Source organism: Xiphophorus maculatus, chromosome 6 (assembly GCF_002775205.1).
Source record: "Xiphophorus maculatus strain JP 163 A chromosome 6, X_maculatus-5.0-male, whole genome shotgun sequence".
Taxonomy (NCBI): domain Eukaryota; kingdom Metazoa; phylum Chordata; class Actinopteri; order Cyprinodontiformes; family Poeciliidae; genus Xiphophorus; species Xiphophorus maculatus.
The window spans coordinates 5342846-5485810 of record NC_036448.1 but is presented as its reverse complement, the minus strand read 5'-3'; the positions used below and the strand labels follow the sequence as shown (position 1 = coordinate 5485810).

Below are 142965 nucleotides of genomic sequence, written 5' to 3'. Positions count from 1 at the left end.
AAGCAGTCGTGATAGTTTGTGGACTCATTTTAAGCGATAAAAATTAGAAAAGACGTTTGATACGAGATGGAACTACGAAATTTAACTACGAAAAAACATAACTCAACTAGAAATCATAGTTCAGCAAATAGAACCTCCAGCCCCTGCGTCCTCCACTCCTCCGGTCGTCACCGCTGTGGCTGCCGCTCCCACGCCCCCAGCAGCCGTCGCTCCTAAGCCTTCTCCAGCCCCTCGGCGAAGAGAGCACACTATCGCCTTCGCTCTGGTCCCCATGATGATGGGTTTCCAGGTGGTCGCCAGCCACCGCCCAGTTTGTGGGTTCTTGGCCCCTAAAGAGCTTCCTAGTTCCTCCGAGTTTCCTAGCGTCCCCTCCAAGCTCCCTAGCTTTCCCTCCGAGCTCCCTAGCGTCTCCTCCGAGCTCCCTAGCATCTCCTCCGAGCTCCCTGGCTTTCCCTCCAAGCTCCCTAGCATCTCCTTCAAGCTCCCTAGCGTCCCCTCCAAGCTCCCTGGCTTTCCCTCCAAGCTCCCTAGCATCTCCTTCAAGCTCCCTAGCGTCCCCTCCAAGCTCCTTAGCGTCCCCTCCGAGCTCCCTAGCTTTCCCTCCGAGCTCCCTAGCGTCTCCTCCGAGCTCCCTAGCATCTCCTCCGAGCTCCCTAGTTTTCCCAATGTTTCCTTGTTGCCCCCTAGTGCTCCTCCCGAGAACCAGCCTCCTAGTGCTCCTCCAGATTCTCCCAGAGACTCCTTGTCGCCGCCTCCTGTGGCCCGGTCCCTGCGCCGACGTTGCCTGGCGGACCCGCTTCCCGCAGCCTGGCCTCTGTACCGACGTCGACCTCCGGACCAGCCTCCAGTGGCCCGGCCCCAGCACCGACGTTGCCCGTCGGACCCACATTCGGCTCCTTCCTGTGTCTCCGCCCATCCTGCTGGGTGCTGCTCAAATCTTTCATCTTCAGATGAGCTCTCTGAAGAATCATCGCTATGTTCTACATCGTCTTCAGAGACAATGTCAGAATCAGAAGACTCAAATCTTTCATCTTCAGATGAGCTCTCTGAAGAAACATCACTGTGTTCTACATCGTCTTCAGAGACAATGTCAGAATCAGAAGACTCAAATCTTTCATCTTCAGATGAGCTCTCTGAAGAATCATCGCTATGTTCTACATCGTCTTCAGAGACAATGTCAGAATCAGAGGACTCAAATCTTTCATCTTCAGATGAGCTCTCTGAAGAAACATCACTGTGTTCTACATCGTCTTTAGAGACGATGTCAGAACCTGAGGACTCAAATCTTCCATCTTCTGATGAGCTCTCTGCAGAAACATCAGTGTGTTTTTCATCGTCTTCAACGAAATCTCCCAGTCCAAAGTAATTATGTTGTTTATCCTCAGATGAGCTCTCTGCAAAAACATCAGTGTGTTTTACATCGTCTTCAGAGACGATGTCAGAACCTGAGGACTCAAATTTTCCATCTTCAGATGGGCTTTCTGAAGAAACAACACTGTGTTTTTCATCGTCTTCAACGAAATCTTCAAATCCAAGATTCTTGTATCGTCCATCTTCAGATGTGCTCTCCTTTGAAACATCCTTGTGTTTTACATCGTCTTCAAAATCAAAGTGTTCTGGACTTTTGTCAGTTGATCTCTCTGCTGAAAGGTCTTCATCTTTAATCCAATATTCCAGCAACCTTTCTACTCCCTTTGTAACAAGATACCCAAGGCCCCAACTGATGGTTAAAATCATCTTGACTGCAGTTGAAAGGGTTTCTAAAGTCACTGTTCGAAATCGTCTCTCTATCAAAGTGTTGTACCTCCAACGGCGTTGAAAAGCAAACTGAGAATTCTTGGATTCCAAATGATAATAATATTCGCTTGAACCTTTATGACATCATCGATGAGAACACCGATGACATGATGATGTCACACGACCTGTGTCAGGTTCTTGTTTGTTTTAGTTGCTATGGAAACACAAGGAGTTATGTATGAGATAAAACTACTGTCAATTAAAAATGCATGCGTAGACATCTAAATTTGTGAATTTAAGTCAGTAAATGTGCATAAATGTAAGTTTTGTATTTGTCCTGTTTTTCAACTCATACGTACGTGCAACTTTACCTATGAGAATACTCGTAAACAAATAAATTAATACAAGTGTTTTTGATAGGTTTTATAGAGAGTAAGTATTTTTCCAGAAGTTAGACACACATCAGTCACATTTAGAAACTGGCTCTAAACCATCTGCTTGATCTATTTTGAACTGGGAGTGAGGAGGATCCTCTTCAACTTATCATGTCTTGCCTTAATTACTTGCTCTGTTCATAAGGAAAACATTTAACGACGTCTAACAATGACATTATTATTGTTTTTCTTACATTTGAACTCAGTGAAAAGGATGATTCACTAAGCAGATCATCAGCCAAAGAATTTTATGTCTAATCTCACCTTATTTATTTTTTAATTATCTCATTTTCTAACACCCCCATCTCAGCCTCTTTTCTGTGTTTTTATGAATCGCCCCTTTCAGAGATCTTCTGTTTACTCTTACCACTGCAGCATAAAGTGACACCCTACCCAAAACATTTGCAATGGAGATTTTATTCTTGAGTTTGCTTCTATGATTGCATTGCAAGACCAGTTAATGTGGTTCTTCCAGTTTAGCTGCGTTTTGTCGCCCTCTCCTGGTCATGTCTTTTTTTTTTTTACCCCTCCAAGGGTTCTTTTTTGTGGGTTCTTGTGCCCCTTATACGACAGTAGACTGACAGGAAACGGGGAAGGAGAGGGGGGAAGACATGCGGCAAATGTCGTCGGGTCCGGGAGTCGAACCCGCGAAGGTCGGGGCGAGGACTCAAGGCCTCCAAATACGGGTCGCGCTAACCGCTACGCCACCACGGCACGCCCCTCTCCTGGTCATTTTTGAGCAAATGAATTTTTTTCCCCTTGTGTTATTAAACATGTTGCAATAATAAAAAAAGAAACACAATAAAAGTAGCAGCAGATAATAACTGAACAGCTTGCCAGTAATTTGTGGCACTTCAGTTTAAGTTCAATTTAAATTAAGACCAGATCAGTTTTTGGTCTCTTGAACAGAAAAATATTTTTTATTCTCTTACCATAAAACTAGGCTTTAATTTCCTTTTATACCTAGACTCAATGGAAGAATGTCATGTCAGCTTCATCTTCAAAAGATATTTACTTTGAAAATTGGTGACGTGTTAAATTCTTGTTACTTGAACATAAACGAAACATAGAAACATAAACAATGATAACTCAAAATGCTTTTCTGAAATACCGAGTGAGGTTTCTGTGTAACGATAGGCTGTTATAACTAAATGTTGTATTTTTACATGAGAAAATGTCAACCATTCATTAATGCATTAGTGTGGATTATCAGTCATCAAGATAAAACTGCTGCTGCATGGTGTGCATCCGTGATGTGCACCATGCAGCAGCAGCGTGACGCACATCATGTCAATATGGACAACACTCTGTGAGGAATGTTTCCAGGACCTTGTTGAATCTATACCACGAAGGTTTAAGGCAGTTCTGAAGACAAAAGGGTGTCCAACCTGGTACCAGCAAAGTGTACCTAATAAAGTGGATGCTGAGTGTATGTAAACAAATTTAAGTAAAGCATTGCAAATTCAAATCCAGGTTTAAAAATAGCTTTGGATGAGAAATCCCATCTGTAAAACATTTGACAAAAAAGGAAGCAAAATGGCAAGGTGAATCTGTGAGAGGGAGACCAGGTTTATTGGCAGAGTTTAAAATCAATCACTGATTATTGGTTATTTGCTGTGATGTATTTGTGAACAAACCCAATTCAAACACAAAGATTACACCATATTGTAGCCATGGTAACACAACAATCAAACTATCAAGATGATTCTTTAAACTTTTACAAAGTAAACTTCCTAATTAAATCCTAAATGTAGGTTTTTTTTTCTCAGCTGAATGCATTAAATAAAATGTAATAACATTGTTATTCTCTATAAATGATGCTACAGGTTTAGATATATGATCTGTGGTACAATTCAACCATTTCTAGGGGCCCCTGAGTGTCTGGAGGCCCCTGAGTGTCTGGAGGCCCCTAAATGTCTGGAGGCTCCTGAATGGCCCCTACCAGCAGCTACTGAGTTTTCTTTGCCTTAATATCTCAGTCTTATAATTCTAGATCTAGAGGTTTAACATCAAACTGTTATATAGAGTTAACCCCTTTGAGCTTTTTGGATCTATAAATCAGTCTGCAGACAGGTTGTTCTAGAGGTTAAATAGATATTATTAGGGATTAATTAGTAAAATGGCAGCAATTTTGCTTATTTCGTAACCTTTGACCTTCTCTCCTCTGGTCTGTTTAACAGCTACAGTCTCAGATCAGCTCAGCCCTCCAGGACTGTCAGCAGCAGAAACAGAAACTTTATACCTGTTGGGGAAAATATAGACTAGATTTGATTGATTATTAAATATAGTCCCCGCATGATGGCAATGATACAGTAGGATCCAATTAGATTCTTGATTAATATGGGTTGTTGCTATGTTGTTGTACGGAGTTTTTGCTCAATGTGCCCCTTTTTTAAATTCGAGCCCCTGCCCCTCCATAGGTCTCTGCACGGCCCTGATGCTCTGCTCTGCTCCTTGGACATATTTTGCTTTATGTGTTCAGTTTGGCTCATGTTTCGCCAGGAGGCAGGCTTACCTCCCCAGTGCAGGAAGCTGAGTCGAAGTCAACACACCAAGGCCGAGTCACGTATTCAAGAGTCGTGGGGAAAAATGTTGCTTTGGTAATTTCATTGCTAGGTCTGGGCTATTAAAGAGATCAAGTCACTGGACAAACATGCTGGGCTGCTGTTAACGGTTTCCGTAGTTTCATCACCCAATTAGTAATAAATGACACATCATTCTTGCAATATATTGGAATGTGGCAAAAACAATGGGTCAGAGCAGAACTGTATAAAATGGGCTTATGCACAGGATTGGGGCAAGGAGTGAAATATCACCCTGTGTTTTAGGAAAAGGGAGAATGATCCTGGAATCTGCATCACACGGGGCGGGGGACGGCCATAAAAATGTTACACAATGAAAGAATTATGGTTTTAATGAGTGAGGGGCCACCGGCTTCCAGTTTTTTTGGGGGGGACGAGGGGAATCATAAACTTAGACAAACATAAAAAAAAATGATTAAAATGTTGATGCCTCTGAAAGGCCACCATTATGAGCTGATAAGATTTTACTGTTGCCGTCAGTGCAATTAAATGGGATTTACAGTGGATCATAAAGAGAACGTGGAGTTTATTACCAGAGTTACTTCCTATATCTGGTCTGCCTGCCTGGCTTTACTTTACGTGAGTTCACGTGAGTCATGTGAAATATTTTTAAGGGACCAAAAATCACGAACACGTCATACAGTCCTGGCAAAATTATTTAGGCCATTCATCTATCCCAGATTTGATCAAATCTCTGTGTGTTTCATTTGGACATTATAGACATTGCTACCAATCTTTTGAGGTATGTTTCCACCAGCTTAATTTTTTTTTTTTTTTTACCAATTTGTCTTCACAAAATAGCTCAAACTCAATCAGATGTGATGGAGTACTTGTACGTACTGAACTCCAGACTTTGATTGGGCCATTTTAATGTTGAAAATGTCAAAATGTCATGGAGTGGAGGTTTGTTGATGAGGATGAATGCGGTCTGACCCAGGGTAACGTGGAAAAATTAGTTTATAATGTTGACAGACGACGCAGCAGAAAAGCAGGTGAGTCGAACAGATAACAGGGTAACAAGACGGCACAGAGACTAAATGAACCAAAATGCAAAAGCACAGAAACCCACATCCTCACATAAATATGCTTTCATCGAAAACCAGGGGGTCTGCTACTCTAGTTAACTCCTGACACACGCAAAACAAAAGACATGCCAAGAAAAGAGGGAATGTCAGAGGAACTGGAGGTTGAGGAAACAGGAAAGACACCAAGACACAACGAAGAGTTGACAGACGTGGCCTAGAAAGAAGAGCAAAAAAGAAGAAAAGTCAAAACATCGCTAGCTGTACTTGTTATATTGAGTTCATATTCACAATAAAAGCATTTTCCGGGTTTCTTTTGTGGAAGGTTATAAAAAGGGTCTTTTTTTGTGTTTTGCTGGGCACCACCTGGTACTTTCCATTATGTTAAGCTTTTTAAATGAGTGCATGATACTCGGAGGCAAGTTTTTTTATGCACTTGATATATTTTTGGGAACGTCAAAGTAATTGTTCTTTGTTGGCATATTACAAAATTCATGTATTCTGAATGCAGTGTACAACTCTCTGTTTATGAGTTGCTGTTGCACTGTAAATAAATTAACAATGACACTGAAATATATGTTGATAGAAATGCATGGCATTTGTACGCTTGTCAAATTAATAACAATTAAACAATAACATAACGTTAGGAAAGCTGTCACAAATGGCTATCTGTTAGGAATTAAAACATTGCTTGCACTTGTAACACCGCCGTCCATATAATCAACAGTCTTCCTGACCAAGTAAGGACAAGAAAATGGAGAACCTGAACATGTTGGCACTATTTAGGGCCGTTTTGAGCAAGAAGCTACTATTTATGCAATCATAAATCACCAGAGGAATCCAAGTCAATGAGAGAAAGCCGGAGGGAGACTGAAGGGACATTAGAATCAAGCAGAATGGCCAGGCTAACTTTGTGTTGGTCCATCACATAAAATCCAGAAAGAACACAATGAAATTTGTTGGTGAATTGTAACAAAATGCGATAAAGTTCAGGAGGCACTGTACTCTACTCACTGACGAAGACAAGATGTTCTAACCGCCCCGTTTTACAATCTCAGTCCAGTGGGAATGAGCCTCAAGCGCACGTGTGTGTGTGTGTGTGTGTGTGTGTGTGTGTGTGTGTGTGTGTGTGTGTGTGTGTGTGTGTGTGTGTGTGTGTGTGTGTGTGTGTGTGTGTGTGTGTATGGAGTCCTGGGTCAGAAAGACCGAATTTAAAATGAGGCCACTTGGCCAGGAAATCCTCTAAGTTCACATGGACTGTGGAAATCAGTGCCATGCAAACAAAGTCAGTCTTGCAGGGTGGAGACCTCTGGGATTTTTTTACGACGCTGTTATGGCAGAAATCAGTCAGTCATTCGCTTCCCACGTTTCCCAAGAAAAATAAGCTCCCAGGTGTGGAAACGGTGTAATGTGAATCAGAGCAAAGGTATGAAACGTGAGTAGACACAATGGAGGGAAAACAGGTGCCTTTTTTTCCTCTTTATGCTTTAGACATTTAGTCACATTTCTTAGTTAAACATCACATTTTGACCCAATCGTGCACCATGACACCATGACCATGCTTGGTCTCCAGGAGTTTTATTACCCTTAATTATGCTGTTTCACATTTTGAATCTTTCACTTATTTCTGAACCTCCAAATAATAATAATTCCAAGTTTTGCGTTTTGGTGTCCGTATTTTGTTTGAACGGCTTTGACAATTCTGGAATATGCTTGCAGAGAAAGAAAATGCAGCATTACCTTTTACCGTTATTTTTCTCAGGTGCATGTGTAGTTTTCTTTGCAGTTATTTTGACTGTTGCTAAAAATGTAGGTGTAGGTCTGTTTTACAGACATGTTTTCACCATTAGACATAATCATAGTCCAACTTGCATGAAGAAAGTAAGAACATTTTGAGGAACTTAAAGCTGCGTTGTGTCCATGGGAATGTTACTTGTGCTGTAATGTCACAGTTATATTTATTAGAGTTTTGAGTCCCATATAGTGAGGTTATCCTTCAGTATTAGAATAGTGTAAAAAAGTAAAAAGTAAAAAAAAATATTATTAATCAGAAACTAGGTTATGCAGTTCGACAGTTAAGCACACTGAGGTGAGTCAATCTTCACTGGTGCAGACAGAGTTTGCGCATAGCGTAGCATGAGATTAATTTAACATTTTTTATTTTTTTTTCTCCGAAGAGTTTTTGCGGCGCTAGTGGCTTGTATTTTTTACACAGTAGGCAGACAGGAAGGAGGGTGAGGAGAGGGGGGAAGACATGCGGCAAAGGTCGTCGGGACCGGGAATCGAACCCGCGACGTCCGCGTCGAGGACTAAGGCCTCCAAACGTGGGGCGTGCTAACCCCCTGCGCCACCACAGCACGCCCCAACATTATTATTATTATTATTGGAACAATGCTGAATGACTGGATGAGCACATATTCTACATTCATATGAGCTGGTCAGTAAAATATGGTGTTGGGCATTATAAACAGAACAAGTACCTGAGTGGAGCTCACCTTTTCCAGAAGTTTGAACTGGAAAATAAAGGCCTTATGAATTAACAGCTTTTAATATTCACAAGTTTCCATTGCTGTCATGTGATGTTGACATTAAAAATTACTAGTAAAAGTGAATTTTTTTTGGCCTGCAATACCAATATATTTTGAAAATGTAGTTTTTCTCCTTAGAGATTCCAGTCTCGGCTCATACGTAAAAGAAGGATGAGTTTTACCAAACTTGCCAAAATTAGATCATACTTTTAAAACACAAAAAACATCAGTTGACAGTTTTTTCTGAAAGGTGAACATGGTACTCTTTGCATGTGTTTGCATTTGGGCACCAACTGGGATAAAAAGAACTCCTGAATCTAGGCGAGGTAATTGGGCTCATACATACATCCCACATGTTTATCCAAACCATGACATAAAGCACCAAACTGAGATGAAAGATGAAACAGAAAATACTGTTTACAGCGCGAGAGTCGCACCGACAGGCAGACAAATTCAAACCGAAGGGCCTCCAAACATTGAAAACGCAGCATTCTCTGTAGTGTATATTCCAGGCCGATGAGGCCCAACCCGGAGGGAGACGTGCCAATGTTTCGTTGCTGATTGTCGCGCCACGCTGTCCGACTGCGGTGACCGTCGGTGGACTTCTGCGGCATCAATCTGCGTTGTTTAAACAGATGGCGGTGGCACCTCAGAGCCTGATCGATTGCGTGATAGGGGAACCCGGAGGAGCCCGTGTCAGAGGCCACGGGGTCCGCTGGGTTCTGAGCACATTAACATTCCTGAATAAATAACCCCAGGGAATGTTATTGTGGAGAAGTTAAACAGGATTTTCCTTGGAGAGCCCAGGAGAAAGGCCAGGCATCACTCCTGCATCTCTGCTGCCTCGGGTTGGAGGAGCCATTTGAAGAGATTTAGAAAACTCTTACGTCCCATTTCTGCTTAGAAAGAAGGGGGGGGGGGGGGGGGACGCTAGAATCGGTGGAAAAACCGCTGGAGGCAACAGATGAAAGACTTGTGTTTATTTAGGCTCTGCTAAAGATGTGGTGTTCATCTTTTTATAGAAAATACATCAAATTGTGATGTTTTTTATGCATTATATGAGCACAACAACGTCCTCTAAATGTAAAAAGGAACAGCTAACCGCGTCTTAAAACTACATTTTTGCATATTGCAAATCAATAAATCATTAAGACATAGTTTTCATTACATTAACTTCACAAACAGAACCACATATGAGCAGACTGACTGCTGTCTTAAATCTTTTCCACTTGTTGAGAATCCCTCTCACAGTAAAATGATTGTTTGCATCGCGGCCTTGAAGCATTTCTCACACTGATGGGCGACAACAATCGCTTCTCCAAGAAGAAGGTCGATGAATCCTGTGGTTTATTAAACAGAACCTGGCGGCAACATTCAGTCCTACAACCTTCAAAGGAAGGAAGAGCGCACTCCATGTTCCACTAAATTCAATCAGAAATGGATACAAACTGGACTAGCATGTTGTGAATGTACGCATCGACACATTTCAAAGTGTTTATCTACTCAGTAGTTAGTCAGTCGTCAATAACTGCCCACTCCACCAAAATGATCCAAAGCAGATGTTACACAACGAGAATGTCTGCAACGCAATTCTTCCATTCGTGTTTCGTTTGTCTGTTTTTGCCAAATTCCGAACGATATCGTCTTCCCTCATAATCCCCGTGTGCATGTTCGGTTGTCACAGATGACTTGCGAGGAGGCGCAGATTTAGAGCTCACTAGATAGGAGCCGTCCATCATTTCCTCCCCCAGGTGATTCAGAAATTCCTGATGTAGGAGGTCAACAATTTAGAAGTTTCCAAAAATGAAAAAGATGCGTTTGTGCAGAAATTGCTCAAAAATGCACGACAGCGCGCGGAAATTATTTTTCAAGCGGAATTGTCATGGTCTGTGTACAATTAAGACAATTTCCACCCTGTAAAATCCGCGGTGACGCTCTGCAAGTGATACTCCTCCAGAGACGCGCATTCGCCGGCCGACGACGTCGGCGCTCGCAGAGTGACAGGGAATGAAAAAACACAAGGTCAAACGCCTCTGGCCGGCTGCCAGTGGAAACCTGCGCTGCAGAGGGAGTATGAGTTAGGACACCTGAGATTTAAACTCAGTCGCATGGAAAATATTACCCACGCTTCCTCGCTCCTGGTTTTCTTTTCCTGACTTTCTGCTGCTACTTCAATTACTGGAAACACAAGACGTCTTTGGAAGGTCTTTGGGATCTTTACCTCCATCACATCCTTACATGTAAAAGCGTTACCCTTCCACCGGGGAAGTTGGCAACTTATCTTTCAAAGGCCTGTTTGTTGCCTCTTCGCCGTGTTGCATAAGGGAGATTAAGTGAGGATCTCCTTATGCAACATGACGACGCAATGTCCCGATGTTTGATGAAGTCAGTGTTTGGGCTCCGTCAGCACAGCATTCGTCTTGGCCTCTTTCCCATGGGGCTCCTCAAGATGCATGTGGAGGCAATTTACTGAAATTCTTCTGCAAAGAGGAAAAAGAAAAAGAAAAAACGAGGGGCGGCAATGGCCTTGGGATTGTAGAGTTGAAAATCAATTTGAAAGGTTGGGACTGGTTGGGAGTATCAGTTGTTGGGAGGTGTATGAAACTTGGCTTGAGGTGAGGAATGACTTCACTTTGTCTGACGTGAACTCTTTAGCTTATTTTTAGAAGCTGTAGAGTATTCACCATTTAGATTATACTTGGATTCATTTTTAGATTATTATGCAGAGAGACTCCTATTGTTGCAACCCAGAAAAGGAACTAGAATGAACTTGGAATCCGGAAAAAAAAATCTTCCAGAACAGGAATACTAAGTTTTTATTATTACTTACAAACTGTGGAGTACTCATTACTTTTACAAATTTAGAGCACAGAATACTTATACTTATCTAGCATCCCAGACGTCCAGGAGATACTTACTTACTTACACTTATCTAGCATCAGAGAACAGGGATTAGAACCTAAAACCCAGAAAAACTTCCTTAGCAACTACTTTTTAGACTCCTATTCTTCCAACCCAGAAAAGGAATTAGAGCAGAGTAGGGCGGAAACAATTCCTCGAATGATTCGAGTACCTCGATTATTAAAATTCCTTGAGGTAAAAGTACCTGCCTCGAAGCTTCCTTGATTTACATTGTATTATTTAGCGCACCGTGTTCCGCCCGGAACATTACTTGCGTTGCGCGGAGCTCTGACCTCCGCCTCTGAGTTGTTGACGAAAGTTAAGTGTTAGCGGCATAATGTCCAGTTTTCAAGTTCGGCCTGGAAAGATTTTATTGATTGATGATAATGTTCTGTTGTTTCTTTAAGCGTCATCAGTTAATGACTGAGATAGTAGATTGTTATTACAGTATTTGATGTTTTAATGTTTACAATTACAATGGGCACAAAATAACAAATACAAGTCCAGTTAACTAATTTTAAAACTAGGCATTAATCAATGTTTTACTAGTCACAATCTACCTGCAATGCATGTGGCTAGTGTCAGCATCAAGCCCTGACTGAATAAATAACCTTATCATTATAATCCAATTATGTTATGTTAATAATAAATAGCTGAAAAGCTAACGGGTTTATCAATTGCGGTCGCACTTTCGCTCCAACTCCTCTCCTCATCATTTCTATGGATATTCCTTTTGTGAAAGGTTTAACAGTCACGTTGTTTCCACATATAATCTCCGATGTCCACCGGAATCTCAGTTGCGCCATGTGAGCTGTTTGGGATTCCCCTCCGTTCTTACGTCACCGCGCTTTCTGATTGGCTAACTGTCACATTCAACATGCTGCCTTCTCGCTCCCAGTCAGGGAAAAACCTTGACCGGTCCGCTGCTGTAAAGCACTTTGTATTGTCTTGTTGCTGAAAATGTGGTATATAAATAAAATGACCTTACCTTACTATTGCTATCGAATTGTTTAATTCAGGAATCTGCAACCTGCGGCTCCCTGGACCGTCCGCAATGACTCTCAATAAAATGAAGAAGAACCTCTTAATGCTTTTAAATTCAGATACAGTAGCAAATGCAGAGTTTTTTTGGGGTGGGGTGGGGGGGGGGGGGGGTTGCAATGTTTCCAATTTTTTCCAGCAATACTTGCAATAAACTTTCACAAAGAATGACAGAAAAAAGTACCAGTAACATGTTTTCAGATTTCTTTTCCTTGTTATCAGGTAGTAATTTATGTGATTAAAAACAAAAAACATATCAATCCACATTTATGTTTAAATTCTAAAAACAGAAATAAAATGCTGGTTCTTTTGTAATAAAATAAAACATTTCCCTAAAATGAAACATTTTAGGGAAATGTTATTTAATAATGTTATTTATTTTTCCCTAAAGTAAAATGTTTGTCTGAAAAGTTGTTTACTGTTTACTTTCAAAAAAAATTATCGTGTTTGATTTGGTTGTCCTGAGAGCAAAATGACAATGCAGGTAGCGAAGATTGCAAACCCCTGGTTTAATGTTCGGTTTTTGTTTTGGTCAAAGTCATTATTTCCTGTGCCTTAAAACAGTGTCATATTCTTTGACCTTTAAGACATTTAGTCATTTAATAACAATTTCAATGTATTTCACTGGGATATATAAAGAGTCCAGAAACTGCACTTCTAGACTAAATTTCATTTCGGTACTCCTAAATAAAACCAAGAGCAACGAATTGTGTTCAGGAAGTCGACTTATTAATAAACTGACTGTAATTTAACTTCAGTATCAATCCAGCTGGTCTGTGAAGGCCTCTGAGGTGTGTTGCAGAAAATTAGTGAACAAATAAGAGATAGTGTACACCGGTAGGCTTGGTTCGACTGGAGAACATTTTCAGTTGGTGCGGTTCACTTTCACGCTAGTGACCCAAACCTTTTGAAAAACCTGTTCACCCCTTTGCCTGTGGTGGCGCTGCACCAAAAACTACTGCAGGAACGGACACAAAATCCTCTGAAGACACCGAGCTCAACTTCCTTCTGGAGTGGCATCATATTTTAGCAGTTGAAGAATTTCTCTTTTGTCTTTGATAAGAAACAACAAGTCATTTCTCCCACTAGGGCTGTACTCACACATTAGCTTTGGTTCCGCTTACCCAGAATGCACTGCACTGTAGTCCGCTTCCTTGCTTTTGGAGCGGTCGTCCACAGACCAATTCAAACCAAACTTTGTTTTAAAGCTCAGGCAAAAGTCAGGAAAACAAACCGAGATCTGAGTTGACATCAACAACTTTACAACGCAGTCAGTGCGACATGAGTGTGTTGTTCGGTACTTGAGCCGTTTCATCTTTCTTTCCCTTTCAGGCTCTCTTCCGTTTGAGACACATGCTGAAATGATTCCTGCTTTATGTCAACTTGGAGAGTTTATTATCACTTGGATTGTCTTAAGGGGAAGTTTGGGAGAAATAAGCCAATGATGCATCATGACTCAGGGTCGCATTAGTCAGAGAGATGTTTAGAAGGAAATATGTAATCAGAATATAAGTGGGTGGGACTTTGGAGGTACTTTCATGGATTTGGTTCTTTGGAACCAAGTCATTTTTTTTTTAACCTTCACTAAAAATCAGCAAAAAGAAACATTACTTTGATTGTTCTCTCTCTAATGGACCACTCTTAGCTGCAATATTTTTGCTGACTTGTCAACAAGTTAACTTTCCAAACCCATTTCTCGCCCCAGAATCCAGTTTATCTCGCAGTGTTTATTAGACAGTCCCAGACGGGAGACTCTCAGCGAACGCTGCCCTGTCTCCATATCTGCTGAAAGAGAAGTCTGGCTCGCCTCTTCAGTGTTTACGTTGTCCAGACAGACGGGAGGACAGACAGAGACAGCAGGAAACATAGACGCACACTCAGAAAGACTTACAGCTGGAGCACACACACACCAAAATCACTCCCAGGAGTCAGGGCCTCTGGATAGGGAGGGTTAACCTCAGGGCTTAGAGTAGTTTTAAGGGCGGACATTAGCATTCATAGTATGAGGATGGCCTACAGACTGATAAGAGCGAGGGACGCAACATGTGAAAGGCCTTCTGCGGTCCGCTGCAGCGTTCCTGTTTTGGGTCAGCTCAAAAAACAAACATTTAATAACCATAAATTAAACAAAGTAGTGCATGGCAGTATCATCGGCCTCTTTGCTGGAAGTTCTGGAAACCAACCGTATGCCATGAGCCAAGAATCCCCCTCCTCCCCTAAACTTGTCAGAGCTCGGAGACCAAAGTCCCCCATGGGAGCCAGTCGTCAACATGCCGTTGCCTGAATAAGAAGAGCATGCCCCGCAGAGCTGTAATGAGGTCACTTATCAGCCAGGGGATTTCAGAGGGTGTGTCCCACTTCCTCTCAGCGTCCCTCCATCTGTCAACGCGGGGACCCATGACCTCTGCCGCTAATGCCAGTCGAGTTATGTGGCGTCATGAGGCTCTGTGAACAGCTCCAATCTGACTCAAGGAAGAGGCAGAGTGCTTCTCGTGTCTTAAAAGGAACTCAACAAGGCCCGAGTCTTATTTGTCTTTAAACAGTGTTCAGGTGAAAAACAGCACGTGTTTTTGTGCTGGTTAACAATCTGAAATAGAAACTAATCCAAAGAAAGCTGTAAATTCAAGTTAGAATCAATGTATTGTCAGTCCATTGTGTACTAAACTGCACAAAGATAAACTAGACATTTGTTTGAGATCTCTAACACTCAAAACAACTTTTAGTTGTTGAAGCAGTCAGTCTCGTAGATCCATAAAGATGTGTTTGTGGTATCTGGCATCAAGATGTTAGCAGCTCGATTTTTTTTAGTACACTAAACAGATGCTCAGCTGGATTGAGATCTGGGGAATCTGAAGGCCTAATCAACACACCCAACTCGTTGCTCTGCTCCTCAAACCATTCGTGAACCATTTTTGTTATGTTGCAGGGTCCGTAATCCTGCTGGAAGTGGACATGGCCATCCGAGAATACTGTTTCCACCCTGACTAGTCTGCAGCCACCTGCCTTTCTGTGAAACCCACAATTTCTCAATTTGAGCTACAGTTGCTCGTACGTTGGGTCAGACCACACGGGTCAGTCTACTTTCTCTATATGCGTCAGCTTTGGATCTCTGATAGACAGTGATTACCAACTATCACCGAAACCATTACAGTCTTCCATTTTTCCTTCCCTAGTGGCAGAAAGCTGTGGAGCTGTTTGGTGGTTTTGTTTCTGATCAAATTGCCAAAATGGTATCACAGTTCAAAAATTGATGTAGGCTTTGAGCAGTCCCCAATACTTCCAGTTCTTAGGACCTGTGATGATCCTCACACTTAGATTCTTGTTGGTAGGAGGCCTAGCAGACCGTACCTCCTGTGGCAAGAAGTACAACCTTCAGTAGGAGTTGCTGGTCATACTGCATTGCTTTATTTAATCTGTTTTATTCATTTGCACAAACCAGCTGCCACAGAGACAGTTTCCAGTCCCAGGAAGTCTCTCTGATGAACACAATGAACACCTCACAGCAGGGGTCTCCAACCCTAGTCTTTGAGCTCTACTGTCCTGTAGGTTTTAGATTAATCTCTGCTCCAACACAGGGGATTCAAATTATTGCTTTTCCCCTTCTGCATGCCAACAAGTTTGGCAAAGGCCTGGTAACTAGCTATCTGTTTGAGTCAGGTGTGTTGGGGAAGAGGTTGTACCTAAAACCTGTCAGACAGTAGATATTGAGGACTAGGGTTTGGAGACCCCTGCCTTACAGCCTATGTACTCTCTTCAACCTAAGCATATCTGCACTACTGTAACCAGCCTCTTATCTAAAAACATATCTGTACGTAGACATACATGTGCGCACTGTTCCTTTTATCCTTTTTTAATTTTCCTCTAAAGTTTCCATATTTATACTTTATGCCTGTACTATTGTCACTGCTTGAACCAAAGACAGATGACCTTGTTTGTACACACAATCTTTGCTTGTACTTGATGTGTTGTCTAGTCCCGAGGATCCAAAAACTCTTCGCCTGACATTTAGTCATTCACCCAATCACACGCTGATTGTGGTAAGCTACTGGATAGTAGCCACAGCTGCCCCGGGGCAATCTGTCAGAAGCGAGGCTGCCATGCACCAGCGCCACCCGGGCCATCCGACCACCACCAGCAGCGTCACCACCCAAGAACCAAACAGAGCGGGGATCGAACCAGCAACCCATTAATTTCCAGATGAACTCTTACCACAATCAGAACCATCGTCCCCATCTTGACCAATAAAACAGACCCTGACGAATCCTGCAGAGGGCGGCAAAACTATAGGAACCTTCTGCTTACTATCTGCTACAGGTCTTTTTTGTGGGCCAAGTTGTAGCAGCGATACTACACTGACTTCCAGCATGTCAACTCTTCTCTGGCATGTTGTGAGGATGCTTGTTTCAGTTTGCTGGGTTTTACTTTGACCAGGTGAAGTAATCAGATATCTGCACTCATCACGTTAGTCCAAAGCGACTGCATTAGGAGAAAACTTACCAGTAAAGTAATTTAACTGCTAACATATGCAACAAACTGCGACCTCAGTGGGAGTCCTGATGATGCTTTAAGTGTATTTGTGAGTAAAGAGGGGCAAACAAGAAAGAGAGATTACTTCAGGGCAACCACAGCAGCATATCTAGAGTCCCTGTGAAGGAACTGTAAACGGCACTGGGTAATTGCTTCACAAATAACTGCAGTTAAACTGTGGCAGGAAAACACAACAACACTTTTTTCCCCCAGCAAGACCACATGAAAGGGATTCCAGCATGTGAATGTTGAAAGCTGCAGATCAAGAAAAGCCTCTTTGAATCTCATTCAGAAAAATGTCTCCAAATGAAAATAAGAGGGGGAAAAATAGACTGTTGGGCCACAGTGTGCCAGTGTGTTGTTTTCAATTAAAAGAAATGAAGATATCTTTGAGTGAAAATGCTCCACGGATGTTGTTGTGGAAGAGGAGGAAGAGGAGGAGGAGGAGGAGGAGGAGGAAGAGAGGCGTTATGGACTTGGTTTGCAGGCCGAGATTTGCCAAGTGTTTGACAGGGAACAGAACGATTCCAGTCAGCGCAGTGTTTAACAGAAGAGGAGTGTTTACACCTTTTATGGCGACTCTGATGAAGACACGTTCTACAATTTGTTACCAAGAAAGGGCAGGAAAGCTAGCCATTATATATTTTTATATGAAAGTAAATGCACTTTTATTTCACCCAGCTATCGATCATAAGTGGCAAATGTTTCTTATTTATCCTCCAGATTCCTTTGCTCTGACCGCGGCTACACACAGCGTTACTTAAGACGTCACAGCAGACAAGGTTCAAAAGGTCTATTGCAACATCACCAAGGTACTATTGCTTGAGGTATAGACTAACAGTAAAAGAAAAAAAAAAAGAACTCGAAAAATCCCAGTTATTTTCATCATAAACCTGTTGCTGCACACTGCTAGTCACCTGGATAAAATAAGCTAGATTCAGGTCTCTATTTGGGCAAAACTTCAAGTTTGTTATTTTCTTTTTGTCTTTGAATTCCTGTAAAATCCCCTGGATTATCTTGAGCAGGGATGTTGCTGTACACTGTAAATAAGTTTGCCTTGCCTTGAAGTAACAATGTTTTAAAGTTACAGTTGATAAGCTGCACGTCTGTAAAGCAGCAGACTGCAGGCTAGTTAGCGATTAAGACAATATGGTTAGAAGGTTTTCATTCTATGTGTCCTTAATAAAAAAGTAATGCTCCAGATAATATTGTAATGCATGTAAAAATACGTTAGGGTCATGGTAGATATCTGTGTTTTAAATTTTCATTTCAATATGGTGATACGGACAAAATATTACTGGAGGTTTTTATAGAGGTTCTCGCCACGTAGAAGATTAGCATTAATTTATCAAATGTGTCTATATTTAAAACGGTGAAAAAAGCTACATAAACTCAACAGTCCAGTGTCAAAAAGAAGGTAATCATTAATTACTACCCCATAATCATGAATTAACTGTAACTAAATATTTTCTAGTTCATCTTCACAAGCTACTCCCAGACATGACTGCTGTCATTTCTGGGAAGTCATGACACCATTTAGAACCTTCATGACGACATGAAGTAGTCAAAAACATCTCCAAAAGCAATGTCTCATACTCCTAAATTAAACAAATTAAAGAATAAGTGGGAAAGAAAACCCATTTGTCAGCTTGAAATGGGCCAAACATCCACAAAAGGATAAGACATGAAACGGTGGCCGGTGTTATGCCCAGAAATGCATGCCTGCCGAGAATTGCATCCCCTGTCGCGGGAGCGCGCATCTTTCTAAACTCTCGCATTTTAATGAGGAAACGGACTGAAATATGACCGAAGACGAAACTTTTAAAGATATTCGTAACAATATCACGTTTCTTAAACATGTCAGCCTTAAAACGGTGGGTTTTATATCGCAGATTAATTGAAATAAATACGGTTTTTACACATTTATTGAGACAAATGAGTCGAACGTTTTTCAGTCCGTGTCTGAAGAAAATGCTCTCCGCATTTGGTTTGAAATTTCCCGATTTTTCTTTTAACATCATATTAGCTTAAAGTATTACAAAACAGAGGCCCATTATGTAGAACATTTTATATCATGCTTAACTGTCTAGCATATTAATGTAGAGGGGATGCATTTTAATGACTGAGCCTGCCAATATTTGTATCCCCTGTCTATTGTTGATATGAAACGTATAGCAGTTGCACAGAGAATAAGTGTCATTACGTAGAAAAGGTGAAGTCCCTCTTAACTCTTCATTTCTTCAAGTTAGCAGAGGGATGCATTTTCTGGCATAGCAAATTATTACCTTGCCAATATATGTAGGCCTTATATATTTTCCACAAATATAATTCTACTGATACAAAATGTATACCAGCAGTTCATAAAACAAGTGTGATTGTATAGAAAAAGTAATTTCACTCTTGACTCTTTATTTCTCCATGTAAGCAGGGGATGCATGTACAGCAAAGCCTATTATTAGCCTGCCAAAATATGCATGGCCTCTCCATGTTCTTCAAATATTATCCTATCGATATAAAACCCATACCAGTAATTCATAGAACATCTCTGATTATGTAGAAAAGGTGAAATCCCTCTTTAATTCTTTATTTATCCAAGTTAGCAGGGGATGCATTTTTTGGCAATATGGATGTCGAGCCTGCCAAAATATGCATGCCCTATCTATTTTCCTCAAATTTTATCCTATTGCTATGAAATTCATACCAGCAGTTCATACAACTACTCTGATTATGTAGAAAAAGCTATTTCACTCTAAACTCTTTATTTATCCAAGTTAGCAGGGGATGCATTTTTTGGCAATATGGATGTCGAGCCTGCCAAAATATGCATGCCCTATCTATTTTCCTCAAATATTATCTTATTGATTTAAAACTTATATCAGCAGTTCATAGAACAAGTGTGATTTTGTAGAAAAAGTTATTTCACTCTAAACTCTTTATTTATCCAAGTTAGCAGGGGATGCATTTTTTGGCAATATGGATGTCGAGCCTGCCAAAATATGCATGCCCTATCTATTTTCCTCAAATTTTATCCTATTGCTTTGAAATTCATACCAGCAGTTCATACAACTACTCTGATTATGTAGAAAAAGTTATTTCACTCTAAACTCTTTATTTATCCAAGTTAGCAGGGGATGCATTTTTTGGCAATATGGATGTCGAGCCTGCCAAAATATGCATGCCCTATCTATTTTCCTCAAATTTTATCCTATTGCTTTGAAATTCATACCAGCAGTTCATACAACTACTCTGATTATGTAGAAAAAGTTATTTCACTCTAAACTCTTTATTTCTCCATTTTAGCAGGGGATGCATTTTTTGGCAAAGCCTATTATTAGCCTGCCAAAATATGCATGCCCCCTCTATTTTTCTCAAATATTATCCTATTGATATGAAACTTATACCAGCAATTCATAGAACATCTGTGATTATGTAGAAAAAGTTATTCCACTCTTATCTCTTTATTTCTCCATTTTAGCAGGGGATGCATTTTACGGCAGAGCCTATTATTAGCCTGCCGATATCTGCATGCCCCCTCTATTTTTCTCAAATATAATCCTATTGATATAAAACTCATCCCAGTAGCTAAGAGGATAAGTGTAATTATGTAGAAAAGGTAAAATCCCTCTTGACTCTTTATTTTTTCAAGCTAGGAGGGGGATGCATTTTTTGGCAATATCGAATTTGAGCCTGCCGATATTTGCATGCCATACCTATTTTCCCCAAATATCATCCTATTGATATAAAACTCATACCAGCAGTTAAGGGAACAAATGTGATTATGTAGAAAATGTTATTTCTTTATTATCGCTATTGCAAGGATACTGAAGGAAATAAATCTGACAATGCATCTTTGCTAAATGTAAAGCATGCACAAACCATTTTTATTTTGGTTTAACATAAAAATTAAATCACTTTTTTTTTCATTAATTTCAACAAAAGAATATTCATAACAAAAGGTTTCCTTAACTCACTTGGAGAGTCCCAAAAAGATGTGAAGAGTTGCTTGGAAGTAACAAGGTGAGAAAAACAAGAACAATTATTGTTTATTATAATAAAAAATGTCATAATTGGATAACTAGAATGTTAATTTAACATTTTATCCTCTCAACAAGGACATTTATGAGAAGCAAAGGGATGAAAGTGTCAATGTGGAAATGTGAAACAGTATAACATGCCATCCAGCAAGATGTGGTTTCATGTGGTGTGTTTGCCCTTAAAATAAGTGCTGTTTAAATATATATATATATATATATATATATATATATATATATATATATATATATATATATATATCAGTGGCTTTTATCTCCTCCTTTGGCCAGCTAATTATTCCAGCAGGGTATCTGATTACTGGCAGGGCATAGCTGTTTATTGCGCGGATTTTGTTCTTGCCATTGAGCTGGCTTCTCAGGACTTGCCTTATTCGTTGGAGGTATTTAGCTGTGGCTCCTTTCCTTGTGACCTCATCGAGGTTGCCATTTGCTTGTGGTATACCTAGGTACTTGTAACTGTCCTCTATGTCTGCTATTGTTCCTTCTGGGAGTGAGACCCCTTCTGTGCGGATGACCTCTGAGGCAGAGGACTAGTGAGTGTGAGAACCACAGTCCAGGACGAAACAACTAAGATCCATAAATACATCAGGGACAAAGCCTCAACAGACAATGTGCTCAGTGAATATCTCAGACAACAGGGAACGGAGGTTGAGGTGCCAGAGATACCATCATGGCAGGACAAGCCCCTACATGGGATGTACCACCAGCAAATAACCCAAGTGGCTGATATCAGTAAATCCTACCAATGGCTGGAAAAAGCTGGACTCAAGGACAGCACAGAGGCCCTCATCCTGGCCGCCCAGGAACAGGCCTTAAACACCAGAGCAATAGAGGCCCAGATCTACCACACCAGACAAGACCCAAGGTGTAGGTTGTGCAAGGAGGCCCCTGAGACAGTCCAGCACATAACAGCAGGGTGCAAGATACTGGCAGGGAAAGCGTACATGGAACGACATAACCAAGTTGCAGGCATAGTGTACAGAAACATCTGTGCAGAATATGGACTGGAAACCCCGAGATCAAAGTGGGAAACACCCCCAAAGGTGGCGGAGAACGCCAGAGCTAAGATCCTGTGGGACTTCCAGATCCAGACAGACAAAATGGTAATGGCGAACCAACCAGACATTGTCGTAGTGGATAAACAACAGAGGAAAGCCGTTGTGATAGATGTAGCAATACCAAGCGACTGCAACATCAGGAAAAAGGAGCACGAGAAACTAGAGAAATACCAGGGCCTCAGGGAGGAACTGGAGAGGGCCTGGAAGGTGAAGACCACAGTGGTGCCTGTGGTCATCGGGGCCCTCGGGGCAGTCACCCCCAAACTGGACCAATGGCTACAACAGATCCCAGGAACAACATCAGACATCTCAGTCCAGAAATGTGCAGTCCTTGGCACAGCCAAGATACTGCGCAGAACCCTCAAGCTCCCAGGCCTCTGGTAGAGGACCCGAGCTCAGAGGATAAGAACCACCCGCGGTGGGTGAGAAGGGAATTTTTTTTATTTTTTTTTATATATATATATGTATATATACATGGATGCACATGGTCCTCCAGAATGGTTCGGTAGTCCTTGGCAGTGACGCGCCCATCTAGCACAAGTATGGAGCCAAGGGAATGCCATGATATGGCAGCCCAAACCATCACTGATCCACCCCCATGCTTCACTCTGGGCATGCAACAGTCTGGGTGGTACGCTTCTTTGGGGCTTCTCCACACTGTAACTCTCCCGGATGTGGGGAAAACAGTAAAGGTGGACTCATCAGAGAACAATACATGTTTCACATTGTCCACAGCCCAAGATTTGCGCTCCTTGCACCATTGAAACCGACGTTTGGCATTGGCACGAGTGACCAAAGGTTTGGCTATAGCAGCCCGGCCGTGTATATTGACCCTGTGGAGCTCCCGACGGACAGTTTTGGTGGAAACAGGGGAGTTGAGGTGCACATTTAATTCTGCCGTGATTTGGGCAGCCGTGGTTTTATGTTTTTATATACAGTATATATATATATACAGTACAGACCAAAAGTTTGGACACAACTGTGTGTCCAAACTTTTGGTCTGTACTGTATATACTTGACTATGATTACTTATATTTCTTATGTAATGTAGAACATTGCCTGTTTACAAATCAATTTATATAACCTTTATGTGTACTGTTCTGTCTCTTTCCACATACATGTATATCTATGTATGTCTGAAGATAGATAGAATTATATATCAATATATTGGTATACATGCTTGTTTACGTTTTTGATGTGAAAAAAAGATTAATATGAAAGTGGTTTTCTAATAATCACATTGCCATTAATCTAATGCTATTTTGTAGGAGTAGAACTTTTAAGATGATGAACAGCTTTGGCTAAACAACTAAACTGCATTTCTGCCTGAAATATAATGTAGTTTATGAATTATATTGCTTTATTACATGGTTGATTTATTTTAATGACAATGGAAAGAGTCTGAAATAAGTAAAGCAAAAATGTTAAATTATTCATCAATGTCATGACCTCTATATGACAATCTAATACTTTGACAAATATTTTGTCTTTGTAATGAGTCCGCTGTTACTCTTCTTTCTTTTTTCAAAAAAATATATTTGCCTTTAAAGTTTGCAGAGTGCATACTGGAAAACAAGGACCTGAACTTTCCATCAACAGCAGAAGCTGTTAATACCATGCGACTCAACATTTCTTCCACACTTCTCTCAGAATCAGGTATCTTTTGACATATTTTTTATTCAGTTCCTATGTGGGTGGGATACTATGTTGTGTGTAAAATCATGCACGCACAAAAAAATTGTGTTAGGTCAGCTATTTTATCTAATTAGAAATATTAAAATATTGAACTTTGCAGATGTGTGAAGTACAATCATGTCAGTGTTTATGTCAAATTCAATTAGTGAAGAACATTTCAATACACCTGGCCTTGATCTCTAATAAATAAATTACACATAACAGCCCAATAACTGCTGAGGCAAAAAACATAATCAACAAACTTAAAATTGTTCTAGGATACAATTACACTTTTCTTGAGTAGCTTTAATGTAACTTAATAAACAAAAAGGACTTGCAGTTTGTGAAAGTACAAAACTGGAATGAGATGTATTATGTGAACCATTATATTCATTACTGTGTTTTCATAAAATTAACATTTACAAAATGACAAATTTCACAAGATGTACACACATGTATATGTAGACATATTAAAATTTTCTGAATGCCATTTTTATACCTTCAGTGGCTTAAGTTGGAGAAAATTATAAAAAAAGTAAACACTAAGTGATGCTTTCTTTTACCATAAATCCCAGAAATACATTAAATACATGTGTGTTTCAATTCATGAATAGACAGACACCATGTGCGCCTGCCTAATATGCCAATATGATGTACAGTTTCTATTACTTGTATTTGTTTATGAGACCAGACATTATCAAAAAGGGATGATTAGACAACTGAGATCTACACAGAGGATTATTGTTCCACTTTCAAAAGAACACTAACAAATGGAATTATTTAAAAGAAAAAAAAAACCACAAAAAAATACCATTAAGATTATTTTATAACATTAATTTAAAGATGCGGTTTGTCAGTGGAGACTCTACAGACTCTGCAGACACTGTGGCAGTGAGGACACAGAAGATCACATGTGGGTAAGACAACAATGTAATGCAGTGAAAAATCAATTCAAGCAAACCATATACCATCCTTAAAATAGTTGCAAAGTATGTAGATATACAAAAATAAATCATAATAAAATAAATAAACACCCAAGGCAGGTAAGTGGGAAGTAGCTTAAGTTTTTTTTTTTAAGTACAGTCGTAAAACATTAAACACAGTTGCTTGTGGTCCTAGAATTTTTTTACCTCCATACATGTCAGGAACATGCTGTCATCTCCTCAAATAAAGGGCTACCAATCATATATTGATAATTAAGAAGAAGCTTTATGTTGACAAAACCCAATATCACCTTCAGTAAACAGATAAGGAACTAAAAAAAACATTCTTTATGTTGAATATTCTTTATGTTGTTATTTGACCATTTTGTATTATTTATTTACAGATCACATGTGACAGATGTAACTGGTGGTACCACCAAGGCTGCATTAAGGTCCCACAAACCGACACAGACTGCTGCTGTGCAATGTGTTTATAGATTTTATGTTTGTACCAATCTAATTCGTTAATGACTGCAGTTCAGTGGATTTTCAGTTTAAACATGTGACATAATTTTTGTTGACTTAATTGGTCTTCCAAAGATTTTTGTTATGAATATTCTTTTGTTGAAATTAATGAAAAAAAAAGTGATTTAATTTTTATGTTAAACCAAAATAAAAATGGTTTGTGCATGCTTTACATTTAGCAAAGATGCATTGTCAGATTTATTTCCTTCAGTATCCTTGCAATAGCGATAATAAAGAAATAACATTTTCTACATAATCACATTTGTTCCCTTAACTGCTGGTATGAGTTTTATATCAATAGGATGATATTTGGGGAAAATAGGTATGGCATGCAAATATCGGCAGGCTCAAATTCGATATTGCCAAAAAATGCATCCCCCTCCTAGCTTGAAAAAATAAAGAGTCAAGAGGGATTTTACCTTTTCTACATAATTACACTTATCCTCTTAGCTACTGGGATGAGTTTTATATCAATAGGATTATATTTGAGAAAAATAGAGGGGGCATGCAGATATCGGCAGGCTAATAATAGGCTCTGCCGTAAAATGCATCCCCTGCTAAAATGGAGAAATAAAGAGATAAGAGTGGAATAACTTTTTCTACATAATCACAGATGTTCTATGAATTGCTGGTATAAGTTTCATATCAATAGGATAATATTTGAGAAAAATAGAGGGGGCATGCATATTTTGGCAGGCTAATAATAGGCTTTGCCAAAAAATGCATCCCCTGCTAAAATGGAGAAATAAAGAGTTTAGAGTGAAATAACTTTTTCTACATAATCAGAGTAGTTGTATGAACTGCTGGTATGAATTTCAAAGCAATAGGATAAAATTTGAGGAAAATAGATAGGGCATGCATATTTTGGCAGGCTCGACATCCATATTGCCAAAAAATGCATCCCCTGCTAACTTGGATAAATAAAGAGTTTAGAGTGAAATAACTTTTTCTACATAATCAGAGTAGTTGTATGAACTGCTGGTATGAATTTCAAAGCAATAGGATAAAATTTGAGGAAAATAGATAGGGCATGCATATTTTGGCAGGCTCGACATCCATATTGCCAAAAAATGCATCCCCTGCTAACTTGGATAAATAAAGAGTTTAGAGTGAAATAACTTTTTCTACAAAATCACACTTGTTCTATGAACTGCTGATATAAGTTTTAAATCAATAAGATAATATTTGAGGAAAATAGATAGGGCATGCATATTTTGGCAGGCTCGACATCCATATTGCCAAAAAATGCATCCCCTGCTAACTTGGATAAATAAAGAGTTTAGAGTGAAATAGTTTTTTCTACATAATCAGAGTAGTTGTATGAACTGCTGGTATGAATTTCATAGCAATAGGATAAAATTTGAGGAAAATAGGTAGGGCATGCATATTTTGGCAGGCTCGACATCCATATTGCCAAAAAATGCATCCCCTGCTAACCTGGATAAATAAAGAATTAAAGAGGGATTTCACCTTTTCTACATAATCAGAGATGTTCTATGAATTACTGGTATGGGTTTTATATCGATAGGATAATATTTGAAGAACATGGAGAGGCCATGCATATTTTGGCAGGCTAATAATAGGCTTTGCTGTACATGCATCCCCTGCTTACATGGAGAAATAAAGAGTCAAGAGTGAAATTACTTTTTCTATACAATCACACTTGTTTTATGAACTGCTGGTATACATTTTGTATCAGTAGAATTATATTTGTGGAAAATATATAAGGCCTACACATATTGGCAAGGTAATAATTTGCTATGCCAGAAAATGCATCCCTCTGCTAACTTGAAGAAATGAAGAGTTAAGAGGGACTTCACCTTTTCTACGTAATGACACTTATTCTCTGTGCAACTGCTATACGTTTCATATCAACAATAGACAGGGGATACAAATATTGGCAGGCTCAGTCATTAAAATGCATCCCCTCTACATTAATATGCTAGACAGTTAAGCATGATATAAAATGTTCTACATAATGGGCCTCTGTTTTGTAATACTTTAAGCTAATATGATGTTAAAAGAAAAATCGGGAAATTTCAAACCAAATGCGGAGAGCATTTTCTTCAGACACGGACTGAAAAACGTTCGACTCATTTGTCTCAATAAATGTGTAAAAACCGTATTTATTTCAATTAATCTGCGATATAAAACCCACCGTTTTAAGGCTGACATGTTTAAGAAACGTGATATTGTTACGAATATCTTTAAAAGTTTCGTCTTCGGTCATATTTCAGTCCGTTTCCTCATTAAAATGCGAGAGTTTAGAAAGATGCGCGCTCCCGCGACAGGGGATGCAATTCTCGGCAGGCATGCATTTCTGGGCATAACACCGGCCCGGCCAAAATACCTCTGGGGAAAAAAAAAAAAGAGATGACTCACTTACCCAGGAGGTCCGAGCAGAACCCGACAACATCCGAAGCACAGCGGACCTCACTCGGCTCAGTTAAAGTTAGCGTTCACGATTCGACAATAAGAAGCAGCCTGAAAAAAAAAGAAAAAGAAAAAACAGTTCATCTCCAACACCTTTAGGAAACAGCTTGAATAAACTGGAAGACACTAGCCGCGTGTTTCCACTAACCATAGAACTGCGCACATTAAAATTACGAAAATAAATTCGCATGTGAAGTAAGAAAAGAACAAAAATAACTCACATTTTTCGATAAGAAAAAAAAAAGGTTGCGCTGGGATTAGGTGCTTTTACAGCCGTACCGAAATAAATAGCCAGTATTTCGCACGAGTCACGAACATGAACAGCCGGATGTTAGTACTGGCGAAAACCACGAAGAAGAAGAAGACAGCAAGTAGTCTTCTTCGTGGTTTGTAGTTAGTTTTTGTTCACCACAGCTCTCACGGCATCGTTCATAAAAAGTTGTGTGTCGTTCCAATGTGCTGACTGTAATTTCCCCAAAACGTCGCTATAGACGCTGAGGCTTGTGTCGCTCCAACGCCTGAACATGGTCAGCTCAGAATAATCTGGAACAATCAATCAAACAACTCGATACTAAGTTTGAAAACCCATGATGTCAATGAATCAAAAAATATCCAGGCAGTCAGGGGGGGGAACTGTCGTGTCACCATAAACAACAAAATGAGCCTGGATATAACTTCTGAAGATTTTAATACTCACCACAGATATGTACGCTGAAACCGGACCAAGATGGAGCAGTATATCTGTTTCACAATAAATGCTGCCAAGTTTTTTGTTAGCGGCTGATAAGAGGAGAGTGTTCATACATATGTTCTTTGGTCAGACTTGGGTTCTGGGGTTAAATCATCATGCGGACTTTTATCTGACGGATAGAAGATTAAAGAATGCCGCTGTCTTTGTTTCAGTGCCGGCCCAAGCCTTTTTTGGGGGCCCTACATCTGTGTTATATTTAAAGTTAAACCATTAGATGAATATGAATGTTTCATTTGTTCCCATTTACATTTCTGGCAACTTACTTGCTTGTTTTTCGTTGTTGTTGTTGTTTTCTTTTGCACTCACCGTTGTTTGGCCCCAGCAGGTGTATGGGATTGGCCGGCCCAGCACTTCCTCTTTAAATAGCTGTGTGACGTCACTGATTACATCACTAGGTACAACCAAATGGAGGTTTTCTTTTTTCTATTGTATTGTTTGCTTTCTTTTAAGTGACCTTTTGAGTTTCCTTGTATTAAATGTTTTATTCTGCAGACCATTTAGTTCTGCAGATCAGACGAGTTTATGAATTGGATTAATAACGTCATTCCTGCTTCTTTACAATTTGTCGTGCAGTCTGACCTGTTTTCTGCTGGTATTGTTTAATGAATTCCAGGCGTGTTGTGACGATTACAGAAAAGCCTTGATAAATTCAACCTTATGCACCTTTATTTTATGCTATTAAAATACAGTAGATCCCCGGGTTAATTTGCGAGGGCTAGGGATCACAGCTACCTGCGAATAGCCAAAATCCTCAAATACTTGACACCAATAGCATGTCAAGTATCACCGTAACCACATGTTTCAGGATCCTGAATTGTATTTTCTCTGTTGCATATTTTAGAAATGTTGCATGGAAAAAAAAAAATACAAATAAATCTGCGAATTCTTCACCGCCAATAGGCAGGAGTCAACTCTGTTACTCAGGTTGCCTGTTTGTAGTTCAACTCTCTTGTTAAAAGATTATGTCTGTCATGGCAGAGATTTATGTATTAAAACCTCTGGACAAACACAATCCAGCTAAAACTAAAGTTTTCCGCCTAAAAACCCACTTTTGGATTGTATTAAGCTACTCAGATCTATTGTTAGCTATTTGCCTGATTTTCTAACAACAATTAGCTTAAAATAGTGTGTGTGTGTGGGTGTGTGTGTGTATACACTCTGATATAACCTATGGATGTTCTATTCTACCTTTTATGGACACAGGGATAATCTAAATGGATAATCCAGGGCGGTGAACACAATTGTACCGCTTCTAAGCATGTCCACACGTTAGCATGGCCTGCCACTCTGGAATAGGTTCTGCGTGGACTTTATATTACTCCAGAGGGGCGATGCAGAGCAGGGTTAAAACCTGGAATGTTCACCATTTCCCCACAGGAAGAGGCTCGTGGAAGTCTACCGCGGCCCCACGCCCAAAATCTCCTCATCACATGCAAAGTTGGCTGCCTGCTTAAATATAACACGCCGCGTTTCGACAGAAACCACAAAGAAACCTTCACTTTTCTTTTGTGTTTTTATTAAAGACATCCTCTCTTTAATACAGCTTTATGATATAAAATTTCACATTACAAAAATATAACGTTTTTTTTGTTTGTTTTGTTCTTATAACCAAACAGAAAAAAAACAACAACCCCAGAACCGAAGGAGTCTGGTTTTGACCCGCTTCGTTCTTGGTTTTTATACAAGTTAATATTCACTTCACTGGACGCTGTTTGCCTCACACAGAAGCACGTTCTACATTTACACAGGTCTCAACGCAGAGTCATAGTGGGCATTTCTGCAGGACACAAACAGGACACACTTTACAGCAATTTACAACACGTAGTGGCACAGTGAACTTTCTGAGGCAGTCTTAGTTATTTATAAGCGAGTCTGGATATTTTAAGGCACTGGCTTCCTATATGTGCTTCACAACGGAGTCATGCAAGCACACTGCAGGTATTACATCAGGTTTATGTCATCTAGAGATTCGCCGATCAGAGTTCTGTTGTCAATCTCCAATTTTGTACAGCTTGTATCTAGGTTCTAAAATATATTAGTTAAAAACGGCTAAAATGTTCCAACGTACAGTTCCTACAGTTAAAAGTTATAATAGCAGCCTATGTTCTAGTAATATCAGTTTAAGTTGATTCTGATTTGTCACTTAATCCAACTGTTTTTAATAAAGAATTCCTGCTGTCAGAAATTAATTATTTTTAAATGAGCCATTGTACTTGGATCAGAGGCGAAGTCACACTGTGTGAGAAAGGGGTAAAACAGGAAGAAAATAACAGAGTTAACATTATGAGTTGTTTTTGGCTTGGGATCCTAGATATTACAATGGTTAGTATGATTAGAGTAGTTGGTATACTTGAAAAGGTCCAGAAGTATTAACACCAAAAGAAGTCTAGAGCAGCTAGCATCCCTCCACAGTAAATATGGCTAATCTTCAAATAGCTTCCTAATCCTTCGGTTCTTCTTTGAACTCGAGGTTAAAACATTTCACTGATACCAAACATCGCTAGCTCCATGTAACAATGTCCACATTGAAGCATGTCCAAGGCTAGCTCTGTAACCTGTTAGCCTTCTTTACAGTGCAATCCCTGACTTCTTGAGTTCCCAACTGGCCAGTCACAGGTCAGCGCATCTCTACCAACATCCCAATTATGTGATTTTACAACATAAGCTACTATAGGTATTATGTTTTTGGCATCGCATTGCAGAGATTACCATAAAATTACAATGGTTAACATGATTAGAGTAGTTAGCATACTTGGAAAAACTCACATATGTTCAAGAAGTGTTGGCAGTCTAGCCTGAATGAGCAGCTAGCATCCCTCCATTGCAAATACAGCTAACCTTAGCTTCTAAAACGTTTGGTTCTTCTTTCGACTCGTTTTAAAACATTTCACTGACACTGAACACGGCTAGCTTCGAATGACGTCCATATCAAAAATTGCCAAAGGCTAACATCTCCATGCTCACCAAGGTATTAGCCTTCGTTATGCTGTGTTCCCTGGTTGGAAAGGACTAGGTTTTTGAGTTTCCAACTGGCCAGTCACTGGTCAGTGCATCTCTACTGGCAACACATACACACATAGCTACATAGCTATAAGTGTTATAGGAAACCAATGATAAGTAACAGGTACATGTGATCAAATTGTATCAATTTGTATGCTAAAACAGGTGCCTCTTCTCTGCCACACTTTTAGGCGATGAATACTGAAATATACGACCTAACCTTAAAACACACACGCACACACACTCTGACCTAACACGTGAACACACGTCTGGCACATATAAAAGACCGTCATTTCATTAAACGGCTCAGTGGGGGCCCATCCATGCCAGCAGAATGAGGCCCACATCTAAAACCCACCCACATCGTCGCTGTATTTTCCACATAACTATAACGTCTGAGGCAACACTGAACTACACACAGAGTGAAGCTTTCCAAAAGCTTTTCAAAAAAGGTCGTTCAAGAGGTGACGAACAATACTAGAGGAAAATAGTGCTTTAAAAGTCACGCATGCAATGTCTTGTAATAAACTAAAACAATATCCTTCCTGAAATAGAGGAATTTGTATTTTTTATTGTTTATTTTTATTCTGTTCAAATATGAGTCACACAGCGAGGAGCAGGGCTACGAGTGGAGCGCACATGCTGGACAAATAAAACGCAGAAAAGCCGCACACAGCTTTGTTAGCGGCCGCCACTCGTAGGCTTTTGCTTGAATTCCGGACTTTTGCTCAGAAAAAACCCAAAAAGTTCCTCATAACAGAAGAGAAGGTCAAATACTCCTTGTGTAACAAAACAACAACAACAAAAAGGTCGTCTCACCTCCTTACACATTCACATGTCTTGTGAGATTTGGGGAAAAACATTAAAAAAGAAAAAAAAAAAAGTTCTTCAGAAAGCAAAACTTTCTTTAACTGCTTTCTGTGGTTCACTTCTGCACTTTTCAGAGTGTCCGTTTCATTCAGTAAGAACAAGTGGCTGTAGGAAAATAATAATAATAATAACAAAGGCACAGTTCTGCTCATTTCTTGCTTTCAGTCGGTTTTCAGCCTTGTTTTTACACCATGGTGAGAGGGTTGCCCTGCTCCCTGGTGTCTGCTGGAGGAAGGCAATCTTTCTTCACCGGCATCTGGGTCAAAGGGCACCATCCTCTTTTGGGCCAAAGCAAATCGGACACAAAGAAAACCTGCCAGGCAGAAGGAGAGGGAATTGTTTAAAGGTTTGCAGTTGGTCAGAAAAAAAATAAAGACGTTCTACTGCCTGTCTTGGCCTAAAAATAAAAATATAACTTTCCGGGCTATCAACAATTATTTATACTTAAAAATATATAAAATATCTAATGACACTTTTAATGATTGTGGCTAGTTATTCACTCCTAATACCTTATCTTTAACCCCGCTCGGTTTACAATTTGATGTGGACATGTTGAGCAAGCTAAAAAAAAAAAAAAAAACGTTGTTCACGATTTGTTACATTCACTTTTGATCCAGTTAAAACCGTTGCTAACTTTGTACATCTATCAATAAACAAACAATAAAAAAAAAAAAAAAGCTAACAAATATCCTCAGCATCGGAGATGTTTAAACTGGATGTTCAAACATGCAACACTTGCTGCAGTCCTCCTCCTAAACAGTAGGTGTCTCTGCTGAGAAAACAGTGCTACCACTCCAGCGCATGTGGTCCCAGAAAAAGTACTACAGGAAGTAAATAATGAATTTCCAAGTTTAGCTACGTACTTTTAACATCTTCATCCTTTTTAGCTCGTCTTTGAAGTCAAAAACAAGAGACGCGAGGCTTAAAGGATCGTTTTGTAACAGTTGTCTTTAGCTAACTGTAGCTACGTCTTGATACGACTTTACTGTTTGCTGCTACCCTCTAAAAGTCCTAGGAAATAATTATAATAACTATTTTTGGTTATTTTTTAACAAGTAAAAAACAACAACAGAATGTTGGAAAAAAAAACCCCAAAAAACCTAGTACAGAAATAAACAATATTTAACCAAAAGGTGTAGGCAGAGGAACAGGCTTATTATACCTTCAATTTTTTAAAGCATCAACCAAATCAAAGCAGCAGAATCTTTTCTGTATATTTTTCTAAAACACGTCTCCAGGGAATTTCAGATAAGTCTGTAGAATAACTCATAAAAGAAAACATAATCAAACCCTATTTTATTATACTTTTTTTTTTTATTTAGAGATTGAAAACCAGTTTTATGTCCTCACAACAATTATTCCACAGCTGAATCCCTCTAACTGAAGTACATTTGTTTTTAATATTTGTCCTTACTGACTTTTAAGTTTTTTAAACAAACCCTTCACTTTTAAGTCATAAATTGTTTCTTTAATTTCTAACCACTTCTGCATACATATTGGAACGAGTTTATCATAGACTTTGTACAAAGTCACTGCTGTTCTGAGCTCTACAAAAACAAACAAAATCATAAGGTATGCGGTGTCAGAAATATTTCATCAGATGAAAATGATATATTTCCTCTGCTGCTATAATTGGGACGGCTTTAAAGAAGAGTGTGACGGCTTACGATGGAGACGGCCACCAGGGCGCCCTGAAAGAACCCGGCCAGGACATCGGCGGGGTGGTGCTTGTGGTCGGACACCCGGGTCAGGCCAGTGTAGAAGGATATCATGATGAGGGCGAACTGGGTCAGCGGACGCAGCAGGCGGGCTCCGTTCCAAGTTAAGCGAGACTGCAGGTAAAACTGTAGACCAAAGGAAGTGAGATAAAAAAAATATTTATTTTTTTTAAAAGTTATTGAAGAACAGAACGAGTAAAAGGACGAACGTCTAGAAACTCACCACTAGGTAGAGCATGGTGTACATGGAGAACGACGCGTGTCCAGATAAGAATGACTTCCTGAGGAGAACGTTTATCAGTTAGCATCGAAGCGCGTAACAAATGTCCAAACCAAAGGCATTTGCTTGTGGGTGACTGAGCCATGGGTTAGCACACCATACCTAGCCTCTTCTACTTTGCTCTCTGACCCTAGACATGTGTACTCCGTGATGTAGCCCAGGGAGCAGTTGATGGTGGAGAAGTCAGGCTTGCACACGTCGATGAAGTGTGGCCGCAGGCGGCCTAGCGTCACCTTGGCGATGTTGGTGAAGGACAGGCTGATGGCACAGCCAAAGAGGAACACCCCAATCTGTTTGTAGAAAGCAGCAAAGTAGGGGTTCCCGACAAACGACTTGGATTCCTTGGTCAGAAAGAAGATCCTGAAGCTTTCACCTATTATGATCTGAGAGAAGAGAGAGGAAGCGGATGTCGGTGAAACGGCTTTTGTGAAGTTATCGTGTGCTATTGAAGAATGGTGGACATTCCGCTCTTTGCCGTTTTGCCTCTTTGTTGTTTCGTAGTTTTGGTGGTTTCCTACCAGACCCTTTTTGGGTCCGAAATGGAGAACATTTTAAACCAACTCTGCATTAACGCAGACCAGGCAGGTGGACATTTCCTACCTGCTTTGGCAACAATTTAAAGTCATTTTCTATGATCTGCTCAAAGGGTAGTGTAAAGAAATGTGGACATATGGTTTGATTGGTACTAATTTGTCATATATCATCAGACTGAACCAGCCTAAACATTAATTAGAACCAAAACTAATCACTGACTGGTAATTGAGACAAGCCTTGGGGTTGCTTGAGTATCAATTATATGTTTTAATTTGTTAGCATTTTATGTAGGTCTTTGATAGACTAGAACACAGTACTGGGAGTTTTCTATGCATCAGGGCTGCTGATTTGCCGAACATCTCTACTCCATTATACTCTTCCTCTAAGAGAAAACAATGAAAGAACCCCCACTGAACATTGACCAATGGAGGGAACAGAGGGGGACAATCAAGGGTAGATAAATATTCATGACTCAAAACAGTTGTCCAAGCTCAAAAACGCCTTCCCTGCCCCTAACCTCATCTTCCTCTGTTGTCTTCAAGCTATTTACAATTGAAGCTGTGGAGGAGTGAGAGACAGATGGGGGAGGGGGGACAGAAGGTACAGAATGACAAGAAGGGAGGATGGAATGGCAAAGAAGATATGCTAATACGATTGAAGGAACAAGAAGTGTTGCAAGTAAGGGAGGAGAGGCAGAAAAGTGAGAAAAGGAATGAGGAGGAGAGTAGGGTTGGGGGGAGTCACTGCTGGTTCTAATCAAGGAAATGCTGAGCTAGGCGACGTGTCTGATTGGCGGTGGCCAGATTCCACCAGGCGCATGTTTGTTTTTCCCCCCGCACAGGCGGTCTTTCTGAAAACCCGGACGTCTGGCTGTTTTCACGTCAGCATCTCGAATTCATCGCGCATTCTTCCAAGGAGGGGTGAGGGCGAGCCTCGCTCTGGAACACACTGGAGATTTAACAAGCAGAGAAAAAAAAGAAAAGGCGTTGTTTCCACCACACAGGCCTTTAGAGCCAGCTGCCGCTACCCCAGCTGGGGGAAAGACAACACATCTGGTTCCTCTTGTGCAGAAGGTTTTCACTGAGCAAACAGATGAATCGAGTTGCTTGGTAATGGACGCGCAGCGCCTCCAGAAAGCCGTCGCGCCCCTTGAACTTCTTCCACATTTGGTCACACTACAACCACGAAATTTGTTGGATTTTATTGGGAGTTTACGTCTACTCAGGAGGAAATGGGAGTCCAATTGTGTCTAATTTAATCTTTATAAATCCGGTCATTCTGCAAAGGCCTAAAGAACCTCAGTGGACAGGGATATGGTTGTGATGCTTAAAACAGAGCTGGGTTATAAAAGACAATATTTTAGTAGGTCTGAGCCATGTGGAGGAGCGGCAAAGATTCACAGAATATTTAGGAGACTCTGTTGACTGGACAGCTATTATTTGCCCACTTCCTGTACGGATGAGTGGCTTTCCTTCCAAAGGGAAACGGAAGCTGGTCAGAGATGGTTTGAGAGAGAAGTCCATTCGGCGTCTGCAACACGGCGACAATGTGAAAATGTTACCATAACGGAGAAAAAAACAAACAAAAAGCTGATTTGCTATTTGGACAAAAGTGACGGCATACTGTTTCTACTTTCACCCTGATAAAGGCCAGCATAAATTACATAAATTACAAAAAGGCCACGACCTCTTGGTCCCCCCCCCCCAGCTCTCCACCTCGGAGCAACGAAGCACTAAATACGTTTGCTTTTTCTTCTGCTTCACAAAACACAAATGTTGGCCAGAGCTCTCTAGGGGGGCGTTGGAGATGGATCCAAAAGTCATGTATTGCTGGGGGAAAATGAAATATATGGCCATTTTATTATTATTTTTTTTTCTTGTTTGGGGCCCTCACCACAATTCCACCCCGGCAATTATGGTGTTTAACCAAACAACCATTGCGTCAACCGTAATTACACAGCCTGCCGGCTCCTTCTCACCCCTGTGGCTTTAGGTCTGAGCAGTACTCTGCTCTTGGGGGGGGAGGTGAAGGGCAGGGTACACAACACATGCACCCTCAGCCGTGAGGCAACGCGGTGAAAAATGGAGATTTTATGTGAGGTATAACATTTAACTTTTTAAACGGGCCCTATATTTGGGGGGGGGGGGAGTGCTGCGGGAATCTGTTTGCACACAAACGACCCATCTGTGGTTGTGAATGCATTACTCTGTGGCTACCGAGGTGTTGGGGGGGGGGGGGGGGGGGGGGGGGGGGGGGGCAGGAGGTGGGTGTTTTGTAAGCAGTAACTACACGCTTGGGCAGGCTCCGTCTACTCGCCACGGTCGCTGCCGAGTTCTTACAAACGTCGCTGGAGTTTAATTTCGGTTTCCATGTAGCGGCTGAGTCCTAAAGTACGAGTTGTTGTCCTTAAATGGAAAATATAAATAAAATTTGTAATTTCTTTCAACTTTCTTCTGTATTGCTGTATCTGTCAAGAGCAGCCTGGTGCGAGACGCTCGAACAAAACTGCACGAGTTCCAACAGTAATGAGTTTAATCACCAGACTCTGGGTCGAAGATGCTCGGCTGTCTCTCAGGAGATTCCTCCAAACTACTCCAAACTTCACTTCACTGTGAAAGTCCTAATCACTTTAGTCATCTTGCTTCCTCTCCAGGGAAATCTCGGGAGAGAGTGTTGTCGGTTCGTTCTTATCTGGAACGCTCTGGAGGCAGCGGCTCTGGCTGATGGCCCGGGTGTGGAGAAGAGTCGCATCAGTCATCGTTCAGGATCATTTTGGTTTGTTCCCTCAAAGCCCCGAAACGGGAGGTAAAAGTTCCAAACGTTGTTTGAAGTAAGCGTGTTTATGCCTGTATTGTTAGCGTGTTAAACAGGTTGCACAAGTAGTAAGATGATATGCGTTTGTTCTTTTGTTTTAAACAATGCTTGTTTGGAATAAATCCTAAATTGTTGGATAGTTTTAGTTTTATGAAGATTAACACATGTGTCTTACTTTAATGGCATGTTCTCTCGTCCTTCTCATTTTCAAGGGAATCCTATTCCCATCATATTTATGTATTGGAGTAACAATGCCTCATTGATTACTCATTAAAATGCCTTTGACACTTTAAAACCTAAAGAGAAGGACAAAAATTTAAATGTTTTACAATTTGTTCATTAGTGCCAATAATTGTGGAATCAGTAATCTGGTCACATAAAAATGCATTTCTAATAATTTGATGCTTTTAAATTTGTTGGAATATGTTATTTTCAATGTGATACGGTTCCGTAGTAAGAAGTTGTTTTTACTACGTTCCTATAAAAACTGTGGATTGAGCTGCAGGCACGCTTTGAGGCAAACATGAACAGCTGTAGCCGATTGGACGGTTTGCATATGTTTAAATCATTGTTGTAGACAGAAGACATAAAGTAGCATCAACTGCAAAAAATAATAATAATAATAATAATAATAATAATAAAAGATTAGCATGAGAATTCACATGGCTGCCACAGGTGCTGCTAGTACTTGTGAGCGGCGCTGAAACCCGAGGAGTGAAGATGACATTAGTGATGAGAGTGAGGTGACTTACAGAGAGGATGCTGATTAGAATGCCTGTCGCGCTAAGCAGAGTGTCGCTAACGATCTCTCCGCTTTTGGCCGGGTACCTGATGGATTCATCGTCGCAGTAAAACCCTCTACGGTACGGCTGAACAGCGGAGGTCTCAATGACCAAGAAAGGCAGGCCGGCTAGCGTGTAGAGAGGCGAGTGAGTGGCACAGAGAGGACGGAGAGGAGGCAGGGAAGGGAAGGAATGGGAAGAGAAGGGAAGGCAACGGGGAGGACGGGACGGGTGGGTGGGTGGGTGAGAGAGAGAGATGGAGGTGCTAGGTTAATGACACGCAAATCAGAGGCTGCGGTGGCAAGCAGGGGATGACAAGAGAACATCTGGAGCTGGCTCAGTTCGTTCTGTGGCTGTTATCTGTGACTAACAAAGTAATGACTGCTAATTGGCCAGTTATTTACTGAAGGATCCGACTCGGGGTTATAGTTCAGTCTGTCAACTGAAGACTGAGGATGCTTTACCTTACAGCTGGTTTTGTTTTCTGTAATGAATCACCCTGCTGAGCTGAATGTTTCTAAGAGGCTCTCATTACCATTTTATGAGGGAAATTTGAAAAATAATCTGCAAATTTCAGCATGTGGTTTTGTCTCAGGACTGAAAGGTTATTGAAAGTCTGTCACTGTAATGATAGTAAGCAGCAAGTTGGGCTCAGAAATGGCCTCATTAAAGTAAAAAAAAAAAAAAAACCCTAATAGTATTGATGAGTTTGAATCAGTGGGAATCCATCTGCTTAGTAAAAACATTTAGTAAATCGCTTTAAGATGCACATCTTAAGTGTGGAAAATTAAACCACATGGAGAAAATTCCATTATTGTAGGATCCAAAGTTGTGCGATTTAAGCTTGCCAGCTAGTTTCAGCTGTTTGAGACCCTTATAGCAAGAAGGGAAGTGGCTCTAGAGTTGAAAACTTGAGTCGAATCATAAACACTTTACTGACTGAGCATTTTGAGTAGCTAGAGAAAAAAGAATGGGAAGTGATATTAAACATTTGCTAGCAAAGTCGGAATACCCCAGTGGTTAACGGTTAGCTGCTAACGACACTAGTTGGTGTCAGCTTCTCTGGTTCAAAACCTTAGTTTTACACAAAATGTTTTAAAACACAATTTGAGATTTATAAAAATGTTTCTTTGGAATTAGTCTTTAGCTAATTCTAATGAATTAGCTAAAATTTCCATAGTAAATTAGCTATTCTAAAAAAAAGCAATTAGCTAGCCAGAATAGATTCAAATACTACGATATTACACCTGACCTACAGCAGATCATTCTGCACTGATTAGACCCTTTGAAACACATTTTATTAGCTGTCAAACCTTCACTCTGTTGGTAAAAATAAAAATACTTTCTCATTTCATAACCCTAATATAAGGATTTATCATAATGTCCCTCTTTCTTTCTTTTTTTAACAAATTCTCTTCTTGTAGGACTGTAATTTGAATGTCTTAGGTTTAAAAATATTGTTAGGAAAAACAAGAGTTTTTAAAAAATATTTCAATTTGGGACAATTCATATTTTTAGATATTTTGCTTTATGAACAAACAGCCAATTTTGTGTGCGTTTGGTAAAGTGAATGTACACTAACGGCAGCCTGAAGGCCGGGATTTGAATCAAACAGTCCACAGTGGAAACTGGCGGACAAGTAACGAGCTGCATACATGATTTGCAGTCAATGGGACATAACCACCGCGTGCGACTCAGAGCCCGTGAAAGCCGTCAAATCGGTGTGGGATTGGGGGAAAAAAATCCAGCCACTGGCGAACTGAGCGCGCTCCAACACAGGCTTCCCCTCGTCCTCCTGCTTTTACCACACCAGGACTTACAGAGAACACGGGCAGAGTGAAGCCCACAGATGCGAGTACGGAGGTGGGCACCGTGCTGTTCTTAAAGGGAAGTCTGATGCTCTCGTCGTCACAGTAGAACCCCCTCTGGTAAGGCGGGAAGACAGACTTGTGCAAAAGCACGGCGACAAGAGCCACTGCATGGTTGGACAGATACATGAGTGCAGGTGAGGCAGGTTTTTTTTTCCAGGACACATATATACATACATTTAAGAAAACGCTTAACATAGCAGAAAAAATACAAACCGCTTTCAGGAGTTCCGAGGACAGCATCTTCATGAGTTTAACTGAACACCATTGCAATTAAAATAAGAACATTTATTTTGTCCTCTTGTTCCCTTCGTTTCAATGAGAGCGCAATGAAAATGCTGAAGTACCAGTTTTCCCAAAACTCTGTGGAAGAAGGAAGTGGAAAAGCTTTTCCTTCAAGCATAACATTGCACAAATTGAGATTGTGAAAATAAAATTTCTGATTATTGGAAACACGCCAATTTCAAAAGAAAAGAAAACCTTTTGAGCTAGGATGAGGTGGATTTTGGCCATATTGAGATTTATCTATCCTTAGTCATATATTCGTCAGCCAGCTGCAACAACGAAGAGGACAGAAAGTAGCAGGACGATGGTACTTTTTCTTTTTTGGGGCAATATCCAATGCTCTTTTGTAAAACCACCAAATACAATTTCCCCAAAATGTCACATATGTAGCCGCTCCCAAGTATAAATCCATGCATGGTTATGAATTTGTGAAACTGCGCTATTTTAACCCATGGCAGCTATCCTTCCAGTCTCTAACACAGAACTATGTCAAATTTTTGCTAAACCGGAAAAGACAAAAAAACAACAACACAACCAAAGCAGCTTGAGTGGCGCCATCTTTCCAGCCGCAGCTTTGAAGTAGACCTTAAAAGGGCCTTTTGAAGACGCCTTGGGGGTGTTTGTGTCTGATTGATTTAGTGTCTTTCACCACTTGAAGTAGTGAAAAGATCTGTTCTTATCTGCTGACAACAAACAGAGCGGGTGTAACTTAGCCAAGAGCCAATAAGGACAGCTTATTTCCTCGATCTCAAGAGGCAGCGATGGAGGACTTTGATATCCGGGGGTAACTGAGGTACCCAGGAGAGGCCTTCAAATCTCAAGACAGAATAGGGAAAATATGCTTTCACTTCACTTCAAAGTGGCAATGGGCTTTCAAGTCGGCTGCGATCTGGAGATATAAAGAAAAACAAGCAGACTGCCGGTGTTGGGAAAGGTGGCAGGGGGAATTTCTTAGACTGAATGTCAACACATGCTTGACTTGCTGATATACCCACTCAATTACACCCCCCCCCCCCTACACACACACACAGAGCTGCTAAGTTGTGGTTTTCAAGGTCCAGCTGGGCCGAGTTCAGGTTACAGAGAGTTCTGGCGCTCTGGGAAATCCAGAATGCCGCTCGGCCCTCCACATTCAGCAGGGTTCACGTTATTAACTTTCAGCCGCTCTTCAAACAAATACCTACGCCGGAGCGACATTCCGCTCTGAAGCTGTACCGGTGGAAAAAGAAAAGAAATCGGGCGGAACGTCTTAATGGGCCTGTAGCTGTCAAAACATGCCGCGTTTTACAGTGCGCTTAATCCTGAATGTCAAATCCCCCACGGTTTGGTTTATCTGTCTCTGAAGAGAACAACACAGGAGGATATCCAGACTGCTGATATGACGGAGAAAAGACCTCTGCAACCCCTTTAAACCCATTCACTCAGACTAACCACAAGCCCAGAGGCGTTCGGAGGGCAGAGACTCGAAGAGAAGAAAAGTCTGGCAAACGCATTGATGAATTCACAAGTCCGTGGCTTTTAAATGAACCTTAAAATGACCAAGCGCAGTAGACGACTTCTGGGAAACAGGGCGAAGGGAGGAAAAATGACAAGAAACAGAAGGTCGCAGTCAGATCCCGGCTTCCAGACATTCGGCTGTTTTTGCTTCTCCCTCCTGACTCGGGTGCCATGACCCCTCGCATCCGCCTGACACTGCAGCATCAGCAGTGAGCACGGCTTCTTGGGATTTTCCCCTCCCACCCTCTTCAGTCGAGCCCGCATGAAACATCAGAGGGCGGTGGAGAGCGCCGGCCGCGCCAACGTCAACACCTGTCAGCAGGTGTGGGCAAGTTTTCCGGCATTAGCTCAACGTTAAAGACAACAGGAGCGAGAGAAAATGCTGAGAAGCTGGATTTAAACGGCAAAGAAAAAAAGTTCAGTTCTTCATGTCAGCATCGGCTGTTCTCTGACAAGTTTGGTTACTTCAACCAGGAGTTCTACCTAGTCATGGGTCAACAACCGGAAATTAAAAGACGGCAACTCACTGGGATTATTAAAGGTTACCATTTAAAACTAAAATTGGAAAGTTAGCATGTCTGTTAGCCCAACTAATTAACAAGTAAATATAAGCTTGTCTGAGTTGGGTTCCTCTATAACCCCCCATTCAGATTATCTTTTTGTTCAGAGATCTACATGTTTTTGGCGTCAACTAAAATGTCCTGATAAAACATGAGGGTTAGAAGAAGACCAACCAATAATTTATACGCCACAGTATAGTCATTAACCTGGAGCCACTGTGAACTGAAAGCAATTTGCGTTTGCTTAAAGGATTGGATGCATGAGTATTGTGATGCAAAGTTCAGAGCTGTCTTATGCTGATGAATGCTACGATTAGTAAGCCACGCCCCTTTGGTTCTGCAACCGCAGCTCCATGCTATGTAAGTCCTCAAAGCCTGACATCTCAGAAATATTCTATTAAACCCCGCTATAATTAATATTTTACATCTTAAGCACCAGCAGATGTAACTGTTGCTTTTCCGCTTTAAATCAAAGCAAGTTAATCATGTTAAACATTTATATTTTTGTCTTCAGGTATGTTTTCTGTTGGCCCAACCCTCGTCTCGACATAAAACAATCAAACGTTGAGGGGTGTTGTTGGGTTTTTCAGCACCGCGCCAGGTTCTTATATCTGTGGAAAATGCTCAACATGTGCTGGAGGCGTTCAGCAAAACACCAAGATGTGACTGTAAAAACAAACATTTTCCACTTGATTGCTTGCAGTCTGCGGTGGAGTGCGTGAACATGTCTGAGCCCTACACACACACACGCCCACACACGCAAATGCATCCATACACACAATGACGTGGCTGTTTTTGAACTTTCAAGCTGTGCCTTCAAATAACCAGTTATACCAGCGCTGAGTCTGAGGTAAACCTTCACTCATGTTTCCACGGCGTACGGGGAAACAAAATGAGCCAAACGAGTTTGATTGATAGAAATCACATGGATAGAAATGTCACCTGCTGGTGACATTTTTCTGGCGTACAAGTTTTGTTTCTTCAGGTGTACAATGAGAGACGTTTTAATCAGCTACATGGTGTGTTCCTCAAGTGACGGTTCTGAGTTGTCTGGTTAAAACCAGGCTGTGTAGACAGGGAGTAAAAAAACAAAAACAATCCCTAAAAGAGAAACATTTTGAATTTGCCAACTAATCTTTCAAGATCTTTTTCAACTGACAAACTTCATAAATGTTTAATGGTATGAGTATCTTTGCTTGCATGTTTGACTTATTAGCCATCCACTTGAATGCCATTAGGGGGTTAACTGGGAAACACTATATCCACCTTCCGCAGTCTAATGTAAACTGAAATGTTTCCTGTCGGATCCGAGTCAGGATGACGTTTTCCTGTCAGAAAACTCTCATCTTTACTGAAACCAATGATCTACAAAGAGCAGGGGCGCCGGAGCGCCGTAAAACGCCCAAATAACGTCCTTGGAGGCAGGAGTAACTGCGCCGAGAGCGGACCCGGGAGATTGCTAGTTGTGGCCCACAGTTTCCTACTTGCGGTCAGACTCTAACCCGACATCTTTAGACAGAAACACACTGCTGGTTTGTTGACAAGTTTCTCTCTGTTAAGTTTATGGAACAAATGATACAAATGATGGGGATTTACCCTCCACAGAGATGAAAACTAGCCTGACTCTAAACATAGCACATGAAAAAAAAAAAAAAGAAAAAAGATTACTTTCTACAAGATTGTAAAACAGTCAGTGGATTTGCCAGGAAAATGGAACAGCGTTATTTATAACATTTGACTTACAACTGCAGCTTCACTCTGACATTTCAACACGTTACGGACATATGGTTACATCAAGCATCAATTAGTATTAAGGACGAGGTAAGTCATTTTAATTTCTAAAATGTTTCCGCATCAAAAACTAAATCTACCAGCAGCTGCTGTGAGATTTTTAACACCCACATTGGTCTGGTAAATAACCACTTAAGCCAGACGCACAGCGTGTAGTTCAGCAGATGTTCACATCTGAAGCATTCCTGTTGCTGTGAGGAATTTGAGCCATTCTGGGGGAAAAAAAGAAGTCAAAAACAGAGGTTCGTATGGTTACAGGTGTGGGTGGAGAGGGAAGAAATGCTGGAACAGTTCATTAGTGGGTTTCCTCTAAGCCAAGCGCATTTTCAGGAACCGATTAGAAACAGAACACAAGGAACTCATGTAACATTTGGAAAAGATAAAAAACAGATTATTTCGTGGGTTAAACAAGAGCTTCTGAGTCTGAGACTGGAGTTTGGTTTTAATTTGCAGCTGCTTCAAGACCCACAATTATGCACCAATCACAACCTTTATCGCAATTTACAACTGGAACTAAATATCAGCCGTTACAATATATTAAAGTGAAGCACTTTAAAGTCAAAAATGTGATGGCTGAATCACATGTATTTCCCATTATTCATACACTATCACTTGTAAACGTGTTCTTTCAAAATGCAATTATTCAGGATGGTCAATTAAATCCCTGTTGTTGGAAAAGATTTAAGAAGTTTCTCTTTACTTCTGAGGTTGAAAAAGGCAGAGAAATAAAACAACTCAGAACTCAAATATTCAACAATATTTGACTATTACCCAATCTGTTATATGACTTGTCAAATTTATGCGCTTAATTATGTGGGTTTGACTAGGGGATATTAAGCCGTCATATTTCATTAGGGTTGACTGACCCAGCTGCCAAGTAGGGCGGGGCAAGAAATGTATATATACAACGGTAGACATGTGATTAATATCAAAATAATATCCGTCAGATATACTGAGTAATATCACTGAACTCCGAACTAGAACCGAACAGCATTCTGGGAATCTATCGGCCAGCTAAACAAGATTGGTGGCGTCAACTAACTCCGTCTTTGGTTACCTAGCAACAACCTGTTGAATAGCAGCAACGGTTTCAGGTGTTGCCACCCTGCCTCATAACTCCTTAAAAAGAGAAAATTAAAATAAAATAAAAAAACAACTGCTGGAATAGAAAGTAGAAAATGAGTACAACAGCTGGAGAGGAAACTGTGGAAAAGTCATGTAACCAGTTTGGCAGTATTAAAACAAAACGTTGATTAATAACTACTGACACCGACTGATAAGAAGCGCTTGCCTCGTGATACTTTTTTCAGCCATAATCACCCAATACGTTTGCTTGAATCGGCAGATTTAATAGTTGATGTTACAATTACAACATATTTTAAACTTTCATTACATCACACGGTCACGCGACGCTGCTGTAGTATCACACGCTGTATATGAACAGTAGTAAATGTGAGCTGGGCTTACCTAAGAACAAGCAGAAGAGATCCACGGCGACCAGCAGCTTTCTCCGGCTGCGGTTTGGGCAGATACTGCTGCCCAGTGAGCTCTTCGTGTCGGCTGCCATGATCTTCACACAGCGTTGCATTTAAAACCCCTTTATCTACGCAACTCTAGTCGAACGGAGGTTGTTGCTTTTCAAAGATCGTCTCGAGCCGCTCAGCGTGAGTCAGTTGGGCTCGCGCGCTGGGTTCTCCTCTCACTTTTTAAACAGTCAGTACTTTTTTACCCCCCCCCCGGACTTTCTACGACTACAGTTCGGCGCTTTCTTCTGTTCTCGCCATCCTTTCTTCTCTTCCTTTTGGCTGTTTCAAGTCTGACAGGCTCCTAAACCACGCCCCTCTCCAACCCTCCCCCCCCCCCGCCCCGTTTTCCCCAATTAATACCATATGGATATTCCCCCCCCTACACACACTCGACCTGCTTAAGGATGCAGGAGTCAACACAGCAGCATCCAGAGGGGATTTCACAGACGCGCAGTCAGTCAGAAGATGGATTTCGCTTTCGTTTGTCCAGGGTTCAAAAAGTGGAGGCGTCTGTATTTGTTTAGTTCCAGTGATATTACAGTTTTTCTCCACGCTTTGAATAAGTCATGAATGGGAATTTTTTTTTTCTTTTTCGTTCTTAAATCCCCCTCCGTTAAACGGTTTCAAAATGAGTCGGCTCAACGGGGAATGTAAGGAGTGCGATTCAGAAGAGTCAATGGGATTTATTTTGTGCAACATGGAAAGAAAAACTTAAAACAGAACAATCTCATTAACCACTGTCGGAACGTCAAGCAACCGCAAACAACCGTTTATTTCCGCCCAAATCCAGTGCAATCATCAACTGTGTGCGTCGGCGTCAACTTTTGAGAGTGCGTTTAAAGAAAGTAAAAGTGTTCAAACCATTGTGAAATTATAGCTCTAGTAAAGATAAATCAAACAAATTGTTTCCCCCGATTGGTGCACACTACAGCCATCTTGATCAGAGGGTGTCGGCATATAGAGGAGGAGGGGGAAGCAGCTCCATCTCTGTGAAGTCAATCTCCTGTTCGCTGTCACAAAAAATTAAAAACAAAGAAAAATGCTTTAAGTACAGGTTGGGGGTAAAAAAACAAATCCTGAGTGCTTCAGTACTATAAACAAGGACCAAGGAGATTCCAGTTTCTCCTTCTGATTAGACGGAAGCAACACTTACGGATACGGAGGCTCCTCAACCGCACACAGGGGACCTAGATAAAGACAAGAATGATACGCCAGTCACACCAACTTTGAACTGTAGGTCTGTAAAACACGCAACACCCTCTCGTCTACAAGTCACGGGAGATAAAACGCTCCCCGTTGAGCTGTTTTCCATCACACGTAAAAAAAAAAAGTCTCCGAGTTGTGTTTAGACTGCAGAGGCCCCGAGGTGATGTGTGCGTGAGTGCCCTTGTTTTAGCTTCACCGTTATCAGTGAGAGAGGAGCGGTGACGTCAACGGAGGAACAATATTAAACTGTCAACTCACTTGACGTGTCAGCACTTTGAACGAGACAAACAGGATAAGCAAAAAGTTATTAGCAGAACGAGGCGGGGACAGTGGGAAGTGTTGGCAGAGAGGCGGCGGCAGAAAACTGTACTTGGTAGGAGTCGCTCCTCCGTCTTTGCCGTGTTGGACCAAGAGGGCTAGTTTCTGCAGAGCCTCGTGTCTGGTTCTGTAAAGCAGGTGACATTTCTGAGTCACATTTTACTGACCAACAGGGCAGTGGTGGTTCTTGCCGGAATGGGGCCCTGGGCAAGTTCCTTCTCCCCCCCCCAACCAATTAATACTCAAGTAATTATGTGAGTTTCTTTCCAGCAGAAAGCAGGCTAACTAATCCCTCCCTACTCACCAACAAAAATGGGAAACTTACTTCACTGTAAACTTGTTCAAGGCACAGCAGACAAATAAGATGTAGATATTTTTTTTTTTTTACTTCTTGGGTGTCCTGCCTCCCTTTCTAATGCCGCCCTGGACAACAGCCCATGCAGCCCATTTCAAGAACTGCCACTGCTACAAGTGTAGGAGAGATATTTGCACTCAATACAACTAGGATTGAAACAATTAATTGGCTTAATCAGGATGAATCAATTATTTAAAATAATTGCCCACTAATTAAGTGATCGATTAATCATTAACTGGAGACAATTTGCTTAAATAAAAACACCCATAGCAGTAAACAAGCCAAAACTATACTGATGTTGGAGGCATTTTCATAGCTGAGGATGCATCCTCTGCTACAAATGATCAAGCATTCATTGAAGGCCAACATGTTGCATTTTAGACAATATTTTATTTTAATATGTTTATTATCTTATTTGAAAAAGGAACTGAATTACTTGTTTGTTTGCATCTCTTAAGGTATTTCTAATGCTGTATAAAAATAAGTGTAAGGGGTTAAATGAAAAATCTGCAGAATGTGCCCATTTTTTAAAAATCAGATTAATCGTCAGAATAATTGTTTACTAAAATAATCGACAGTTGCAGTCCTAGACACAATCAAATGTAGTGATCCTTCGGACTAATTTTATCCAGCAGGTGCAAATTTGTTTGTTCAAGCTAATGTTCTAGTATTCAATTTATGCAAAGAGTCAATACATTAAGGTAATCTTTCTATTAGGAGACTTCTGTAACTCACCCTGACATATTGGACCAAATTCATGTGTTTTTTGCAAATTGTTTTTCTTGATCTTACTTCAGATTTACACACTACTTCTTAGTCTTTCACATTAAAACACACTCAAGAGTTGCCTATTAATACGTTTAAAGGCATTGCATTAGCTCATCACCGCTAACCCACAATTGTTAATTCTTATGTTGGCATAAAACTGTTTTCTCTGCTGTGACAGTGTGTGTTTGGGGCTTACTGTGTGTGTTGGTCTTCCAGGTTGCCGTCACTGAGTGTATGCTGGGCATCCACATGAACGCAAGCTGACAAAATGAGCACATGAAGGACAAAGGTATGACAAGGAGCTAAGGGGAATTAGCTTAGCCATGCAAAAACAGCAGGAGTGGCGGACACGGTGTGGTGAAACGGCACGTTAAAAGGCATGTCAAGCTGGGTTTCCATCGACCATAAAACTGTAAGATTGGAATTAAGAAAATAAATTTGCTTAATGAAAACATGCCAATTTTGAACAAACTCCCGTTTTTGGATAAAAAAATTTTTTGCGCTAGGATGAGGGGGTTTTTAAGCCCCTCTCAGCCATTTTTTCTGCATCACACGAGTCACATGATCAACAACCAGATGTTACTACTAGAAGAAAAGAAAGAAAACAGGAAGTGGTAGGAGGATGAGGGAACAAACATACTCAAGAGTGATTTTTAATTGTGTTCCTTGTTTTATAGAAAACACAGAAATTGCAAAAAAAGTGGGTTTCTTGACCTTAGCGGAATATCAACAAAGTTTTGAGAATTGTACAGCGCAGTAAAAAGCAGTCTGCTATATGTCCACACGCAACACCAACCAAACAGAGACGGCCCTCTTCCCTCTCAAGTGACACACTGAATTTTTGGTTGGGTTTTTCCCCCAGCACTTACATACTTCATATACTTACACATTTCTGGCTCTGAAACAGTCTGCTGAGCAACACTACGGCACAGAAACAAAGAGAGAGGAATGAACACTAAAATACTTTCCATCTGCTAGGATATTGCGTCATCAGGGCACTTTCAGCCCTAATGAGGACAACGATGGTCATACTGGCTTTCATAGGATGGCGAAAGAGTTTCATCCTCACAGGCCCACTCCTCGCTGTCATCTGTGACTGTGGAGAAACAAACTGCTGTGATTAAGACCAGCATGCATGTTGGTGAGAGACGTTCAGCAGCCTCACTCCCAATAAAAAAAAAAAAAAAAACAAAAAAAAAACACAGCTTTGAAGCAGATGGCGAACATGGCGACTGACGTGGTGCTTCGTCAATCAACGAGCGCAAACATTTTCTGTACCGTTCAGCGCGTTCTGACACAATGAGTGCTTGAAATGTAAGCAACGGGCCGGAGGGCTGTGGATACTTACAGGATCTGGGAAAAGACAGGGGGAGAGAGGGGAGAAATGTGTCAGGATTCATCACTGCATGCGTGGAGCTTTGATCTTATAAAACAAAATAAAGAAATCCAGTTGTCTTTTTTTTCCAAGTACCGGCTACCAATACTGATGGTGTCCGGCTCGACGTAGGCTCCCCGTCCAGCTGCTTGAGCCTTTTTGCCGAGTTCCAGCATGTCCTTGATGTTTAACTCGACATTCATCACAGAGATATAGCCATCTACGACAGAGAGGGGACAACAGAGACTGACAACAACGTTAAGCTAAAAAAGAAAAAGGAAACAATCCAAAAAAAAAACAAATAAAAAGAACCACGTTTAATCTTAGTTATTTGTTCTAATTAAACCTACACTTGAGGTTGGCATCCCTGGCCAACCATTTGCCTTTGGGGCAGTTGGTAGTCCGGATGATGCTGACCGTGTCGCCGTTCCTCACAGGCAGGTCGTTCTTGCGGACCTTGCTGGCCACCATGACCTTGGCGTGGTACATCGGCTCTTCCTCCCCAGTCACCTACGGAGTCAGCAAAGGAGGTCAATCGCTGATTTTTAAACAAGCAAGATAGAGTTCAGATTTGTCTGAATTGTATTGCTCACTTTGAACTTTTTTTTCATTTCATTTTCCTTCTTCTCCCTCTCTTTCTGCTCTTTTTTCTCCTTTTCAAGTCGCTGCTTCTCTCTCTTCCTCTGTTCTTTGTGGTCAGCAGTGTAGGGGCTTGTGCACTGCCTACAGAAAGATTAGACTGTTCAACTTACTACAAACAACATGGAGGGTACGAGACGTACAATGGAAAAACAAAAAAAATCGTAAGTATTTTTGGTCCAGTTTCCGGTGCAAATAAACTAGTACACTTGAAATAGAACAAAATTACCTTACAAGTAACTTTCCAGAAAGAAATAGGAACTTGTTTGAAGCCAATAGTTCCTTAATATTGATGAAAATGTAATTGTTCCACTGGCAGAATATTTCACTTATAAGACATCTTTCCAAAGTTACATGTAATATAATGTGCCATATGCGAAATGCCAATGGAACTATAACTTTTTCATTAGTACTAAGAAATTATTGACTGAAACAAGCTCCCATATATGTTCCTGAAAAGTTACCTGTACGGTAGCTTAGTCTCGTTTCAAGTGTACCAAGATATTCAAACTAGAAACTAGACCAAGAATACATAAGATTTTGTTTTTGCATTGTATAACCAGGACGTTTTCCTGATCGTAGCACAAACATGTCAAATACGTTTATTATGTGGTGGATTACAAAAATATATATTTCCTGTTCTGGTGCAACACCTGCAGAGTGATCTCTGCGGGATCAGCGAATAGGGGTGGGCGACATGGACTTAAAGTTTTGTCATGGTATTTTATGATACTAAGTGATCATGACAAAAGTGAGAATAAGAACTATTTATTACTGCAAACAGAACCTGGATTAAATCATATTTTCTACGTTTTGGTACACTTATAGGAAAAAATAGCAAAAATAATCCAGACGGTGACGAGAGTTTGAGTTTTTGTTTTTAGAGATCATTAATTAGAATTTATGTCAAAGATACAAAAAGGAAGCAAGTGGACTATGTGAATGTTTGGAAACACATACCATGGATGCCGTGGTCGTTTGTGAAGACACGCTTCCCCCTTCTAGAAATGAGCACACGGTTTAGCATACATACAACCGTTTCTCGTGTTCAATGGACTTCATTGGGTTTCGTACAACAGAGCGCCACAAATAAAGAGGAAGGAGAAAATTATCCAAATAAAAATCTGATAAGTTGTGCCTGCACATGTATTTATACTCTTTTAATCAGATACTAATGTTTGCCTATTTTGTTCTTTCCACTAATTGGACAAAGTGATTTGTGTCCGATGTGACCACCTGCTGTCGAGAGACCGTTCAACCGGCTAAACATTACATTAGCATGAAAAATGCAAGTTCATTACAATTGGAATACATCAATAAACATTTATAGGACTCTCAATACTCCTTTGGGATTTGAATATGGCATATTTTTGCAATATATTTACAACTTAGGGTAATTTAGGGAGAAAACTTATTAGAGTCTACAAACGCATTCAAACTGAGATGGGGCTCGTTACCTTTAAGTAGGACAACCATCCTGAACAACACCACAGATTTGTATCGTTTAAAACATTTTTTGGAGGGAAAAATATTTTTTCCATAAATTTTTCACAAGACATTTTATATGTAAATGATATTTATTCCATTGCATTTGTACATAGAAATATTTTACCCTGCACTTCATAAAACATTAAATGCACTTACCCTTAACTGGCTGTCTGCATATGGATCTGGAGGAAATGAGAATGTTAAATTAAGATGAACCTTTGCAACGATTCTCATTTAAATGAGAAAACAAATATCAAACTGTACTTCGTAATCTGCTTTTTTGCTTGGTTGACATATGGCTTGACAGGTGTTTGTTGATCTCCACATCTTCATAAACATTATCGCAGGTTTCGTAGTAGCAGCTCTGATGATGCTCTCTAGAAAACGGAAACGATCCAGATTCAGGAGTAGAAATCTAACAGCTGAACAGACACATTACCCAACTGTTGCCACCAAACCCACCTTGGTTGCATTTGAGTCTTGTGGTTTGGTGTTGGCTGGCCCAAAAACTCAGTTTCCTCTGGGACAGTCAGTTTCTCAGTAGCCCCTACATAGATCTGATCGGAGCGAGAATTGAGAAAAGAATCTACAGCAGCGTCTTCACTGTAGGACCGCCGCTCTGGTAGCGGCAGCTGTGGGAACTCCAACGGGTTTATTGGTTCGGGAAAGCTTGCTGGATCAAGGGGTATTATGTGTAAGGTGCCAAGGTTTAGATCTTGGACTATATTGATCCTATTTGACTCTCTAGGTTCACAAACTGCCAAGGCAGAATCCGAACCCCCGTAATCGGTGGCCTCTGATACGGCTGGTGTTGCAGGATTACCAACAACTATGTCTACAGCTTCCATTTCTAATGCGGCAATGTCAACAGGTTCAGCCTCTGCCTTTTCCAACTCTGAAGTCTCAAAGTCTGGAAAATCTGGAACATCAAGGACAGACACTGCCTCCTTTTTGGGTGTTTGGCACCAACCAGGTAATGTTTCTACAAAAAGGAAACCAAAGGTAAATTTAGTGGAAAGACAACCCCTGTAATCTCTACTGACGATTGAGCAAAAGCTTCCGTTACCTTTACCTTTTGCTAGGACTGCATGGTAAGAGCTAAGATCAACTGTTGAAGGTCTAGGGGGCTTTACTGGAACTGGTCCAAGAGTCCACAACTCAGGTAGCAGCTTCTTTAAGGGTCTCCGGGGTGAATAAGGTTCACTAGTCCTCACCGGTAGCTGGCTGGCTTTCTCCAACATAAGGTGCTTATCAAAAGATGGCTCTTTGGTAGAAAAAAAGAAACAATTGTTATCCAAATGACTAATAATTACTTGAAAAGGTAATATTTGATGTAGGTAACCTACTGCGTGCAGAGTTGTTGGCTTTGCAGAAAGGCCGAGCAGAAATACAGGCCAAGTGTGGAAGGCTTGAGGATGGAGGTACGAGGACATCTGAACCAAGGCGGTCAGGGTTCTTTGGAGACAAACGGAAGGTCTTCTCTATGCAGCTGTAGTCAGGTGAACGCAAGCCTTTGGTTTTAGGCGGAATTGCAATCTGTCGACGTGAGAGTTTCTTCTTGGCCTTCTCCAAAGTGCTCAGAATCCTGTTGTCAGAGTCTGGACACGTTTCTGGTGAAGGAGGGGAGACTACGAATTCAGGACTGGAGATGGCGTTCTCAGAGGTCGACTGGTCACTCTGAAGGGAAGGTCGTTCCTCTGAGCCTTGTTTGTCCATGGAAGAGAAATCACTGGGAGCGTCACCAGGCCTATTGGGTAAATCACCGTATGTGAGCTCCTCGCCATTACCAGCAAAGTTTTTTGATGCCTTGACTGATTTGAAAGGAAGCAACAACCCCTTCTTCTTTATCTTAGTATGTGAGAAGACTTCTTTCCTGGTCTCTGCCTCCAGTTTTTGCTCCTTTCCAGTTGGTGCATCTACCTTATGGTCTTTCACAGGGGGCACAGGGAGCACCAAAGGCATGTGCCAGTCTTTGAGGTGATGCTTTGCTGAGCCATCTCCATTTGCAAGCTGAAATGAGGGAGAGGTCTGCTTAGAGCGAGGGGGAAAGGAAATCGGGCGCTTGCCTCCAGATGACCGAACCCCATCTCTGAAGAAGACACGGGGAATTTCAGGGGTGTGGTCTTCCACAGCCGTGGCGATACAACTGGCCACGGAGCTGCAGTGTCCTAGAAAAGGCTGAAGGAGTTTGGGTTTTTCAGCAACAGCTGGTCGACTGATTTTTGAATGAGCCAGGAGACCCTCCTCCTGAAATTTAGCCCTCAGAGCTTTGAAGTTAATTGATCCTTCCTGAATACAAAAAATAATAAAATAAAATAATTTAACAAATTTAAAAAGAATATTTGGGAAAGAAGACAATTATTTTGAATTTACTTCAGTTTGGTTCATTCTTTAATGAATAAACCATTAACCATCCGGGCCGCAGCTTACTATCAAAAGGTCTTTTAAAATGTGAACGCATTTGTCTCTGCCAAGAATCAGTTTTGGCAGTAGCAGATTTAAAATTATAACAGAGTTATATTTTCCACCAAAATGTTATTCTGTTAAAATTGCTTCAGAAATATACCTATAAGATAATATTCATGCTTTAGCAGTATAACCCCGTAAAGCCCAGCATATTCCCTTTTTTCGTATTGAATAAAAACATACATTATTGTCAATGTCTGACAGAAACGTTGATTGACATTCATTATAATTACTTTCTAACATATTAAAATAAAATTTTAAAAAATAATAAATCAGACTGAGATTCAGTTAGTTTCTTAAAATCTGTTGTAAAAATATTTAATTTTCCGTGTCAATATTTTTATTATTAAGCCCTAAAATGCATTCTTCTTCTGTGCCGTAGACTGTAGCGTATATAATTACATTTTCATTATTTGAACCCTTTGAAGGCCAGAATTTTTTTTTTTTACAAAGCTACATTATTTTATACTATTGAACAAAAATCTAGAAAGTACGTCACACAGACATCAATACAAAGACACGTGTATGGATCTACAAGACGCTGTAATCTCCATCTTACAGAGCAGAACCTGAGATTAACAATGTTCTGACAGCTTTCGGTTTTTACCTCCTCCATTGTCGCAAGTTTTATTCATCGCCGTCCGGCCAATCTTCTGGAAACTCCTCGTAACTTCAATGCAGCGAACAGCTTCAAGGTGCTAAAACAAACCACTTCAAACAACCGCCGCCGACACACCTGCGTAGAGCTCGTGCGTTCCGTGCGTCACCGAATGAGCCAATCAGAAGCTCATTCTTCTTCTTCTTTTGTTTTTTAGGCGGTCAGCAAAAAACGCTAACCAAAAGCATCTGTTTCTTAATTTGTTTTTGTTTGTTTGTTTGTTGTTGTTGTTTTTTTAATTTTAAAAAATCGGCGTTCACTTTAATGGCAATGACTATAAGTTTCCTTGACAACACAAGTGAATAGAAAACGTAAAAAGATATTTACTGTGCAAAAAAAAAAAAAAAAACTAGCGACACGTCATAAAACATAACCTCTATAAACAGGGCAAAGAAAAACGTAACATGTTGTGTAAATGATAATACTGAGAATTAAACAAATTCTAATTAAATTTAGATAGAGAACTAAATATGGAGAACATTTTTTTATCTTTGGTTGATCTTTTGCACATTGTATTTAAATATTATTGAAACATTACTTTAAAAACATATCACCTACAATTCATTGCAGAGTTGTACTAAACGTCTATAGAAACCTATGTCTGGTGTCAGACAGTATTCACAGTTGAGCATTCATTACAACAAATGTATGTTGTTTCTCGGTTTTACAGGAACTGAATCTGTTTTGATTAAAGTGAGTTTTCATGTTGATGAACAGTCTGGAAAAATGTCACAGAAGAAAACACAGAAACACTGTAAAAGTCCCTGCCACAAAGGGAGAGGAAACTATTATGGTTTACATTTTAAAATTGGTTAATACTCAAATTTCAATCTATAAAATCAAACTTAATCTGTAACCGTAAAACGAGTTCTTATCCAATTCTTTAGTGTGTCAGTAATGTACATGTGAATGAGCTCGTTAAAGGAGGAAAACCAAACTGAAGAAGCTAAATGAGGAAAGACATAAAGAGGTGCTTGCCCTTTGTTTGAGGACGGAGCGTTTGTGATGTATCTTTTGCAGTGACCAGAACAGGGGTCATAGGTCATTAAAACAGAAAAAAAACTTTCCCCATTTTTGTAAGAGCTTCTGTTTACTCTTGATCAATCATTCACTTTCTGTTGGTGCAGACAGCGACGGTAGAAGTCCTCCTAGGACCACAACGATATGTTGAAGCTTCCGTGATCGTTTTCAAAATGGGGACATTCAGTCATGTGGTTGTGGCTTTATGTGCTCTGCATCTGCTTATTAACCCAACTGCGAACGCGACCAGGAAGCCATGGACAACTTCTCAGACCAGGTGCAGTATTTTTCACTACATCGGTTCGAACAATCAGTTCAATAAATCCCACGCTGGGCTTATTATGTGACAAAAACAAATGTCATGTTATGGTGCTCAGGAGGGCCAGAGCTGCAAACAGTCCGGCGCCCATCGACTGTAGAGTGGGGAGGTGGTCGTCTTGGACACGGTGCGACTCCTGCACAGATAAAACGGTGAAGACGTTTTTCTCTGTAAAATAAAAAAACTTAAACCTCCATTTGTTTCCTCAAAACATCAATGTAGATGATCTGATAAGATCGTCAGATCATCTAGATTGGTACTAGAAGGGTCACTGAAGGAAGGACTGGGTCAACTATCCACCACTAAAGGTAGCTGGGTTCTGTATTAAATAGAACTGCTTATCAATCAATCAATCAATCACATTTTATTTGTATAGCACATTTCAGCAGCAAGGCATTTCAAAGTGCTTTACATCATATCAAACACAGAAACACAAAGCAACATTGAATCAACAATCAAACCACGACATTAAGTCAAGATCCATCAATTGATTACATTTCAAATACAATTCTAAACAGGTGGGTTTTTAGTTGAGATTTAAAAGAAGTCAGTGTTTCAGCTGTTTTACAGTTTTCTGGAAGTTTGTTCCAAATTTATGGTTCATAGAAACTGAAAGCTGCTTCTCCTCATTTGGTTCTGGTTCTGGGGATGCAGAGCAGAGCAGAACCGGAAGATCTGAGAGGTTCTGGAGGGTTGATACAACAACAGCAGATCTTTAATGTATTGTGGTGCTAAGCCGTTCAGTGATTTATAAACTAACAACAGTATTTTAAAATCTATTCTTTGAGCTACAGGGAGCCAGTGGAGGGACTTTAAAACTGGTGTTATGTGCTCTATCTTCCTGGTTTTAGTGAGAACGCCAGCAGCAGCATTCTGGATCAGCTGCAGCTGTTTGATTGATTTGTTGGACAGACCTGTGAAGACGCTGTTGCAATAATCAATACGACTGAAGATGAACGCATGAATGAGTTTCTCTAGATCTGGCTGAGACATTAGTCCTTTAATCCTGGAAATGTTCTTCAGGAGATAGAAGGCCGACTTTGTGACTGTCTTTATGTGGCTCTGGAGGTTCAGGTCAGAGTCCATCACTACTCCCAGGTTTCGGGCTGATCGCTGGTTTTCAGTTGTAATAACTGAAGCTGTGCATTGACTCCAAAACCTTCCTCTTTAGGTCCAAAAATAATATCTTCAGTTTTGTTTCTGTTCATCTGGAGAACGTTTTGGCACATTCACACATTTATCTGCTCTAAGCATCTGTTCAGTGATTGGATGCCTCATAAAAAAGGCTCATTTTGAGTGTTTTTTTTTACCAGGTTCATAATACGGGCGAGTTCAGATGTGCCTCTGCAGAGTTAATAAGGCTGTTTAATATAATCTTCTATAGCCGCTCACCTTCATTTTCAGGTCATTTCTTTTGTGGGAATATACATTATTTGTAAAAACATATTGTTTTAAGTCACTGATATTGTAATAATTTCCCTGAAATCAATGTAACCAAAGCATTATTTCTTTGGTCTAATTATTAACCCACAACCTTGTGTTTCTTGGGGTACAGTAGGATATACTGTAACACAGAGGCCCATTGTTTGAGCCCCTGACCACTCTGCTAAATGAAGCCTGATATGTTTGCCTCCATGCACAGTGAGCGGGAAGATAACCCTCTAAACTTCACTGTTGGAGAACTGCAGCATCTTGGGGTCACCACGTCTCTGCAGCAACCATTAGTTACCATCCACATCCCAACTGATTGTGTAGGATGTGAGGAAAATACCTTTTTGTTCTGTAATTGTAAATGTGTAGTTTGCTAAATTAGAACTGTGTGCTTTGTTCAGATGAGACTAAGTAGCAACAGAATCCCTAAGTTGGTGTGAAATGAGTATGGCGGAGGAGCTGTGATGCTGTGGGGCTGACTCTCTTCCAAAGTCTCTGGGAAGCTGGTTAAAGAATAAGAGGCTGGTCTTTCAGCAGGATCAGGGTCCAAAATATTATGGCTAAATTGACATGGAAATAGTTTGAATAAGGGCAGGACTGTTGCCTTGCAGAAAGAAGGTCATGGGTTCGACTAACCGCCTGGAACTATACTGCATGAATTTTGCTTATTTTCTGTGTATGCATGCATTCTTTCTTGGTATTCTACAGTTGGATCAATTGTTCTCACTAAGCTGTCCTTAGGTGTGACCCTGTAAGGACAGCTAGATAGTTTGGATGACACGAAATCTCACTTACTCCTTGGTCATTTAAGTCCTCAGAGGTTAAACCCAATAGAAAACCTGTGTGGAGAGCTGAACAGGAGAGAGGCTAAAGGAGGAATTATGGCTAGCAAATCTAAAGGGAATAAAGAATAGGCAATTGTCAAAATTGTCTCTGCTAGAAATACTGGGCAAAAGGATTGTACAAAGTATTGCCAGCAGTTTCCAATACAATCGTAAAACGCTTGACTTCTATAACTCCTGCCTGTAATGTAACAGAATATATTTGTGATATATATATATGTATACTATATATATATATAAAACTATAAAACATTTAGTTTTAAAGTCAACCTTACTGGCCTTTAGTTGATAGTTCTCAGACAAGAAACTGTTATGATAGTGGGGAAAGACATGCATCAAAGGTCATTAGGCTAGGACTCAAACCTCTGATGGCCACATCAAGGACTAAGGCCTTCATCTTTGGGTCACACACTTTATCTCTGTGTCATTGCCACACCCTTAACAAGCTTCTTTACTTCGTCTTAGTTACGTTTTCGACACTTGGAGAAACCTGCACAGTTTGGTGGGACAGACTGTGTTGGGACGTTGTGGGACCGGCTGGCGTGTCCAACAGCGACCACCCAGTGCTTGGTCAAGGATTACTGCGGGGAGAGTTTCACCTGCAAAGAAACAGGCAAGTCCTGCCAAAAGGTCTTTTAGGATGACTTGCTTTTTTAAAGTCAAGGGAGGTTTGTGTGTTGCTGAACTTTTGTCCATCTTTCCAGGACGCTGCATAAGCCAGTCCCTTCGCTGTAACGGGGAACCGGACTGCGACGATTTCTCTGACGAAGACGAATGCGATCGCATCAACCAGAGAGAGGACAAGTGCTCAACCTTGATCCCAATTCCTGGCGCTGAACGTAGCACGCAGGGGTAAGTCCTGGATGCTTTTCACAGATATGAACTTACCTTGTTTGGAAACAAAATACTTCTGCTTTCTTTTTCAAAGCTACAACCTCCTAACTGGAGACTTTATGGATCAAGTGCTTGACCCCAAGTACTTTGGAGGAAAGTGTGAATATGTCTACAATGGGGAATGGAGTAAACTGACGTATGATGCGTTCTGTGAGAGCCTACAGTACAATGAAGACGAAAAGAACTACCGAAAGCCTTACAATTACCACACCTACAGTTTTGTGGTAGGTACAGTGGCTCTTTATGTAAAGTAGAGATTGGTGATTTCCAGAGAAACCATGGATTTAACTAAAGGTGAACCCTTTACAGGCTGAAGCCACCTCGAAGGGTTCCGATGAATATTTTGAAGATATGCAAAGGCTGCTGGAAGCGAGGCAGTCCATGTCGTCCTCCAATTTCGGCGTCTCTGTTGGGATCTCTTTTGTGAACGTTGGAGTGAAAGGAAATGCAGAATCCGAGTTTCTCAACAACCTCACAAAATATCAAAGCCAGGTATATTCTAAAAAAAAACTATCAATGAAAAGACTATGCTGACTGCTTCAATCAGCATAATAAAAAATAAAAAAAGCCCTCTTGTGTGAAACCAAATATTGTGTTGCGTTTATGTCCCTTAAATGAAACGGAAGAAAAGAAATATGACAATCTGAAAATGACCTCTTGCTTTTTAAACCTATACAGTCAGCAACATATAAGCACCCAAATAATTTAACTTTATTTAACTAGTGTAAACCATGATTAGCTGAAACAAAGTATGCACAGTTTGTAGAGGATACAGCACTTTCCGAAAGTATTTACAACCCCTTGGATTTTTCCACATTTTGTCACATCACAACCACATAATCTACTGTATCTTCTTGGTAGTTAATGTGGCAGGAAGGAAAATTAGAGTGGATCCCGACTATTAGAAGGAAGTTGTAGTTTCCAGCCCATGAATAAAGAGGATTAGGGACTACAAGCCACAGCAAATAGCTAAATACTTGGGACCCACTCTAAAACTCCCTATTTTAATAACACAAACACCTAATGTGCCTTAATATGCACAGTGCAAAACATATTAGCACTGCTGTATAAGCTAACATCTACAGTCTCGTTGTACGAGGATATTTCAGCATGCCAAGCTACATTTTCTTTTGAATATTTTAGAGAAAAATCTGTGAATAATTTGGAGTACCGTTCCACACACACACACACAAAATATGCAAACTGCTTGTAGTGTTCGGTACTCGCTTGGTTTGCTTCAGAAAACAATACGCCACTTTTACGCCTCGTGAAGCGTTCAGGTCAGGCTTTTCTGCTTTGTGTCCAGGACTTTAGCTTCATTAGGGTTTGGTCCAAAGTGCAAACCGCCCACTTCAAAATGCGAAGCAACCAGCTGATGCTTCACGAAGATTTCTACATCGCCCTCATGGAGCTTCCCGAACAGTACGACTTTGGCGTTTACTCCCGCTTCCTGAACACCTTCGGTACCCACTACGTCACAGAGGGAGCCATGGGGGGATCTCTGGAATACGTCGCCGTCCTAAATAAAACGGCTATGGCCAAGTCAAGTAATCAAACATTGGTTGGTTTAAATTAGGAGCTCTTATGGAAATTAAGTACTTCAAGTAAAATGTTTCATCTTCTTTCCTAACTCTTCCAGATATAGACGCAAAAAGATTTCAGTCCTGCTTCGGGGCCTCTCTCGGCATAAGTTATTCACTCAGTGAAACCTCAGATTTAGGTGTTGAGGTTGAAGCAAGTCAATGCGAAACCAACAAGCAGGATTTTAAAGGTGAGAAATTGTATTTCAGGTGGGTGTGCCTTTTTTTTTATTTTCAATTCAAGTATCATTAACACGCATCTTTAACTATTAATTCACTTTTGACTTTTAACTCCGCAAAAACACTAAATCACAAAACCAAGTACTCCATATATTGAAATAACCTGCCAACAGAATTAGTACCGTTATAGCAGTACTAAGGAATAATTGACTTAAAACAAGTTCCTATGTCTTGTCTTGCTGAAAATTTACTTTCCAGTTAAGTTTTGTCAAATGTACTAAGATATTTTGCACCAGAAACCAGACCAAAAATACTTGGTAACACTTTGTGTTGTTGCACAAAATCTTGCCAGACTTGTTTGTCACAGCCTTAACTCACTGCGCTTTGTTCTTTGCAGCGAACTCCTCCGAGTCCGCTGTGGTTGAGGACATCATCAAACTGGTGAAAGGGGGAATCACAGAGACCGGCTCAGGACTGCTGGTCATCAGGGACCAGGAAACATACAGAAAGTGGGGGGCTTCTCTCAAATACAGCCCAGCTCTGACTGACTTTGAGGTAACAACACATCCAGAAGACGGTGACGTTACGTTCCCCCGCCAAACATTTCACACCGATTTCGATTCCTGACTGCAGATTTTGCCGATCTTTGAGGCTGTGCGCCTCAGCACGGCAGCGGACCACGCAGGAGCCAGAATAGAAAACCTGGAGAGGGCAATAGAGGAGTATCTGCGGGAGTTTGACACTTGTCGGTGCGCCCCCTGCAGGCACAATGGGATTCCTGTCCTCTCAGGTACCTCCTGCAGCTGCATCTGTAGGTCGGGCTTCCGGGGCGTGGCCTGCGAGGAGACCCTCAGGAGAGGTGAGTGTGCGATGTGAAACCAAAACTTACATTTTCAGCTATTAAATGTTGAAATAGCAGACTGAACAGCAGGTATTCTTTATATTCGGTTTGAAGGTTTAATTAATGTATATTTCTTGAAAGTGTTTCCCTATTTATAGCAAACAACGTTTCCACTAAAGTTGTTTGCTATAAATGAATTCCCTTAAAAAAAAAAAAAAAAAAAAGTTCACGCTTTGGGTAAAATGTGCTCCGTTTGTTTTTCACAGATGTCTTGAAAACCGGACATTAGCTGCGTTCCGATCACAAAACTTTTGTGAAAAAAAATTGTGAATTGTGAAAAAAAAAGTAAAAAAATTCACAATTGCGCTAAATCAGAAAAGCGATTAAAATCGCACGTGAATACATTTGTTCACGCGAGAAGTCAATTAAAAACATGCAGCGCCACCATCCCCCCTCTTTTCTGTCAGTAGTAACAACAGGTCGTTAAGACAGGACTGGTGATGCAAAAAAACAAAAGTGATGCAAAACCCCTCAAAAAACGACAACAAAACAACAACAGCGCGCGGTCCATTGCAGTTTTGCAGTATTTCGCAAAACTGCAATGGACCATGCATATGCGACCATTGCAGCTGCAGACAGAAGCTGCATTTGTATTGATCATAAAATTGCTAGAATTGAAATTACAAAAATACATTTGCTTTATGGAAACACCCCAGTTACAAAAACACTCAAGTTTTCCAATAAAAGGGATTTTGTTTTTGTTTTAGAGGCAGAATTTGGGACCAAACTTACCCGACGTCTCAAATTTTCGATGACACTTGTAGCTGTCAGTTCTTCAAAAAACAAACAAAAAAAATCAACAACATTGAGAGCAACATGTTGTGCTTTTTTGCTACTTGTATCTGAACTAATTTCTTCAAAGCTGACCTTTATAAGCAGTTATGTCTCATATCGCTTTGGGAGGCAGAGCAAACAGCAAAGGGGCCCATCATGTGTTCCTGAGGGACACCAAACAAGCTCAGGGAGTTGGTTCTTGATGTCTTCGTTGGAATAAAGCCCGTTATAGCTGACAGAATGTAAACACACTGAATGGGTTTCGCAAGAATTTGGATTCCAACCTTTAGTCAGAGGAATAACATAGAAATATTTCTCGTAGATATCTACAGGCTTCTAGTACTTTCATCCTACTCAGTTTTTCCCAGCATTCCTGCTTGCTGATGTAGACTACAGTTAATTACAGAGGGTCTCGGTTTGGGTCTTACTGGTCACTTATTAAAAGTCATGTTATTCCTCCTCCACACCTTTTTTTTTTTTTTTTTTACTATTTATTCATTTGAGCCTTTTCCTGTTTTGCTAAATGAAGAACTCAACTTTTAGCTTCGCTGTTGTAGGCAGTACACTGACCTGTTTACAGGAAACCATGACAAACATTGCTCATTGTTGTAATGACCCTAATTTCATCCCAAATAAACAAACTGTCAATGACCGGAGAACTTCAGAGATCTTTTTTTTTATCCACAGAGTTTCCTACAGTTCTGCTGAAAGCGTTTCTCAAAGAAAAGATCTAATTTCCTGACAAGATTAGAAAGAATTTTCTGCTTACTTTGTCTCTTTGCGGAAGAACCGAGTCATCCCTGGCTTTGATTGCTTTAAGTGGTCTTGAGCAAATGTTCTTTCCGAACATATTTTAAAGTTTTCTTTAAACTTTAGTTGCTTTTTATGCATTTTCAGTCCAGTGATGGACACAGAAGATTTTACTTGGCCCATTTTGGAACAGGGCCATTTCCAGAATCATTCCTTTTGCTTAAATCAATAACGTACATTTATTTGTTAGACTTCCCTCCCCCTCCCACACATATTAACCTGTTAATAGTGAAAAAAAAACAAAAAAAAAAACGCTTTTTCACAAACAAGGCCCCTATTTCATTTGAATCAGGAAGAAAAAAAAAAATCGCAACGTTCCGACAAAAACGTTAAATAACTTTAAGAATCATGGAAAACAACACATCTGGGGCCGCTGAAGACTTTTGAATAATTCTGAATAATTCAAATTAGGTGCAGCAAATATTTCCTTTGGTAATTTATGAGTTTTAAACAGAAACCTCATCAAACTCCTAGGATATTTTTTTTCCCCAAGCTTTATGAGCACTGTTCATCCTGTTTGTGTTTGAGATCTTTCAGTCTCGACCAAAGAGGTGCAGAGACTTTGCGGAGCATTCTTTGCTCATTAACAACGATTCGTCTTACTGATATTATAAAATATACCACAGTCGTTTAAGTAAAGCAAAATGAAACCATTTCCTTTTGTCTTGACAGATGCCAAGACAGATGGCTCGTGGTCCTGCTGGGGGTCATGGTCTTCCTGCTCGTCAGGGACGAAAAGCAGGACAAGAGTCTGCAACAATCCTTCACCTGAAGGGGGCGGGGCACCCTGCCTGGGCTCAGCCAATCAGAATCGTCGATGCTAAAAGGAGCAGTTCCCCCCCACCCTCCTCCACATAGAAACGGACAGCGAGGGGATAACGAGTCGTCGTCGTTGTGTTATTAAAAAAAATAAATGAGCTTTGGCGACTTTGAGCCTCTATTCATTTCAAGAATGTCGGTTTTATTGCGTGCAACAGCAAGGAAGTTGTGTTTTGCTTACACGAAGGATGAATCTGAGTAACAGCAGCTGAATCTAGGTCAGTGCCTAAGGCAGGCCTAGTTAAGTACCGCAATAAAAGAAAAACAGACGATATCGCTCTCATGGTTCAACATCCTCAATTGAATACTTTCTCACAGAACGACTCATTTGAATAAAACACCAGGTCAACAAACGTGTTTGGTAGATACTTTATTCCCTTTCTCTTCTTTAACATCTGCGACTTTAAAAGCACTCGGTGGACTCCTGCTGCAGCCCTCTGCACGGGAGGCCGCCGCTGCTTGGTGCCGGGTTGCTGCACTGTCGACTCCGGGTCATTTGACCCCCGCTGCAGGACGACCACGCTCCCCAACAGCTCCAGCCACCATCGATGCCCAACACTACAATAAAACAGTCGCGCCTTTTTGTCATGTCTCGGTGCTTTGAAGGATGAAATGTGTGGCGTATAGGAAGAATACTTCTAGCGTTTGTTTTCATCGACCTTTTTGCCTGGAAGTGATTTCGCAGCTCCGTCCGGTGTAGCCGGTAGGACACACGCACTCGCATCTTGTGCCTGTCGAGAAAGCAGACGTCATTACTTTTGCTGCCATTGAATTGAAATTCAGATGTCACATTAAACAAGTTCTAATTGTTGAGAACCACAAGTTTTAACATTCATATTTGTGGTCGACAGAAGGTTACACCGTCAGTGGAGGTTTTGACAAGTCAGGACACAATCTGAAATCCTTTACAGTTGCAAACAGAGCGGACTGTGACCTCCTCTGGATGACGGCTGGCCATCTTGAGAGAAGCTTCCACCTCCTGGGATTCTGGTCTTACAAACCACACAGTCAAGTTCTTCAATCAAGGCATGTCTTGAAACCTTGACTGAAGTTTCTCGATTGAATTTGACTGGCCCATCTAGACTTTCTTGTGTTTTAACTTCTTGATCAATGTCTATTGAAATATCTCAGTCTTTGCATCCCACCGCAAGATGACCATCAGATTTCCCCCCCCCCCCATTACTCCGTGGTCTTTCAGCCAATGTCAGTACAGAACTTGGTTAAGTGTGGGTAATTGACCATTAACTACCAGCTTTCTCACATGCTGTTGACCTGGTTTAGCAGCAGGACCTGAGCCCATTGCAGTCGCTGAGAAAACTCTTTAGGCCACAGTGTTCAGGAGTGAAATATGAGTTCATGTGTCTTGATGGTTAAAATCTGGTCAGAATGGGGTCATCCAAAGAGCAAAGCCGTATTATATGAAGAGTGACCCCGAAGTCCTTAGAAAGACTGAGAAAGCAACAATTTTACTTGAAGAAAACAGCTTCCTCAAGTTAAGGTTTGTGTTAAAACGAGAAAGGGCTTTATGAAACAATCCAAAGTCTAATACCTTTTAGAACAGCCACTCCATTGTTGTGACAGGGAGCACAGCGACAGGCGCTGGTCTCAGCCAGGTACTCGGACAGAGCTCCCTTCAAGTTCCTCTTCAGACTGTCGGCCTGGACGAAGTCTCTGGAAGTCACCAGCTCGTACAGCGGCTTGGTCTGACGATACACATAGTGATGTTCAATCATATCACGCGCTTCTTGTTTTACGGCTCAAATTATCTGAAAATGAGACATTTTTCCACTAAGCCAGCAGAAAGCTGTCTCGAACAGCAAAAAATAAATAAATAAATAAATCAGCCGATTTCTCTCTGGCACACTAACTTACTGGGACTGTTAAGGCGTTTGCTCCCTAAATTGCCATTGATCAGTTCTATTGTACTGTAACTCTTTGTAACCGTGCCAACGCTGGCCGTGCATCAAGCTGTCTGATCCGATTCGTTGCTCTCAGCTTAATTAGCACCTCAGATAATGGAGGAGCAAAACACACAGAAACATCTATTGACCTGGTTGATGTTGGAGAGCAACACACATAAGAAAACAAGTAAACATAAATCTTTTATGTGTACAGTTTGAGCTCACTGTCATGCGGATGAAGTCCGGGTTGTAACGGACGCCTTCACCCCAGAGCCTCATCAGCTGTTCGCTGGGAAGCTTCTGAGACAACAAAGCAGTGATGGATTCACTGTTTCCACCCCGTACGACAGCAACAAAGTCCTCCACCATCGCCCCGTTCTTTGTGTCCTCTGAAAGCAAGCAGAGAAACGTTTTGTAGGGTACAACTCGTGTGTTAGGTGTAAGAAATTCGATCCGAGACGTATTCCCACCTCCCATTTCATTCAGAAGTCCAGAACAGGATCCACCTCCAAGGCCCAAGGATACAGGAACTCCTTCAATGGTCACCCCAATCTTGAAACCTATCTGCAGGCAAGACTTGTACTGGTCCAAATTATAGTCTAGGATGACAAACCAGAGTGTGATTACTTCTTAACTGCTTGGAAATCAGATCTAAACCCTTTTGCCAGGCTACGCATTTTGAATTCTGGTGCCATAATCACTCCCGACCTGACTTCTCTAGCTTCTCTTTGTTCAGGATGGTCGTGTGCTCGAAGTCTCCTCCGAGGGCGGCCTCGGTGATGTAGTGGGTGCCATAGTCCTTGTAGATCTGTCTGTACTCTCCATAAACGTACGCCTGCGGCAGAGAGCGAAGGCGCTGCAGGAACTCCGGGTGAAGCACCAAGCCGTCGGACTTCAGGATGTACTGGGCCAGCTCCAGCTCCGCCTTGGCTCGAATGAAGCTGTTTGTCTAGAGATCAGAGAGCAACAGTGAAAGTCGCCAAGGCTTTGAGGGAACGTGACGTTTCCGAGAACACAACGCTGCAGGTTAGCTGGTTGTTCAGAGATCTGCTAGAGGGACAAACGTACAACTCCGGAGGCACGTCGAATCTTGCTGACAGACTTGCTGTATTTGGAGGAGTCGTAATTGAACCCAAAGCTGAAAACGCCCGGAACGCTGAAGCCAATGGAGAAAGAGGTTTGGGTCATCCGTTCCCTGAAAGTGTGATCCATGTAGTCAGAGTACGACTCGAACGACTGCAGGGTGAAATCGTACGAGCCTCTCGTCTGTAGGAAGAAGAATATTATGGGATGACGGACAGATGTTGCCGTGATTGTTAGTAGTTCAAATGGTATTGAGGAATAATGGCTCCTGTAGTTTGGAAAATGAGTGTAAATCCCTCTAGAGGTGAGCATTGAGTTTCCTTTAAAAAAACCAACATTTTATCAACTCTCATGACCTCTATATAATGGACTAGAGAGCGACTCTTTCTTCAAAAATATGTTGTATTTTGCCCACTTTATCTTTGCGGTCTCATTTCCCATTAGCATTAAAAGAAAAGCAAGAAAAGCAAAAATAATATGGCTATTAAAAGACAAAAAAACCCCCCAACATTTTCCATTTTAAGAAAATGTAAAAACACAAGCAAAACAGGAGGGACAAATTTGCTGATCTTTGCGCTCCCATTGTATAAAACACATTGATGTGTCTCATGTTCCATTTTTGACACGACTTTGACCGAAGTCGGCCGTTTTGACCTGCAACGTGTACTGCTGCAAGTTGAAAGGCTTCCTGAACGGGACATCCTGGATGTAGTGAGGCAGGCAGCCGCCTCCATAGTATCTGTTATCGAGCACCACGCCTTCCAGGTGGCTGTTCAGGACGTTTATTCTGAAAGAAAACGTATTTTTGTTGATACAGAGAGTACAGTTTGACAACAGCAGCAGAAGGAAAAAGAAACCCAGCATGTTTTGGTAATCGACTCTTCGAGTGACTCACCCTTTGGCCAGATTTTCTATTCCCCAGTACTCTTCTGCCTCCACCCTGCAGGGCTTGGACGTCTTCGTGCAGCCGACCTCGTCGGACATGTCCCCACAGTCGTCCTCTCCGTTACACTGCAGGGTTCTGTGGACACAGCGACCTGAGGGAAGTAAAGGAGACGCTCTCATACAGTTTCACTGCTTCTGGGTCATATTTTACATTCTTCTTTTAGTGTACATGGTCGGCAACTTTTATGACAAATTAAACTGCAGTGAATCTTTAGAAGTGCTGGTCCAGTTTTAAAGTCAGTCAGCACTGGGCACACTTTCAGTAATTTGCTAATACACAAATTTTCTGCGTAGCGTTTCTGCTAACTATGAAAACATGAAGCGTCCCGCAAAATTCATTTTTCTGAATAAATTATAATTTAGTTAAACTCTCTCCTCTGAAAAAGTTTGACATCTGTATTAAAGATTAGGTTATTGACGTAAGAATTCTTCAAGTAATTAGATGTTTATAATTTGAGCTTTAGGGTTAGCACAGCTAGCTTTTTAGCTAGCGGCGCCTTTTATTGGCCATGATGAAACTAAGATTTCACTTTGGGTTCCTGTCAGAGGTTAAAATTAGGCCAACTGAATCTCAGATAATGATGAAAAAAGTGTTTCATATGTTATCAATGTAAAACATGAAGAAAGAGTGGCCATAGCATGCTAGCAAATGGAAATATCAAATTAGCTTACCAGAAGAAATTGTTAATGTTAAACTTTCTTGTAAAAGTCAAATTTTGTCACGTTCTACACATAAATTTTAAAATATTCTATGAGTGTTTTACCAAACCAAATCAAAGTACATGATAACTGAGAAGTGGAAGAAAAATATCACAAAAAGTGCGTTTTTATTCAGCCTCTGCCATGTATCATTTAAAACAATAGTTTTACTGCAGTTCCTTTACTTTACAGAACACATTTAACTAGAAAGAATTTAACAAAAATTATTGTAAAAAATTGCTGAACTCTGAAAGCATTTAATTCCACTGGATTTCAGACAGGGGTACTAGAGTGAACCAGAAATGGAGACAGACGTATGGCGTACCCGTTTGTGTGCAGAGGAATCCCTCACACAGAGGTACGCTATCGCAGGTGTAGCGGGCTGGAACCTCGCAGCGTTCCTCCTGGGCGCCATGAAGGTAGCATGGCTCTCCTCCAAACTGAGATGGCTGCTCCAGTTTAGCATAGCGGTACTGGTTGTAGTTGGAGGGAGACAAACACGCCGAGTGTCAGCACAAACCGAGACAGAGTCCTGCCAACATCCTCTAACATCCTGTGTCTCCGGAGCTCCTCCTGAGAGCCGTAATGCGTGAAATCACATTCGTGGGCTGTTCTCACTTTGTCATGTCAGCTTTATTAATCCCCTCTCTTGTAAAGTGGGTGAGATGGAGGACTGGAGTGGATCAGCTCTGACCTTTGTCAGCGGTGGAGCTCTTTACAGTCCACACAGAGCTCCACTCTGATCAAACGCAGCCCGCCGCTTGACTGGCTCTTAAATATTTAAATGTTGAAAGCCCCAGAGAATTGTCTGTCGACCGTTTCTCTGCCACGAAGCTACCCATCTCTAATCTGACTCCAGGTGGACGGCGCGTCTTTATGAAAACTAATTAGCTGCTCTTAGTGGAAGCAGTTCAGCTTTTACTATCTGGACTTACCTGAACATATATTTACTATACTTTGCTAGTTTTTTGGGGAAAAAATGGCTGTTTTATGCTGAACATTAACTGGTTTTAGTTTGCTAAATAAAAAAAAAAGCAAGAAAAAAAAAGCGCAGAAACAAAAACGGACAGCTTTGTCTCATGTCTGCGATGCAGCTAATTAATAGGCTACCTAACTTTCTGAAATTATTTACATTTCAGTCAACTTTTACTTCGGGCAACAGCTGACAAGCTCTCATCATTGACATTAATCCTAAAAGTGTTTTCATGACTATTTAAAGCTGTTAATTTTCCATATTATCAGAGGTTTAAAATGCCTGGCACGGTTCCACAGATCAACCTGCCCTCCCCCACACATAAACAAAGTCAAACAAAATTGATATAAATGATTTAATTTTAGGTTTGTGCAACAAAACTTTTGCACAAACTTTTGCACAGGTCTGGTTGACATTTGATGATTTCTGAAAATACTAAATGACAGCAGCGTAAATTCAAATTTTTGCGACACAAACACCAATTTTGTTCGATTTGAAGAAAGCAGGGAGACGAAACTTCACTCAGATCTTATTTACTGTCCGACATTCATTCAAGCACAATTATAAACTGTGTATTTGCCTCCTCGTCATCGTACTTACTTTCTTCTTTGTGCAGGTGTCACAGCGGGACCAACGGCTCCACTCCGATAAAATGCAGTCCACCGGCTGAACTACCACCCGGTTACCCACTGAACGGGTTTCACGAACACTGGCGTTCTCATCACTTGCTGCTGTTCGGGGAAACTCACTGTGACGTGTTCATGGGACGAGAAATCAGAACCAACAAAAATGCAGCCTGAAAGTAAATGTGTTTATCTGAAAGGGCAGCGTTATGCCATAGTGCCATTTTACAGCACAGTCAAGTAACTATGTTACCTTCAGCTGAATATATAAAACATGAATTAAAAGAAATGCCACTTTGCAATTTAACACCTTGAAATTGGGTCGCTGTCTCTTTAAGAAGCTCCTGCTCTTTCGGAAACTCCGCCTTCAGGAAGTCATCAGAACCTGACTCCTCTATTAACCCTTTAACAACATTTTACCAGCGTTGCAATTAGAAGTAGCTCCTATACTGAGCTCAGCAGATGAACTGTTCCACCAGGTGTTTGCTAATTGCTGCTGGCTAGTCTGAAGGAGCTGAGTGTGTGCATGTAGGCGTGTGTGTGTGTGGGAGGGGAGTGGTGGGGGGAGTTGCGCTCTGCGAGGCAAACGCTTGAAAACTCCTGCTCTGAGAATAAGCTTCATCATAAAGGTGGCGCTCAGTCCCACCAAGCTTTTTGCACAACTGAATGGTTGCCATGGAGATTAAAGGATTTCGCAAACATTCATGAAAGAGTCAAGGCAACACTCCAGGTGTGTTTTTTGATGAGGGAATAACATTATAACACGCTACAAAGCTCACAAAAGTCAATCTTACATAACACTGCCCCTTTAAACTGATTTGTCCTTGGATGACAAACAAAGCTGAAATTTGTTTTATAACAGCAAAGCGTCAGGGAAAGCTATAGATGAGCAGAAATAATAAGTCTCCTACCTTAGCAGCACCAAGCTGAGAGTCAGAGCGAGCAGGCAGCTGTGGGAACTGAATCTGCTCGGCTGCATCATCACAGAAAACATGATTGTGTGTTATGAGCCGCTGTGACTGAGGGGAAAGCTCTGCTCAGCTCGCTGTGTAAACACGCGCTGATCAATACTGGCCTCAAGATGAACCCACCGCCACCATTACACTCAGCCACCAAGCTGGATGCACAATCCCACAGGCCACAGAGCTGCACTGCGAGGTGTGTGTGTGTAAGCGTGTGTTTCCCACAGGTTCGACAGTCTGATTAAAACGCCGTTGGATTCGCCGGTAAGTTCAGCGAACGAGCCTGAGATATCTTTGGCATTTGCATAAACTTCATTACGCGTGACACGTAATATCTGCTTCCGACACGCGCAGGAAATGTGCTTCTGATGATACGATGGCGGTGAAAAATGAGCGCTGCGTAATCAAGTCCGGGACGGTGGCACCATCGTTTGCAGTCGAGTTGCGGCGCTGCCACCTTTAACCTTTGTTCAGCTTCGCCACACTGTGGGCTTTACAGAGTGGAGCAACCGCAGGAATTTGCCGCAGTTTGTTTATTCCGAGGAGGATGGCGCAATAAGGTAGTTATGGGATTTTGACTGCTATTTTTAATTTAAAAAAAAAAATAAAAATAAATCTTTTAAGTAGGTTTGAAGAAATGACAACTTACAGCAGCAGAGTCCAAACTTTTTGTCACGTGGGACAAAATCATGACGTCAAAATTATGCGCAAGCCAAGAGAATAAAAGCAATAAACTAAAATCAAAGAAATTGTATTGATATTTTCTGACAGCAGCTGGTCTCAAGATTTATCCATCACCCAAGTGGGGAGGCAGAGAGTCGGAGCCGACTCTGATGAGATCTGATGAGAAGCAGCCAGACTTCGGACCATGTGAGGTTCTTTATCCTACCGAAGCGGTGGTCTGCTGCTGGAAGTCCACAGACTCCAATGTGAGCTTGAGAGCTGAACGTTCCCAGTTTTTCCTTCCAGTTTAAAGTCAGACTGATAAAATCTTTCCTTTAGACTTCTAAGAAGCCTATGAGTAATTTATTAAAAACTTCCCCTTTATCAGTAATCAGTGATTAGGTTTCATGTCATTATTTTGTTTTTTTTGGTTTCATTTGTTAAGTGTGTCATTAGTTCTGATCCAAAAGAAAAATGTGGATGTTTGTTTTAGTAAGGAACCATCAATAATCCTTTATTTTTTCAATTAAAACATTAACCAGTCTTTATATCGATTCTAAACAAACCATAAATCCTGAGAAACTTATAGAAATGTCTTCCACTCATCTTCCATTATGTAGCATAGAGCGCCCCCTGGAAAGGAACTGAGCATTTTCTTCATCCACCCAGATTTTTCTTTACCTAACTTATAAGAAAATCGTCATTAACAAAGCTTAAAAGCAAATATTCATTTAAAAAAAAAAAGAGAGAGAGATAACATTTTCCCCAAAACTAAGATGTACTGTATATAAGAAGCCACATTAAGAAGTCATTTGTTGATGCAGGGCAGCCCCCGTTGGCTGTTGGATGTAAGACAGTGAGACAGAAAAGCAGCAGTAACCTTGGGAATCACGTGGTCATTTATTTGTGACAGAACAGTGTCATGGATACAGCATATGGACGGGGCAGGGGGGGGAGTCATAGACGTACAAAAATCCCTTTTTCAGCACAATTCTTAATTCCATAAATAAACTTTACAAAATATTCTGGGACACTTTGTCTCGTTTGTCGGTTAACCATTAATGACAGGTGTCGTCTAGCAGGAAGTGTTGGTGATCTGTAGTTTGGACTGTTCACGGGGAGACGATGTACGGTGAGTGCTTTGTTACAACAACGCGACGGCCTGACGGGAGCAGTGACTGGACAACGAAAACCAAACCCAGAGGAGACGCGTGTCCTGCCGTCATTGAGCTTTTAGTTTGCTAAACCATCCACAGTGTAGGCATACCCACTCGAATATTTGCCGTTTTGCCACATTCCAACCACAAACTAGGATTTATTTCATAGTGATTATATCCGATAGACCAACACAAGGTAGTCCACGATTGTAAAGCGAATGGGTTTGTTTTTTTTATCACAGAAGTGTCTGATGTGAACTTTATACTTCTGAAGTTTGAATAAAAAAAACGCAAAATCTTACCAAGAGTGTTTTGTCTAGTTTCTAGAGCAAATATCTGAAAATGAGACAAACCTAAGTCAGAAGTAACTCTTCAACCAGATACAAGAGCTTATTTTAGGTCGATAATTCTTGAATATTGATCTTAAAAAAACAAGAAAAAACTACTACTTCCACTGGCAGATTTTCTTCACTTATGGGAAAAATGACTTGTAATAAGTAAAAAAACATCTGCCAATGGAAGTAGCACGTTTTGATCAATATTAAAGAAGTACTGATTTAAGAGGAGCTCCGAAAAGTTACTTGTAAGCTAACTTTGTCTTATCTCAAGTGATAAAAGATCAGGGCTTCTGCTGCTTTCACCAACTCAAATTTAACACTTTTTAAAACCTTTTTAAAAGACCATTAAGAATGAAATCTAAGACCTGGTACTTCTTGTGAGGTTTTGACCCATTCTTCCGTTAGTTGAAGACATTGATTACCATTTGTTTTACTCTCTTTCCTATTTGTCAGCAGAGCTGCGTCTGTGGCTCTATTCTCTTTTGATTCCATGCTCTACTTATTTTCCCTCCATAGTAACAACTTTGTTGAAGTAAAACACTTCATTAGGTAAGACTGGTGCTTGTCCACCATGTCTAAAATCCACTAACCCTCAGACTTCAGAGATTGCTGGTCTTAGATCAGTGCTAGTAGCAGCAGCGGCAAACATTACCAGGGGAAGCTTTAGCAATGCTAGCTAGCTAGGTGGCTAGCGAGGATGTTTTAGTAGCTCGTTACCGGTAGCCTCAATGTCCTTGAGTAACAGAACTAAGAGACTTTCAATCGCCATTCAATCAGATTTAATCTATGGTATTTTGCAGAGAAGAACTAGCTAAATTAAATCAAAGTAAAGCTGGTGAATACACCCTGAAAGACCTGATTTTTATATTTTTTGCTGAAGAAAAGCGCAACAATTATGCTCTACTTTGTGTTGGTCTAACTAAAAAAAAAAAAAAAACTTAAAATGCATATATAAGTTTGTGGTTCTAATGTGACTTAAAGGTACTTTTTTTTTTGCCAGTGATAGGAAAACGTTTTTCCTCCCAATGTATTACTAAGATTTTTTTTCCCCCCTATTGTTTCTTCAAGAAATCAGACAGACAGACGCAAATTGTAAACAACGCGACCTTGGTTGAAAATGACGTATATCTAAAAAGCTAAGAAAATCTGCCACTAGACGTCGGTAAAAAGGTAACACCTCTAGCTCCGCCCACATCGCTCTTTTTTATCGAGTTTGTAATCAGAGAATCATCAGACTTTATTCTGCCTGAACAGGCAACACATATTCACAGTTCATTCCCTCCCCTCCCCGAAACCTTAAAAAAAAAACAAAAAAAACAATACATCTTTAGACATTAGAAATAATAATAATAAAAAAAACATGGCTCCAAGAAAGAAACAAAAAAATTAAATCAATTTCCAGATGGTAAGACTGGAGATGCTGGTGAAGCGTTGCTTCAGACAAACACACGTAGTTGGCATCCGAGAGGCAGAGTGCTATCTTATGGCACGGAGGCTCGGGTTTTAGGAGGGCCTGGGGGAAAGATTCTTATTTACAAAATAGACGTTTGGCAATTTTTCCATTTCTACACCGTCACGTAGAGTCACGTAGACGTCTGCATCGGCTCCGGCGTCACCGGCTGGGAAATCACAGCTTATAAAAGACGAAGAATCTTGAGTTTTTGATTTCGTTTCTCACGCCCTCGGCCGAGTTCGTCGAACTCTCACCAGCCTCATGCAAACTGGTGAAACGGCGGAGCGAGATGACGGGAAACCTGCTGCGTACTGCGGCCAACGCACGGAGAGATGCTGCTCCTCTTTGACGTTTGTCAAAAAAACAACAAAAAAAAAAACAGTAGTTTGCATCATCAGCGTTGTTTTTTAAAAACTCTTTCAGTTCGAAACGGAAGGATGCGCGCACCTCCCGCTCAAGGAGTCCGATATCAAAGGTCACTTCCTGGTTGAAGAGTTATTTGATTGGACATGCTGAGGAGAGCAATACAGTGTGTGGCCTCTCGAGAAAAAATAAAGCAGTTCCTCTGATAGCCAGAAATATCCTTTAAATGTTATATATATATAAAAAAGACAACAGCTAGCCTGTGTAATCACAGTCACTTGTCTGTCTTGTTTTTCCCAGAACCTCCAGTTTTAGGACGGAACGCTTCCATATCCCTAAATGGAAGACGAAGAAGAAAAAAAAAATTCTTTTAGTGTAGTTATAGATCTCACCACCAGATGTCACTGTGGTGCCTTCCCAGCTTCAGACTGATTTACATGAAGGCTGCGGTTGGCAGCAAAGCTTCCATTCACAGTAAAAACTGGGAGGCAGGCTGACAGATGGAAATATGAAGCCAATAAAGGACAGAAAGATGGGTTTATGGGGGAAAAGGATGAGGCGGGGCAAATCGCTTGGCATTGGGAAGAAAAAGAGATGGGGAGTTGAGACACAAATGTCATGTGGTGAAGACGGCTGATTAATAACTGTGGGAAATGAGAGGAAGAACGGGCTGATGAAACGCTCACCGCCTTCCCACCGCCTGCGTCCCCTCTAGCTGTCTTTCTGCGGACCCGTCTGATCCGTCGGCTCGCCGCCTTCGCTCGGCACCAGAGAGTCCGAGCTCGCCCAACCCTGGGTCGGAGACAGATCAGCTCTTCTTCACTCTGGTTTCCCACCAAAATGTTGGGAAGTGTAATCATTCTAAATTATTTCACCTCATTACGCCAAGTAATCAACCCACTTAATTGAGGTTTGACCTTTTGTGTGTAATTGATTTGACTTTTTTTTTTTTTTTGCTAGACGTAAATAACTTCAGTCCGGTGATAATCACACGAGACTTTATACATCATCCCCGCTGCAATAAGAGTCTGCTGATAAGTGGCATCCATGAATCCCAGTGGGAGAGGCAAGCACTTACTGATTGTTCCTCCCTGGTGTTGCTGGGGGGTCCCTCCGGGTCAACTGGGGAGTGATCCGTCGGGGGGTCACTGCCCTGGGAGGGGGGGCAGTCTGAAGACGAGCTCTGCTGAGGGGCAGGTGTGGATGCTGCGAACAGAAAGTCGAGGGAATGCGATGAGATGAAAGATGGGAATCTGGATTATGACCTTTAAGCACGTCTGCCTTCGACGACGTTAGCTTTCAGATGAGGCTCGTTCTGACAGGCGGTTAGCCGCCTCCCTTCTTTTCAAGAGGGACAAAACAAGAGCAAGAAGGTGTGCGGGAAGGCAGACGGGCCAACTGTTTGGCAAGAGAGCTGAAGCAAACACGAACGTCTAACAATTAGCGGTACTTGGAAGGCGAAGGCTGTTACGTCAGTTTCCCCGCAAAACTGGAGACAGCAGAAAAGTAAAGATGACAGTTCAAAGCGGCTAGCAAGACATCTGTAAAGGCAGTAATGAATGTGAGAAGAGAAGCACTGTTATGCAGAGGGTGTTTGGGTTTTTCCTTTGAGTGAAGGTTACCAGGGAAACAAAGATCACTATCTCAAAAGTCCTTCCAGACAATGGTTGTTCGAGATTGACCGAAATCAGATTATTTTTAGCTCACTTCGCCCAACCAATGACCAACCGGCTGGAAACTCAAAAAACTTGACCATTTTCCAATCAGTGTACACATCATAGCTAGGTCATGGTGATGAAACCCTCTGTGAAGGTAGCTGTTTTAGGATGTTTTCACACCTGATCGACTCAATTTGATTTGAGACTAAAACTGCAACATTTGTTACATTTTCGGCTGCTGCAGTTCACTTTCACACTGCACTGTCAAATGATCCAAAACCTGTTCCCCCTCCTCGCCCGTGGTGGTACTGAACCAAGAACCACTGAGGGACAAAAATCGACACAAAAATCTTTGAAGACGACGCTGATCGACACACCCTTCTTCGCAAAATGTAAACAAAATGGAGTGGCGTCAGATTTTAGCAGTTGTAGGATTTCTCTTTTGTCTCTGGTAAAAGACCAGGAGCCATTTCTCCCACTGCTGTTTGACATGTGTGTTTGCTTTGGTTATATTTACCCAGAATGCCCTGCACTGTAGTTGGCTTAATGCTTTACTGCAGGAAGCAAACTACAGTAAAGCTAATGACCTGCATTCTGTTTCAGCAATGCTGGCTGCGCTAACTGTCTTATGATACTGTAGAAGACCACATAGAAGAGGTTAAATCAAACCGAGCCTACCGGACCATCAGGTTTGAAAACACCCCATCGTGCTTACCGGAGTGCCAATAAACATGGAAGCTTGGTGTTTGTTAAATACAGATATCTTGAGGTACCTTAAGATACTCAAACATGTACAAAAATCAAGCTATTCAGATAAATTGTACCAGAACCAAACAGCATTCAGTTTCTATGCAAACATTGAGAAAAGTGCAAAGCAGCTGAAACACTGAATTCCTGTGAAACAAGTCTGAAGATCAACTCGTTTAGAGTTTCTTGATGTGCATTGATGATTTGGCTAATGGCACTTGATAAAATGTAATGTATGTCACTGGTTTCTCTATTGATGATTTTATGACGTTTTGTTTTTTATGTTTTTATGATGTAAAGCACTTTGAACTGCCTTGTTGCTGAAATATGATGTACAAATAAACATGATTGATCGATTGATAGAAATTGCTTCTGTAAAGTGCGTTCAGAAACACTTACGTGATTCGGTTGATGGTGAGGTGGACGTTCCTGGGCTCAAAGTCATCCTGGACAGATCAAGGTCACTACAGCTACCTTCCTCCTCCTGATTGGCTGCTGCCTGAGGAGGCAGCAGCTGACTGCAGACCAGTGTGTCAGGCGCACTCATGAGGCCAGGGGTTCCGCACCTGCTCGCCCCTCCGGACACCACGCCGAGTCCCGCTCCCGATGTGGACGGGCCCTCGCCTGCGTCCAAGTCCACGCCCAGTCCTTCCTTCCCTAGGCTGAGCTGCCTCTGGAGCAGGGCGGGGTCGGCCATGTGATGAGGGCTGGTGATGGCCGAGGAAGGCGCAGACAGGTCGCACGTTTGGGGGCACACGGTGGTAATGGGGACCAGGCCTTGGAGCATGGCAGCTGGTATGGCATGGCCCCCGACTCCCACCGTCTGGGCCGGCATATACGCTGCCATGGCCGCCCACTGCTGCTGAGTGGTGGGGAAAATGTTGGCCTGGCTCAGGATGATGGGCTGACCGCCGGGGAGGACCTGAGCTACCTGGAGGGGGCCCTGAACGGGGAAGGTCAAAGTCTGAGCCTGGCTGGGAAACGGCTGCTGGGCCCACTGAGCCGCTTGGACCGGCCCCATGGTCATATAACCTGAAGGAGACAAACATCGTCTAGCTTTTAGCATCTGAAGAAGGAGTTCAACCAATCAACGGCAAGAGAAGGACTGTGAGAAGCAGCCAAGAGGACCAGCCTAAGACTAGAGTAGCTGAGAGAATCTGCTCATGGAACAACAATTAGTCAAAGATTCTATTAAAACTGGACATTTTGAAAAGCTGTAAGAAGTCAAGTTTGTAGTCGACTTCCACACAGAGGAAACAGCAAACATGGAAGTAAACCAAAAGGCAACTTTAGAGTAGTGGAGAGTATTTACAAGGAGCTTGTGCTCAACAAGGAAAACAAAATGATGATTGACAAAACCCTTTTCACCTGGACGACTGTACTGTCTGCCTCTTCTTACTAAAGACAGGTAAAAGTTCTTATTGGTTCCACAAGCTTTGAAGCTACCACAGATACAGTACATACATATCTGATATGTATGTACTGTATCTGAAGGAATGCCTAGTTGGTCTATATGCTATTGTGCGTGTAAATTGAGTGATTGTGTAAGGCTATGCCTGAGATTCGCCTGTATCGATATTTTACCACAAATCCATTTTGAAATAGGGACAAGTTATCTATCCAACCAACTATCCATCTATAAAATACGCCACACAATCCCCACTCTGGTGCCAGCATCACGGTGGTTGAATGAACACCAAGAAGCTAAACATAATTGCAAAAACTGTACAGAAAATACAGAATTTGCATTTAAGATGGTCTGTAAGTATGTTCAGACTCCTCAAAAGGCAAAGCTTCAGCTTCACTTGGTTCAAACTCTAAAACACAAAATCTCTTTTGCTGTCTTGCTATGAATCGGTGCATAATTGTTCAAATTGATCAGTGAATCTATAAATTATCAGCATGCAATAAAAGAATGCTTTGTCGTTGCATTTTAGTCAATAAAAGGTTTATTTTCCCTACCTAATTCATATGAACTCAATGAAACACATTTGTGATGTAGCCATTTCAAAATGATGTGAAAGAGTTGAATATCATGCACGCTTTTGTTAATATCAAATGTGCCTACAGCTAATTTTCTTGGACTTTTTGATTCAATTTGTCCAATGCTGCTGATCTACCGCTTCCACTCAAAGGAGAGTGAGCAAATGACAGAGCTTGTCGTGTTCCCAATTTGAATCGGAGGCGAGATATTAAAATGGTCGTCTACCTGACGGCATGGAGGTCGGGCTGAAGGGGGCGTACAGCTCGGCGGGGGTGTGCTGCTGCTGCTGGCGGCTGCTCCGGTTCGGGTCCAGCGTGTTGGCAGGTGACGGGGGCATCTGGAAGGACACACATGTCACCTCTACCAAAGTCACCTAAAAGTCGCACCGAGCTCCATCTGCGGGGGTTTCTGCCGTCAGATCAGAGCGATTCCGGTCGCCACCAGCGCCCTGACAGAACTCGTATCGGTTCCGCTGACATGAAAGCGTTATTTTTTTATTTTCGCCGGAGGTACTCACCGAGGGAGGGGTGGACATGTCGCCGAAAAGATCAAAGTGGTTGATGTTCTACGAGTTGGGCCGTACGACGAGGTGGAGAGGGGGGCGGAGGGGGAGAAAGAAGAGGGAAAAGTCTGGTGATACATCAGCACCTGAAAAAACTCCAGAGTCATGACCGTTTTATTTCGGACATGGGCTGCCGGTGGTTGCATGGTTGGGTAGGTGTGGGCAGTAAAAATCTATTCGTAAAGACGCTTTGTGCTGCGGACGGCAAGAAACAACTATCCCCCTCATTTCATTATCAGTTAATGGATCTCAAATGAATCTTTCATGCTTCGCTATAATTGAGTTGATAAAAGGCTATTGGGTTCCATAAAACAGACTCTGATTAGATATTCTTATGTCTGCCAATCATGAGAGGCCCCGGTGAGAGTCTGGGCTGCTTTATCATGTTGATTTTTGCTCCAGGAGGAGATACACACTCACACACACACACGGGGGGGGGGGGGGGGGGGGCAGGTTTTAATTCAACCAATAATGGAGGACGCTCCTGAAACCACCAGACCGCTACCATGGGACCACCTCGCCCAGTACGCAGACTGAAGCCCCCTACTCTACTCCCCCTCTGAGGTCTACTCACACCACTGACAGCACTGTGGAAAAGTCTTCACCCCCTGCACAGATTTCTTCCATTTTGCCTTTTTGTCACACTTAAAAATGTTTTCATCTCATCAGAGATTACCTGAGTAAATATAAGACAATATTTTCAAATGTTGATGTCATTTGTCTTGGGGAAAATGCCTCTCCGAAGCAGGCCTGAGTACCACCATATCAATAAATCCCTCCAGTAGAATCAGTCTGACAACATGAAGGAGGCTAAAAATGTACAAATTTAACAACAAGATGAGAAACAAAACCAGTGCAATCCATCAGTGTAGAAACCATTAGCGGTTTCTAAATCTTTGGGAATCTTTCTCTACATTTGTAGAATCTTTATGTACAAATATAGAGAACAGGGAGGAAAACTGAACCTTGGCAGGAGCGGCAGGCCGAGCAAAATTACAAAAAGAGCTCACTTTTCAACAATAACAAAGAAATTGGGAAATAATGGGAGACTTCCCCGCATCCCCCTAAAAAGAAAAACACAGAAAGGCCAGTGGTGGTAATGTTTAAGTCTGAGCTATTTTACCATTTCAGGACCTGGTTGACTTGATATAATTCATAAAACCACTAACTCTGCTTCACCAGAAAATCTGCAAGCCAATTGTCCAGCCAACTTTTAAACTCAAGCAGACTTGGTTTATGTAGCACTACAGCGAGATCATCTCTAAATAACTAAAAAAAAAAAATAGTGTATAACAAAAGGTCAAAGTCTGGACTTAAATTTGTTCAAGATGCTGTCAGAGTTGTTATTTCTCACAGCGATGTAAAAAGCAATGACGATGCTTGCCGACGAACCAGAGTTAACAGGCAATAACTATTTTCACAAAGGGCCAAGTGGGTTTGCATGGTTTTCCCTTTATTATCAGCATTTGAGAACTTTGGTATTTACTCAGGTTATCGTTTTTAGATGCAGTGAACTCCCGCCTGTTCGTGGTCCAGTATTCACTCAATTTTTCTGGTAGAATGTAACCCCAATTTGTCTGCAAAAAACTGCCTCTTTCTAGATTTTTCCATAGAGTACATCTAACAGTCAAAAGAAAATGCAGCTTTGGAAGCTAAAATACTTGGCTGCAATGGTACTTGATATGCAATTGGCTAGCGTCGGTAGAGTAGCCAACCCAGGAGCTTCGTTTATTTTCCTTAGTGCCGATTGGTTGAACTCCCAAAAGCATAAATAGGGAAAACTGTAGATTAGCTTCTGTGATAGTGATTAGGCGGCTTCTACAGTGCATATGAACACATATTAAGTTATATTCGTTGTTTGAATTATTAAATAGTAAGTCATAAGTGTTCTTAAAGGGGGTCAGAAGTACTTGTGGATTTTAGCTTCCACGGCTGTGGTCCTAAAAATCGAACAAGTCTCGGGCGTCCACTGTCTTACTATTTTATGACCTGAAAGATTTACAAATTAAGGCAAAAAGCAGAAGAATTCATAAGGGAGCAAAAATCATTTTCACAACCCTTTAGGTGAAACATTGTAAACATGGAATGGAAAAAGTCGCATGGAATGGTTGCAGCCATGCCCAAGCAGACAGTGATTGAGTGTAAAAGCGTGGAAATTCACACAAAACGCACAGACTTGCATGCTGCAGCGAAACTCACAGGGGAACGGTCAAACCAAAAAGAACGGACAAACGAAAACGGGAACGGCGGCCGTCGGTGACGCCGCCGTGACGTGGCGTTTATGTCCTCCTCCCACAGGCTGCGGACATAAAGGGGTGACACACAGTTTGCGCGGCACGCCGATAACCATCGAGGGGCACAGAATGAGTCAGAATTTGGAAGAGGAAGGAGAAGAAAAAAAAAAAAGAAGAAGCAAACATTGTACACAGAGGTCTTTCCCCCCCGAGGGAGCTGACACACATCGGATGAGCTCGAGGCTCTCAAAAAGCTCCAACTGAATGAACAGACAAGCAGTAACACTTAGAGATATGGAAGCGCTGCTGCCTAAACCGGCATGGGCTGTTTGGGTGAGATAGCAACGGGGCTGAGACAGTTCATCTGTCTGATGCACCGGGTTACAAAACACACAAATGACAGGAGGTTTTTTTCTTGGTGAATGTTGGGTAAAAGTGGGGGTGGAACAAATGTTTCTTTTTAAAGATGAAACAGGATTATCATTGCATGGTAGAGAACTGAGATGAACCCAGCTTCGGTTCGATTAAAACCAGGGGGAGAAATGTCACAAATCCTCTGAACAAGGAGCAGTTTTTTTTTTGTTGTTGTTTTTTAACAGGTGCCTTAATTGTAAATGTAACAACACAACATGCAACTCAACTCAATACTCCCCCCACCCCACTCTCCACTGCCTACAAACCTCTCATTTCCACCCTCTGAGGAAGACAAACAGCCATTCCACGGCGCGGAACCGGCCCAGCGTTCCAGTTCGACGGGACCGGCAAACAGATCTTTTTTTTTATGTATATTTCTAGCATCTGGTTATGATACGCATCTAATTCTGCACAAGATTGGATTTTGTACACAAAGCTGGCCCGTCTAATGTTGTGTGTAATTACAGAGGACTTCGGTCGACCAATCTGCTGCTTTCAAGTCTTCAAGATTCTGCGGCACCACCAGCCTTATTATCATGACAAAAAGAAAAGAGAACATTGTTGTTCTGTTGTCAGTTTTCTTTTTGAGCCAATACCCTGCTTTACCACACTGCACCAGTATCACCCCAAGAACCTTTTCAGGTGTCACATGGCAGGCATAAACCCCCCTGTATTTATATGCCTTTTACACGATGGGCCAAGACAAAGTAGTGCCAAATGACAAGTTTGCGTGACGTTCTACGCAGATGACGTCAGGATTATTCAAACCGGGTGAAGAGTGTCCGTAGACATCGTTTTCAAGTCACAGAAGTTTGGACTATGACTAGGACATTAAAACATGTAAATATGATTTGATCTCAACCAGAGGCTGACGACCTTTAAATACCATTTTTGACCAGTTTTTACCCATAAAATGTAGTTACTATTCAAATAAATTATTAGAGGCTTTTGAACTTCTGAAACGAAATGGGCTCAAAACGGAAAACTATTAAAACCAGTCATCCTTTTGGATCTATATTTTAAAAACAACTGGTTTCTTTATCAGTTGTGCTAATAGTTTACAGCCACCACTGTGAAGGGACCCTTGAGCAAAACCACTGCTCTGTAGCTTTGGCTGGACGTTCAGGGATGATGTTCTGCTAAAAGGAGAATCTCTCAGGTCTTTAGCAATTTCCAAAACGTTTTCATTCGGGATTGTCTGGTGTTTAGCTCCAATTGTCTTCAGCTTTGACCAGCTTCCTGCTACTTTCCCTCCCATTCAGCATTATGCACTACTTCATGCCATTCTTAAGTAAAATGCATTGAGGTTTTTAGCCCTTATGTGACAAAATGTGACATAGTTCGAGGGGTGTGAATACTTTTGCAAGCTCCTGCACTGCAACCTTTGGTGAAGCTGAGCAAAATGGGCCAGTTGTGGCTTAAGGAACTCCCTTTGCGAGGGTCCTAAAGAGAGGTTTGTAAGCAGTAAAGTAAGAAAAAAAACATTTAAAACATTTAAAAAAATGTAAATAATAAGAATGAAAACACCTACAGTCATGAAATGGCGTTTGGGAACGTCATAGATCCCTTCCTTCTGCTGACTGGTTGGGACCTGCGTTAGATCGGATGTCGATTGATATGGAAGTCAACAGATCAACACCTTTTACTTTTTCTTCGCTGGCTAAGTATTTCAACACAGGAGTGTGCAAAAATAATAGAAGAAAAAAAGGGGGGAAAAAAACATGTCTATTAAAGTAGAAAAAAAAGTTAACTCAATCAATTTCCATCCAGGTTAATAATTTAGATGCACTTATCTTTTAGCAGCGCAGGATTATGCAAATTCTACAGTTGCGCCGCCGGATCAATTCTGCTTAAATCGATATCGATTGCAAACAAAGCTTGAAGGAGGTTCGGTGTGTGTTAAGAAAGCCTATTATTATTCGACAACCGTCTGCGCTGTCTCATTTGATGATATGAAAATGCCTCGGCTCTGGCGTTTCTCTCTTCTCTTTTTTTGTTTTTCTTCACAGCTATCCAAGATATCTGCTGGTTCTTAACCCTGCTGCTCGCCTCTTCATCTGCTACCTCAACTGGTTAGCTTTCAGTTATGTTCCCCCGAAGTCTATTGATCTTGTTTCACTCGGAGATCAAATGGCATGGCAAGTGATTAATCTCTCTCTTTCTCCATCTGCAACTTTCATCTTTGGAGAGGCCGAAGCAGGAGGAGGACAAGGGAGACCGGGGAACGGGGCGGGTGGAGGCTGGTATTAACCCGTTCCACGCGTCCCGGGAGTTCTATGTGGTCCTTCAAGTGGTCCAAAATCTAAAGGTCATGATGTTGGCCGCTGAAGACGACCTTGGTGTACATAGGCAGTGGGCGAATTCAAGTTGAACAGCTCACCTCGACACGTTGTAAACTGCTTTAGGTGCAATTTGGTATGGAGCGTGCATTTGCCCCAAACCAAGTTTCTTTCATTTTTGCTTTTTCTTTTGTTAAAAATGTTTCGATCAAAACATTTACGCATCAGACAAAAATAACACAAAAACAAACTGGAGTTTTCGTTCAATATGGGAAAAGGTTATCCAAACCAACAAGGCCATTTGTGAAAAGTATTTGCACCCTGAAAGTAATAACTTAACATTGTATTAACCAGGAAGGAGTCTTTAAGTCCGCTGTGGAGGAATTGGACCCACTTTTCTCTGGAGAATTTATTTTTTATTCAGCCACTTTGCTGGGTTTTTGTACAATGGAGTATGAGGGCCACAAAAAAAATGTAATTATGAGAATTAACTCATACGAAAATAAAGCCATAATATTACGTACTAATGCTACAAATTTACCCTCGTATTATTTCTATTTTATTTTCGCACAGCTTTTTTCTCTTGGTATGACTTTATTCTCGTAATTTGTTACTTGTTTTAGTTTTATTTTATTAGCATGGCCCCAACAGTGACACGTCTTATTTTTGAGACTGAACAGCATTTTCAAAGTCACGCCAAAACATCTCAATAGAACTTGAATCCGGGTTTGACTGGACTTTTAGACTTTTTCAGTGATTCAGTAGTGGACTCCGTGGTGTGATGTGGATCACTGTCCTTCTGCATGAGGTCGTAGTTCAGGTCTTTAACAACCATTATCGCTTCAGACCATCACACTGCCACCACCTTGTTGGTAAGTAAGATGAGTATTTTGTTTCTGGAAAGCGTCAGATGGAACGGGAGGAGCACCTTTCAGAAAGTTTTGCCGTTAAGATAAAAGTCATCTGTGAACTCATGGGAAGCTCCTCCACAACTTTAGGTTTTCTCAGCATGTGGCTATTGGCGCTCGCTGTGGTTCAGTGGAGATTCAAAAGCCAGAGGTTTTGTAAGCCTCTCCGGTCAATTCAATGAAATCTGGAATGACAGAAGTCAACAAATGTTCTTCTTATCTGTGTTGCGTTTTGAGGTCTTTTGCCCTACTTCCTACTTCACGTTGTCAGACTGGTTCAATTAAAGTCATTTCTTTATCATACTGGCATTGATGAGTATAGAAGCTGGTTTGGATGGCTTTTTCCCCCTTAATAGATTAAATCAACATTTGAAAACTGCCTTTTGTGTTTAGGTTATCAGTGTCTTGATTTAAATTCTTTCTGGATGATTTGAAATGACAAAAAAAAAAAAAAAAAAAAAAAAAAGAAAAACGCAAAAACAGACGAGATCTCCAAAGAGGATACTGCCTTTTTTATGGCACTAAAAGCTTTAAAGTATTTCATTGTATTATTTAAACTTTCTGTCTTACTCAATCTTGTGAAATCATGAGATCTAAGGCGTCACCTTTCTAAGTGTCACTGGAGTCTACTGCTCAATTCGTACCTTTTTTCATACACTAAAATTCATATAAAACAAACAAACAAACAAAAAAACTTTCTCCAAAAACAGTCAACACACTCTAGCTTCCTTCAGGTCAGAGCCATACCATAAATACTGCTATCTTTTTATTTATAAGGAATAAAGAGGGAGGAAAAAAAAAAAGTGGGGCAAAACTTGTCTTTGTACCTGATAAACGCTCTCCTCTGACTGGGGGCCACGGAGGGGTTCGTGTCCAGCCTCAAACACTATGTACTACAGAACAGAATCAGTGGGCAAGGCATAGAGATGCAGAAAATAATGAAGGGGAAGGACAGAGGCAGAGAGAGAGAGTGAGAAAAGGAGGAGGAGATGGCATATAAAACAGAGAGATAGAGGTGTGGAGGCATGAGCAGAATAAATGAAAGCACAAGGGAGCGGGGATGGCGTTGAGCGGAGGAGGGTGGGGGGGGAAACGAGATCAGGGGAAGGAAGAGTGTGAAAAATGGGGCATGGGAAAGAGGAAGGGAGAAAAGAAAAGAAAAAAAAAGAGTGAGGTGGGAAGAGGAAAGAGCACAAGTATAACAGGTCAGGCAGTAGTTAAAGGCAATGTGGAGGTCTTAGCTGAAGGTTAGCCTTCCACCTCAGCAGTGTCAAACTCCACTTCCAGTGTAGAAATTGCTTCAGATTTTTGTCTAAAGATATGTCACAGCTGTAGATCTACCGAAATTGATGTAAAAATGAAATGAAAACGGAGAAATTTGTTTGACATTTTGGGAGATACTGGTAACGAAAATGCAAGCTACGTGTGTAGCAGCGATTCGACAAAGATAGAAAAAGTTACTTTTTTTTCTAATTATTGTTTTTTTTTTATAATTACCATCTTAAATTTATTCCTCAAAAAAGAAGAATGTATTCCTTTTCTAATATTGTAGCTGAAACATGTAGGATAGCTTTACCTCACTAAACAGCTAGCATCTTTGCGCTAAAAGGTTGCTAATCTGTTTGCCTCAGAAGAAAATCTGGGTAGCGCCAAGATATGAGAAGCTACTTTTTTTTCCAAATATAGATTTTTATGCAATTACTATGTCCAATTTATTCCTCAAAAACAGTAAAAATTATTGTCTAAAGTACTGTAGATGAATCGAGCTGCAAGGACACTTTTACCTCAAAAAAACGGGCATTTTTGTGCTAACAGGTGGCTAAACTACTGTAATGTTTTGTTTGTTGGGAATTTCTAATTTTGTTGTTTTTTTAAATGGTCCAACCAAGGACTGGGTTTGCAAATTAACATATGGCTAGTAAAAACCTTCGTACAAAACAACGGTTGGTAGTTTGTCTTGTAACATTGTTAACTGTGCTCTCCTTGGTTAAATAAACTAAAAATGAATTTCATTAAATGCAGAAAACGTAAAAGTGCATTTTTATGATTCAGACATTAGAATCGCACATTCACAAGCTGATGGTGTGCAGTAAATATGCTCTAAAATAATTTACCAAAATACCGGAAGGTAATTTTGTCAGTATAGTTAGCTACATTTTACGCACACGGCAGCCATATTGAATTTTGAGATAGCGGTTTGGGAGAGGCCGTCAAATCTTTCCAAAACAGAATCAGAAAATTTCAGCTTCTGAGTAATAATTTAATGCAGCATCCATCCAGATTTCCTACGCACCCACTGGAATGGACTTAATCCTCTTAATGAAATGTTTAACAAAACATATATCCCAAAATGCCAAAGGCTCTGAACACAGTCAGGCGTTTTGTCAACCAGCATCAACAAAAATCGAAAGCTACAAATGGGAATGACATCATGAAAAAAGCAAACATCAAGAGCAAAGACCAGAGGTGTTCTGGGGGGGAGAGGTGGGGCGTTTGGACGAACCACTGAACATAGCATTCAGAGTAAGAGTTAGTGTTGTCTGTATTCAGTGTGAGCAAACACAGAGAAAAAAAAGGAAGAAAAAAAAAAAGGAAGTCATGTTGAGCCAAATAAATACAGGGCAAAAATAGTGGGGGCGGGATAACATCCAGTCGGGGGAAGTGAAGAGGGGCATGTCTTTGGAGGAAAATCCGAACACCGACACAGATTCACTCGAAAAATATGGTTGTACAACACTGCACTGGCAAAATGGGAGTTGGATGGCTGAGGATAACTGTTCACTAGGATGGTCTACTGTGTATTACAGAATGGTGCAATATTATGAAATACTAATTCAAGCAGAGCAGTGGCTGGAGAAAGAAGAAATATATTAAAGTTTTTTTTGTTTCCCCCCCACCCCCCATTCAATGTGTTTCATTCCAGTGAAGCTAGAAAGGCAGTCCAGTGTTCTGGATCTGCTTGTAGCGCCCGCTCACCTACCTGGTACACCGGGTCATCCACTTCGTCCTCGAGGATGGTCTGCGATTGAGGAAGAGGGCAGATGACACATTTTGTTTTTCAGTTTCATTAAAAAAAAATAAAATAGAAGGCTAAAAAAAAAACAACAAAACAATCTAAGTCTATCTGTACATAGTTACACAATGACACAGGGTTGCTGTGATTTACTTAAATCACAGGCATCGACACTCATATGATTAAAGTGAGAGAAAAAAAATGTAATCAGTTGATTATATGTAGATTTTCTGTGCATTAAATGGATGACGTGTAGAAACTCAATGCGGAGGAGAAGCGGAAATCAGAGCCTGACCTGGTAGACGGCCTGCTCACAGTGTTTGTCCTTCTGAGCCTTCTTCTCCATCTCCTCCCGCTGTTTGATGTCATAAATCAGCGTGAAGAGGTCGCGCAGGTCAAGGATCAGAGGCTCCGCCTGAAAGCAGGAATTAGACAATGGGTTTGTGAAAACATCCGAAAAGCTGAGAAACTCGTCTTGAAAGAATACAGCAAGTAAAACCTAAATAAAATAAAAACGTTTCCCTTTGTCCTTGTTAAATGCACCAATATTACTAATTACACAAGTTTTTTGTTTTATTCATGACCATGCAAGAAATGTATTCCTACTGATGATCCAATGATCCTCCGACTGATGGTCTTCATTTGTAAAAACCATTGAAAACCACATCTTCCTCCGCTTTACAATCATGCACCACCTTGAGTTGGTCTATGAGATTCTGATAGAATACCCAAAAAGCTGCGTATTAATCCGCAATCCATAAAAAGATGCATATTTTCACCTGTGCTTCATATGTTTGCACTACAAACTACACAAACTTTCACTTTTCGGTTTTGGGACCAGAACTTACAGACTGCGCCGTCTTGACGGCCACAAACCGGTGGTGGCCCTCCTTCCCGCAGACATACCCAAAGGCCCGGTGGTCCCTGGTGTCCTTTGCGATGTAGCTGATCTCATGGACCGAGTGGTGATGCAGAAGCACCTGAACGACAGGAAGGCGGGGCGATCAACGCAGGTGACGTCTTCTCCTGTTAAGAGCTTGCATTCTGTCTTTTTAAAGCGTGACACAGAGCTGCGCACTTTGTTGCCATCCAAAGTAGGTCAGACTCACTTTAAGCATCTTTGCATACTGTTGTGCAGCCGAACAATTTAGAGGGAAGAAACTTCCGAGTCTGCACTGCTGATATTGTAGCTTCTGCGGCGCGGAACGGAGTTGCATAACCCGGTTGCGTAACGTTTGTGCTGCCATGAAACATCAAATGCAAAATACCTAAATGAGGGAGCGGAGGATATCCTGAAAGAGAACACCTTCATACACAAAGGATAGTAATTCAGCTGTCACTAAGGCACACCCGCCTGCTGCTGCTGCTCTATTAGACAGGATGAGCTTAAACACCGGGAGGAGCTTTCATTTCAACGTTTACCCGGGGGTTTTTTTCGTGGGGGACTGTTGCCGGTAATGCTCCAGATTAATGTTAAATACAAAACTAATACGACAAGTGCGCTTCCATACGCCACAGAATCATGTCGGCTTTGCTGAAAGCATTTCCGTCTAAATGCTCGCCGACTGTACACCGCAGTGATCCCCCTCTCCCCGTTTCCACCTAAACAACCCACAGAGGCGCATTAAGCGCAGGGTTACTTACTGCTGTGTAATCGGTAAATACAACGCGGCGCATTGGGGGGGGCACGGCTTCTGAAACAACAAATGAGGCTGTCGGAACTGGGTGAGCTTTCGGGTCGTGGCGAGAAGCTAAACACTCTTTTCATTTCGGGAGAAACGAAGTCAGACTGGAAAGAGGTACAATCCGAGGTGAGGGCTTTTTTTTTCTTGGGGTGGTCGGGTGGGAACCGGCAGCCGCAAGACAATCACTGTTGCCCAATTATCACTTTAGCACTAAAGACAGCTGAGGTGGAGCTATGTTGTAATTAGTATTAGCAGCAATGATCATTAAGGGGTGGAACTGAGAACTAATTAGCGGTTAGCGCTGATGAGCCAAGTGGGCCCATCTAGCCGGCACTGAGCCGCGGGACAGAGGGGAAAAACCCAGAGTCCCTGGATCATCCTGTAATGAAACGGCGATCCTCCAAACCCGCCTGGAGAAAAGGCATGAGATTTACATACACATCTCATGGACCAGAATTTCAGATTATTTTGGCCTTTCAGTGACGTATTTGAACCATGTCTTTTCCAGAGGGCCGTCATAACACAACATGGAACTTTAGTGGCTCATAAAAACAAAAATAAGGTGCAATAGGTTGAATTTGCTGGGTGGAAATAATGACAGAGTGTCTACCCAACCTTAAAAAATCTGAAATTCATGCATTTAAAACAATGTTGTTTCTCTTTGGGATCATAAAACTATTCATGAATTTTTACTTGAAGGTCTTAAAATGTCTTAAATTCATTTAAATACATGCAGGTTGGCCTAAAAATACATTAATCACAAGTCTTAAATTTTGTCATGGCAAATATATATACAGTATATACACTACTATAATATTATATTATATATACTACTATAATATTTATAATACTTTCTGTCAGGCTTAAGTTTGAGTCGCCCCCACGTAAGTGAGGCTACCAGTAAGTAGCTGCTAAGCTAGCTAGCTTTTTTAAGTTCGTCATGGATAGGTGCAAATTTATTGCCAATTTATTGTATTTTGTACATAGAGGTCTTACGTCTATGTCATCACGGTCTTAAAAAGTCTTAAGTTTGAGTTGGTGAAGCCTGCAGAAACCCTGTGTGAACTCAGGTTCAAATAAACACTCTCACCAATACTTAGATAAATGTTTTAGCAGAAATGAAAAACATCCTGGTGACAGTGACAGTGGTACTGACACACCGTACTATGGAGCTGGAATAAAGGAAGGAGGATTAGCTAAATGGACTTTCCGACTGCAAGACAATGACTCTTTCCATTGAGTTAGGCATTCTCAACTTCCTCTCCACGATAAACACCAACCTGTTCAACCAGGAGTTCAACAATTCATATTCACCATCAAAAACCCAGAATTAATATATCATTCACCCTGACCAGTGCCCTAAATGTGAAACCTCTCAACTTGGGGCAATGTCATCAAGAGTTTTAATGTTTAGTAAACCAAATATCGAACTGCCTTCCGAGTAACTCGAGAGTGCTTGATTTCAATTGTGATTGGGAGAATATTTAACGTTTTGGGCAATGCGCAGACCGAAACGTTACAGCGTTTTGGCCGCTCAGTCGTCTAAGATGGCGGCCCAGGAAGGCAGCTGTTGTGAAGTGAGCCGTGCCCTCTGGACGTCCTCACGCCGGCTGCAGCTGGCCGCTTCCCGGCAGCCTCCGCGTTGACGCGCTACTCACCCCTGATCTCTCGCAGTAAATCTTTATCCCGCCGAACGAGACGGTCAAGAAGACCCTCTGCTTGTGCTCCCCCTTGGAGCGCGCTGACGAAGCCATTCCCTGCAAGGAGCAGAAGGAGAAGTCATGAAGGGAGAGGCAGTTGACCTTGTTCACAGGTGAAAGCGGGGCGACTTGTGACTGGGGGAGGTTCACAAAAAAACGGGATTCATGTGATGTGAAGGATTGGGGTTGGGGTGGCAGGAGATGCATACGGGTGAAATAGGACAGGATGTTCTTTCATCTGCCTTTTTCATGAAGCTTCTCTCTCAGAGGGAATCTCACTTCAACTTGAGCGGCGAATCACATTACCCCAACCTCTTGAAGCAGGTCTTCTGCGCTTTGACGTGATAAAAACACAAGCACCGTCTACTGACAATAAGGTTAGATTTGCTGACTGAATGGATAGCGCCGCTGCCCGACCGGCTTGCTCCAGCAACTTCACACGTACTGCTGACTGAACAACCACTGCAGCCTTTGAAGTATGATTTTTCCCATGGATCTGCAGCCGCACTCTCTCTACACTCTTTCTCCTACACTCTCGCGCCCCGATAAAGAAAACAATTAAAATTTCCACCGTGTTCCGTTTGATGCAACCTGTGAGCTTGACATGCCTTTCATTGAACAACGCCCGAGAGAAAAATGGTCGGGAGAAGAAAGGAAAAGCGGGGAGACGATAAGAGAAGAAAGACTTTGCCTTATGTGCAGAGGCTGCGGCTGACAAAGCAGCAGGTTCGGTTTAGGGGTGGAAAAAAAAAATGCTTGACCTCCTCTGTGCAGCAGAGAATTTCTACTTCCAAATTCCTCCTTGAAAGTTTTTTGAGTATTGTGGAAAATTTTGACATTTGGACGAGTTGTGCTCCCAAAATTAACCAAATCCATAACAATTTTATTGATAAAGTACATCTAAAAAGAACCTGTTGCTTAACATACGGCCACAGATCACCGAGGGTTGGAGGAGGAGTGTTCGCCTCTGCTTTCTTTTCATTAAAGCTTGGAAAATTCATGGCCGTCCGAGCTTTGATGCGTCGAGGCACTTTAGGGAGAGATGAATAGCAAATGGGTTTTATATGGGGATACATCGAACAGTAATTTGCGTAACAGTGGAAATAATTTCAAGGATTTTTGTAAAATGAAGAAGATACAATGAAAAAAGGAGAGGGCTGAGAACGGAGCCTTGAGGAACAGATGGCCTTAACGTTATGTGACTGACCAACACAATGCAGCTCGTGTGTGTGTGTGAACTGGAAGGACAATGATAAATAATTGTCAACACTTTTTACAAATAAAACCTAAAATACGTGACGTGCATTTGTAGTCTTTTGTTCTGATGTCCCTAAATGAAAACCAAAAAAATCATTAAGAATGGGCAGATGAAACTCAACACGATCATTTCATAGAAGATGTAGATCAAAGCTGATGTATGTGTACCTGTTAGAACCCTAACCCAATCAAAGCCTAGACTAAAAAATGATTTAGTCTCTAGATGTCCAGACTTGGTAGAGACACACCCCAAAATTTATCGCATTGATTATCATTTATCGTGATAAGTTTCTTATAAGAACTTTGAATTATCTTTGGCACGATAAATTCCAATTAATGATGTTTGAGACCCTCCAAAACTGTCCGTAATGTCAGGATTGTTATTTTTTTTACTATTTTCCTCTCCTTTGTTCAATGAGTCTCACTAAACTTTTTTTATGTGACTGGTCTCCTAAAGAAGCGTTTCACAAATGGGAATGTTTTTCAAGAGCGATATTTGTGTTTTTGAGGCTAGAACTGCTCCTATCACAGCTCTACAGTTACCAAAGAAATAAGTAATAAATAGTCACTTTTTGTTGTTGTCACAACAGTACCACAAAATATTGTGATAAAACTTGGAGTCCGTATCGCCCAACCCTACACAAAAGGCAGCAAAAAGTGTTTCTGCAAACTTATTGAATCTGAGTTGATCAACATAAAAGTGCACCATGCTGTTAGATGTTTAATAGTAAAACCTTGTAAACTCTACGTAACATTTGTTTTTATTCATTTCAGAAGGAATGAACACTCTTGAACGGTCTTCCTTTGGGAAACCGGTGAGCTGGGGCGATATGACACAACAAGAAAAACATTCTTTTTAAAAGGAAGGAAGGAAGGAAGGAAGGAAGGAAGGAAGGAAGGAAGGAAGGAAGGAAGGAAGGAAGGAAGGATCGAGAGGCGAGTAAGCAGTGAGAGAGAAAGAGGTAGGTGGGCACAAGCGCTGAGGGGTGTTGTCAGTCAGCCATCGGCTTTTCCATTCTGTGGATTAGTCCCAGTGGCAACGAGAAGCAGCTCAATACAGACCTGTTCCCTCCTCTATCCCCTGTCCAGATAATAGCAGGTCTGTATCGACCGCTCCATTGACTGTAACTGGCTTCTGGCTTGTGACTGCCGGAGTTATATGGAGGGCACTGCTGAAATGTCAGATCAAGGCAGCAAAAAGTTGTTTAATTGGACATATCCTCCGGGACGGGAGGTGGGTGAAGGTTTGCCTTCTGGCTGTACTGCCTCTCCTTTGGGGTTTTCCCACACATTAAAGCTCTAGAAAAGCCAGTGGGGGGGAAACGTAAAGAAGCCACGCATAAGAGTCTTCTTTGCAAGAGCAATTTATCCAACCAGTCTCCCTACAAAGAGGCTCATGTATGACTTTCCATAAATCCCACCCCTCCTTCCTCCTCCAGAATCACCAGTTTAAATAGTTTCAGTTTTTTACCCAATGAGAAATCATATTTTATTAATCAAGTCTCCTGCACGAATCAATTCAAGACCAAACTCAGAGTGGAGCTCAACTAAATAGACATTAAGAGATTAGTCTTTAGAGTCCAACTCCAGCCCAAAATTATTTTAAATAATGCAGGTTTTATTGGGGAACTCAGTGGGAATCAATCAGGAGGTAAAACAGGTCGTATTTAACATGTTTATTAGGTTTCTATGGTCAGTCAGCGTAGGGCCACCTATGGTAAACTTGACCAAGACTGTAAATCTCTGAGAGGTTAGTGTCATTATTGCACTCAGTTACTTACATTGTCTAAGTGTATTTAAAGTTAAGATATACAGTATATCCATCCCATAAATATCTGTTTCAAAAGTAAAACAGTAGCTGAGTTTCCGTTAGCCATAAAATTGTACATAAAAAAAAATTTAATTAATTTTAAAAAGCTCGATTTTCAATGAGTCTTTTTTTCTAGGACGAGGTTGTTTTTCAGCCACATCAAAGTAGACGTATTACTATAAAACTGCATTAGCAGATTTCTTTCTTTTTCTACATTAGCAGAACATAAATATTTTCGCAAATTTGTAATGGAAGTCAGCGATCCAACATTCCAGCACTATAAGTGAAGGCCAAAGTAATCCTTTTTCCAATTTTGCAATTTTTTTTGTAAGGATTTGAGTTTTTCTGAGTGTTTGTTTTAGGTTTCTGTGTCTTTTGAGTCTCTGTGTTGTCCTGTCGGCCCCTTGATTGTTCCCAGGTGTGTCTCGTTCCGTGATTACCCTCTGTGTATTTAATACCACCTGCGTCTCTGTGTCCTTGTCGGGTCCCAGTCGTACCAGTCTGTCGTTCAGCTGTCTACGTCTACCAGTCGCTACCAGCTCTGAGCGTTGGGCGTCTGCTCATCTGTGCTGCCTGGACTTTGGATTTCGAGATTGCATTTCACCATCAAATGATCTTTATTTCACTTTCAACCTGGGTCCTCCGTGTTTTCATCATGACATTTTTTGCCCTCCTATCAGAAAAGATTCCACAAAATTACACATCAGAGTTAAGATACTGACGGCTCATAACTGCACTCTTATTATTATATATATATTTTTTTTATGAACTATAGTTTTAACATTTTTCATACAGGAGATGCTTCAGGGCAGCTTTGAGCGTAATCTCAATACTGTATTGTATTCTCCCGCCGGCCCTGGATGCCGGTACCGCCCGGTCCGTTCTGTATTGATTATTCCCAGATGAATGATGACATGATCATAGATCAAACTCTGCAGGCGTGATTGACTCTACTTTAATAAGCGAATATTATCATTCAACATATTTTTCTGAGGTTTTTATTTTTTGCTTTCATAAGCTTGTCAGTTATCACAGTATTTATATGCGCTCATGATCTGACTTGGACATCAGATCAAAGATTCTCCTTGCTTGTTTTACACCCAGTAATTTAGCTTTTATTTTCTCAGACCAAGAGACAATTGTTCATCGGTTAATGGAGCCGCCCTGCTGCCACGCGGAAAATATAAACATTCATGAGTGCGATTTTCAAAGACGCACAAAGAAATTGGTCGCCGACTGGAACGGGATGGTTTTGCACATGATCGGTGATCGGCCGGTTGAAAGCCAAGAAACGCCGCCTTTTTCTAATCAGCAGACACAAAACGCCTAAAGTCCAACAGACTGTGCTCAAACCGAGCCGCTCTGTGTGGACGTTGTTACCGAGGGAAGAGGGCTCGGTGTGAACAAAGTGTTGAAGACGAATGCAGAAAGACCACAAATGGTGTAAGAAACTTCTAGAAAGAAAACTGTATTCTGTATGGACGTTCATTCTCCATTTGGTGACTCCAGTTTTATTGATCAGCCAATGCTAACTTCACAAACTGTGATAATCCTGCTAATTATGCTCCAGTCCAATATAAGACACTAGAGGGAGTTTAACTGTCCTCTCATTTTGTCTAAGTTTTTGAAAATTGTGTTTCACTGCGGAGCTGCGTGACACCAGCTGCTCTGTCTCTAAAAACATGGCGTTGCCTTCTTAAGATGTTTCTACAGATACAATGAGGCGTGAATAAATCATTCAGTAATTGTTTTTATGTCTTTCATTGGAGCGGTGCAATGAAACTTTGCTCAATTTATAAATTTTTAAGTGAATATACTCTAAGCCTAAGTTAAAGTTAAACAACAATTTAACCCGACAGTAAATCTGAACTTTGTCCTGCTATCGTCCACTTTTTACATCTGAAATTGTGCAAAAAAGAGAAAAAAAAAAGACAAGAAACTGGCCATAAAATCAACAATCAGTGCATCTATAATTACAAAGATTTATGTAGCAAACAGGATACAAAATGCTATATAACCAGCTGGAACATTTCTTTGGTAGTTGGTATTGTATTTTCTTAAACCTGTTATTAGTTAGGTCAAGGTGCTCCAAGTGAGTCACATGGTTCAAATCTGGCACCATCTCCTATCATTTTCTCCCCTTTCGGTTAACTTTTAATTCATTTTTGGTGTGGCTTAAAAAAACCCCAACTATTTACACTGCTAAACATGCGCTTCTTCTATGTTTAAAGCACATGCACTGCTTCTTACCATGGGGCTGGATTTGACCTGATTCACTTTGCAACAATCTGCAAAGAACACTGGCCTGCTATAACGTTATCTGGGTCACGTTATCGCAGTTCGCACATGTGCCACAAGTGGAACAGCGCGGACTTTGTTGTAAAAATAGCAGTCAGTGAGAGACGCGAGAAAACACGGAGGAGACAGACTAATTGGGGGTAAGTTGGGGGAAGCTGGGGCTTCGGGGGGATACAGGGGGGTGAGGGATTTTCTACTTAAGTCATGCACGGCTCAAAGCGTCTCAGGATGCGGAGCCAGTTTGCCTCGGAGGTCACAAAATAATATTTGTGCGAATTAATGCGAAGGGCTTTGAGCTATGCTAAACTTAAAACAGCTAACTAGAAGAGGAGTGAAGTGGAGGGACGCCAAGCGAACCTCAGTAGCTGTTTTTTTTCCTTTTATGCTTCAAAGAAAAGGAAGAATTGATATAGTTGGTCCTTCCTGTGTCCCAGCAGGTCAGTCATACAGTTTCAGTGAGTCACACAGGAGAGGACAGCTCCTGTGTGACTCACTCAAAAGACAATACAGTCACGCTCGAGCAAGCCTTTTCCAAATCAGACCAAGATGACGAGAACCTCAATGACACACACACACACACACAAATAGAGGAAGAGAGAGGCAGAGAGAGATAAACCCATAGAGAAGTTTTCACCTTCAGCTTCATCATGGAGTCCTGGCACAGCTTGTCCCCGCGCGCGGCTGTCACCTCATCAATCCCAATCAGCTTGGCCTTGTAGCGCACGCCATCTCCACGGAAACGCTTAATAAGCCCCGCCTCCGTGCGGTCCTGACCTGCAGTGAAACAGCGAGAGAGATGAAGAAAAAGGAAGAAAATCCCAGAGACAAAGATCAGAAAATGAAACTGAGGGAGTGAATACTGGAAATTAGGATGTGTGAGCTCACTTCAATTTCGACGGCGTTTAGTATCACGCCACGTTGGCGCCAGCATACTGTGTATATGCGTGCGTGCGTGTGTGTGTGTGGGGGGGGGGTGTATGTGTGTGTTCACTTGCATAAATATTTATGGAATAGGAAATGCAGAGTGAATAGCAAATTAAATGCGACGAGAGAGAAGATTGAAGCTGAAATTGGAATGAAGTTGGGCAAAGCGAGTGGACAAATAGGAAAATGCCGGGAAACGCTGACGACACTACCACGAGCTATCACTCAGTAAGGCATTCAAAAAAAGAAAACGGAGGCTGAGGGGGATTGGGCTGGGGGTGAACTCACTCCTTTTCCTGCACCCATGTCCCGTGGTTCCCATGGGTGCTATTGCTGGTGACAAACCAGCCTGACTGGTTCCTATTGAGAGGAATTATCTCGGTCCAGCGCTCACCCACAATCCGCCGAAGCCCTCCCCGCGAGAAGGATGCCGGGTGGCGGCGGTGGGAAGGGGAGGGCTGTCACGAGTGTGTGGCTGGATGGCCTAAGGCTTTCCTCTGACATCCTCTCCACCTCGGCGCTGAATATTCCGTCTCCGCAGCCGCCCTGACATCTCCTTGACACCGACACCTTTTTTCCTCATTTTGTCACCGCGCAGTCTGCCGACGCGCCGTTTTGATTACATGTGGAGGCGCGAGCCTTGGGCGCCATCTCGCATGTCAAAAATGTATACCAACCCCTCATAAAGTCGAGCGGGAGAAGGGAGGTTAAAAAAACCAAAAACAGGCCGTCACACAGGGAGACGGCGGAATTTCAAAATCAATCAACCAGCAGCACCTTGGAGAATTTGAACAGTTTAGGCCCCTTCCGCTCTCAAAATCTAGGTCACGAGACCATCCTGTACATCAGTTAGCAGCGGCCTAAAAGAGGCTTGCTAATCCATGCACTTGAAGCGAACAAGGTAGAACATCCTCAGCAGCAACTCTCGGGCTCCGCTCCAAGACCGAGTTACACCAAAATGAGCTTATTCCACCCAAAACTGACTTTATTTTCCAACTATGTCGCATCAAACCGTTGGGAATTTCTTTTTCCAAGCCGCGCATTTTCCAAAAGGAACATCAGAAAACAGCACGGAGCAAATTAAAGAGCTGGAGGAAGAGAAATGGAGGAAGAAGAAAAAAAAAACCAGTTCAAATGCAAGTGCATGTCTCCTCTCACTTATTCATGAGACCACAATCCTCAACAGATGGGGGAGGGTTTGATGATGGCTCCGTCATTTCGGTTTCTTAAGTGAACGTCAAATCTGGGTCCGATTCAGCATCACTCCTCGGTTCCGAACTCATCCAGCGGATCAATGCTGACTGCTGCTGTTCATCCTTTCTTCCATCTCATAAAAAAAAACTCCTCTGTTTTGTCTGGGGGGAAGTTCTCAGTTCAGGGCTGTTTCTGTGCCAAAATGATCTTCCTGAATTCTGACCCAAAGGTTCTGACTTGGCTATTTTGAAACAGTAACACAGTCTCTAATAAGGTCTTGGTAAGGAAGGCCTGTATGTTTTCTTTGGGAGAAGATGCGTCTACCTTGGACTTCTAGTGTAGACGTGCTGGGAATACAAAGAGTAGTGGTCACATCTGGAACACAATTAGTACTTACTCCAAATTGCCGCAGCTCCCTTCACTGTTACTGTCAAGAGTCTTGGAAGATTTCCATACGGTGGTTTCATCCATTTTGGAAAGTAGAATCCATCTTTTGCTTATTTGGTACAGGAATCAGTGCATTATAAGCAGTGATGTCAGTACAAAGTTACAAAGTAACGCGTTACTGATGTCGGACCCCTTTTTTCAGTAACGAGTAATCTAACGCGTTGCTACTTCAAATCCAGTAGTCAGAATACAGTTACTTATCGAAATCACTTTGCGTTACTATTTTCTTTCGTAATTTAATTGTATTTCCTCTATGAGTCTTTGGGAGAGACCGCCGTTTCTACGCGACAGTATCAGCAGCGACAGAAACGTAAACAATGGAGGGAGGTGGAAAAACAGGAACTATTTTGAGTTTCTTCCGCCAAGTCCGACTATCACAAGCGGCTTTGGGCTTGTTTTATTTTCTAAAGTCGCTTCCAAATTTAACGAGTCGCTGGTTGCGCTGTTTTGGGCTCGTTTCTGAACGTGAAGTTGCTCATTTGGGCTTGGAAACGAGCAGAGACACATAATAAATCCCAGAATTTGTTTGGCACCCAGTTAGTTTTAGTCAGACTCTCCCTGTCTGTCCATCATTCCCCGGATGATCCGTCCCGCTGTGTCTTTGTTAATGTTCTGGCGAACCGCCGGGTAGCCACTCCCCTCTGTTGCACCTTTCTGCAGTTTCTCTTCTGGTTAGCGATGAGAACCAGGTGGACTCAAACTCCTAGCAATCAGAGAGCGCAGGTGTGACTGACCCGTCACTCCTGTCTGAAGAAGTGCCACCGCATGGGAAGCAAACAGCAAACAGTGCTGGTAGCACATGAATTCAGAACTGTGCAAAAGTTTTCTACGAAATGTGAAGGACGGCCGGTAAGCCTCACAATGCGGCTCCTTATTTCCTGAGTCTCATTGGAGCAGCACATGGACTCTGATTGATTGTTGTACTGAACAGTTTTAATATTCAAATCAAATAAATAAATAAAAAAATCACTTGGTGTTTATTGTTTATGGTAGAAAGTGAAAAAATGAATAAATGTTGAATAGAATTTTGACTAAATATATTTAAGAAATGTTGATAAATATGCTAATTTATTGGTGTTGAATTTTACTATAAAATATTTGCTATTATACTTTTGGAATAATTGGTTTAAAGGGGTGGAAATCTGATTATTTCACAATGTATTTATATTGTTTATTTCAAAATGTAATAGATGTGTTTCTGTTTCTTTTGAGGTTTTTCACCCCTGTGGCTGGAAGGCTAAAAACTATGATGACCATCATATAAAAATAAAGACGGATCAGCTAAAGTGAAGGCTCTTGGAGTGAAATCCAGTTAAGATTCACAGTACAGACCATCCCTTTCAAGTGGGAAACCAGACTTGATAAAACTTGACAGGTAATATACTTGCTGTGAATGATGTCGAGCTAACGGGGCTTAAAAATCCTTCTCAGTTTTCCAGACAATAGTAGAGCACACAAAAACACGCACAAATTACTAAAGTTTTTTTTTGTGCTGTTGTAACCATTAAAAAAAATCTCCTCTTCTGTTCAATCTTATAAGTGGAGGCACATTGTAGATGTTGCCTTTATAAAATAACTTACAATTAAGTTTTGGCAAAGATCAACGTCAGAGCGTTGTTGTTGTTAGCAGCTGCTGATAGTAACTAAGAAAGCTAGTTTTAATGTAACTTAGTTACTTCCCAAATCAAATAGTCGGTAATCTAAGTTACTTTTTCAAGGAGTAATCACTAATCTGATTAAAGTTACTTTTCAAAGTAACTATGCCATCATTGATTATAAGCCTGGCGGGCCTCCAGGCTTTACATGCCCCCCCACCAGGCTAAGCATAGTTTATTTTAAATACACCAATATAAAAAAACTATTTTTTTATACTCCAGTAGCTGTGACAGCATTGACGGGTTAAGCTAGGTCTATAGTTGACGTGATGGACTGGGCGCAAGGTGGTGCACACCACTTGCGTTGTCCTTCCTACCCGTTGACCTCACACGCTATTATTTCCAAATTCGGATCCCTGTTCATACACCTCCAAATTTTGGTAACTTTTACCATTTTCTTTTTTTTAACAAAACACAGAGGGCCCCCGCAGAGGACTGGCTTAGCATCCCTAGCACCGGGCCTAGCAGCTTTTTGAGGGGATACCCGGAGGAATATTTTGTTCACATCTCCTGACTGATACCTTTTAATGGTTACATTATCATTTTCTTTTGTAACCTATCTGGAAACTATGGCATTAGGTAGTAGAGGATGCAAATGTCAAGCAAATACTGACTAGAATGGCCAAAGTTTATCTCTGATTCAACAGATTCACCAGAAATGGTGACAGGTGTAAACTGAATAAGCCCGAATGCTGAAGTTCAATCTAAAGGCCTTTCAAGAAGGTATTAGTTACAGGGTGTCCACACTTGCAGCGACGCTACAGCAGCTTTTTTATTATTCTTTGACTTTCTCCCCTTTGCAGATTTTTTCCCCCCAGTTGAACTGTACTGGACATGTGTTGCATCAGTCATGGGAGAGGTTTGGAAATTATTTATCAAGATCTCCAAACCTGGAATTTTAACAGGGTGGACTTTTGAGACCCGCGGTACGTGGAGACTCCGCAGTGCATTTAGCAGCCCACAGTCGGATGCGGACGTTCAGGATCCATCGACGGACTGAATAAGAAGCAGAGCAGGAGGCGCACGGGAAATGTTTCCGCTGCAATGATCGTTGTTGTTCAAACCAACCCTCTTGCTGTATCTACAATCTATTCACACGGCGTTGTGCGCTCTCTCTCGCCTGATCTTCCTGACTCACTCGCTCTCTAATGTAATGCAAAATGCATGCTGCTCCACTTGCATTTTAAACACAATCGGCCCAATTCAGCGATGCTCTCTCAAGATGAGCTCTAACCAGACTCTCCGTGCCATTTTGTTTCTTTACATGCGAGCGTGCCTTTCACTCATCCCACCCTCCACCCGCCAAATAATACTTCAGGAGAAATTTTGAGGTTTACGCACAGATGGATGATCATTAAAAAAATAAAAAATAAAAAAAAAGCAGAGGGAACTAGCGTCTCGAGTCGGCACATGGCGTAACTCGTGTGCTACGTGCTCCGGGTTCAGATGGAGAAGAGCGAGCGTGCTGTATTTTGAAAACCAAAGAGCTGAGGGGCATGCTGTTTCATGTTGCTGCACTCTGTCAGATCGAAGAGGTGAGGAAGGGAAGGTGTGTGTTTGTGTTAGCGCTCGTGAAGGGAGGTGACACACATATATTCTTCCGGCTTTCTGGAAGGCCAGAGCTGAACGGCCCTCACAATGATTTTGTTTGTGAAGAAATAGACTGGAGATTTGCCTGACAAAGAGTTGCCTGCTGCGTGCGACGCGCACGACGCCACACACCGGCGGTCAGAGGCCTGCTGTTCTAATGTGCAAGCACAGGGCAAAAGTATTCATACACCAGCTTTTCGGTGTTGCTTTTTTCTTTTTTTTTTTTACACTTATTCACAATGCAAACCGAAACATCAGCACGCTTTATTGGAATTCTATGTGATTACACCAGAACAGAGGATTTTTTACATTTAACCCTCCTGTTATGGTCGTTTCTAGGGTACAGCAAAAATGTTTGTGGGTCAATTTGACCTGGGGAGTGTTTAATCATGCACTAGTGTCAGAAACCAAAAAATTCTTCCAAAACCTTTTTTGTATCTGATTATTAACTCCAATATTAATCATTTCAATCAATATTTGTGCAATGATGTTTTTTTATTTCTCAGAAATTAAGGATTAATATCGACAACCTACTCATTTACTCATTTGGACATAAAAAATGTAAATTCCTGAAAAAAACCTAGACACAAAAAAACAATAATTTCCTTGAAATTGATCTTTGGTAAATTATTTTATACTACACTTCTTTGTTTTTTTCAATGGTGATTTTTATAATTGAATTTGAGACACACATACTGTTCAGGGTCATATTGACCCGCTGATTAAAATCAAGATAAATGAGTCATGCAGAGAGTATTTATGTTTTCCTCCACTTCTGCCGAGTGTCACTCAGTGTGAGTGGAGTTTGTCCACGGGAACAGAAACGATTCCCGTCAAACGTTGTGTGAACACCTGCTTTCTCGCAGTTTCCTAGTAAAGTAAAGAGAATAGTGAGAAAATGGGCTTGTGGGTGTGCACATGCCCATGTGTGTGTGTGGTGGAGTGTTTGTGTGTGTGTGGCGAAATATGGTTCATAGCTGCAAGGAAACATATAGAAATGGAAATTTTTTAATCTTTTTTTGCACTTTAACCTGACTGCCGGGTCCAATTGACCCGAACAGTATCTATGTAAAAAGTAGACCTAGGGGTTGGTGCAAATGTGTAAAATGAATAAATTTTCAATTTATATGTAGAGTGCACCTATTAAGACAAGTAGAAAAAGTTTCATGCAAAGAAAATACTTCCAACTATTTGTAAAAAAAATGTTTAAACTTTAAAACGGGTCAATTTGACCCGGAACATAACAGGAGGTTTAAACCTTAAAGTGTGAAGTGAATTTTTTTTTTGATCACTTTACTTGTATTTCTATGTTGAGGAACGTCTCTCCCAGTTTGGGGTTTCTAGGCACCGACATCTTTTTACAATACATTATAAGCTCGGTGAAACTGGAAGGAAAACATCTGTGAACAGCAAATTTTTAAGTCATACTTCAGATTTTTCAATTCAGTCCCAAGACCTGAACTTTGACTGGGCCATTCTAACACATGAATAAGGTTTAATTAAAGCTCTGGCTGTATGACTGGGGTCCGGCTCTTTTCAGAGGAGAACAAGAAATAATTATTCATAGTATTTTATGGCTAATTTGTGATTTCACATCTATTTTATATTGTCATGAGAATGCATTTGGTTCAGTAATACAATATTGAAGGCAAAGGTATATTTTGTATTCTACGTTCTCTACGTTGTGTTCTATGTACTATTTCTGATTAACAAAGACTCAGACCCCCAGATTCAAAGGTTGAGGTCACACGTAATTAGTCTTTACATAAAATCAATATGTGAAATGTATAGACTTTGTTCTTATGTTTTCATGGCATTGTACGGTCATTAGGTCGTAGCATTCATTGCAATTGACATTATAAAATATAAAAAAAACATGAGTTAGGAAAAAAAAATATTTTTCACCTTTAAGAGGAGTAAAAATTAGTTAAGTAAATTTTTTTTGGGGGGCTCACTAGAAAAAGAAAATCAGGTTTGAAGTAAGATGACAGATGTGCAGCAACATTTAGTTAGTTAGCTCAGATGTGTCATGTAGTCATAGACATTAATTATTGAGGGTTTCCTGTTGCAGAACAGTTGGTGGTAATGTTGTCTTGCAGCGAGGTCCTAGGTTCAAATCCCAGCCTATATGGAGTTTGCATGTTCTCCCTGTGGATGTGTGGGTTCTCTCCGGCTTCCTCAGTTAAAAACTATGACTGTTAGATCAGCTAATCTGTCCAAGTTGAATATGTCCTGCTTTTTGGCCAGTGACTGTTGGACAAAAGGCACCAGCCAACCAGCAATCCTATGAGGATAGGCTGTATAGAGCAATGGTTCCCAAAGATTTCCTGGGCCCCCCATTTAAACCCCCCCAAAAAAGAAAAAAAAAGAATCAACAGGGCACACGCATCATTCAACCAGACATAAGCCTACACACATATTTTGTTTTCAAACTCCACTGAAGTTAATTTCACAGTTCAGGTTGCAACAAAACACACTACAAACCATCTTTACAGGGAAACACTTTTGTGTAACCTTTTTTTTCCCCCCATTCATCCATACCGCTTCCCGCGCCACCCTGCAATGGCACGGTAGAGGGTGCGCCCCACACTTTGGGAACCACTAGTATAGACAATGGACGGATGGTTAGTTCTGACATTCAACTCTCTCACCTGAAGTCTGTAGAGTTACCATGTGATGCTTTTTGTTTCACTAATGTTCTCTAACAAGCCTCCGATATCTTAAAAATAGTTGGATTTAAAATGTATTTCAGTTACACACAGGAGGACGATATTCTGAATAGGTGAGTCCTGAAGGCTCCTGAAGATTTCATCCGTCGGTATCAAAACGCCGACGGCTAAGTACGAACTAGTTTAGATTGGTATTCATGAAAAAAATGTGAACGATGACACATCATGATCCATTCGGTACATATGCGCTACATTTTGTTGGTTTCCAACAAACAAATCCCAATGGAAGACGTTGACGTTTGTAGTTGTCAGGTGGAAAGACACCCAATTCCAACTCTATCTTAGCAGAAGTTCCTCTTGCCCTCATGTCTTAAGATGATGACAGAAACTGGAACAGAATGAAGTAACGTTTTCAAAAATGCAGCTCAGACTACAGGATGTCAAAGGGTTTCAAACATTGTAATCCCCTACCCGACACTGAAGCTGTGCTCCAGGGCCACAGAGGGAACGTTTACTGTTCGCCGTGCTCCGTGCCGTTTCGGAGCCCGTCTCTGAATGGTTTTCCTTGCCACAGTAGAACAGGGACAGCGAAGGCACAGATGGTAACAGATGGAGAGTCAGAAGTGCCCCCCCAGATATAAGGACTTGGCAACAGGGAAGTTTTTGTTGGGGATGCAAGCATCGAGGCAGGTTAACCTCGGAACCTTTCTGAGAGCGTCTCATGGTGTCCACACTGCCCCCCTTCTCCCCTCCCATCTGGCAGGACACGCCGCACACCATCCTATTTTAATTCATCAACATGAAAGCTGCGACGGTCACAATTATTTCCCATATCTCAGCACACAGGATTTCATATTTCATGAAAGAAAAAAGAAAAGAAAAGGGAAAAGCAACACAAGGTAAACCCTATCGGAGCAGATGCCTATAAGACGCGGTAAAGAAAACGAATATCCGAGAATGGAAAATCTGTCCCCACCATCTGCCTCCTCCGTGTGCGCGGCGTAACTCGTAGGCCTCAGCAAACACACGCAAACGCATTTGCTGACACTAACAGCAGCTGATGTTCCCTCATTCAACCTCGCTGATGTTAAAAATGAAGCACAGTATCGAGGTTCTTGTGTTCCCAGCGATGGTTGAAGAAGTTCTGGGTTTGTAAAGGTGAGAACGGCAAGTAAATTCTCTTTGGAGTCTATCAAAAAAAAAAGTTTGGTCTTGTGAACTTCTTAATAAACTCCTGCTGGTGAGACTGAGTGGTTTCCTGGAGTGTTTTTATAGTTTCTTTCCCTGTTTTCTTGTCCAGCGTTTCAGCTTAACCCAGGTTGAGCCGTTGTAAAGGCAACCCAGGCATTGATCAACGGATTTGCAGCAACACAAAGGATTCAGCAACATTAACTGTCCAGGTTGACGGAGCTCTTTGTATCTGTGTGGTTCAGTGAGTAAGAGTCTTGTCCTGAATAACTGGTGTTTGGGGGCATGAGGTTATTTTTTATGGTGTTTTCTGCAGCTGAGTATCATGCTCTGTGCTGACGGGTGTTGGTCGAGAGCGGGCTTTGGATAATAGCGCCGCAAGGCTGTTATTTTACCTGAATAAATGGCAGATAGTGAAGGAAACAGTTGGTAATGGGTGTTTTGTTCATGTGTGGGGAAACTGGTGCTCCATGTCTGTTATAGCCGTGACCTTTCCACTTCAAACGCCTACAGGAAGGAACATCTTGCCTACGTTCAGGCCAGCTCTGATAGAAAAGTAAAGCTGCTCAAAAATCGATTAAAGCGTTCACATCAGCCTCTGTGACGTTTGGAACAGGTCAGGCGTTTCACTTTGCTCCAGGTGTTTCAGTTCAAAAAGGTCACAAGGTTAAAATTAATGTAAATATCAATGCATATTTGAATGCTAAAGGGACAGTGACAGTTTAAAGGTAAAGAAAAAAAACATTTTCATTCTTGAAGAGGATATGCAAAGTTTTCGTGGAAAGGCACTAAACTCAGTGGGATCCAGCCATATTGTAAAGCTTTTGTTTCACTTTTCAATTTCCCTGCTGTCATCCCGTCATACTGAAAAATACATTTTACTGAGGTCTGAACATGAGGAAACAAAGAAGCTGTTATAGAACATCAGGTTCGGACGCATTTGTAAAGTATGTGTTTGCTTCAAGGCACTCTTCCTGTGAATAGAGCGCATGTACTGGGATCGAGAACGTGGAATTACCAATGTTCTGCTGCTTTGATGTCACTGTCTCATTTTATTTAGTTAGTTATTCCAGTTTAGTTCTCTGTTTTGTTTGATTCTGTTGCTGTGGAGCTCATGGAGGAAAATATTTCACCAGCCACAAAAACAATCCATCACCACCTGGCTTATCTGGTGACCAAATTATGGATGCAGGAGCTGACAAGGCTTTTGTTTTTTCTTGTTTCACATCTTCACATGCTACTGTAACAGAAAGCCATGGGGGAGGCTACAGTGCTAACGTATCAAACTCCATTGAATATGAAGGACGCCAGAAGACGAGAAGCTGCAGCGTCCTTTAATAGTCAGTTGTCCGAAAAACAACATGCCCCGTGCACCTCCTTCTGCCAAAGTTTGCACTTTTCAAAAGCAACACATCTAAAGTTGCTAATCCCGACTTGGACAGATTGCCATCCTAAATCTTTGAGCATAAGCACCGGGGTGGTAATTTAGACATTACACTGACACATTCGGTTGTCATTGGACTGACAGAGGAGAGCAGAGCAGGTACGAACGAGGTTTTTACTGCATGACAAATGACTAGTGAATTAATCTGCCCTCTCCTGTCTTTGTGGTCTCAGCAATCAGAAATGCACGTGGCTCTACGTACAAAGTCCCAGAGAAGTCGACGGGGCGTGATCAAAGTGTGCTCTGAAGCGGCGTGGATGGCACAAGCCTGTCCTTACACAGCAAATCGGCTCGAAAATTACCATCGTCCCTGAGGGTCCGTCTAGATTTTCATCATATTGTACCTCTGTGCCATGAAGGGATGGTTCACAATTTTTCAAACGCGGTGCTGTTGAAAGGTTGGAAGCGGTTCATGTCTGAACAACAGTAAATAAGAGTCTGAAGCAAATGGCTATTGCTTCAGAGAGGACAAACCAACTCTGTCATGTTGACAACGGCTTATCTACCGCATATAACCCATGACCCGCTAACAACCTTTTAAAAGAATCCCACTTTATAAGTTGTGAATGCTCGCTTTAAAAGCAGAGCAGCAGAACACGAGGAAGGCGGACAGACCCAACTTCAACAGGCAATGTAAAAAAAAAGAAAAAACAGGCTTTCATCTGACATGCTGCCTCAGTGTCTGGTCAGCTCGTTATCTCCGTCTTCCTCTGGTTTGCCCTTTTTTTCTCTTTTTTTTTAAACGTTTCTTGTGCACAGATTACAGTCGGAGAGCAACAGTTGCTATGGCGATAGTAAAGTCACACATGAAAGGAAGTCCTATGGACGTGCGGACCGACCGGCACTTTAGCTTTTACAGAGCAGACGTTGCCGCCGTGCGTCCCCGATGCGAGTGAGCGCGTCCAGCATCGCGTTAATGTGCCGCGCTCATCTCAGGCCCATTAGAACTGCATGAGAAGTAAAGAGAGGGAGGCGGAGGGGGGAAAGCAGCACATGATGCATTAGAGGATCCGACTGGAATCTATATTTAGCCATTAGCTGGAAACGCCATGAACAACAAAGCTAACGTTAAATCCATCAGCTATCAGGACTGGGCAATTACTCATAGCTGAGGAGTATGCTACTCTGTTCTAGCCTCTTTAAATACGCTTTGTCAGGGACGGCTAAGCCAGGATTTTCTTTTCTTGGTGGGATGCCACAGTTATAATTTGTGTTGGATGGAAACTGAATAACATTTACACCCCACAGCTGGGGTATTTTTCCTTCCCCTAATCTCTACATTATGTCCGTCACTGATGTTTTCAGTAGAGATGCACCAATTCGATATTAATATCTGTGTTCGTTCCGATGTTGAAATAAAATCTGAACTACTGACTGCCATATTGAAAGTATTCATACCTGGATTTGAGCGTAAAGCATAAAGGTCTGGTGGCGATGTTTAAGTATCAATCCGCAGATTTGTTACTGTCCCTGGTGAAGATGCGTTAATAGTCATCAGTTTTGCTGCAATAGCAACATACACTAAAAACAGAGCACATTGTTTTGTTCTAAACAATAAATCCCGTTCTCAAAATTATTGCAACACTTAGAAGTACCTTTAAAACAAATGTGACAAAAAGTTTGGTTTTTTTTTTTAGTTAAATTTCACATTTTAATTAATGGGGTTAGGGTTAGGAAACAGGAAGTTGTGGAATCCTACAACTTCCTGTTTCACCAGGTTGGCTAAAAATGTGACATAAACTCAAAGTCCAAGACTTTTGCCTGTTTGCCTCTTGTCCATAATCCATATCACATACGATAAGGAGTTTAAAAAATAAAGTTCACTGTTGCAGAAAAAAAGACAAACCTTGGGGTCACCATAGCAACCATTTAAAGGCAATAGAACGCTACGTCACAGTAAACTTTGCTAAACCTTCCTGGGATGATTCAATCTGATATGATTAGTATTGATGTTTTAAGCAGCTAACCCTTCAGATGTGTCTGTTGTGAAGCAAAAGATGATTATGTGGAAACCTCCTCATGCCCAAGCATGGCGGAGGATCTGTGATGCTTTGGGACTGTTTCACATTTCAACACCCTGTGACTCTTGTTAAAGTCTATGGCATCAGCGGTAGGCCTGTCACAACACCTATTTTTTGCTGGACGATAAATCGTCCCAGTAATTATCGCGATGAACGATAATATTGATGTTTTGAGACCATTTTCAAGTAATACATTGATGTAGAATGATTTAAAACCTTTGGCCAAATCAACACAAGTATGGGTTACCATAATTATCACTCTTCTATGGCCATCGCAGCCTCCAGACCGAGACAGTGTAGAAACATTGCGGCTTGAGCTGAAGACCGTGGATCAAAAGAGTAATCAAGTCTCCAATCCAGAGAGAAGATACAAAGAGGTCAAGGGTCAAACTCTCCAAATGTTCCAACCTGTTGACATGAAACAGTAGAAAAATGCTGCCTTTAAAGGCAAGAGGAGCTCTACAAGACATTCACAAAGGGCACCAATTATTGTGCAAACAACTGAATTTGTTAAAATAGTTATTTTATTTTTTACATATCTTCATTGTGAAATTGTTCGCATTTTTGTAAGTTTACAGAATTTTAAGTCTTTTGCCTGCTGCATTTGCGTCCGAATTTCTTCACAACATGGCAAACATATTTCTTTGAAATGGTCTCAAAACATCCACATTTATCGCGATAATTCCTCAGGACGATTTATCATCCAGCAGAATCTGTTGTTGTGACAGGCTTACTGCTGTTAATAGCAAAAAAGATAACACTTTTCCTTGGCTTTGACACATTTAGACAATAGACGAGTCTAAATGTCACAATCTTTACCTTCTGTCTTTTGCACAGAAGAGCAATGGGACCCAACAACACTGAAGCTTCTTCAACTCCTATGTTTTACATGAACAAAAAAACAAAAACCTGCATCCTAGTGACTCAGCATGCATGCACAGAAAGAAAACATGTCTCACACTCTCAAACAAAGTCGCACAGCAAACTGGCACATGAGTTTTTAAAGACATTACTACCTTTCTATGGCTTTCCAACAACTCTCAACCATTTAGCAATATTCTTCTCCCGGCAGTTCAACCTGTTGAAGTTTTGGGAGTATACTTTCACTATTTTTAGATTTTTTAGATTGCTGCCTTTATTTGAAGAGACTAGCCTTGAGAGTTGTCACGAGAACGGGGAAGTCAGAAAGCATTAAGATGCACATTTACCTCAGGTTGGTTTTGGCTTCGTCCTCGATACATTTAGACAAGAGCAGAAACAAAACTTAGTATATCATGGCAAGGGGAAAAGCTATCCAAACCAATCTGATCGTATCTGAACAAGCAATTGCCCCCTAAGCGCAATAACTGATTGTTTCATCCTTGACAGCTGCCACCAACCCTTTTGAGATTAACTAGCCACGGATTTTGTCCACTTGTTTTCACAGATGTGTTTTAATTCAGCCACATTGGAGGATTTTAAAGCGTGAACAGCCCATTTAAGGTCACACCGCAGCATCGCCGTCGGATCCAATCCCAGCATCTCCGAGTCAATCAGAGGTGGGGTTGCTGGAGTCCTTTGCGCCGCTGCAAAACCTCATTTGCACTCAAGGTCAAGGTCAAAAACTGATATCCAGACGTTTTTGATCTGGCTTTTCTGGTAGAGCACAAAATCCACGGCTCTGCCGAGCGCAGCGAGCGGTCCGAACCAGGAAAAGCAGCAGCCCGCTTCTGTGTAAGTGTTTCCCTGATTCTGCACATATGGCAGTAATCAGGCCTGGGTGTTATAAATGAAACTGATTAATTACGGTTTATTCATGACTAAACAAGAAGGGTGGTGTATTTCTAAACAGATAGATTTCCCGCCACTTGTTTTCAACATACGTTTGACGATCTGGAAAATGTAGTAGAGGGACTCGATTAGAATTTTTTAATAGAGTTAATTGCAGGGTCTGTAATTAACCACATTTTAATCAAAAACTACATATCAATGTAATAAGAAAAATTTTCAATTCAAAAACCCATTTTACTGCTAAATTATCTAATAAATATAGGAGTTCAACAGCAAATATATTTTTTGTTTTTAATCCATTACTTAGGTTATTCAACCGTCAGATTGATGCAAAGTGCCATTCTACACAGATTTCAAGTGATTATTCATGGAACCTCTTTAAAAAAATCCTTTAGATATGTCAAGTTAGGACGCTGACGTTGGCGTCGGGGACATCCGCAACAAGTTTGGCATCGAAATGCTTTTTTTGGGCTTGAACTTGTTGTGCCAACTCCTTTTAGCACAGCTTGAAAACAACAATTGTTTTTTTTTCCAGCGTCCCGTCAGGTTGTCTTTTGCTGACCAAGAGAAATGGCTCTGTCGGCCGTCGCTCGTGCGTCAGATTTACAGAAACGAGAGTATATGAAGGGTCCGGCTGGAATCACTGGATGTAAAAAAATAAATAAATAAAAGTAAATCAATTGTTCAAATTATAATGCGTTAAAATCTGCGCAAGTAACCAAAACGGACATGTTAAAATCCTGGCCGTAGAAAAGTGACAAAAAGTCAAATCTATAAGGGGCAAACACTTTTTCACACCACTCTACGTTCCGTAGAGTGGTGTGAAGTAGTGTCCTTCACAAATAAGAAGTAGTGTCCTTCACAAATAAGACATCTAGAATCACCACGCGGCCGAACCCACATATCCATCTGCATACATATATTCTGCATGCGGACCCAATTCTACTCCATATAGATCTAAATCACCTCTTCAGTGCTTGTGATGGTTCCTGGACCATGTGATTAACATGTTAAAGGCAGAGGCTGATACTTTGTGCAGATAGTCCCTTCTCCTGAGCCGTCTGGCGGCCGCTCCCCCTCGCCCTCGTCACCCCTCCCCACCTCTCCACTTAACTCAAATCGATGGGCCCTCCTCCAGCCGAGCCATTTATCAGAGCGATCCGACAGAACTCGTGAAACAGCCACCGAGGACCTGGCCCCCGCGACCTTGTTACTGCAAGCTCACAATAGCCGAAACCCACTGAACTAGCTGCAGCGGCTTTGATGGTAGATGGAGAGACGAGGGGAAAAGACTGCAGGATGAAAAAGTGGAAGGCAAACGCTGGAGCTCCTGCTGGTTCAGTCGACCTCAAAGACAATCCCGCCCTCTGTAGCGCTCTGCGTCTTCCTGCTCAAAGCCAATCCAATCCCGGTTCAAGCTTTCAGCGCGCAGAGGATGCCTCTTCCAATCAGATCACTTATGCTGTTCGCCGCGGTGACATGGTGTGAATTACCCTGTCTGTGACACCTGAATCACTGTGCCACCGAACCCTGGGGCTACATGGGGATGGCTGTTACTACATCTGGATCCCTGAGATGAGACACGAAGGCTCTCAGTGGACCTGACTGATTGGCGGTTTCTTTTCCTCCTTGTCTGATGTTATTTAGCTCCATCCGTAACAAGGTGCAGGGTTTTCTTCACTGTCTGCCAGACTAGCAAAACCAGCCAGTTGATTACCGACCTGTTTCTATTCCTAATCGTTTTACACCCGTCTGAAAAGAGCTCCCATAAGCTGAATATTTTTCATGCATTCACAGTCCAGACATTGTTAATTGAGGAGATGAGACAAGTGGAGGAAAAAGATAAAAACTACATACCTCTTCAGGCCCTGGATGTCTGTTTTTAATTAGCAGTTTTTAACCACATTTTCACAACATAGACGGTCTATTTCGTAAAACTGCAACGGAAACACTTTTTTCACATCACCCCAGTCATGTGCTCAACAACTGGCTGTTGCCACTGGTGCAAACCACAAAGAAGACAACAGGAAGTGGTAGATGGATGACGGTGGATGATGGAGGATGATGGCGCGTCAAGTTTTTAAATTACTTGAACATGCGTTTTTAATTTTGTTTCTTATTTAATGCAAACGAAGCAATTGTGAATTCATGTTTTTCTGACATTGGTGAAATCTAAAACGTTTGTAATGGAAATGTAGCTACAGCTACTGATTGGAAAAACATCACAATCTTGGGTTTCAGTGACAGGTCAGGAAAAGTCATTGAAAAAAAGTCACTTGTTTCCAGTCATAAGTCAATTTCTTGGTTCATCTCTAGTCATAATCGTGCGTAGGAGGACAAAACGTAGCCAAGACCTTTTCTTAATGCCTCACCCAATCAGGGCCTCTAATAATGCCTCAGTCCGTTTATCCATCTTATGCTTCATCATGTACTACTAAACCAGCGCTTCTCAATTCCGGTCCTCAGGCCCCCCTGCTCTGCATGTTTTAGATGTGGCTCTATTTCAGAACAGCTGATCCAAATGATTGCATGATCCCTTCTGCAGTCATCAAGTACTGCAGAAGCCTGTTAATCAGCCACAGATTCAATCCAGGTGTGTGACAGAAGGGGACCACCTAAAACATGCAGGGCAGAGGGGGCCTGAGGACCGGAATTGAGAAACACTTCACTAAACAGACACCAGCCTGTCAACGAAACTTAAAAATTGCTCTGTTAGAACTGAACGTACCTCTGATCCTCCTGGACTCCTTTCGCTGGCTGGTTTTGACACCCGACTGGACCTCGGCCTCTGCTGACATCCTCCACCGCTGAGTCCCTTGTCCTGCTCACAGCAGATCCACCATGGGTTTAGCAGCACACTCGCTGACCCCCCTCGATCTCCCAGTGTTCGATTCGCCCTCCGTCGGCTCTCCGTGTCTCTCACAGCGGCTCTTTGGTACGGATAATCTCAGTCAAATCCATGGCGACGTGTCTGATACTCCTCAACAAATAAAGATCCGGCGTCAATAGATGCGCCCCGTCACTGCTGGTCCGCGGCGTTTGAGCAACGCCGGGCAAAACATCGAAGAGCCGATTGAATTATGAGCCGAACGATCCTCTGGAGGGGCGGCTTCAGATCAGATTTGACATCCTCCGGAGTGCACCCGAGTTCTCACAGTGAAGGTCAAGTATCACATGGTTTCCACTGTTGCTCTTTACGAAGGTTCACCTATTGCTCAGGAGCAATCCCCCTGGGGGAGACTTGCAACACTGACTGAATCAAATATTGTTCTTCAGAATAGGTCAGAAGTGGATATTATTCTTTGTTGGAGCACTTCAGATGTGGGTTAGCAGCCCATCACAGTCTGTAGCTCTCAGCACTGCAAGGCAAGGAGACAGAGATAACAAATGTTAAGCTACAGGTGGTTAAAAATTAAAATGACACGTGCTCCCTTGTTCACTCATTACAGTACTCGCGTATAAAATGGCGGGCAGCAATTTAACAAATCAACAAAGATGTTATTATCTCTTCTTGATCATCAATCCTTAATGAGCGTGCAGCTAATGCTCCCTGCTGTAGCGGCCACCCATGAAGAAGACCTCTGGTGAAATATTTAACAGTCTCACTTTATGTACTGCTCATGAGTAAATACAGAACAGCAAACCATGACCGGCGCTGCTGTTGCACGCAAAGCAAATTTTCGGAGGATGGACTGCTAATGGGTCCAACAGCAGGAGAGGAGGGGAGAGGCTGTTTCAAAGCAAACGGTGGCGGCGCCACTCCTGGCACCGTGAACTGGAAACCCCCGCATTGTTTTTTAATGCCCTTGAATCATCCGCCGCTGACACGGGCCAAGCCGTGCCAAGCTGGCACGGCGGCTGCCGCGGCTTCGGTTGGCGAGTTGAGGTGCCATTGTCGGGGAAAGAGAGGACAGAAAAGAAACTGGGCACTGGGAGTAGCAGGGAGTACACTGTCATGTCTGACATTGTGTGACATTGTTCGAAGTTTGTTTCCAAGGGGGACCCTTGTCAGTTTCCCCCCAGAAAGACTTTTGTAAACGGCCACGACAGGAAGGATAGCTACTGGGGAAACTGAAAGCACCAACGAGCGGTGTATCAGGAGACCTTTCATTCAATCATGGACAAAAGATTATAAAAGTCAACACTTCTAATGTCAAACTAATCTGAAAGTAAAATTCAAGTCAAAAACAAGTAATTACTGCAAAAACACCAAGTAGTTTTGGTCTAGTTTCTAGTGCAAATATATTAGTATAGCTGAAATAAGACAAAACAAAGTACTATTTCCATTAGCAGCTTATTTCACTTATAGCATGGGAAAATGATTTTTCCCATGTCAATCTGTCAATGGAACTAGTACTTCTTCATCAATGTAAAGGAATTATTGACTTAAAACAAGCTGCTATATCTTGCTGAAAAGTTACCCATGAGTTAGTTTTGTGTTATTTCAAGTGTACTAAGATATTTGCACTGGATCGTCCAAATATTTTCTCCTTTTTTAAATCAGAAGTGATATAAAAAGGACAGTGAGGGAAGTGAAAGAAATTTTCAATGAGAACTGGATGTGTTTTACATGCAACAACAATTTCCTGTATTGCTTTTATGTCTGAACAATGAAGTCGAGCAAAATTATATATAGAAAAACATCATCCTGGCCTAGCTAAAATCTCCAACAACCATGCTGTTATCTGATGAACTCTGAACTGAACATGAGCTTTCGGGCCACAATTCTAATTCTAAATCTAAATCCAGCATCATATTTACAAATGATGACGGTGCCACAACCACAACCCTTCATTTAAAATGCCAACAAAGGTTTGGGCACATTTGTAATGGCCTACTCAGGTCAACAAGGATTGTAGATAAAGTTTTGGAACGAGGTTGACATGATTTGTGCATGTGAAGAGGAAGGATAGTGAACATATTGGACAAAATGAAGAGAGCTCTAGGATGATGTGAAAAAGAAGATGAGCCAGTGAGACAAAGAGGGACGCGAGATGAAACCCGTTGAGGCGACCCACAAAGCGACCGGCTGAACAACGAAGAAAAGAAGTGAACTGTTTTGCTCAGACATGTTCCATTTCCTCCGTCAACAGCTGGTAACCGAGGATGACTCATCACCACGAGTCACAGTTCGGATTCGTCCGACTATAGTGTCACAGTCCGCGTCCGCTCATAAGTCTGATAATGTCACCCAGGTCCAGCGGCGAAGGAGCAGTCTACGCCGAGAGTCCGTCCCGGCATACGAGGTATTGGCGTGTCGGCGGACGGAGAGGTATTCTCCGTGTCACAAAGAACCTTATCAGAATGTAATTTTCATTACCAATGAGAGAGATATGCCTCATTGTATTAGAGCGAAGAGCGACTTAATGTGATGTATGGCTGCTTTTCAGAGCCAATGCTATCTAGGTCACCCAGACTCCCCAGTCTGCTCCGTGTTTTAACAGCTCCCACTGTCGAGCAGGATTTGGGTCAGAGTTAACGAGCATCACTCATTTTTCCAGCTTACTCTCAACTGTTAGGGGATGTCAAAAGAACACCCCCACCCCCCAACCCTGCTGCAAAAGTGGCCATTTATTTATTTATTTATTCTCTCTCACTTTGGCACCTCCTCTGTGAAGTGCAAAGGGAGCCCTCCTCGAGCAAAGCCGGTTTCGCTTCGCCTGGATATCCTCCGCTTCCTGCCGTCAGGGCCCGTTTCTGTTTTCATCTCCGTCTGCCAGAGAGTCTGAGACGATACTCGGAGTTGTTTGCTTTCTGATTCACTTAGAGTTCCTTCCCCCTGCACACAGTTTACCGAACAAAAACAGGCATTTTGTATCTTTAACCTGACGTGCGTCTTCCCAGCCGTTGAGCGCATCAATCACTCTTGAGCACAAAGAGAGGGAACTTTTTTCACCAGCCCGGATTGTTCGGTGAGGGAGCGATTATGTCATTAACGTACACGCCATTCAATCAGGAATTTGCTTGACACGATGATTTTTGTTTGCGATTAAATAAAAACTGAGATCCCCCCCCACTTTGATTTACGTTGCCGAGAAACAAAAGCGGATAATTAATGTCAATTATCTCCCTCCGGATGTCTCTGTGGATAGAGATAACTCATTAAGTGTGATCAGTTTTTCAATCATTTTTTTACTGCCTTCGTGATATAATGGGCAATCAACTGAGCGCGAGTTGATTCTTTTCTTAAATTCTTTTCTTTCTTCAAATCAGATCATTCCGGAGTTTCTCCTTTCAAGCTGTGGCGTCGCGGCACAGTGACATCTCCTCCAGAGGCTGATTTTTAATAGACCCCACAATCAGCCTCATATTGTGAAACAAGCAAGCCTCGGTGCATCCTGCCACTGATGAGCAACAAAAGGTTGAACAGCCATCTATCACTGGATATGGCCAATTAAACCTCCGTTCACCGTGGACGCTTCAGGCCTGCGGATCACGCACGCACACACGCGCGCGCGCGCGCTCTCCTGTTAGAGAATAAAGGAAGCCCGCTCTCTCCCAAGGATCTTTCCTGCCTTCCGCTCCAAGGCTGGCGTGGCCCCCGGGAAGCTGCTGGAGCATTTTGCTCGACCGACAGACCGGCTCTGGCACCTCGCGCTGGTCATCTTCGTTACAAAATGCCTCCCAGCTCATGGACTGGGACAGTTCTGTCACAACCTGGCCCATCTCCGAGCTATAGCCGGCCGTGTTCCCTAGAGTCACCCGCGGTGGCAATCAGCTGCGTCCGTCAATAGAAGCAGCCTTTCATCTGCGCTGTTGTGGAATAATTAATTTGGACCCTTATATTCTACTCTGCATCAGCTTTTATCAGCCTCACAATCAAGGATAAGTTCAAGTCACTTGTAAGCGGCCTTACACGCGTCTAATTGCCATTAAATCCATGATAAGGTTAATGTGCCTTCGTTGGGCTAATTATTCCTGACTACAGTAGAGAGTGGTTGACTGGCATGAAGCTCTTTGTGCTAATACATCATTCTGTTAGAACGAGAATCTACACTGCTTTCGGAATTCAGCTCTCATTTTACTGATACCCTTAAATAAAATCGAGTGCAACCAGTTCTCCTAGAAGTCGAGAAGCCAAGACATGGTCGTCCACCCAAACTGGACGAAGCTGTTGTAAAAGGTTTATAATAGAATATATTGATACAGGTATGCTCTCAAATATGTCAGCAAATATGGAAGAAATGGCAAGAAGAACATCAGATGTTTAGATTCAGACCCTTTTATACAAATTATACGTTGGGGTGTGATTGGGTCTACATACAGCTTTAATTGTCGTTTGCTGCTGTGGTTTCTTGGTTTTGTTTTTTTTCCTCTTTCTGCAGGTTTAGAGGCAGACTGGGCTTGTGCTCCCTCTATGCTTCTCTCGTCTACTCCCATCTTCTTCTTTCCCCTTCTCGCCACCTTTCTTCCTTTAATTTCTGTTGCTCCACTTGCAAGCGTTGCTTGTAAATCGGGGACGCTGTCGCTACCATGTTTTACCGTTGTAAAACACGATAAAGTAGCATAATACTGTGGGGATGTTTTACACCAGCTGGCACAGAGAAGCTGTTGGAGACTTAAAACTCCGGCGACTGTTCACAATCCAGCAGGACAACCTCCTCAAACATACCAACAACATATAAAAGATTGGTTTAGATGCAACCGTATTTATGTGCTAGGACGGTCCAGTCAAAGTCCAGGCCTGAATCATATGGGATATATGTAGACATATATGGCTTAAAATGACGTTGACAGATGTTCTCTGTACCTTAATCTCAGTCGGGTTGGACAGCTACATGCCACACTTTTAAGCCGTTACATGTAAAACAGTTTGAAAATCAAGTATTTTTTTTCTTCCACGTCACGATTATGTGCTGTTTTGTGTAAAGTTTGTGGCTGCATCCTAACAAAAAGCGGAACAAGTTTAACGGGTATATCTCGCCTCTCCAGTACAGACCAGAAAGCAGTGAAATTCTTTCAAAGTTTTATATCAAACATTTGATTTCAGGGTCAATGCCGACGCTGAAATGTTGTAGACGAGTAGCAACCTCTCTTTCTCCTGGTACTCCTGTGAGAACTGCTGAGGTCGTTCATGCGCGCCCCGTTTGGGTCCGCCTCATTCCGACAAGATGGAGGACCTTTGACGGTGGAACAGTCAAGTATACAATCATGAAAGGTGAAGAAAAAGGAAAACAAAACAAAAAAAACATACAGTAAAACTTAACTGTATGCACTGGAAGCACTCATTTGAGTCGAAAACAGCGCCCCTCGTTGTTTCAGGTTCACTGAGTGCAGCTGGGCAACTAAATAAGCAACGCTACACAGTTGCTTTGCTGCGCTGATTTATGTCAGCACAGGCCTGGGAGCTGTGCACCCGGTTAGGATCGTCTTTAACATGGCAGCCCCTCACTGCCCTCTGAAGTGCTGCTGCAGCAGCGCTTACCCAGATCAGCTGCAGGATAATCAGCACCTATTCATGCTGAAGCAAAAACCGGGGATAAATAAGTTTTTTTTTTCCCTCGGCTATATGACAGATATGAAGAGCTACGTTCCCTTTAGAGGCCTCGAGACACAAATAATGCAGCTTGTGTTGGAAGTTTGTATTGGACAGACTATAACAGACGTATTCAGGCTAATCTAGTGTCACCAGCTCCCTATGGTAGGAGCGCACAGCGGCGTGACAAGATCTCTAGCTGTTTACATCTGACACCAACTAACTAGTTGCTAATATACCCTTGCTAGCTTTCTAACTACTGCTACCCTAGCTAGATATATTGCTAGCTAGGGTAAGCAGTCTACTCTTGCTACTCTACAGTAGATTGTAGTTTATCAGCAGCTAGTTACTTGTAGCCTCAAGGGACTCAAATCACAGATGACATATGCACATGACTCAGACTTCTGCGTGACAGAATAGTCCCACAAGTAGACAAGTAAGCCTTTTGTGCACAAAATGCACGTTTCATCGTACAGAAGTGAGCCAATGGCAATAAATAAAAAAATTTTTTTATCCCATGACAAATATAAAAAAACTAGCTAGCTAAATAAATATTTTTTTTAAAAAATCACAAAAAAAACTAACTTTTTAGCTAGCTAGCTTTTTTACATTTGACACGGACTCACTAGCTGAATAACTGATTAACTAGCTGTTAATATACCCTTGCTAGTTATTGCTAACCCAGTTGGCTATATTCATAGCTAGGGTAGCAATATACAGTACTCTTGCTACTCTAGCCAGTAAAGGTATATTAGTAGTCAAATTTAGCCTCAACTGACCTAAATCACAAAAGACATCTGCACACGTGACAGAAAAGTCTTGCGATAATAACAGATAAAAATCGAGCTTGACCCTGTAAGATGAAACAGTCCAGCCATGACAAATGTTTTTTTTTAACAAATTTGACATTTTAAACCCTTAATTTTAGAAGAATTTTACCAGAATTTAAGACTTTTTAAAGACACCCTGTACAATCTGTCGTTCTATTCGTCGTGTGGTGGAGGTCCGGAGAACCGGCTCCTGGAACCGTCTTACAGCACTTAATTGGCGTGGCCTGGCTTTCCAGAACACCTCTGGCGATACTCTGCTGCTCCCCCCCCCCGAGGAGTCTTTAATTTGCTGCTGATTTGGTTTGTTGTTGTGCCGCGTCTCGGTGTCTGAACAGTGTGTCAAACAGCCTATTCACCGCGCTGGGATGGTGGGAGAGAGGGAACTGGGTGGGCTCCAGCAGGCCTGGCAAACACTTCACGGCCAAATCTTTCTCCGTCTCTGCTGCTCTTTTTTTGATTCGCTCTAAACAAATCGGTCCTAATGCTGCATTTTTTTCCCCCCTTTTCTTTTTACCATTTTTTTCTCTCACTCCTCCTGCCTTTTGTTCTTATTTGTCCTATTTTTCCTTTTTTTTCTCCCTCTCTTCTAGCATAATGCTGTGAATAAAAAAAAGGTTGAAGCATGTTTTCTTTTGCTGCCATCCCACCTCTGCCTTCGTTATTGAGCAACAAAGAACTGCAATCACAAGGGCTCAGTCATTATTTCATGCAAAGAGTAATTAATGAGACAATTAGGGCTTTTTTCCCCCTTCTCTCTCTGTTCTCTCGTAACTAAATAAATAGCCAAAAGGTGTCCTCTTTAATCGCACGCGAGTCATGGACAAAATAGACACACAAGCAGCTTCCTTCATTGAACTCGACAGCAAACAGCTGTTTGTAATGTTGTTTCTACTCTTTGTGCCACCCAAAAAATGGAAAAAAAAAACTCACAAATTTGACTCGGGAACGCTGTAGACAGGGAACGTGACTACAGAGACTTCGTGTTGTCGAGATAAAAGTCAGCATGATCAAAACTGGTGAGCACAAAAAGTCTGCGAAGCTGCAGCAACGAAGCAGAGGGGAAGCACCACCACGGAAACTTTTTGTTTATCTACCTTTTCCGTCACACTGCGACGCATCAAACGCGCGAAGCTGAAGGACAGTTTCACTTAATGAGCGGTTTACAATAGAGTGCTGTGCTCTGGGTTTTGAAGCTTCTTCGTTTGGCACAAAAAAAAAAAAAAAATGTCTAAAATGAGACATGTTTCTGTTGCTGGGTTTCTGTTTTATCAGCTGCCTAGTATGTGGGGATGGAGGAGAAACTCAAAAGATTTGGTATAAGCTACAGAAGCCTCTAAAGCATCAGTGATCATTTTTGCTTTAGATGAACTTGGCCAATGCAGCAATATTAATATCAAATATCGATATCGGTCAAAATTTTCATATTGCCGCATGCCTATTTAAAAACTGCAAAATTTCAATGCAAAAGTGGACAAACTGAGAAAAAGACAAACAAACAAATGCCGATTAATTACTGCATATGTCGTGCTACCACAGGTCACTTTGGAGAAAGCAAACCTCAAAGCAAGAAAACTTCATGTACCGGTTACATTTTTTTAAAGAAGTGCTTTGATAAGTGACTCATTAACCGAATAATCATTTTTCTAAGTAGACCAATGAATCTTTTTTGTATGAATTTAATCAAACTTAGAAAACTTTTGGCCTGTAGCATGAACATCCAGAGGGACGTCAACGCGAGCCGTTTACTCAAATCGGTTTCTGTGACGGCTACCTCCTTCTCTTTCCCGCTGTCTGATTGCGAGAGGCTAAAGTCCATCCATTACTCTAACCCTAACCCTAGGTCAGAAGTTTGAATATGTCTCAAACTTAAATAAAAAACCATCGGTGTCAGCGATACAGGCCGGGTATTTACTTGGTATTGGGTCGAAAGCAAAATATGAAGTTTTGCGCATTTATTTACATTTATTACAACCTGATACTAGTAAAACTGGGCTGCTGGATTTATTTGGTGACTGAAAGCTGAATGTCTGGCTCCAAATCAAATAAATGGAAACTTGATGAATAAACAGTTTTTCCGTAATGTGGGTCTGAAGGCAGTAACACAACTTTATATTTTTCTACTAAAAGAATAAGTTGCTAGGATTTGGATTTGGAAAATCTTCCTTGTTTTCTTTGGGGGGGGTTGTTGCAGCGATAGAAGTCCTCATTTATTTACGGTGTCCAACCAGAACGCCTGACAAAAAAAAAAGCGAGCAACATCGCTCAAAGAAAAACTTGTCGAACACACATTGCTGCGGAGCTGCTTGTGCGTTTTCACGACTCCATTGTTTTGTTCTTTTCGCGGGTGGCTCTGCGCACAGGAAGAAATGAAATAATTTATACCGGCGCTTTCGTTACCTTTCCGTTCAGCGGCATTTTGAGTTGATTTGATTTTGTTTTTGCCGCCCCGTTATTCCCACAAAGTGCCTTTATTTTTTTCTTCGTACATTTTCTCCTGAGAGAAGCTTTGATGTTGCTCATTTTCTTCCGCTGGAAACCGTCAGGGTTTTTTTTTGTTTTGTTTTTGTTTTCGTGAAACAAAAACCGACTTTAAAACACGCTTAGAGGAACACACAAACACAAAGCACACGCTAACCGTCTGCTCCCCTGGTGACAATCCAGTGTGTGAGCTTGTAATTAGTGAGCGTCCCACCACACCTCAACTTCTCTCATTAATCTCACATGAGTGATTAGGCTGCCGCGACGTATGGAACCGCGGGAGGTGTGAATCTGGGTGTGAAACTGTTGTCATCTCATATGTTATCGCACTCTTGGGATTGTCGCCGAGCGGAGGGTTCAAACCGCGGCAGGCACAGCCCATTGGCACCTAATCATGCCGCTAATGATAAGTGATACACTCGCCTCCTTCTCATTACAACGGCGTCGCAAGGTCAGGGTCTGGCGCAGCTCTCGCCGCTCCCTCTGTTTTCACTTGTTTTTGTATAAACCCGGAGCGGAGGCTGGATGAAGGTTCCCCTGCCCCCCCCCCCCCCCCCGCGGAGTGAGGGCCTCTGAATGTGACACTTGACGGCTGATGAAAGCAAAGCGTCGGGGGTAGCCTCCGACTGCGACGCTCTGATGAAAAGTGATCTGAAGGGTCTCGTCAGAAGACGTCATGCTGACCGCTTGCCGCCGCTGTGCCAGATGCTTTTGTTCGACGCAGCTCGGCATCAAAACTACGGCGGCGCTCTTCCCTGCTGGTGCCGCGCGGCGAAGACGCAAACCGGGGTAATTAGGAAGCGAGCAAAGGCCCGAACCGGAGCACAGCTCTAGGCCTGCTACGCGACATTGGGAGCAACCGCAAACTTCAGGGTATGTTATTGAGACTTTATGTAAACCCCCACCAAAAAGTTACATTTTAGACTCCAGAGCTTTTTGTTTCACGTTTGCTGTGTTGCAAAACTGCGTATAGAAGTTTTTATGGCTTTGTTTCACCAGTAGCTTTAATTCTTCTTAGTCTTACGTGACGATGGGATGTATGACTAACAGTTGTCCTGCTGACTGATTCGCCTACCTAAATGGTAAATCTCTTGTACTCGTCCAGCCTTTTATCTAGTTTAGAAGACCCCAACGCGCTTCACACTGCATTCAGCCATTCACCCATTCACACACACCCCTTCACACACCGATGGTGCCAAGCTACTGGACTGCAGCCACAGCTGCCCTGGGGCAATCTGACAAAGGTGAGTCATGAGTGCCACTACTAGTCAAGGCAGTGAATTGTCTTGTCCAAAGACAAAACGACAGATGGACAGAGTGGGGTTCGAACCAGCAACCCACCAGTTACAACACACACTCCTACCACCACTGCCACCAAAGTAGGATCTCTGCAGCTCCTCCAAAGTTACCATGTTGGCTGGTGCTTTGATTTATCGTCTCCTAGCTTGACTAGATGAGCTGGATGGTGGTGAGAATTCATCCCCTACTCGCTGGGTTGCTGGTTTGAATCCCGCTCTGTCTGTCTCCTTTGTTGTGTCTTTGGTCAAGACACTTCACCCGCTTTGCCTGACCTATGACCTGTCGTCACCGGGTTTTGCCATCTTTGATCTTCTTCATACCGGACCCCGGTGTGCCCTGGGTCAACGTGAAGCTGTTTTGTTTTTTTGCAGAATACACTTTACATATTTTGTGTTTACAATCACATGCGATCCTGATGGAATGAATCACATCTTGTTTAATTTAAAAAATAATAATAATCAAAAGCTAGTTTAGCTAGTTTTTTCTTTTCTTTTTTTAAATGAGGTAAATTCAAAACATAAATCCAAACCAAATCATTTCCTTCTTGATTAAATCTTAAGATGGGCTCCCTTTGGAACTGCATGGTATTGATGAACAAAGCTGGCTTGTGAAATAAGACCCCGGGGCCCCATCCTTTGGCAGAGCGAGAGGGATAATTCTTTGCCCCCGGGGTATCGGAGCAAGATAATCCACCCTTTGCCCAGGGATTACTTTTCCTTCCATTCGATTTATGATCTGCGCATGTGACGTGTCTCAACTTGATGCGCTGCTTCAAAGCAAACATTCTGGTGCCATTTCTGCAAACGGATCAGTAAATAAATGTACCAGGACATCAGGAAGAGCAGTTCTGAGGATGTTTTAAAAGCCAAGTTTAAAGTTCATTCCTTTTAAACTCCACTTTTTTTTTTTGCTTTATTGCCTTCTTGCCGTTTTATCCGTTTCTGATCTGTACCATCTTATTTTGTCTTGTATGTCTTTGAAAGCACTTTATACATAAAGTTATTACTTTTGTTATGAATAATCCTTTTACCAATGGATATTTGTTATAATTTAATTATCTTGATTATAAAAATGCATAAAAGCGAGTGGAAACAAATTGCTTCTTTTAAAAAAAGGGGAAGGAAAAAACACACAATTGTTTTGGTGGAATTCAAACCCCACAAGGATGGCAAAAAGCTCCACAAGCCGAACTGAACGCCTCAATTACCTCCAGGGTACCGAAGAAGCACTGCAGCAGGCAGACGTGGCAGATACAATATTTAAATTGACTGTCAGCGGAAGAAAAATGCTGCCAAGCTCCTATTTGATTACATATTTCATAAAACACAACCACAAACGGGGGTCCTCGAACGCATCCCTGCCTCTCTCACCCCGAGCCGCCGCCCTTCCCGTCCGCGGAGGTTCGGCTCGCGGACCAGGATGCAAGCGGAGGACCACGCCGCTCAGAGGTGATGAATGCTCCGCCGCTCGCGGAGTCTCCTGCCGCGCGTCTGTGGCGGCAGATGAATGAGGAGGAGAGGCCGCAAATTGGGTCACGCGAGCGGAGCGTTTCTGGGTAACGCGGTGAAAACGCCGGAGGAGCGCAGTCGGGTCGGCGCACACGTCTACAACTGGGGCAGAGCGACTCTCGGCTGAAGTTGATTTGCTTTTCTCGTGACGGGGCTCGCCGGCTGCTGGCGCTCGGAGAGGTTCTGCTTTAATTTGTGAAGACGTGAAAAGATGTTTCGCGGCACGCAGGGAGTCGTCGCTTTGAAAGCCGCGGCCTCGAACAAATCCGCGTCGCTCCGAAAGTTCTAGAAGGAAGGAGGCTCAATGCCGCGTAGGAAGACGAAAACGGCGGAAGGCAAATTAGCAGCCGTCAAGTTAGTTTATGCGAGTTATTTTAGCAAAACATAATACTGATTGACAGCAAATATGCTTTTCCGTGCACTTATATGAGTGTCTAAAGTCAAATTGAGCTTAATAAAGTACAAACACAAACCTGTCACTCTTTTAGATGCAAGTTTAGAAACAACTTATAAAAAGCAAACTCATCCAGATTTTTGAAGGAAAGCACAAATTTCCAATTCAGTTTGGAGGAAACTGTGCCTCCAACTCTAACTTAAAATCAAGCTGGGCTGAGTAGTAAATTTATTTATTTATTTATTTATTTATTTTTTTGGTTGGCCATAGCCCAATGATAGGTAGTTTAATTTTTCTCTCAAAATCAAACAAAAGAGTTAATCATTTCCTTTTTATCAAATAAATTAAACAATTTTTAATGTTTCAGGGTCAGGTTCTAAAAAAAATGGTGCCTATTCTGATTTTCATTTCTTACCTAATGGTAGAAGTAGAAAAAATAATCAGTAACACACGGTTTCCCCCAGTATATTACAGGACTGGCGGCCCGCCATGCTTTACTAGCCCCACCGCCAGGCTAAGCCTTTCTTGTTTATGTTTATAGGGAAATAAATAAATAAATCGCTTTTGTTTTTTTTTGTTTTTTAAAGCCGTATTGCAAGTGACTCTGTTGCTCTGAGCCAATCTGCACTGGCGGAGCAGATTTATTCCTAAAAGCTAAAAGATATGTTTATAGAAGACAGGCTTATAGTTTATTCATTTAAAGCCGGACCAATCACACCGCTGGCGCCTCTGCACGTTGCTTCATTCGCTGCAGCAGTTGGATTAAGTTAGCCTCTTTGTTGATCGCTCGTGCCTCCTTTCACTCAAACTTGACACAGGCTGACCTGTATGGATATTTACATCAATCCCCTGTGAGGAATTGTGTTTCTTTCTGGAGTTTGTGATCACGGTAGGAGTTTAAACCCCACCGCGTTAGCTCTGGCTGTGCAGCTTTATGTAAACCTCAGGAATAACTTGTAGGGGCTTTCAGAGGTGCGTTGAGCAAGCGGTGAGAATGATTTATATTTGTGGACAAAGAATTTTGTGCGGCTTTTACATCTCAACAAGCTGCCCAGCGTGTTGCTCTGTCTACGCTGATAAAGTTTATGTCCGTGGTCCCGGTTGGCCGGAGCGTTAGTGGTTAACGAACCAGCACTGACCTCATCATGCAGATTTAACCCTCGTCTCACAGTATACATTTATTTTTATATATATATATATATACTAGCCCACCCTTTAGTATTATTTTTCCGGTTATGATGCATCAAACCATATCAAATGCCTCGTCCACTTAGTCAGACAGAGGTAATGTGCGCGGAGATCTGAGAAGCTGGACCAACCGAAATAGTTTTCTGTGTCTCCTTTTTAAAAACTCAACAGACACGAAATTGAAGCGCTACTAAAGCCACTTTAGCAGCATTAAATTAAATCTCCCGTTTGTTGAGCGTCTCTGCGCAGTGCAGCGGGTTTAACGATTGCAGGGCCGGTCCAAGGCTGTATAATATTCAGAATCTGACATAGGGGCCGGTCGTGCTGCTAAAAACATCAGCACCTCTAACAGCTTCTGTGTCAGATTTAGTGAAATCTGGAAGAGGGGGAGTAGTTTATTGGCCAACCTCAAAAGCGATAAGTTATAATTGCAGTTTACTAGTTTGTATTTGTGGGCAAACAGAGCTCAAACTCAAAGATTAAACTCACAGCATCAGATTGTTGCTATGGTAACAAAACAATCTAAAGCCCCTTTTGCACAGTACAGCCAGACCCGGGCTGACCCGGGTCGTTCTGGCTTAAATACAGGGCTGATCGTTTTTGCAATAGCACTTCCAGCCCGGTACCACCCGGCTCCCTGGAACCCCAAGAGCTGTGGTTCCAATCGGGCCGGCCAGACCGGGCTGGTTTGGAGTTAGCTGTTGATTGGTTCAATGGCTGCGGGGGCGGGACAAAGACCAGATAAAATATTACCCAGTAATATTTTTACATTTCCTGTGTACTCAACATCTTTTAATACAAAAACACGGTGGACCACCGGAGGACCGCCTTGACGCCCCGACCACCGGGCTTAGCTAGTTTTCTATGGGAAACCCTGGTAACAATTATCTGTGGCCGAGCTGCAATGCAAAGAATTAGAAACTCATAGATGTGCATTCACAAAGCTATTATTACTCTCGAAGTATGTACAGACTAGAGTTTGGGGAAGGTTCTGCACTAATGCTAGCATGTTAGCCTGCCACGGTTTTTGTATGACTTGTTGATATTTTGGCACATGACATACGAAGTTAAATGTGTTGATAAAAAGTTGTTCTCCTGCTTCCTAAACGTAGCACTTTATTTTAAACACAGCACAATTAACGATGGGATAATACGTATTTTCCAGAATGGAAAACCTAGGAACCTCCAGCAGCCAATACAGTCTCTCTTTCCACTGTCCTAATCATTATAAAAGGTGAAAAATGTTCAGATTGATAAGGGAAACTCTGAATTGTCCCACTATCTTGCAGTTTTACAAGCTGTGTGCATGGAAGCAGGTCGGCAGCGCTACAGCTTGCTGGGAACGGATGAGATGTAAAATCACAAACAGCTGAAGAAACAAGCATCACAAGTGGAGTTCAGTCAAAGACTTCGATTCCAGCCGTTTGAATCAGCCATGATCGAGATCAAGTTCAAGTATCTCTGTTAATCTACAAGGAGTGATGTGTTTTATCCCTTAATAAACCCCCCGAAACATGCAAGACATGCCCCTTTCAATGCCTATTATCTGGAAATACTGTATAAAGGGTTTTCATATTACATTCCAATGGTTCTGATTTACTCTCTCATGTAGAGCTCAACTTTAGTTTAGTTTAATTAATCATACATTTTTAAATCCATAAAACCTCATTGCCTATGTATTGTGTGATATTTATGGCTGTGATTTCATTTCGTAATGAGCTCAGAGGTTAAACTCTTCAGACTGGGTGGGTGAGGCGAGGTGGTCAGCCCGCCGCTTTTACCTTTCAAGACCGGTAATGTAAAACGCTGTCTGTAAATACACGCGACGTTTTCCTTGAAAGCGTCAATCATTAACGTAACCCTGTGACATGAGAGCTCAAACCCGTCGACAGAAATAATATGACTGCGTGTGTGCACATGCCACATCGTCTCATATTCTATCACATATCTGGGCTGGAGCTCATTGTGTCAGTCAGCCTAAGGGCAGCTTTCCAATCTGGTCTAATTTCATTAATATAGGCACGTGGGTGCCTTTTTTTTTGGGTGGTGGGCGCTCGCATCAGGATGCGTGTGTGTGTGTGTATGTTTGGGGGGTGGGGGCTGAGGGTCCTTTACCTTGGCACAGATAAGAAGAGAAATTAGATTTGAGGGCGGATAGATCTTGTCGGCAGCCCAAGGCGCCTCTTGGCAAAGGAAGCAAAGTCAATACAGAGCGGAGCCTTTCTTTACTTCTTAAGATTTACAGTATCTGCAGCTCCACAGTCTCCTACTTCACTAGATGAATGAGTATTTCATTCGGTGCCAACTGGCGCACCACGAGTTGAGCTGAAGGTCATTGTGACTTATTTCCAGCTCAGAAACCGCACGGCCGGGGACGGGAAAGCACTGAAATCTCAACCGCCGAACTGTTTCAAGAGACGTTCGCGTAGACGACTCCGACCGTCTTGGGTCGACGGTGGCGCCAAAGACGGTTGAGGGCGCAGCTGAACATGGAGGGGAGGTGAGGGGGGACGCAGACTGTTGTCGAATCTTCAGGCATATGGCGGGTCGCCCCGTGCCTGCCAGCTAATTGAGTCCTAATGAATCATTGGTTTGGCGTGCTACATGCCCCTTGTGACGGCTGGTGTCATTGATGCATTGAAGATGCCCGCTTCGCTGGAAGTGAGGCAATAGGAGATAGGGGCGAGGGGCAGTGGTTGACTAGGACGAGGACGGGGCGGACACCCCCGGCTTCACGCCAAACACTTCGCTCCCTCTCCAGATGTTACACACCACTGCACAGGGCTCACTGCGCAGTGGAGGCAATTGTGCAATGGGCTGGCAATTCATTGCCCCATTTGACTCCAATAACACAACGTATGGTGTCGGGGTCGAGGCGCGTTCATCGACTCGACAGGGTCACTGAAATAAGTAACGCAGAGGTGCAAAAACAGTCGAGCTCACCGAGCCTTTTGCATACTTTAAAGATATTTCTATGTTGACCTGATTACATCCAACTAAAATGTGACAAAAGGGAAAAAAAGACACTGATTATAAGCAATTACTGGTAAATTTATTTGATTATTCGGGCGATATCAACTCCGTTATTGTTATTTCAATGGGTAGTGCAGAATAACTGCGATACAGGTGAAGGACTGCAAACCTCATATTAGTTGCGTGATTGGATACCGGCGAGGCATTGTGTAAATTCGTATTTAATACGACACAAAACACAAATGGAGTTGCAATTTTCAGCCTCATTATGAACAGAGGGAAGACAGACAGGGTAATATCCTGTATTCTGTGGGGGGAAGTAAATAGTCAACCTTTCTCCAATTTTATTCTGAAATTATGTTTCTAATGGGGTGTTTTTGTTTTGGAAAACAAAATGTTTATTTAGCCATGTTCCAATATTAAGTTTGATACCTTGCGTTCCTGCTTGTTAGTTTGAGTCGCACGCAGTTTAAAAAGGGAACACGAGGTGCTCTGTTACCTGTGTTGGTCTAAGCTAAAATTCTATGAATACAAATGTGAGTGTTTTAAGGTTGACATGCTGTATGTATGTTTGAGACTCTTCATTTTGAAATTTAACAGTTGGCAAAGCTAGTTTACGAAATCATTTATCTGGCAGATGTTTAGGTAACACAGAAGAAAGGGTAAAAATGACAAGATGTGAATAATATGCCAGTACCGGTTATTTGATAGTCACTGACATTGCAAAATTTGTCACAGCACTAAACAAGCACTTGAGTTAAAATAACTCAAAGGCTATTTTAGTGTTTACTGTTTATAGGTCTGGGATTATGGATTTATTAAACATTTATATTTAAAAGAAAACCGAAGGTTTAAAGAGCATTTTCATATTTAAAACCACATTAGTTTGAGAAACAGCTACAAATATGTCACTCATATCTTGACTGGATGATTCTTGCCTCATTTACCTACAGTTTATATATAAATTTGATTCTTATGTGTTCTTTAACAACGTTCTTTTTGTGAACCTGATATCATATTTTCTTCTCTTTATTAGTAAAAATTTCATTTTGCAAGAAACACAGAGAAATTCTCAATATTGGGTGGCTAACAGCTAGCATAGTAGGAGTATGTGTATGTTTTTTTTAGCTAACTTTAGCTATTTAAGAAAAAGGCTAAACAAAAATGTTCTTATTTTTGTAATGTAGCATTATTTGAATGCTAAATGTCCACACTTTCACAAGACAATGTTGCTTTTTTGTCTGCTAGATGCAGAACAGACTGATGGAAAGCAATTAACGCGAATGCTAGAGCTGGCAGCCTTAATCGTGATAATTTTTTACTTGTAGCAGACGCCATTGGGCTAATTTCCCCTACATAGCGCTGTATCCAGTAGATATGAGCATTTAAGTTTCTGTTGTTTGAATGGGCTAAAATTAGGAAGTCCAATATTAAGTTTGACATTTAAGTTGGGGATTTATTATCTACTCATTAAAATGTATAAGAATCTTCAGAAAATCCATTAGATCTTTTTATTTAGGCATGAAATGAGGCATAAATTTCATGCTTAAATAGTTGCCACTAAGGTAAGAAAACATCCACTCCTGCTAACTTCTGGTGTTTGGCAAGTGGCTGCAGGTATTTATAGCTCTGACTCCAATCAGCACTGAACACGGCATCTTGAGTGGAAAAAGTTCATTTTCAATCAGGTCGCTGCTTTAATAAGCGCAAGGCCGATCACAGGTTACTTTCAAACATAAACAGGGTTTAAAACAGAAGCATTGTGGGGAAAAAAGACGACCACATCGATGAGCTCTCTGCAAACGGCTGCCGATTCAACCTTGGTCTAAGTTTTTAGAAAGTTTGTTCATGAGAAACTAATCCAGCACACATCTCAATCTAGACGTCTGTGGACATGGTGTACCTGTTGTTCTGGTCTTAAATGCAAAACAATGAGAACAGGCAAAGAAGCTAATCAGTTTGGTAGGTGTACCTTTAACAGACTTCAAATTAAAAGTCCCCTACTTTTAGTAGACATGTTTAGCCAATTAGAGGTTCAACTTGTTCCTTTAGATGTTACTTTAAGACTTTATGATGTTATTTATTTTACTACATCAAAGTGAAAATTGAATGCCCCTTATATAATTCCAACATCTCATCTTGTAGTGCCCATCTCGTTTAGTCGTCATGACCCCATAAAGGTCATTCACCCCCTTTATGCACCTCTACCTGAGCAATTCCTCATCATAGCCTCTGACCTTCATCCACCAACAGCCACATATTACCTAACTACTGCCAAATAATAACCAAGAACTCATTATGTATGTACTGGTGACCTGTCCAGGTTGTACCCCGTCTCTTGCCCAATGACCGCTGGAGACCCACCATGACCCTTCAGACGATGGATGACAAATGATGTTGCCCGTCCATTAAAACTGCTTGTACAGTCCTGGCAAAAATAAGCTAACCATTTGAATCTAAGCATGTATACAAGAGAGTTGGATGAATATTTTCTAGTCTTTTCCAAAGCAAAAAGCTCATTTTCAAAATTGAACCTAATTTCAAGAGACACATGCCAAAAATTGTAAACGGAGTACAACTTTCCCACTGCAGGAGCCAGGTGGTGATTACCAAAGCTCAGGATAATGTGATCATCAGCAGGCGTGACAACCCCCATAACAACCAGCTGTTGAGATAGTTTGTGGCTCCACAGAGTACAGGTGCCTGTTAAACACCGTAACAAGGTGGAGAAAACACCAATGACCTTAGAGCAGGAAGGCTTTCTGCTGAAAATAAATTGGCAAAAGGTCATAAGGTCACTTCCAAACAATCAACAGCCAATCATTCAGCTGTGACAAAAATTATTCGCCTGTGGGAACATTTAAGGCAGTTGTCAGTCTTCCCAGGATGTGACTTCCCTTAAATTTACCCAAAGGTCAGATTATGCTATGCTTTCAGATGCTGTAAAAAAGCCTCTTAACTTTAAGCAACATGGAAGCAAATTTCCACTGACGATATAATTTTGCAAGGTACGCGCTTCAATCACACGAGTCACATGACCAACAACCGGCTGTTACTACTGCCGGAAAAGACGAAGAAGAGGACAGGAAGTGGTAGGAAGGTGATGGTGCGGCAAGTTTTTTAATGACTTATCACGTGAAGAAATGTAATCGTGTGATTTTAATTGCGCTTCTGATTTAATGGAAACACCGCGACCACAAAATTGTTTGGTTTTTTTCAACATTAGCAGAAAATCAACAAATTTTCCGTACATTTGTAATTACCAAAATTGCCTTTATTCTTCTTTTGGTTTTCCATCACCAGGAACTCCCTGCCACTTTCCATGAGTTTAGTCATTCCATGTCATCCCGGAAAGAAAATCCATTCAGTAGTTGAGTAAACTTGAGGGAGTTCGTGCAGATATAAACTTGTCTGATGTGAGAGAGAGAAAGAAAAAAGAGTATACGGTGATAGAAGACCAGGCCTCCAGCTATTTCAAAGTCAAGAGACAATGTCATGTTGAATTGAAAATATCGTTCCAGAATATGCTCAGATACAACAACAAAAAAAGGGAAAAGCCACTTTTAGTAATTCACAGCAACTGCAAAACGGGGAGGAAAAAAAAGACAATCCTAATTGGATAAGATATATTTCCCCTGAGATGCATTTGCTGCCATGAGCTAAATTAAGTGTCTTGATTCCAGAGGGAGGCCCAACAAAAAAGCTCTTACTGGAGAAGTTAATGCTCTCTAGTGTTTTGTTGAGCTCCATCTTAAGCCCTGCCTCTCACACTGGCCTGTGAAGAACTGTCTTGGGATGACAACTGAAAATTGCGCGGTGTGTGTAGATTGCAGTGCGAGTGTGTGTATCCATACATCTTAGAACTGAGACGGCGAGCGGAGATTATGATCCATGGCAAAACACCCTAAGTAAGGAGATTATAAGGAGGGCGAGGGGGGAGTTCGGCTGACCGGCTAAAGCGGCCGCGAACTTTGGCATGCCAACCTTTGCTCCCTTCCAACTAATCTACGACATTGTTTCAGCATGACTTCATTTCAACGAATCCTGCATACATTACACAGCAGCATTATTGGGCCACATCCTGGCTCCAAGGCTGCAAGCTGTTACTGCGCTCAACACTTTCACTATACTGTTACTATACTGAAGCGGCCCAGGCTATCTTATGTGGGCCTGCTGCTACACAGGCACTCGAGCATAAAACACGGGGCATCGTGGGAGACATATGGCTCGGTAATGAACTTTGCAGTTGCACTGGTAATGTTGGCTTTTGATCGCGTGCTGGTTGGGATTTCCAGACAAAGTTCCAAACAAGAAGAAACAGAGAAGATAAATGCTAAAACATTCAATCTGTAAGTAGAGTCATTTTGAAAACGTTTTTTGTACCTAATGTCAGTTCCTGGTTTTTTCTTTTTTTACATAAAAGAGAAGTATGGTCATCAACTTCCTTGCATCAAACCATCTGTCCCTAACTTTTATCATATTTGTAGTAAACAAAGTTTATTAAAGTACATGCTGTTGGTTGACGAGTTTCTAGGCCAAAATAGTGGGAATTCTTAGTTTTAGGATTTTTTTTTTAGATTTGACCTGCTAATCCGCAATCAGAGCTGATCAAGGAAAGACTGGCCAATTCTGATCTCCTGCCCACTGATTGGTGCATGTTTAATCTTGAGAGGGTGGAGATCCCATGAGATTCCAAAGTTTACTGATAGACTGATAAAAATAATAATAATAAAATGTATTATGGGGGAAGTGCGTCTACAAAGAAAGAAACTCTCAGAAATGACAAGTGTATATGATAACCTTACTAAAATAATGGCCTAAGTTATATTTAGCCAAAAATATATTTTGTAGGGATGCACCGATAGTTTCCTTAATTTTGAGAGATCGGGGATTGGCCGATTTTTACAGGTGAAGCTGATGTCATCCACCGATTTTATCTACCTCAGCAAAAGTTAAAAAAATCAACCACTGTCCTTTTCTGCTCTCCCTTCAGAGAGGTTTGACTGACAGACCGGCCCACCAAGTTATTCCTGCATGTTTACAGAATATGACCCCACTGCTGCCAATTCAGCAACTTTCTCACTTTATTGAGGAACATTTCAGACAAAAAAAAATAATAAAAAAATGATATCGGTCAAAATCGAAATCGGCAGGTCAGGCTTTTTTAAAAGGTCGGTGATCGGTCAGAAAAACGCCAATCAGTGCTGCCCTAATATTTTGCCAATAAAAAGTGAGCAATAATTTTTTTTGACTTAGGCCATTATTTTAAGAAGGTGACAATGTCCATATTGTGTTGCAAAAATATTGGAAAATATTAAATATCCAAAATTATTGTACAATTAATATGACAATTATTATGACAATGCAAACACAGTTTGCATCAGTTCAGCAAGCTAACAGCGCATTCAATTTCCGGTATGTCACGGACCAACATTAGCGATTGGGTAAAATCAGATCAGATTTGTTTCTCCATAGCCCAGAGGCCCAGCTGCTCTGTACGGAGTAAATAGCGCTGAACAAGAGGCTGGTTTTTATCAAGCTAGCATTCATGAAACCATTTATACATTTCTATCCATTGGTGTGCAGGTGTTTCTACCAATCTACTGCAATTTGCATAAGCTAAGACAATTTTCGTGGGTAGGGAATGAAAACTAGCATTAGCATTAGCCCTGTCGCCCACATCCTTCTAATCTAGCTAGCTTGGCTACAACAAGCTAGCTGTAGCTAACACACAGCATCCTGATTCCCAAAGGCACAATTAGGTATGTCTAATACAACATATCATTGATCTAGTTGTCAAATGAAAATATGTATAGATTAAAATACTTTGCGTACTGTATCAGATATATTGATTAATTTAAATACAAAACTGCTAATTAGAATAATAAATAAATAAATGAGCAGTTTTAGCCCATCAACTCTTGCCCATTCTCTCTCTATTTAATTCACACACAAAAATATTGAGCATATAAAACTGTCTGCCTGAAGGGGACAATAAATTTAATGGGGTGGCCCCTGCCCGCCCCTGGGGCCTCCTTGGTGGGCTGTCAGCTGAACAGGATGAATCTTTACCTCCACCCGAAACTTTTCAGAGGCGCTCGCGGGAGTCGGAGAGAGACTCGTGCCCCACCGGCTTTAACAGATGCGCAATTTCTGCGTCGGTGAACAGACGCGCTCCCCGTCCACAGGTCCTCACAGCGTCTTCCCCCCACCACCACCATCCCCAGCCCTCTTCTGCACTGAAATCAATGATTCTCCCGAGGTTCTGCGTCATCGTTCAGCCGTTCACCTATAGCGTCAGAGCGCGTGAACATGCAGTGCCTTTGAAGATGACTTCCTGCTGTTGCAGCAGAATATCTCCTCATTTGAATATTTGTGGAGCAGAGGGGTGTGTAGGTGTGTGTGTGGAGGAGATGGAAGGGGCTAACCTTTTTTTTTTTTCTAATACTTGTATGATTAGAAGAAATCTTGTCGCCTGGAGCAATGAAGCAACAGGGCCGCGCGCGCTGTTCGGCTCATGTACGTCAATCATACGAACAGGGCAAAAAAAAAAATGTCAGCCTCTGATGTTTGCGCAGTCCAATACGGGACAGCAGCTTGTTTGACAGTACTACACAGGACTCCACATCCAGCCCCAGCGCAATCACGCATCGGGCTTCCGCCTGCATTTCCGAGCGCATAAATGTCTCATTTCTCCTCCGCATGCGTCTCAGTCGGCCAGAGCGGACCGGTCCGCAGCCCGTCTCTCCCCCCGCACCACCACCACCACCAGCAGCAGCAACAGCAGCAGGAGCCCCGATCAGCGGCATCCAGCAGCGCATACAATCCCGACGTGTCGGCTCAGCATCCTCACCCAGCTCTCCACAGTTTCTCAAAGACTCGCCGGCGACGGAGAAAGTCACAAACGAAGGCACCACTTACCTTTTTTTTGCCCCCCCCCTCTCTCTCGCTCTCAGCGGCTGCTCCTCTCTGAAGAGTCCCATGTATGCGTTTTAATCCACATCTGTGTGTCCCACCACCACACGCACACACTTCATTTGTGCGCTCTATTTTCTCCCCCCACGGTGAAGGAGGAAGAGAGAGGAAGAGAGAGACAGAGAGTTGGGGGGTGGGAAGAGGAGGAGAGATCGAGTCTAAGAAAATCCATGTTTTAGTTCCGTTTTACAGGACGCACAAGGTGAAATCACAATGACTTTCCCTCTATGCATGCTCAGAATTTCTCCCCATCTCTCTGAAATCCTCTGTCTTGTCCTCCTTTTCCACCCCTTTGCCTTCTTCTTCTGCGTCTTCTTCTTCTTCTCCTCTCCAGCTCTGAAGTTGCCTGGTTACCCCTGTTTCTCATTCAAGGAGGCAGAAGCGCAGCATACAGCGGCCAATCATAGCGGCAGCCCGAGAGATTAACTATTTCTTGGCTCCGCTTTTCCACTTTCAGGCTACAAAAAAAAGAAAGGAAAAAAAAAAGAGGAGAGTAGGCGGGGAGAACTGGGCCCCCGGTGACGGGAAAAAATTAAAATGCACAGAGAATAATATATAGAGAGAGAAAGGGATGAGGAGGGTTGGGGGGGGGGGGGCATTCGTTGGATGGGGGATGGGGGCGTAGGGGATTAAAGATTTCAGAAAAATAAAAGGATTCTGGAGAGGAGGAGGGACCAGTTGCCACTTATCAGCACAACAAAGAAGTAAAGTGAATAATATTCCAGTTTCACAGGCTGTTCTGCAAACTTCAGAGACGCTGTCCTCCAGAGGACAATCTGTTTTTAAGGAGCAGAGATCCATCTCATTTCTGAAGACCCTCCCAAAAAGCAATCCATCAGGGTCATTGATCATCCCTCCTTTAACCAGCCATCCATCACGTAGGAGACCCCCACCACCACATCTCCTCCCCCCCCACTCACCCCTGTCCCAGTCCAGTCACCTCATCATACGCTGTATTGATTTCAATTCCATTCCTCCCTTTACCAGGGTTAAAGGTGCAGAGGGGAGCATGCCAGGTTCAATCACTGCGACACTGCACACATGGTGGGGGTATGGGGGCACCTTAATGATCACCTGCCTTGATGGTCCGCTCAATGAATGGGGGTCTTCCACATCCAGGTCGGGCCCTTTGACACTAGCATAGAACTGTCTGAGACAAGCGCACACCGCTGGCTGCAGACTGGCCTCCGCGGGGTGCCGGACGGAGCTGCCGGTGCATTATGGGGGAGCAGCAGGGGGTCCTGACAGCAAGACGGTGAGCTTCTAGAAGAGACGGAATACTGCTGTGCTGGGATGAGGAGGGACTGACGCCCTGGGAGCACACAGCTCACAGCTGGGAGCATTCCTGTACAGATATCCCATGCAGCGATTCGTACCTTTACGCAGACTTTTAGGTCTTTAATGCAAGCAATGCGGTCCCAACGTTACGGCTGCGCTCCAAACACACACACCTCGGCATGTTTGACTTTGATTTTATAGGCTGAAGAAAAGTAGGCCACCGTTGCGAAAAGTGGAGAGAATTGGATGTGTGGTTTTCAACGTCTCTATACAAATAGAAATCTGGAAAGTGTTGATATTTTCTCATTGGTATTTTGCCTCTTTTCGTCTAACGGTCCTAGATAAATCCGTTGCAATTACTACCCTGCAGATGTTGCCTGATTTATAAATGCAGCTCACCTGTTCATCCATCCATTGTTGAGAGAACATTAGTGAACAAACATCATACAGACTATGGAATAAAGTTTAAAGTAGCATTACTTTAAACTTAAAACAAAAGAGCATTGTTTTAAGACAAAAGAGCATTGTTCATCCATTTGAAATTGAAATAAGTGTTGCAACACTTTCAAAACTTTAAAGTCAGGGTTCCTGCAACTTTTGGATGTGTGTCTGTCAACACACCTGAAGCACATAATTAGGTCACTAGCAGGACTCTGTGGATCCTGGGTACATGAGAAGGCAATTCAGTTCTTTGATTTGGGAGTGTTGGACTTGGGACATGTCAAAAGTTGTGAGACACGACCCTGGAAGACTGGAGTTTGAGCATTAATCGGATACAGTGAGATGGCCCGGTCTGGAGGCGCTTCAGAAATCCATAGTCAACGTAAGAATCTGTCAACAGGTCAACTATTGGCTATGAACTCCCCAAATCTGAACTTTTTAAAAAGTCCAGATTTCAACCCTAAATACCTACTCAGTAAATATTTTGAACCAAAATGGTGCAAATAGGGACACACATCATAAAAAGCTCAGGCTATACTGAAGGTTTTAATCTGCCTCCAGGATTTTTCCCAGTGAGACCTGCCCATCATGATGAGATGCTTGAATTTCCTCAGCTGGCTTCTTTCAGCGTGGTGGAGTAGCAGCCCTACTTCAAGGTTCCCCATATGATGAAGCTAATGTTCTCTCTAAAGCCGAGTCCAATCACCAACAAAGGAAAGTCATTTCACCTGCCTGTACCTTTAATATTGTCTTTTCAATCACGAACCATTGCTCATGAGCACGTAGCAGGGGCAGTATGAAATTAAAAGTTTGCTTTTTGCCTTAGTTTTTCCTTTACCACGATAGATTCCACCGGTAGAATTTGCCCTCCACCCCTGAGGAAGCAATCCACCTTTGTCCAGTTAAGAACCATGGCTTTAGACTTAGAGAAACTTACTCCCATCCATGCCACTTCACACTCTGTGGCAAACTGAAATCCACCATGAAGGTCATGAATTGAAGACACCAACAAAGCAACATCATCTGGAATACCAGAGGTTAGCTATCCTTATGCTTTGTTTCCACTGAGCGGTATGGCATGGCTCGATGTGGATGGTACACTGCTTGGTAGTCTAGAGCAGGGGTGGGCACTCCTGGTCCTCGAGGGCCGCTGTCCTGCAACTTTTAGATGCATCTCTACTTCAACACACCTGAGTCAAATAATGAGGTCGTTAACAGGACTCTGGAGAACTTGACTGCACTTAGGAGGTGATTCAGCTGTTGGATTCAGGTGTGTTGGACCAGGGAGACATCTAAGAGTTGCAGGACACCGGCCCTCGAGGACCAGGATTGCCCACCCCTGGTCTAGAGTATTCAGGAGAGTATTTCCCACTGGCAGTTTAATTCTCACTCAGGCCGCGTTAAACTGAAATGCCTAACACAATTGTTTGTCTTGTGCCTGTTGCAAACAGTGACATTTTTCTTTCCCCAAATCATAGGACTGTGTTGTTTGACACCAGTAGTTCTGTATTAACCATGTCTTATGGACTTAGAGCTGAAGGGGCGCTAGGAATAGTGTGGTACAGGTTGGTTGGATGGGCCACTTTGCGATAAGAGTTCTGAAACCCACCGGTCCATTCCTAATGAGGCGTTAGTTTCTCAAACCAGACGGAGCACTCTCCACAAACTCCACAAAGAGAACTGAAGACAAAGGGCAACCCTGGCAAAGTTCAGCACAGACAGAGCACATCCTCAACTTCTATGCCAAGAATGTGGACCCAGCCCTTGCTTGGAGTGTACAAGGACCAGATCGTCCTTGAAACTACACGTCTTTGTCATTGCCATGTTCCCGAGGGGGTTATGGGTGTTTGGTTCTCCAATCCACATGTCTTCTGTTAATCTGCCGAAGGCTTGCACTAGTCCCTTTGCTAGTTTTGTGGCTGACGCTGAGTGAATATTTCTAAATCTTTCTGCAGAAA

General features: G+C 41.9%; 5 protein-coding genes and 1 long non-coding RNA gene across 10 annotated transcripts; 2 read left to right on the top strand and 4 right to left on the bottom strand.

Moving 5' to 3' along the window:
• Positions 1 to 29687: 29687 nt before the first annotated feature.
• Positions 29688 to 46011, bottom strand: LOC102228480 (phospholipid phosphatase 3-like). 3 transcript variants are annotated; one of them, XM_023335096.1, is made up of 6 exons: positions 45655 to 46008; positions 38157 to 38314; positions 34159 to 34439; positions 34000 to 34057; positions 33726 to 33902; positions 29688 to 32371 (listed from the first exon to the last, which is right to left on the bottom strand). In XM_023335096.1, exons 1-6 carry the CDS (start codon positions 45773 to 45775, stop codon positions 32243 to 32245), a joined length of 924 nt encoding a protein of 307 aa, XP_023190864.1. In that variant the 5' UTR covers positions 45776 to 46008; the 3' UTR covers positions 29688 to 32242. The 3 variants fall into 3 exon arrangements, with proteins under 3 accessions (XP_023190864.1, XP_005811074.2, XP_023190865.1); XM_005811017.3 differs by lacking the exon at positions 38157 to 38314 and adding an exon at positions 40007 to 40161 and having other exon boundaries at positions 45655 to 46007; XM_023335097.1 differs by lacking the exons at positions 29688 to 32371; positions 38157 to 38314 and adding an exon at positions 40007 to 40161 and having other exon boundaries at positions 33702 to 33902; positions 45655 to 46011.
• A 365-nt stretch (positions 46012 to 46376) lies between these two features.
• On the bottom strand, positions 46377 to 55041 carry LOC102231106. The gene is made up of 17 exons (XM_023335104.1): positions 54936 to 55041; positions 53209 to 54151; positions 52935 to 53126; positions 52325 to 52844; positions 52127 to 52239; positions 52019 to 52044; positions 51335 to 51375; positions 50329 to 50458; positions 50086 to 50245; positions 49832 to 49955; positions 49709 to 49713; positions 49393 to 49456; positions 49247 to 49281; positions 48557 to 48620; positions 47178 to 47364; positions 46867 to 46900; positions 46377 to 46723 (listed from the first exon to the last, which is right to left on the bottom strand). The coding sequence occupies exons 1-17, from the start codon at positions 54942 to 54944 to the stop codon at positions 46593 to 46595; spliced, it is 2778 nt and encodes a 925-aa protein (XP_023190872.1). The 5' UTR covers positions 54945 to 55041; the 3' UTR covers positions 46377 to 46592.
• A 1072-nt stretch (positions 55042 to 56113) lies between these two features.
• On the top strand, positions 56114 to 64670 carry c8a (complement C8 alpha chain). Its single transcript, XM_005811018.3, has 11 exons — positions 56114 to 56283; positions 56384 to 56477; positions 59064 to 59211; positions 59303 to 59450; positions 59527 to 59716; positions 59802 to 59984; positions 60799 to 61039; positions 61132 to 61263; positions 61650 to 61807; positions 61886 to 62111; positions 64410 to 64670. The coding sequence occupies exons 1-11, from the start codon at positions 56180 to 56182 to the stop codon at positions 64559 to 64561; spliced, it is 1776 nt and encodes a 591-aa protein (XP_005811075.1). The 5' UTR covers positions 56114 to 56179; the 3' UTR covers positions 64562 to 64670.
• A 239-nt stretch (positions 64671 to 64909) lies between these two features.
• Positions 64910 to 71875, bottom strand: c8b (complement C8 beta chain). Its single transcript, XM_005811019.3, has 12 exons — positions 71692 to 71875; positions 70758 to 70905; positions 69510 to 69657; positions 68436 to 68577; positions 68195 to 68327; positions 67526 to 67723; positions 67166 to 67406; positions 66928 to 67056; positions 66683 to 66846; positions 66106 to 66259; positions 65216 to 65287; positions 64910 to 65114 (listed from the first exon to the last, which is right to left on the bottom strand). The coding sequence occupies exons 1-12, from the start codon at positions 71772 to 71774 to the stop codon at positions 64960 to 64962; spliced, it is 1767 nt and encodes a 588-aa protein (XP_005811076.1). The 5' UTR covers positions 71775 to 71875; the 3' UTR covers positions 64910 to 64959.
• A 338-nt stretch (positions 71876 to 72213) lies between these two features.
• On the top strand, positions 72214 to 73672 carry LOC111608832. The gene is made up of 2 exons (XR_002752875.1): positions 72214 to 72302; positions 72514 to 73672. It is a non-coding gene; the product is annotated as an uncharacterized LOC111608832 (long non-coding RNA).
• Positions 73673 to 74823: 1151 nt separating this feature from the next.
• LOC102229272 (disabled homolog 1-like) lies at positions 74824 to 139699 on the bottom strand. 3 transcript variants are annotated; one of them, XM_005811020.3, is made up of 15 exons: positions 139235 to 139699; positions 115896 to 116526; positions 98900 to 99039; positions 92859 to 92957; positions 90364 to 90495; positions 89811 to 89930; positions 89483 to 89521; positions 87330 to 87395; positions 84847 to 84906; positions 80623 to 80670; positions 80331 to 80442; positions 78521 to 79153; positions 76795 to 76922; positions 76403 to 76508; positions 74824 to 76051 (listed from the first exon to the last, which is right to left on the bottom strand). In XM_005811020.3, exons 2-14 carry the CDS (start codon positions 115963 to 115965, stop codon positions 76428 to 76430), a joined length of 1728 nt encoding a protein of 575 aa, XP_005811077.1. In that variant the 5' UTR covers positions 115966 to 116526; positions 139235 to 139699; the 3' UTR covers positions 74824 to 76051; positions 76403 to 76427. The 3 variants fall into 3 exon arrangements, with proteins under 3 accessions (XP_005811077.1, XP_023190851.1, XP_023190852.1); XM_023335083.1 differs by lacking the exon at positions 139235 to 139699 and adding an exon at positions 138386 to 138447; XM_023335084.1 differs by lacking the exons at positions 84847 to 84906; positions 87330 to 87395.
• Between the last annotated feature and the right edge of the window lie 3266 nt (positions 139700 to 142965).

What these genes read in the sequence shown, in the direction of transcription:
- LOC102228480 (XM_023335096.1), bottom strand. Translation starts at nt 45,775, where the DNA reads ATGCAACGCTGTGTGAAGATCATGGCAGCCGACACGAAGAGCTCACTG. An exon ending in AGCAAAGTAGAAGAGGCTAG is followed by an intron (nt 34,058 to 34,158) that starts GTATGGTGTGCT and finishes CGTTCTCCTCAG; the next exon opens with GAAGTCATTCTTATCTGGAC. An exon ending in ACACCATGCTCTACCTAGTG is followed by an intron (nt 33,903 to 33,999) that starts GTGAGTTTCTAG and finishes TTTGGTCTACAG; the next exon opens with TTTTACCTGCAGTCTCGCTT.
- LOC102231106 (XM_023335104.1), bottom strand. An exon ending in AGCCAACAACTCTGCACGCA is followed by an intron (nt 53,127 to 53,208) that starts GTAGGTTACCTA and finishes TTTCTACCAAAG; the next exon opens with AGCCATCTTTTGATAAGCAC. An exon ending in ATGCAGACAGCCAGTTAAGG is followed by an intron (nt 51,376 to 52,018) that starts GTAAGTGCATTT and finishes GCTCATTTCTAG; the next exon opens with AAGGGGGAAGCGTGTCTTCA.
- c8a (XM_005811018.3), top strand. Translation starts at nt 56,180, where the DNA reads ATGGGGACATTCAGTCATGTGGTTGTGGCTTTATGTGCTCTGCATCTG. An exon ending in CAGCTCTGACTGACTTTGAG is followed by an intron (nt 61,808 to 61,885) that starts GTAACAACACAT and finishes TCCTGACTGCAG; the next exon opens with ATTTTGCCGATCTTTGAGGC. An exon ending in CGAGGAGACCCTCAGGAGAG is followed by an intron (nt 62,112 to 64,409) that starts GTGAGTGTGCGA and finishes TTGTCTTGACAG; the next exon opens with ATGCCAAGACAGATGGCTCG.
- c8b (XM_005811019.3), bottom strand. Translation starts at nt 71,774, where the DNA reads ATGTTTTCTGTGATGATGCAGCCGAGCAGATTCAGTTCCCACAGCTGC. An exon ending in TTCGACGTGCCTCCGGAGTT is followed by an intron (nt 67,407 to 67,525) that starts GTACGTTTGTCC and finishes TCTGATCTCTAG; the next exon opens with ACAAACAGCTTCATTCGAGC. An exon ending in AATCACTTCCAGGCAAAAAG is followed by an intron (nt 65,115 to 65,215) that starts GTCGATGAAAAC and finishes GTTTTATTGTAG; the next exon opens with TGTTGGGCATCGATGGTGGC.
- LOC102229272 (XM_005811020.3), bottom strand. Translation starts at nt 115,965, where the DNA reads ATGTCAGCAGAGGCCGAGGTCCAGTCGGGTGTCAAAACCAGCCAGCGA. An exon ending in CAGAGGAGAGCGTTTATCAG is followed by an intron (nt 84,907 to 87,329) that starts GTACAAAGACAA and finishes GATCTAACGCAG; the next exon opens with GTCCCAACCAGTCAGCAGAA. An exon ending in CCCGACCTCCATGCCGTCAG is followed by an intron (nt 79,154 to 80,330) that starts GTAGACGACCAT and finishes TGTCTCCTTCAG; the next exon opens with GTTATATGACCATGGGGCCG.